The sequence below is a fragment of the Osmerus eperlanus genome, chromosome 1 (assembly GCF_963692335.1).
Source record: "Osmerus eperlanus chromosome 1, fOsmEpe2.1, whole genome shotgun sequence".
In the NCBI taxonomy this organism is placed as follows: domain Eukaryota; kingdom Metazoa; phylum Chordata; class Actinopteri; order Osmeriformes; family Osmeridae; genus Osmerus; species Osmerus eperlanus.
In genome coordinates this window covers 4,687,646-4,831,824 of record NC_085018.1, presented here as the reverse complement: position 1 = coordinate 4,831,824, position 144,179 = coordinate 4,687,646, and the positions used below count along the sequence as shown (strand labels likewise).

General features: G+C 43.6%; 3 protein-coding genes across 11 annotated transcripts; all 3 read right to left on the bottom strand.

Moving 5' to 3' along the window:
* Positions 1-33,561: 33,561 nt before the first annotated feature.
* setd5 (SET domain containing 5) lies at positions 33,562-61,184 on the bottom strand. 6 transcript variants are annotated; one of them, XM_062456224.1, is made up of 25 exons: positions 60,738-61,184; positions 49,396-49,666; positions 48,288-48,390; positions 47,663-47,928; positions 47,398-47,462; positions 47,081-47,268; positions 46,402-46,440; positions 45,990-46,292; positions 45,599-45,747; positions 44,074-44,191; positions 43,832-43,941; positions 43,365-43,629; positions 43,149-43,232; positions 42,696-42,920; positions 42,247-42,606; positions 41,841-42,101; positions 41,508-41,625; positions 41,086-41,366; positions 40,890-40,946; positions 40,305-40,788; positions 39,073-39,161; positions 37,263-37,612; positions 36,767-36,894; positions 36,476-36,564; positions 33,562-36,309 (listed from the first exon to the last, which is right to left on the bottom strand). In XM_062456224.1, exons 2-25 carry the CDS (start codon positions 49,464-49,466, stop codon positions 35,686-35,688), a joined length of 4,827 nt encoding a protein of 1,608 aa, XP_062312208.1. In that variant the 5' UTR covers positions 49,467-49,666; positions 60,738-61,184; the 3' UTR covers positions 33,562-35,685. The 6 variants fall into 6 exon arrangements, with proteins under 6 accessions (XP_062312208.1, XP_062312223.1, XP_062312216.1 ...); XM_062456239.1 differs by having other exon boundaries at positions 45,599-45,741; XM_062456232.1 differs by having other exon boundaries at positions 47,087-47,268.
* Positions 61,185-63,666: 2,482 nt separating this feature from the next.
* si:dkey-19e4.5 (UBA_like_SF and PTH2 domain-containing protein) lies at positions 63,667-68,737 on the bottom strand. Its single transcript, XM_062456565.1, has 7 exons — positions 68,495-68,737; positions 67,394-67,507; positions 67,094-67,165; positions 66,901-66,975; positions 66,663-66,760; positions 65,603-65,717; positions 63,667-65,365 (listed from the first exon to the last, which is right to left on the bottom strand). The coding sequence occupies exons 2-7, from the start codon at positions 67,499-67,501 to the stop codon at positions 65,279-65,281; spliced, it is 555 nt and encodes a 184-aa protein (XP_062312549.1). The 5' UTR covers positions 67,502-67,507; positions 68,495-68,737; the 3' UTR covers positions 63,667-65,278.
* A 112-nt stretch (positions 68,738-68,849) lies between these two features.
* Positions 68,850-142,543, bottom strand: plxnb1b (plexin b1b). Of its 4 annotated transcripts, none has more exons than XM_062456168.1 (39): positions 142,184-142,543; positions 123,571-123,673; positions 100,362-100,449; positions 98,829-99,996; positions 95,156-95,338; positions 91,723-91,851; positions 91,455-91,555; positions 90,828-90,960; positions 89,733-89,889; positions 87,851-87,959; positions 86,763-86,871; positions 85,179-86,168; positions 84,532-84,666; positions 84,140-84,262; positions 83,353-83,446; positions 82,701-82,867; positions 82,439-82,590; positions 81,627-81,732; positions 81,302-81,438; positions 80,557-80,730; positions 80,235-80,436; positions 79,634-79,876; positions 79,193-79,372; positions 78,416-78,564; positions 78,068-78,168; positions 77,144-77,361; positions 76,182-76,360; positions 75,905-75,971; positions 75,567-75,713; positions 75,263-75,428; positions 74,942-75,045; positions 74,654-74,738; positions 74,323-74,489; positions 72,547-72,707; positions 72,130-72,277; positions 71,934-71,998; positions 71,702-71,777; positions 71,376-71,450; positions 68,850-71,207 (listed from the first exon to the last, which is right to left on the bottom strand). In XM_062456168.1, the coding sequence occupies exons 4-39, from the start codon at positions 99,984-99,986 to the stop codon at positions 71,103-71,105; spliced, it is 6,795 nt and encodes a 2,264-aa protein (XP_062312152.1). In that variant the 5' UTR covers positions 99,987-99,996; positions 100,362-100,449; positions 123,571-123,673; positions 142,184-142,543; the 3' UTR covers positions 68,850-71,102. The 4 variants fall into 4 exon arrangements, with proteins under 4 accessions (XP_062312152.1, XP_062312159.1, XP_062312174.1 ...); XM_062456175.1 differs by having other exon boundaries at positions 142,387-142,543; XM_062456190.1 differs by lacking the exon at positions 123,571-123,673.
* Positions 142,544-144,179: the final 1,636 nt, after the last annotated feature.

Here is a 144,179-nt window from a genome sequence, read left to right as displayed (position 1 = left end):
TCAACCTATACAGTCCTTTATTCAGTTAGTCAGTTTTACAGTGTCATTACCTTCTTCTTATCAGTGTCCTGGTAGTCCAGGACACTGAAAATAATTAGATAATTACGTAGATATTAGGCCTCAAAGATCGGTATATTTGGGGGCGTGGATGGCTTGATTGACAGGTCTAATAGCCAGGGGCATAGAGAGGAAAGGCTGTGAGCGTGCATCGTGTCCTCGGCTTCTCCCGCCCTTCGCCCTCTCGTCCAAATTTGGTCACTTCTGGCTCCAAAAAACAAAGATGTCGACCAGGAAGTGCAAAAATCGAGGCTTCAAAATGGGCTTTCACAAACCAATGGTTGACGTCACAATGACTACGTCCATTATATATACAGTCTATGGTTCTGACGGATTGCATTTTCATAGAATCCGTTTGTTGTCCCTAAAGGACCTGAAAATGGAAATGCAATTGACAGGGGTAGGTGGTGGGCCGAAGCTCAAAATCGTGCATTTGAACAATCCCTGGCGATGGAGGAGCTGGATTTTTATGTATCGATTTTAAACTTTTCTACAACCCTTAAAAAATGTGTTGGCATGTCCAGTTCTTGCACATTTTTCAAGGAACAAACATTTTGTTTCTTTATCGACACAGGCATGTTTTCAGGACAACTATGGTCCGCATCCAATAAGAGCTCATATACATGACACCTTCATAAAATCCACCAATCGTATACCCTGATATTCAAGGAGAGTAAAGTAGGAAGTAAACATTCACATCTGTATTTTGGTGAGCCGGTATATTGTCAGTGGGCGACTGGGCTTCAAATGTATGGAAAAAAGTAAAACAAATGGGTAATTCAGGTATTCTCTAAAGAAAAATGGCAAAATTCCACTTAAACAACCATATTTGTTATATTATTGCGCTGCTATTAGTCATCAGAGCAAGTTAACAGTTAAGTGATAATGAAATGTGCAGAACATTGTTCAAATAAATGTACAGTATTGTTTTAAGTGTGTGTCACCTAAACATATAATAATGACATGAATCAATGACATACGTAATTATAATTAGCCAAGAGTAGGTATACCACATCAGTAACACTTATCAATACATATATACATATTGACTCTGCACACTTGGCAAGTTGAAAAACTAACCTCATTAGCATAATACACGCATGTGCACAATTAATTGTATTGCTAGCAGTGTATTCAAGGCCACAAGTAGTTGCAATCGTGCTGTATGCATGTAGGTAGCAAACCAAAAGATGTAATCTACCCATTTACTGAAGCTAGTTGGCTCAAGTTTGTTCAGAGTCCATTGCAATTGCAAAATGTTGACAGGAAGCAAAGCATTCTTGCAGAAAAAGCAGCGGAAAGATTCAACTTAAACTCAGCACCTCAGAACCATATGCTAGGTAATGTTGGATTTCACAAGGGTGCTACAGTAACTTCACCAACACAACAAATATAGCTAAAGCACATAAGAGGAGTGAAAATGCAGCTCTGGAGAAGGTTTTCCAAACAAAAGGGTGTGTATGAAATTCTGTATTTTGTATGGCAAGATGTACAGTGGGGTCAGTGTATACAAATTAACCTACTGCAAAAGCAATTTTGCTGTTACAATCTAAGTGCACCACATTTAATTTGAAAATGTGTTGACATACATTGCATGCTTATTGAAAGCACAGACAGGACGGGCAGGGCAGAGGAGAGGACGGGCAGGACAAAGAAGACCTATAATCTGATGTGGAATACCATGACCCTCTAGTCGTCCGAGTGTCTGCTCCCATGTTTTTTTTCATATGATAAGGTAAACTATGCAAGATGCCTTTCTTCTTACTGGCTGGAGATGAACAGGCTAAAGGACAAACATTTTGCATATACCTACAGGTACAATCTGGGGATTTTGTTGCTCAGACACAACAGGAGTATGGTTTTGCAAACACTGCCTGTGATCAAGTCATAGAGCAAACAGCAAACAGACTCCAAAACAAAAGTTGGACTGACTGTATTCTCCCTAAACAAAGATGCAGTGCATAGATGCACCACATCACTCCAACACAGTGAACTCCATGAATCATGAAAAGATAAAAAGGATATTCAAAACATCATGTCAACAATCAAATGTATGATCAACCCATTTGACCAGACATTGGAGGGAGAAAGTCACATAACATCATGAAAACTAGCTTGTCAGTGACATTTTTTAGGCTGAAGAGAGAGGAGACAATGCCTTTGTAGAGTTTGTACAATAAAGGCTATAGAGTGAAGAGATTAATTTAAAAACATAATCTTTAGATGTTTAAGGACAGAGCAAGAAAGACAATGACGAAGGTTAAAGGTCGGGAAATAACTTTTAGAGCAGACCGAGACCTATCGCTCGTTTGATTATGTTGACACAGCTCAGTCTCCCATCACCAGCCAGCTCAGTCGACTATCTACAGTCAGCTCAGGGTCCCTTCACCAGCCAGCTCAGTCTACTATCTCCAGTCAGCTCAGGGTCCCATCACCAGCCAGCTCAGTCTACTATCTCCAGCCAGGTTTTTGGGGATCACTTGCCAGGGCTACCCCATTCAGGGTCAGCCAGTGTCTATTTTAAGTCTCCACTAAACACAACAAGGGGAAGAGCCAAGACTACATAAACACTTTCAACATGCTACATATTATGGTATTCGTTGTATAAAAACGTCTCAATAATGTTCTCATATTTCTTTTTGTTTTTTGGCTATCCTGAGCACAGCCAGCTAAATCTCCAGTGTCAGTGAGTGCCCAACAGTTTTAATCGCCGCCACTGATTTAAAAAATTAAGAAAATAAGGTAAATTAAAGACAGACAGTGACACGGAAAGCAAGTATTTAATTAAAGCTCAACTGAGCTACCATTGTGGTGCCGAGACTTGTAGGCTTGCTAGGCTAGCTAATTGACGCATAGTCACTTAGGTTGTTTTTACTATCAGCTGATCCTGTTACAAATCATTCGATTAGCTAACAAGATGATACGCTAGTTCTGGTTGGTTGGAGAGTTTACGTCGTTGAGACGATTGCCTGATAAAGTTTCTAACTTTGAACTAAGATACAGAAAATAATTGCAAGAATTGGATGTGCCAACAAACGAAAATGTTGTTGTTTGTGCACTAGACTATAGCCTTGCTTGTGTCCAGTGGATCGTGAGGGCAACACCCTCTAATTTTCAGAGCGTCCCATTCCACTCTCTCAGATAGATATATTCAGTCATTAAATTCAATCTTTTGGGAAAACACTTGTATTTAACTTACATACAAACTCATTTTGAGTGCCAACATAGGCATGTTTGAAATCTTTGAATGTATGTGTAATGTATGTCAGGTTTCTTCATACGTTTTTAATCAACAACAGTGCTGTGTAAGGAAGGTAACTCAAAGTGATTCTCGTTCTGTCTTTACAGATTTCGCGGTGTCCAGGGTAAGTTCCATCCTCTGTTCTGCTGTGGTTTCTGTGCTGTTGTTTATTTTTGTGGCCGTGAGGTATACGTCTTGTATAGCAGTTGTGTGCTAGCCTGTGGATGGTGTTTAAAGCCAACCTTTTTTGTTCAGGTGTACCTCAAGGTTAACAACTACAAGCTCCAACACCTACCATGTTAAACTTGCGTTAGATAATTCAACCTGGTCTGATATACAACCACTCAGGCTTCCCTGCCCATCCTTGTGAGATGATGCGTTTTGTCACATGAGCCGGCCCTCGCTAAGTGATATTCCACAGTGATTCCAGTCTTTGTCATCTCTACCTTGAGGAGACAGGGGGATGAGGGAGGTGGGACAAGGAAAAGACAGAAAAGGGAGAAGAGGAGGGATGGTTTAGTGGAAAACAAGAGGTGGTAGCATGTTGTATTAAAAGTCCCAGGGCAAAATTGTTCTCCCAAAGGAAGAGGCATACTGCGAATGGAGAGGAGACGTCAATTTGAGAAAGGCTTATTGTGGGGGCCTATGTCGGCCTCATCCACACCCCAGGACCCCCAGGCTAATATGTGTACTCCAGTTTACATATGAAACAAAGAGAAGAGGAGGAGGGAAGGGAAATGCTAGCCTAATTACCAGCAGAGCCTGTGTGGAAATCTAAATTCCATATCCTCGCGAATCAACAAATACGAGACGAGTTGTGCATGTAAAATAATTCATGAAGATTGTTAAAAGCAGTGATAACGCTGGAAAAGCAAGGAAAAAGTGTACGCCTTTCTTGTTTTTACCATATATAAGAGCTGTGGTTACTTTAAATGTGCTAGAACTAGAGAGTTTTAAGTCGGGCTATTAATCAGAAGGTTGTTGGTTCGATTCCCGGCCGTGAAAATGGTCCTTGGGCAAGGCACTTCACCCTACTTGCCTCGGGGAGAATGTCCCTGTACTTACTGTAAATCGCTCTGGATAAGAGTGTCTGCTAAATTACTAAATGTAAATGTATTTTAGGAACCGTTTCAGCATTTTTTGCATCCCCTCACTTGGAAGTGGAGGGCTGGTTGTTATTGTTCTACAAATTAGTAACTCAAAATGGAAGGGGTGAGGTGAGAGAGGAGTGAAATTAGCTCGGTATGTTTATCAGATGCATCCTATGCCATGAATCCTGACAGAATGCTAAAGTATAGGTATACAAACTGACCGAATGGACCTGTCCAACCTATACATGCACACATATTGGTATTAAATGTATGCTATTAAATGTACATAATGCAGGGGTAGAAGGGAAGAAACGTATGCGGGGGGAGAGCATTTCATGGCAGGCCTCGTTTTCCATTTGATGTAAATGCAATGCACCCCCTGCTAACACTGACTAGGAAAGTGTCACATGCCTGAAACTTACTGTGGCTACTCATATTAGTCCCCTCAGTGTACAGTAAGAATCATTTGATGCTGGGATATACAGAACAGACAATAGAGGGGGTGCATTTCATGGCAGGCTTGTTGTATTCCTTATTCCAGAATCTGTTTGTACAGACTGGGATCCATTTTCGGCTGGAAATGTTGGATTTATTTTTATATGTAAGCCTCTGCATTTGCAGTTGTCTCAAATGCAATGCTGACACAAATTAATGAGAACTTACCTCAAGTTAGTTTATTCTTCGACACGACGCTCCCAAATTGTAGATGGGGAAAACAACGTGTCATCGTTCCTTTTAGACCATGTGATGATTCTAAAACTGTTACAGATAAATAGCCTATTTGGAACTCAACATATGTTTATTACATAAGAAAGTATATCATTTAAACAAATGTAGGCTATGTGTAGGCTCATCATTCTTGCTTTATGCTTTATTATAACGATGCACTTGTTGGCAAAGTTAATTTTTTGTGAATAACAGACACTGAAGATATTTAATAAAATTAAATAATTTTGCAATGCAGTTGCAGTCCCAGGTTACTCGCTGGCAGGTATTTTGATTTTGGGAAACAGTACAAATTAGTTGACAGGACGACCACTGTTCCGTTGTAGTTATATGCATTTACATTTAGTTATTTTGCAGACGCTCTTATCCAGAGCGACTTACAGTAAGTACAGGGACATTCCTCCAAGGCAAGTAGGGTGAAGTTCCTTGCCCAAGGACACACAATCATTTTGCACGGCCAGGGAATCGAACCAGCAACCTTCTGATTACTAGCCTGATTCCCTAACCGCTCAGCCACCTGACTCCCATGCATAACCAATACAATCTAGTGTATAATAAATACATGTGACTCCTTTTTGTGTTATTTTCTTCGTTACTAATGTTTATTGAGGTAAATCTTCACAAATTACTTATTCGTGTCAAGGCAGTTCTGTATATACCAGCATCAAATGATTCTTACTGTACACTGAGGGGACTAGTATGAGTAACCACAGTAAGTTTCAGGCATGTGACCCTTTCCTAGTCAGAGTTAGAAGGGGTGCATTTTGTGGCAAGAAGGAATACAACAAGCCTGCCATGAAATGCACCCCCTCTATTGTCTGTTCTGTATATCCCAGCATCAAATGATTCTCACTGTACACCGAGGGGACTAGTATGAGTAACCACAGTAAGTTTCAGGCATGTGACACTTTCCTAATCAGAGTTAGCAGGGGGTGCATTGCATTTACAGTGGAAAACAAATCCTGCCATGAAATGCTATCCCCCCGCATACGTTTCTTCCCTTCTACCCCAGCATTATGTATATTTAATAGCAGAAATTTAAAACCAATACATGTGTATGTATAGGTTGGACAGGTCTGAAAACAGAATAGTCCTTAGTAGGTGGGGGATTATTAGTATTATTATTATTTTTCCTCTTCTCCGTGAAATGGCTCAATAGCTCAAAAAGTCCTCCTCCCGATTTTTTCAAATTTGGCCCAATGATACAACAGGCCACTCACTACTCCCATACCGCTAATGACCCACGTACGCCCATAAGTGGTGCTATAAGCCACGCCCAAAGTCTACTTCAGAGACTCAGGTGGCCGAGCGTTTAGGGAATTGGGCTAGTAATCAGAAGGTTGCTGGTTCGATTCCCGGCCGTGCCAAATGACCTTGTGTCCTTGGGCAAGGCACTTCACCCTACTTGCCTCGGGGGGAATGTCCCTGTACTTACTGTAAGTCTCTCTGGATAAGAGCGTCTGCTAAATGACTAATGGTAGCCCCAGCACCCCAGCGCCCCATTACTCCAAATTGACTTGAAATTTTGTACAGATATGTATCATTGATGTATTTAAAAACGTTACTTAAGACGGTTGAATCAAATAGAAAATGTCTGAAAGAGGTGGGGTTCGTCATCTGCCGCTTTTCCGAGGGTCCGGGGTACCGGATTCCCTGATCGGGGCTGTCCTCTCGACGCGGAGGAGCAGCGGTTCTACTCTGAGCCCCTCCCGGATGACCGAGCTTCTCACCCTATCTCTAAGGGAGAGCCCGGACACCCTGCAGAGAAAACTCATTTCGGCCGCTTGTATTTGAGATCTCGTTCTTTCGGTCACTACCCACAGTTCGTGACCTTAGGTGAGGGTAGGAACGTAGATCAACTGGTAAATAGAGAGCTTCGCCTTTTGACTCAGCTCCTTCTTCACCACGACGGACCAATGCAGAGCCCACATCACTGCGGACGCCGCACCGATCCGCCTGTCGATCTCGCGCTACATTCTTCCCTCACTCGTGAACAAGACCCTGAGATACTTGAACTCCTCCGCTTGGGTCAAGATCTCCTCCCCGACCCGGAGATTGCACTCCACCCTTTTCCGGTCGATAACCATGGCCTCAGATTTGGAGGTGCTGATTCCCATCCCAGCCGCTTCGCATTCGGTTGCGAACCGCTCCAGTGAGAGCTGAAGGTCACAGCCCGATGAAGCCATCAGGATCACATCATCCGCAAAAAGCAGCGACCTGATCCTGAGGTCACCAAACCGGACCCCCTCAACGCCCTGGCTGCGCCTAGAAATTCTGTCCATATAAGTTATGAACAGAATCAGTGACAAAGGGCAGCCCTGGCGGAGTCCAACCCTCACCGGGAACAAGTTTGACTTACTGCCGGCAATGCGGACCAAACTCTGGCAACGGTCGTACAGGGACCGGACAGCCCCGATCAGGGAATCTGGTACCCCGTACTCCCGGAGCACCCCCCATATGAGCCCCCGAGGGACACGGTCAAACGCCTTTTCCAAATCCACAAAACATGTGTAGACTGGTTGGGCGAACTCCCATGCACCCTCCAGGACCCTGCCGAGGGTGTAGAGCTGGTCCACAGTTCCACGGCCAGGACGAAAACCACATTGCTCCTCCTGAATCCGAGGTTCGACAATCCGACGGACCCTCCTCTCCAGAACCCCTGAATAGACTTTCCCAGGGAGGCTGAGGAGTGTGATCCCCCTAAAGTTGGAGCACACCCTCTGGTCCCCCTTTTTAAAGAGGGGAACCACCACCCCGGTCTGCCAGTCCAGAGGCACTGTCCCCGATGTCCACACGATGTTGCAGAGTCGTGTCAACCAAAACAGTCCTACAACATCCAGAGCCTTAAGGAACTCCGGGCGGACCTCATCCACCCCAGAGGCCCTGCCACCGCGGAGCTTTTTAACCACCTCGGCGACCTCAGCCCCAGAGATAGAAGGGCCCCCCCCCCCCCAATGTCCCCAGACTCTGCCTCCACGTCGGAAAGCATGTTGGTGGAATTAAGGAGGTCTTCAAAGTATTCCTTCCACCGATCCAGGACGTCCCCCGTCAAGGTCAGCAGCGCACCATCCCCACCATATACAGCGTTGACAGTGCATTGCTTCCCCCTCCTGAGTCGCCGGATGGTGGTCCAGAACCTTTTCGAAGCCGTTCAGAAGTCGTTCTCCATGGCCTCGCCGAACTCCTCCCACGCCAAAGCCGCATTCCGCTTGGCCTGCCGGTACACATCAGCTGCCTCTGGAGTCCTACCAGCCAATAAAGTCAGATAGGCCTCCTTCAGCTTGACAGCATCCCTCACCTCCGGCGTCCACCACCGGGTTCGAGGGTTACCGCCGCGACATGCACCGACCACCTTGCGGCCGCAGCTCCGGTCAGCTGCCTCAACAATGGGGGCCCGGAACAGGGCCCATTCGGACTCAATGTCCCCGGCCCCCCCAGAGACATGATCGAAGCTCTCACGGAGGTGGGAGTTGAAGCTCCTTCTGACAGGGGATTATGACTATATCTAGCCGGAACCTCTCTACCTCGCACACCAGCTCAGGCTCCTTTCCCGCCAGCGAGGTGACGTTCCACGTCCCTAGAGCTAGCTTCTGCAGCCGAGGATCGGACCGCCAAGGCCCCCGCCTTCGGCCGCCGCCCTTCTCACACTGCACCCAACCCCCATGACCCCTCCTGTAGGTGGTGAGCCCACTGGAAGGGGGTCCCACGTTGCTTCTTCTTCACCTGGAACCTGTTTGCCCTGGGTGACCCTACCAGGGGCATAAAGCCCCCGACAACATAGCTTCCAGGATCATTAGGACACGCAAACCCCTCCACCGCGGTAAGGTGGTGACTCTGAAAGAGGTGTATTTATGTAAATGTAGACATTTACATAAATACCCGCCTCAATTTCTTTGTGTCAATAAATCAAATATAATTTTGACTGATGGTTTTTCAAACCTAATAGGGTTCAAGATGACAACACTCTGAAGTACCATAAACAATTTCACCTTGGTATGTCAAAATATGATTGAATTAGAGCAGTTTTAACTTTGGCTGGTTAACATGAGCGGTCTCTTACCACAGGAGAAACAGCTTACTTTTTTATACAGTAACTGAACATGTAAATATTCAACACTGAGAATATCTCAATGGGCTGGGATCTGCAAAGTATAAGGTTGTAGGTTGACTCCAGCCACAATCTTTTGGCCTGTCATCATTTTGATTATCTGTTTAGTTAAACAGGATGACATCATTCTGAAGTACCACCACTAACAATTTCACCTTGGTATGTCAAAATATGATTGAATTAGAGCAGTTTCAACTGAATCTAACAACGCTTACCACAGGAGAAACAGCTTACTTTTTTTATACAGTAACTGTAGTTAAACAGAATGACATAATTCTGAAATACCATGTGCAATTTCATGCAATTTCACCTTGAAATGTCAACCGTTTCTTAACCCTTGTGTTATCTTCGGGTCATTCTGACCCATCAGTCATTGTGACCCACCGTCGTATTGCGACAGATTTACCGCATACAAAGACAAAGTGAAGCATTTTCTTTTAACCGTTGGGCTGTCTCAGACCCCCCACATTGCAAAGGTTAAAAGAAAATTATTTTAATTTGTTTTTGTATTGGGTAAAATTGGGTAAACACAACGATGGTTCGTTATGAACCTTTGGGTCATGTGACCCGAAGGCAGCACGAGGGTTAACCTTTGTCCCAAAGCTGACCAAAGCTAATACTCTACCCTTTCTATTCATACAATCTTAACCCTTGTGCTGCCTTCGGGTCACATGACCCAAAGGTTCATAACGAACCACCGTTGTGTTTACCCAATTTTACCCAATACAAAAACAAATAACAATTATTTTCTTTTAACCATTGCAATGTGGGGGGTCTGAGACAGCCCGACAGTTAAAAGAAAATGCTTCACTTTGTTTTTGTAGGAGGTAAATTTGTCGCAATACGACGGTGGGTCACAATGACTGATGGGTCAGAATGACCCGAAGATAACACAAGGGTTAACAGTTGGTGTGTAGCAGAGGACTGACTTGTAACCTTATGCTCATGTGTTCAAATCCCCATTCAGCCTATTGTTGGCCAAACATGAAGTAGTTTTCCTCTCTTGTTGTCCAACTCTCGATCTTCTACAGTGTACATGTTTATAATATTTTGCCATTTTGGGGAGGAAACCGCATCGCTGCTTGCAGCTATATTTATGTTTTATTTTTTCCATTTATTTCATTGACTTAAACAATAAGATTAATATTTCCTATCTTAAAAAAGCATTTAATGGTGAGAACATTTCTTTTGATGTTGATACATAGTTTATACATAGTTTTTAGTACTTGTCTTTTGTAAGCTATAGGCATGTGAACCTTTGGTCCGTTTTCAGGTCAGCTGATAGCCTATTCTGGATCAGAAGGTTGTTGTTTTCGACTGAGTAACCCACACTACGCGCAGGCTAACTGCATTAAAATCGCATGCCTTTGAACCTATACATTAGTATGAAGAGTCATGTGAAATACTTTGAACCTGCTAAACAAACTAACTACATTTCCTTTGATAATCATAGCTGGGGTATATTTCCTCAGAATGCGATGTCGTGGAGCAAGAATGTTGGTTCGCGTTTGTTACTATACGGTTTGAATGACGAATTCTAAGGATTTTGTGTTGAGAATAACATTTGTTATTTACACAGATAACCAACATTCTTCTCTTGAATTCTATAACAAAGAAAGTATAATGTGAGACTTCTTTCTCCCCTTCGTTTGGTTGCGATATCAAGACGAAATCCTTCATTTTTTGAGTCCAACGGAGTCGAACGTCCGCACATGGCGGCCATCTTGCTACAGTCAACTCGCTCACCCATAACATTGTGTTGGTGCTACATGTACTTTTAAAATAGCTAGCTAGCTTCAGGATGTCTCCCTCCACCTGCAACTGCATCTTCCCTGGATGCAAGAACTTCAGCTGCGCTGCAACGCTATTTAATTTCCCTATTGATGAGGAAAGGAAAAATAGGTGGATTGATTTTGTGAAGAGCCACGCTGATGGAAAGCTTCGGATAAACTCCAACAGCCGCCTCTGCAGTGACCATTTCACGGCGGATAATTTTAACATGGACCAGAGACGGGTGGGGTTCAGGGACACACGGCTTCTTTTGCAGCGCGGAGCCGTACCGAGCATCGCCCTCCCGGCCGTTTCTCCTCCGGTCGCACCTGGACCATCCACCGCCGCCAGCAGTTCATCACTCAGTTCTGTGTGCTTGTTGGGTGTGCTCACGCCTTCGGCGAGGCACAACCATTGTTCTCTCACATATATATTATTATTGGGTGTGCTTTGCCTTCGGCAAGGGCACAACCTTTGTTCTCTCACATATATATTATTATTATTTTTATTTTTATTATTCTTTTCGCCCCCCTAAAACTCAGTCAATATTTGGCCTACATAGACAACCTAGGTGTCAAAAGTTTCGTCTTGGTAGCGATTGAGTTGCTTCTATTGGGATTTACGTTCCGTTGCATGGTTTAGGCTCGTTTTTGTGGCGAAAAGTGAAGCTAACGGTGGCTAATTTGCTAGCCACAGTCACTGACGTTACTAACGTCACTACGTCACTAACGTCACGAAAACACGCGTGACTACCTGTAGCAGAACATTCGTTTCGCATCTGTTAACTTGGGGGATAGCTAGGCTAACTATAGCTTTACTGCAAGGCAGCTGCAGAAACGCCACAAGCAAAGAGGCCAGGGTGATAACTATTTACTCATTTTACTTTGTGATGTGAAACACAATTGTGAAATGTAATGTACAATATTAGCTGATATTATTAAGGAAGTAGGCCCACATCTACTTTCGGAAACGGTAGTCTACTATTTCACTGAAGCATTAGCATGACATTAGCCTCTGTTGCCTGGGCAACACATACTACAGTGGTCTATGATGCATCTGTTTTCAATCGTTAAAATAAACATTCCTAACAAATACATTTTCGTTGTAGGATTTATTATGACATTACATTACAAGTAAACGATTTGTTGGTGAAATTATAATTCCCTGTGGTTTAAAACCAGTGTTGCTCTGCAACGCTGTAGCCTACGCGAGACACACTACAAAAACATCTACACAGCTGTTTAGGAAGTCAAACGGCGACAGAACATGTTCGGCACTCCCCTTACTTAACCCTTGTGTTCTCCTCGGGTCGTTCTGACCCATCAGTCATTGTGACCCACCGTCGTATTGCGACAACTTTACCGCATACAAAAACAAAGTGAAGCATTTTCTTTTAACCGTCGGGCTGTCTCAGACCCCCCACATTGCGAAGGTTAAAAGAAAAGTATTTTTATTTGGTTTTGTATTGGGTAAAATTGGGTAAACACAATGATGGTTCGTTATGAACCTTTGGGTCATGTGACCCGAAGGCAGCACGAGGGTTAAATCAAAAGTCTTTCAATAGGTGAAACTATCTGACTACTAACCTGAACTTCATTGCCACAGCCTAAACTTTGTCAATCTGTTCATGAAAATAATTACTTTCAGCCTAAACCGTACAACGGAACGTTAAATCGAATTCAACCAACGCAATCGCTACCAAGACGAACACCGCAGTAGTCTAGTACTGTACTGTAGTAGTACAATTTACCGGGGCAGCTTCTCCACACAGGGCTATATTGCATTTTGCGTTGTTACTGACAATGATCGCTACCAGTGAGCTTTTTATGAATGAGCGATTTTTCACTGAATAAATGTCAAGCTTATTTACGTTTTTGGGGGCATATTTTCAGTTAGCAGATGGTACTGTTTGAATCGCGATTCCATCTTCTACTGCCGGTAACGTTGTAGAATAATCTTCAAAGGGGGTTCTTTATTAATGAATGAATGCAATATGAGTAGGCTAAATGCCTGAAAATATCACGAGAAGGGAAAACTTAAAAGGACGTTTAAGTCATAGAGATTAGGTCCATTTTTACACCGGTCTGCCAAATGTATTCGTTGATTCAGCTATGAGGCTGCCTCTTGCAGGGGAAATGAGAAGACATCATATTTAATTCTACACTTCACTCGTATTTTCAGTTGTAAATGAGCAGCACAAAAAAAATGCTTTTAAATCTATGTAATCTTTAAAAATAATAAGTATGCATTTTAATATTATATTATTATATACTTAGAGACTTGTTGCTCTTGTGGTTAGTGGTAACTGACTTAAATTTTTGTACTCGCTGTGATATATTGTTTTATTATTGTTGCTTGCTTTTTTTCCACAGGTACGCACTTATAGCAGTTCATGTTGTTTAATTGTAACTTGTTTAACTACATGCTCTTATGGTTCTTCCCTTTGGCACTTATTTTGGTTGTTCACAATGTGTGCTTCATGTTTTGGCTACTCGCAATGTTTGTGGCTATCTCGTTGTTATGATCAGTGACCTATGCACTTTGTAAAGCTCTCTCTTGGAAGTCGCTTTGGATAAACGCGTCTGCTAAATGAATAAATGTAATATAAAATATACAGATATATCAGTTGTAAAAATGTCATTCAAAAACGGACCCCTGTGCAACCGACGCAAGCAAGCACACCCTACAATTTCCCCAGAAATTGTACCCTCTCTAGTTGTGAGAATGCTGTTGTTTTCACTATTGTTTTCCTGTTTCTCTTTATTATTATTGTTGTTGGAATGCTGCTTCAGCAATATTTTTAACATGGGTTTCCAATGGAGTTTTCTTTCAAATCCTCTCAAACTTCTTTAAACTTCTTCAACTTCCAAATCCTTCTTCTTCCTCAATCTTTCAGCTAGAGCCACCATTTAAACTTTAAAATGTTGACAAAACCCTAAACTATTTTTAAATAATTCAGCTTTTTGATATCTATTCAACTTTTTTCAATATCACTGATTATGTTTCATGACTTTTTCAAGCCGTTTCTGAGATTTACATGGGTGTTTACGTGAAACCCTAGAGTGCAGACTGAAACGCTTAGAGTGGAGGGCAGCTTCGGATGTCGTTGAAAAAATATTTCTAGTTTGCCAGCATTGCCACAATTTTCGCTCTTCATGCTTCGTTTTTGGATCAATAGATAGCTAATTTTGTGCTGGTCGTAGACAGTTGTCTGTTGAATCCAACAGACGTACACATTTGTTCAGAGCCCCACGAAAGCGAGACAAAGTCCAACTCTCGCCCCATAGAGACCAATGCAAATCTGGTGACAAAATCGTCAGAGAAAGCAAAAAGAAAAAGATTTTGAAACTGCCGGTTGAGTCGTATTTCTGCACAGAAATATAAAGGACATATCTGGTTTCGGCAGAGTCTTGGGTCTCGGAAAATATCCTTATTTTTTGGATTGGACGTATAGTTTTGCGTCTAGGTCAACTTGTTTGAGGTGTGGATGCTAGGTAAATGTTCGTTTTTCTCTCTGCCTAGCTCGTTAGCCATCACAGCTGCGCCATCACTGTGGCAACCAAACAAACACGCACCAGGAAAGCAAAAGGAACACGTTTTCGAAACTTCAGGTAGAGTCGTATTTCTGACTGCACAGACATATAAAGAATATCTCTGGTTTAGGCAGAGTCTTGGGTCTCGGAAAATATCCTTATTTTTTGGATTGGACATACAGTTTTGCGTCTCGGTTAACTTGTGTGAGGTGTGGATTCTAGCTACATTTCTGTTATTCTCTCGTATAATCGAGCTAGCGCGATGGCTCTCAATAACTAAAAACGGTTTGACTTTTTTTCCACAATTGACCAAATTGGCCAAACAAGGTATGTACATTGAGCTTAAAGTGTACATAATCTAGCTAGATCGTTTTTATTTTAGCGAGTTTCACAGAAATCTGCAAAAATCGAGGCTCAAGACTGTCATAGCTGACCGTCACGAACAGCCAAAAACCGGGGCTGGGGCATGTGTTTGCTGCAGCTGGCGTTAAATCCTACGAAGAAACGCTTCGTAACTGGAAAGTTTTTACTTTTAATTGATGATATTGAACACAGATATTAAGTAAATTGTCTCTACTCTAAATATCTTCTCCGTTTTCAATTTGAAGCAGTAAATCTAGTAGGAATTCTCCCACGACATCCGCTCGCTCTGCTTTGACTAACAAATATGTTCTCAGTCCACCATACATTAGACGAGCTAATTTTCGAGCACTTTCGATACAAGATAGAGGCCATGTTAGAGTTGAATTGTGTGGGCAATGTAGAACAGCAGAGAGATTTGAAATATGATCTTTCAGGGCTCCAGACTAACTTGTTGCCTTGGTTGCACTGGTGCGCCTAACTTTTTTATTTAGGTGCACCAGCACAAAATTTAGGTGCACCCAAATTTTTCCTTGAGTCGCCACAATTTCAAGGTCACCTTTTTATCACGCTCCATATACATTCATATATATTATGTAAATGATCTTAAACAAGAATAAGGTGTAGGTAAATATAGGCCTATTTTTTATTTGAAGCACAATCATACTGTAGCCTATATATATATAAATATTTTAAGTGCTTCACTGAGCTACCAAACTAAAACATTTTAAGCAAAATAAAACATTTCAAAATAGAAAGTGCTACTGTTTAAAAGTGCTTCCCTGAACTGAGACCTAACATTTCATGGCTCAAAGTCTTATAGCAGGTCCCACCTTGCTGTCGCATGCCCTTCAGATGGCCAACACCTGTAATTTGGCCTTCTTGCCCTATGGCCTTGGCTAAATCATCTTGCCACACTCTCCCTAGCATCAAAATCCTAGCTCCATGGGTTAGCTCCATGGCCCAGCTTCGTAACTCAGGGGTCCGCAATTCATTTTTACAAGGGGCCACATGAGAAACCTGAAATGTGTTGGAGGGCCTCATCAATTTGCTCACTATTCATTTTCTCCCATTGTAAAAAGCAGTAAAGTATATATTTTGATTAGCTGCTACTGGTTATCAGAAGAATAAGGATATTCTGTAAATATTTATATAAATATTTTAGATTTTGGTGTAGGTCAAATAGGAAAGATTATAGAAGTAATAAACAGTATAAACAGCAACAACAGTGTTTCATTTTATTTGTAACCAGTTAATCTTCACAAACACTGAAAAGTTGTTTTGCAGTATGTTAAAGATGTGGAATTGATCAACTTTATACAAAAAGCAATACGTTTTTTCAGTTCATTTTGTTCTGTGAGAGAAATCCAGTGGGCTTGAACAAGTGCATCGAAATCTGTAAGCGCACATATGTAAATCGCCTGATCACTGTAGTCTTTCAGGACTACATATTCACTACCGCTCAACACATTTATTTATTTTAAATTTTTGATTTACCTCACCCGGATTGAGACAGCCTGTGGCCGGTTATGGCCCGCGGGCCATACAATGCCCAGGTCTGCTAAACTGACTCTCTGGTGCTCAGGTCGTAATTTCAATCACACAGCACGGAGCTACAGGAATATCTGGACCACAGCCAATCAGAGGCAAAGACCCGCCCCATCTCTGTCTCTGATTGGTTTAGACCACGATATGATCCAACCATGAGTGTCAGTTCCGTGTTAAGATAACAAACGCTTCGTTTGTGGAGAGACAGCGGATGCGAGGAGGTTAGGTGCACCGGTGCGACCTAGGAAAAAATGTAGTCGCACCCGTACACATTTTGGTCGTACACATAGTGCGACCAAATTGGTCGCACTATGCGGTCGCACTACTAGAGAGATTGGTCGCACTATGCGGTCGCACTACTAGAGCCCTGCTACGGTATTACCTTTGGAGCATGGAAAGTCCACTGCCAGTGACTCAGAGGCCTTAAGTTAAAACCTACTTCGAAAGTGTATGTCTATAAAACAGTATTAGCCGCATCAACCCAAACCAGATCAAGGTTTTCACCGCCGTAGTGTGATAGATACATACAAGGAGTACCAGTAACTGTAAATGCACAATGATAGTTTATTATCTAAATAGTAAGAGAATCAATACAATAATAATGAAACATAATCAAATACAGAACATACTTTTGGAGCAATTGTTAACGAAGGTATTCACAATGAAACTAGGCACTTAACGCACCGGAGCTCGTATAGTAAACACAACTCAAAGTGATTGGTAAACCTTCTTCCTATATACACCCAAACATGCATACTAAAAATGGGGACACCGGCCATATGAAAGAAAGGTTGTCTAACGCATACAAATTCAAATTGGACCATCACTCATTAATCAAGGCCGCAGTAGGCCAAGTGTGATGCCTTTCACTTATTTAACTATAAGTCCATTTAATGGCAATTCAGTATGCATAAGCCACTTTATCTCAGTATCTGACTGCACTATGTTGACCATTCACGCTGCTCATTATTCTTATTTTTATATATATTTTATATTTAAATTGTTGTATTCTTAGATTGTTTAGTTCTTAGAAATAGTTAAACTTTTGTACTTTTACTTAATTTAAGATCTGTATATGTTTAGTGTTTTGCACCTCCCTGCCACAGTAAATTCCGTGTTTGTATAACATACATGCTGCAAAAAAAGTTGAACTATTGTGGGTAGTAAATAAGATCATGCTACATCTAACCAGCGGATCATCTTGCAAGTGTGTCAAAGTGGTATTTTTACAGACTGTATTAACACCGTAGGCGTGAATAACGCATGCATAGTGATTGTCGTCCATCTGTAGCCGAAGCTAAGCTAGAGAGAGGGTGCAATGGGAGACTTTCTACAGTAAGCCATATCTACTGCTTCAAATTGAAAACGGAGACCATATTTTGATTAAAGACAAGTTCCTTAACCTCTGTTGTCAATATCGCCAATAAAAAGTAAATACTCTTCAGTTACGAAGCATTTGTTTGTAGCTAGGTAACGAATATTATGTCTGGAAAAACGTAGCTAGCTATGTGACCTGGTTTCGCCGTATGATGACAGTCGTAGTGTCACTAGAATGGCCATAACAAAAGACAGGGCTCTGACCAAAATGTGTACGGGTGCGACTACATTTTTTCCTAGGTCGCACCGGTGCACCTAACCTCCTCGCATCCGCTGTCTCTCCACAAACGAAGCGTTTGTTATCTTAACACGGAACTGACCCTCATGGTTGGATCATATCGTGGTCTAAACCAATCAGAGACAGAGATGGGGCGGGTCTTTGCCTCTGATTGGCTGTGGTCCAGATATTCCTGTAGCTCCGTGCTGTGTGATTGAAATTACGACCTGAGCACCAGAGTCAGTTTAGCAGACCTGGGCATTGTATGGCCCGCGGGCCATAACCGGCCACAGGCTGTCTCAATCCGGGTGAGGTAAATCAAAAATTTAAAATAAATAAATGTGTTGAGCGGTAGTGAATATGTAGTCCTGAAAGACTACAGTGATCAGGCGATTTACATATGTGCGCTTGCGCAACCTCACCGACAGGAGAGTTAGCTGTTGGTTAGCCCTCGAAAATGAAAAACTTTGCCACTGATTAACTTTTAACAAGACATGGACTTCTAAGTATCTGTTTACTGAGGTCAAAGTGAAAGCTGTGAAGAAAAAAAACTAACGCGGACATAATAAGAACTTGACTGATTCAGTGGGCGCGGGCTGATGGTTTGCTAGTTGAACTGCAGACCCTGATCATTACCTGTCAGCTGTCCTTCGCATTCAGACAGATTTCGATGCACTTGTTCAAGCCCACTGGATTTCTCTCACAGAACAAAATGAACTGAAAAAACGTATTGCTTTTTGTATAAAGTTGATCAATTCCACATCTTTAACATACTGCAAAACAACTTTTCAGTGTTTGTGAAGATTAACTGGTTACAAATAAAATGAAACACTGTTGTTGCTGTTTATACTGTTTATTACTTCTATAATCTTTCCTATTTGACCTACACCAAAATCTAAAATATTTATATAAATATTTACAGAATATCCTTATTCTTCTGATAACCAGTAGCAGCTAATCAAAATATATACTTTACTGCTTTTTACAATGGGAGAAAATGAATAGTGAGCAAATTGATGAGGCCCTCCAACACATTTCAGGTTTCTCATGTGGCCCCTTGTAAAAATAAATTGCGGACCCCTGAGTTACGAAGCTGGGCCATGGAGCTAACCCATGGAGCTAGGATTTTGATGCTAGGGAGAGTGTGGCAAGATGATTTAGCCAAGGCCATAGGGCAAGAAGGCCAAATTACAGGTGTTGGCCATCTGAAGGGCATGCGACAGCAAGGTGGGACCTGCTATAAGACTTTGAGCCATGAAATGTTAGGTCTCAGTTCAGGGAAGCACTTTTAAACAGTAGCACTTTCTATTTTGAAATGTTTTATTTTGCTTAAAATGTTTTAGTTTGGTAGCTCAGTGAAGCACTTAAAATATTTATATATATATAGGCTACAGTATGATTGTGCTTCAAATAAAAAATAGGCCTATATTTACCTACACCTTATTCTTGTTTAAGATCATTTACATAATATATATGAATGTATATGGAGCGTGATAAAAAGGTGACCTTGAAATTGTGGCGACTCAAGGAAAAATTTGGGTGCACCTAAATTTTGTGCTGGTGCACCTAAATAAAAAAGTTAGGCGAACCAGTGCAACCAAGGCAACAAGTTAGTCTGGAGCCCTGCGTAGCCTCTGGGGGTCAGTTTACATACTGTGATGGTGGTTAAGTCCATATCCATATTAGAGATAAACGGCTGATTAGTGAGTATGCATACTTTAAGGTCGGTGCTCTGATCAAGCAGACGATTTTTACCTACGTCCGAGTTCCATGTCATTAACTGTTTAGCGCTCGAGGTTATATACAGTTAACGTACTTGCACATTTCTAAATTGGAGTCAGATATTAATTAGTCAATCTCCCTGAACATCTAACCGAATTGTTTCACAGCCGGGGACAAACACAAACGTCTCCGGCCTTACAGTTTAGAGGTAAAATCGTTAAACTACCCCAGCCGGGTCTAACGTAAGCACACTTCGAAATTGCTGCAGAAATTATACACCTCTAGTTGACTTGTTACTTTAATGGTGATTTTTGCCTTCTGTTACGAGAAAGCTGAAAAGCTTAGCCTACTTGAAAAATGTCTTATTTTTTTGGTGAGCACACTATTGTGCAATATGCTGATACTATGATACTATGATATGACATTATTTGCCCTTAGGGGACCACCTAATAAACCTTAGTCTAATAGTTGTATAGAAAGAAATACTATCAGAATTATTGTGATTAATTTAACCAATAGCACCATAAAATACATTCTGAACATTGCTTCATGCTCCCTTTTCATATTATGTATTTCAAATATAGCCTAATAAAACTTATGAAACAGTCTCATAAATAAAAGAAAAAATTAGTCAACATACTGAAATTTATTTTCCAGGGATTGGCACGAAATGTCAGAGAAAATATAACCTTTAAAGGCTATTACAATTGTATGTTTTTCTTTCTGTTTGTTTTTAGATGCTTTCATATTCCACTTATTTCTAGCTGGCAGTGACTCATATGTCATAGCCCTTTACACCATGTTCCCCATGCATATCCTCTCACAGCATATCATCTGTTGGACCAATAGAATTTGGGAAAAGATTACATTGATATGTTGATAATAACAACTGTAAAATAAGATCAAGATAATTTGATCTGTATCTAGCAATCACTTTTCCCTATCATAAGCATTAGAAAAGATTCCCAGACCTGGGTTACAAATGTAAATGTTGTGGGGGTGTCCCAGAGCTTGCATTTCAAAGAGCTTGAGGCACTTTGTTGTAACTCACGGTTGTCACCTAGGCCCATATCACTGCTTCACTGGTTTCAAGTGCAGCCATGCATTTAACAGTATATTTAAATAGTAATTGACCGGAATTCCATACTGCACCATTTGATAAATGGACACCATACACATTCCAATTCCAAATTGTGAGCTACCTCTGTGACATTGCTTGTAAAAAAAGGCTATAGCCTACAAATACTATTTTATTCATGTTCAATTCCTGTCTTTTTTCTATTACTAGTATTTATTCTGACCACAACTAAAGTTCGAAGTGTTCCAGCAGGCTTTCAATCTTGTTATTGAATGTAAACCATTCAATTATATATAAATATTTGATCTTGCAAAACAACTAGACAATTTGATGACTTGTCTGAAATATTATATTTGTTTTCCAGGAACAGTCAAGACAAACAAACATTGCAATTCATGGAATGAATTCCAAAATCCAGGATGTCAACCCCTGAACCTTTTGTGTCATCCCTCTTTGTTATTAGATACACCCTGATTCTTCTTTCCTCTTTTCTTAAGTTCTCCACTCTCAAAGTTAATTCTTACATTATTCTCTGTTATTGTTTGACAGATTGAAATTCGGGACTCCAAGGATTCGCGGTTCAGAGTCCAACGTTTCCGTTGAGCATCCACCTCCTCCTCAATCTCCAGCCTCGCTTTTTCCTTCTCCTCCTGCTCCATTCCCCCTTCCTTCGACCCCCCCAAACCTCCGCCCAACCCCTCCCTCCTACCTTTGCTTTTAAAGGAAACATCATGAAGTGCATATGTACAAGCATACAGGTGCTACTTCTGAGATACATAATACAATAAAAAACTAAACAACATTTTAAAACAAAGGACTTTTGTACAGGTACAAAGTAATTTTGAAGTTTGTCTTTTTCAAGATTTTCAACATCCGTCTTTGTACATGAGATCAGATTCCAAGAAATAAATGAGGGATATGTGTAAATAAGATGTTTCTATGGGAACAGGGTAAAACACTAGCATTAAAGCCCCAAATATAATATCCAATATCCTAAAACACATTGGAGTTACCACCACCCCTACACACACTCACACAGAAACACAACCACACACACAGTCTGTCATATTCTGGACAGATACATGGAATATAAGGACAAATTAGTTTGTATGTGTTAAAACAACATTCTCAGCTCCAGCAACATATAAAAGGGGTGTAGAAAGTAAGGACTGAGCTGACTCAACCAGGCATTAGGACTGAAAAATGACCCTGGTCTAAGATCCATCATTTAATTTGAGATACTTTTTGTCTCTACTCAAGGTGTGTTCCTTTCTTTACTTACGGTTTTGGCCCACTGGGTTTTGTTTGTGCATCCCTAGCACAAGGGAAGGCCCTGCATGCTGCATTTATCTCAGGCTTGCAAAGATAAGGCTTGCTCAATGCTCCATGCCCTCCAGACACAGCGAGTGGAGTGTTGCTTAGTCCAAAAGGCAGCACTATGCACTGAACAGACCTGTCGATCACAATTCCAAAGGCCAGGGTGTGAAGCTGAGCGCCCATGAGTTCCTCCTGAGAATATTGACCGCACTTAAGCATTGTCAGAAACTGTGCTGTTCCACTCCAGTTCTATAACATCAACACCCAACCACATCTCAAGGTTCAAAGTGAACAGGTAATAGTTGTAAATTCAAAATTGTAAATTTAAAATAAGTATTATTGCAGGATTCTCCCCTTGAGACATCTGTAACTGGCTGTGTAGTGAGTTCAGTTGCACAGTAATCTAGACAAAATATTTTTAGTATATTTAGCAGACGCTCTTATCCAGAGCGACTTACAGTAAGTACAAGGACATTCCCCCGAGGCAAGTAGGGTGAAGTGCCTTGCCCAAGGACACAGCTATTTGTCACAGCCTGGAATCAAACCCGCAACCTTCTGATTAATAGCCCGATTCCCTAACCGCTCAGCCATCTGACCCCCCTATATAATATTAAGATTAAAGTTATTTGTAACTGAACATTGTAAACATTTTTTGGGGGGATGCTTGAATCTTCATGTTCGCAGATCAGCATATTGTCTCAGGAATGTGCAACATTGGAGTTAAATCTGTGTAAGACAAGATCAATGTGAACTACAGTAGTATGTTTCTTGAGGTCAAGAGACTTGAATTGGTCACAGTTCAGGATTTCTCCCTGAAGTGAGGGTAAAAGTTTGGACAAAATAACAAAGGGGGTGGCAAGTCCTATAGATTTGTTGTGGTAAACGGTGGTTCAAGTGCCCTGTTATGCCAATGCAGATGTCTCTTTTATATTTCGGTGTCACCATCTGCAGGTCAGTGAGGTTGACCTCTTGTACTGCAACACTGTCATAATCCCTGGACAGACAAGTGTGATGGTGGAGAGGGACTGCCACTTTTTTGAAAGTGGTAAACTTTTTCTGTCCGGTGCTTTCCCATCCCTGCAAAGCCTTCTACACCCAGGAACGTCCTAAGTCTGGCTCTGATATTTGACGAGGGGTCAGTTGGAGCTGTAGCAAATGAATGGAGGAGGAAAAACAACCGTGGAGATTCCACTGCAATGACTGTAGACAATAACTTCGCCCCCTTCTCCAGCCCCTCAAGACCCCAATTAGTTCTACAAGTGAACATTTGCAAATCCAAAAATCTATGTTTCCTTGGTATTTGTATCATTTATATGTATCAAGTGGCAATCATTGTGTTTTTGACAGTTATTTTCATTTTGTTCTGCAAAATCTTTTTATGGGCATTTTTAAGAAGTTTCCATTTTAAGAGAGATTTGGGGACTAAATACTAGGGATGGTATGTTAGGCTGTTGGCACAAAGAACTACAAAAGGATTAGGGTACACCAGAAATATAGGGAAAATGTGCCTATATTTACATTTAGCAGACACTCTTATCCAGAGCGACTTACAGTAAGTACAGGGACATTCTCCCCGAGGCAAGTAGGGTGAAGTGCCTTGCCCAAGGACACAACGTAATTTTGCACAGCCAGGATTCAAACCAACAACCTTCTGAATAATAGCCCGACTCCCTAACCGCTCAGCCATCTGACATTATATGAATATAATGTACTTAATATCACTTGGTTTAACTTTTTTGCCATGTCTGGTGCTTTTTTTCTGGTTTCACTAGGCATTTTTACAAATACTGCCTACGAAATAGTGTGTTGTTTATTATTTTATTGATGTATTTATTTTTGATATTTGGTGGCTTTATATCTCCATCTCATTGTTAACATTTACATTTAGTCATTTTTAGCAGACGCTCTTATCCATCCATGACATCCATGCCAGGTGCTTGAGAGAGCTCCAGATGTTAAATTTTCTCTCATTTATGCAGTAATGAAATTGGACAACATGACTTTTAAATTAGACTGACAGTTTAGTATCCCTCTAGAAGATTCATACAGCTCTGGAAAAAAATTAGAGACCACTGCACCTTTTTCTTTCATTTTCAGGAACAGAAGGGTAAAATTTGAAGTGGCCTCTTAAATTTTACCCTTCTGTTCCTCACTCACAATGTGATTCACACAATTGTCCTTCTCAACTCTTTTGAAAATGAAAGAAAAAGGTGCAGTGGTCTCTCAATTTTTCCAGAGCTATATATCAGGACATGTTCAAGTGGAGTTTATGACATGGGCACAATTTAAATTTGCAGATGGTCACTTTAGGTTACTTCCTACCACACCATCACTTTACTTCAATCACCCCCAATAATGTTTGTTTCCTGTTTCCTGTTAGTCTGCAGAAAAGCAAATTATAGAAACTTAATGTAATTAAACCATTTATTGATTTAAATATGTAATTCTATGTGCATTATACGTTCAATGGTTTTATTTATTATTTATTTTACCCTTTTTGTTATAGCTGTAATGTTCCTTTCTATTGTAATGAGATGCTGTTATGCCTCTCACTGTTATGAAAACAGAATGTTTATGCAATATTGTCACAGAAGAGTCCCTCATGGCATATATTGTCACACACCAGTTTGACATTGTTGGTGTTGTTGTGTCAGAGAAAATAAAGGAAATAAACAAATCGAATATCATGCAATTTCAAAACTGTTATTTGACTTACATTATAGCATTCCATTGTTTAAATGCTATTACATGGTATTCTAGTGATGTTTACTGTTTAATAGTTGTAGAGCGCACAGTGTTTTGCACAAACAGGTTACAGGTTTGCCAGTTTTTATGCCTAAACTGTTGTCAACGTGTAAACAATTTTAACTTTAAACAAGTTTTAACAACAATTACAGCATTTCTAAACCAAAAGAGGAGCCACCGTGGATAAATCATAACACCATAATTATTTGGGGATATGGGAAGTTGATGCAAGTTCCCTCGGCGAACGGCTGTGACCTCCCCACGCTACTGTCTTTATAGGGTTTATTTAGGCTGAAACAACACCCCTCATTCCCCCTTAAGTTATGGTATCTGACAGCCCATGGAATTCCCCAAATTAGATTAGCAAAGGGAGAGAGAGCGAGGGAAGCAGGATTGACATTAAAAGAGAAGAAGAGAGTGATGGACCTCATCTGTTTAAGAACCAATGGCAATGATAAAGGGGCGCTGAACTGTAAATGATGACAAGTATAGGTTTGAATTTGTGGATATTTAAAAATTCTTACACAAAAGCACAACACATAAAAAGAGAAGAGGGGTCCAGAAACTCTGCAAAACACATTAATGTGAAACCCAATTTTGTGGAAACATCTCCTGGCACATAACAAAAATCTCTCCACCCCACTGGATTGGTTAGTGTGCACTGGCCCCCACTATTTATAGTACCTTGACAGTTCTCAATACATTTTGGCCCGCTGAGTTGTAGCAAACCTAGCTGTGGTCTGCACAGCGGCACCAAACAAAACATATGGGTGCGCCTCCAGTGCACCTGCAAGGAGTCAGGTGGCTGAGCGGTGAGGGAATCGGGCTAGTAATCCGAAGGTTGCCAATTCGATTCCCGGTCATGCCAACTGACGTTGTGTCCTTGGGCAAGGCACTTCACCCTACTTGCCTCGGGGGAATGTCCCTGTACTTACTGTAAGTCGCTCTGGATAAGAGCGTCTGCTAAATGACTAAATGTAAATGTAAGCTAGTTAACAGAATGGCACAAAAAGCAAAGTTGACCTTGAAGGCAGACAATTTAAAGAGAGGTGGGAGACAGGGGAGACTCAAAGATAATAACAACAGGAGTCCAACGTATTAGCCTATGTTACATGAAAAAAAACAGTATTTGCGCTCAAGTTATAAAAGTTTTTTTGCTCGCATTTACTATTGATGTCCCTACCAAAGCTGATATCAAATTTGTGTCACTGAACTGTACGTATAAATTATGAGCCTGTGCCCCAGTTCAGCTTTATGATTCTCAATTCCAAGTGTAGCCCTTAGCTAAATTGAGTTTGACATCCTTTCTCCATGGCGTAATGCTTATGCCTTGTCCTTGGGGTTTCACAGTTTACAGAATCAGTGTTCTATATCTGCTCATCTAAAGACTCAGTCAGTGGCTGATTATGAGGTTATCAACTTCAGATCACAATCTTACATTTACATTTAGCAGACACTCTTATCCAGAGCGACTTACAGTAAGTACAGGGACATTCTCCCCGAGGCAAGTAGGGTGAAGTGCCTTGCCCAAGGACACAGCCATTTGTCACAGCCTGGAATCAAACCCGCAACCTTCTGATTAATAGCCCGATTCCCTAACCGCTCAGCCATCTGACCCCCCTATATAATATTAAGATTAAAGTTATTTGTAACTGAACATTGTAAAAATGTTTGGGGGGGATCCTTGAATCTTCATGTTCGCAGATCAGCATATTGTCTCAGGAATGTGCAACATTGGAGTTAAATCTGTGTAAGACAAGATCAATGTGAACTACAGTAGGTCAACGTCATGTGGCACAGCCAGGAATCGAACTGGCAACCTTCAGATTACTAGCCCACTTCCCTAACCGCTCAGCCACCTGACTCCCCTACAATTGGTTCATCCTGTGCCACAGAATTTAACATCTACATTTAACAAATGGAGGATGGTATTCTTTGCGAATCTACAGAGGAATGGAGTGAACCAGGCACAGTAATACTATGCAGACAGGGACTGGGGGCGGACAGAGAGAGACTGATGAAAGAAAGAGAAAGAAAAAAAGAAAGAAGGAAAGAGAAAGAAAGAAAAGAAAAAGAAGCAGAGTAAGAGAGGCCAGGAAATGAATGGAATAACAATGAAGTTGAACCAAAATACTTATGCTAAAGGGAAAGACCAAGAAAAGGTGTACAAAGAGTTGCAGAGAGTTGGCCGTCTCCTGTCTGCTCGCGTGGGCTGGACCAATGGAACAGCAGGATAGGATAGGGTTTTGGGCATGGGGTCCGGCAGTGACAACATTGCAAGCCATTCCAGCAGGCTGTAAGAGGGGTCAACCAGAGAGGTGCCAAAGGGCACAGAGGAGGGCCTGTGGAGGGCACCGTTGGCTTTCACTTTAGTGCCCACCGCCATCAAGGAGACAGGCCAAGGTATCCTGCTAGACTGGTGTTTATGCCACTCATGCTGAATGGAAGCAGGAGCCAAGTTTGCTTAACCACAGTGTGGCACTGTATGAATGGCATGGGTGCAAAGCTACTTTCTAGGTTTATTGGATGGAAATCTGCAACATTGACTACATCAAGGTTGTCACTCATGTTAGTGTAACAGGGGTAGTCGCATCAACCGTCAGAGTTGCTTCATCCCAATCTTTCCCCCCACTAGTACTCAAACTTAAAAGCCCTCTGACTTACAAGCACAACTACTAACCAGCTACATTTTCACTAGGATGGGTGTACTGTATTGATATGCAATGTAGTATTTTACATTGTTTGTATGGTCATTTGTGACAGGTGCCAAATTCCTGCTTTATTGAATGCAAAGATACAAAGCACCAATCAAAACTGATACATTTACATGAACTTGATACATGAACTCACTCAAACATTGAGCTGTAGGCAGGGGCGTCTTAATAGCACTTGAGGCCCCTGGGCTATGGACTTTTTTTTTCATTTTTTGAGGCCCCCCACACGCTAATCGCACAATCGCACGAGTTGCTTGTATTGTTATTTACATTCTGTTGCACGGTTTAGGCTGAAATTCAAGACTTGCATGTACAGTAAGTAATGTCACAATAAATTATGTATTTAAACTCAAGCTTGTGTGGTGCGTCGCTGTATTCAATGCCACAGCCTAAACTTTGTCAAAAGAAACGTTAATTTCTGGCGCATTCAAACAATCCCCTCAGTGAAGTTTGGCTAGCAACAGCAGCTAGGCTAGCTTGCTCGTAGCACAATTCAGCTTCTCCACGCAGGGCTCTAGACTGAGACCAAAAAGTCGCGTTTGAGGGCATATTTTCAGTTAGCAGATGGTACCGTTTGAATCGCGATTCCATCTGAAAAATACTGCCGGTGACAACGTTGTTAGAATAGCTTGTCTCAAAGGGGGTTCAGCTTGTTTCATATTAAATGGACCCATCTGCAACCGACGCAAGCAAGAACACCCTACAAATTGTACCCTCTCTAGTTTTTGTTACATGTTGTTTATATAAGGGGGAGGGGGGGCCTCCCCTGCCTCCACATACAACACCAGATGCCACTGTAGAGCAGAGTAATGACATCGCGAATACGGACGTTTATCATCATTATTATTTTGTATTATTATTAAGAGGCCCCTGATTGGTCGAGGCCCCGGGCTTAAGCCCAGGTAAGCCCGTGCATTAAGGCGCCACTGGCTGTAGGTGTAGGTGGTGCACCTGTGTGGTCTTATCGACCGCTTTCTGACCACTTCAAGGGAGGAGACGTCATCAGGAAATACCCATGTTTATTTTGAAGGCATAGTTTCAATAATCAAGTCTGCTCAAAGAGGGAGCCAGACGTAGTTCCGACATCACCTGTAATTCATCATTTAGTTGAGTCATCCAGGCTTTGACGCACACAATGAGGCTGGAAGTGGACTGCAGTGGGCCCAAGCTCACCAACTGAGTTGTGGTGAACAGTTGGGAGTGGACCACAGGGGGAGTGTGTGTATGTGTTTATGTGCATGCAGCCTGTGGGAGTGTGTGGTCCATGTGTATGTGTGTACTGTGCCTGTGTGGCCAACATCGATGTGTGAGTGTGTGTTGTGCCTGTGTGGCCTTTGTCGATGTGTGTGTGAGCTGCCCATGTGTACTCGGCGGTAGTGAAATAGTCATATTAAATGTGGTCATATTTGTCAGGTGAATAGATAGACAGTTGTATATTCTTCATCTGTGGCCAGGCTTGGTTGGTGTGGAATGCAGAATGGGATAAAAGAGGGGGGGAAAAAAGGGAATGACGTGCACAGTTTTGGTGGGATGGGTCGAGCGTTTGAGATGAGTGTGTTTACACTCCACCCTCGGAATGGCAGCTTTGAAACCTCAGCTCTAAGTCATGTAATTCTGAAACTCAGCCAGTGAGGCCCTGCCTCAATGTGTGTGTAGCTTTGGCAGTCGGCTTGGAAAATGTCACCCCTTACCTAAAATGCGCAAATGTGCTCATACACATGCAATAGGGGAACCCGCAACTGGCTCCCACGGGTCACAAAATGTATCTGTGCATGAAAAGTGTTTATACAAATCCGCATATTTTCTGTGCCCTTTCCTAAAACACACATGCACAACCCACACCCAAACATATGTCATACACACATAAATTCTTGTTTTCTGCCTTATGACGTTTTAGCTTCTACTCATGGATCAAAATAATTTGATTCTCAATCAAGAACTCTGTCGCAATCAAAAGATAATGAACACAGACATACACACCCACAATGCACACCAGACAATTTCCACACTATAAAATAAATCACGATCCTTATTGATGTAAATAGAATTGCTGCAATATTGTCTTGAGATGAATGAGTCCAATATGAATCTACCAACAGCCACAGCTAGCTAGTTGTTCTTAAACACTTTATTTAATCTAAATAAAGTTGTCATAAAAGTTGAAGATGTAACCTTTTATTCTGTATAACATGATACTGTGTTTAGCCTTGTGTGTAGAGAGAGGCCACCCCCAAATGAACTATAGGCAAGGGACCAGGCTTAGGTAAACAGGAAGATCCTTATCTTATCTAAGCATGTCATTGTCATGTCATTTAGTTAGCCTAAGCAGGGCCACTTCAAGACTCACACACACACGCGCAAGATCTATGCAAAGGAGTCAATGAAAGAAGAGCCATGTGACAGTTGCATGCCTGTGTATGAACCAATGACTGTGGAGAGCGGTTTCGTTTAAATGGTTAGCTAGCACAACATGCTAACAGACAAACTTTGTACCACCATGGCGTTTGGCCTTTTGTCTCCTTGCGAGCCGGCCGCAAGTAATAAACTTCTTCACCGACTGACTGTGCAATTCTTGATAAAGATTAATATTTCTAACAAAAGTATTTCTAAATTTACATTTAGAAGGAAGGTATAAGGTTGATATAATTAAGCAAATATATAATATGACTCTGCCAGGGTGATGGCATAGAGTGGGGTTTGCTGATTTAAAAAGACATCTAACACACATCTTAAGCCCATTGGTGAACAAGCCAATACTTAAGATCCTGGATTGGGATTTGGTTTCTCTTAAGAGTTGATTTACCCACATTGTTGGTGTTAGTTAGTCCATTTGATTGGCTCCTAGTATTCCACTGTTTGCAAAAACATTAGTCCCACCTTTTCATGACAGCTATGTCTGAAAAATGTTTAGGAGTCAGAAACTCATTGTTTAATATGCCTCTCTATAAAAGACTTGAACAGTAGAACCAAAAAATTGTTGAGTCATGGTAATTCGGGTAGGTCACTGCAGCAGTCAATCTTTCTGAGTTTCCCATTGCAAGTGTGATAGTTATTCCGAACATATATGTCATATACCTCCATTGCTGTCTATCGCCATGTAAGACTCCAGGGTATTGTTGATTAGGTTTGCTTGAGTGTGTATGCAAGTGTGTATGTGAATGTGCGTTTGTGTGAAGAAGCCACCCAGCATGCGAACTGTGCCTACCCACTACCGGACACTGAACGCACCCACAGGGTAAAACGCCGGCATGGGACTCAAATGTGGCCCGCATTCCATGGCCTACTGTAGCGTTACCATTCTGGAAACTGTGCTTTGCTCACATAAACCCAAATGACTCAGAAGAAATATTGAAACATTTAATGGAACCTTTTCCCTGCTCTGAGCCCCAGATGGACCAAACGTTTTTGGACCTGTGTGAAAAAAAAACCTAAATAAAAATAGAGAAGGTTGTGCCAAGGAGTGGGAGGACTTCACTTGGCACAGACAAATAAGCCACAGAAAAAAGAGAACAAACTGAAAAAGAATTTTTGAAGCAAGCACAGAAATGTCTGTTTAGTCCGTTTCCTTAGTCCTTTCACTCACTCTCTCTTCGCTCTCGCTCTCTGTTTCTCTCTCTCTCTCTATTGTACCTTGGCTGTCAGAGCAGGTGTTGGGCAGTGTATAAAAGCCATCTGGAGTAAGGGTACGTAGAGTAGTGAGAATAAAGACTTCTACACACTGACAGGACTCGGACGAACCATCTGGTCTTCCTCCCCCATTGACTGCTGAAGAACCTGTTCCTACACCAGCCCCGGGCACCAACGCTCGCTCTAGAACATACGTCTTCACCCACTCGCCACGGTTAGCGTCTGCCGTAAGGAGCTAGCAGAGTGTGAAGCCCGCTTCTAGTCTTAAGGAATTTTTGCTAAGTCTTTTTTTTCTGGTATAAAGTATTGGACAGAATGGTATATATGAGATGTACGTGCAGACAAGGGATGTCAGTGTGTTTCTGGGCTGTCTGTCTGTCCCTCAGTTTCCTGTGGAGCAGTCAGGTGACTCGGGCAGCCATCTACAGACAATCAGGTACAGTAAGATCTCTTGTTTGACCTCCAGATTAGGGTTAGTTTAAATTAATCAACGTTATTTATATTCCAGTTTATAAAATCAGATGGACAAGCTTTTTGTGCTGGTTTCATGAGTGTCAGTTTTCATCTGATTCTGAATAGACATAACAGATTGGCTTGATTTCATGTTGCAATCTTGAACATAAGTATATTACTTTTATTAGCCATATAAATTATTTTGGATAAAACAAGTCTGAAGTGCACAGACAAAGATGCTTCAATTTCTTCACGTTTTTAGGTGTTTTATGCACCTAGGTGTATTCTTACACACAATATAGTGTTTTTGTTTGGGTGTCTCTCACTTTGCATTCCACTGTCCTAAATTCACCAGTTTAGTTTAAGATCTCCCTCTAGTGGTCCCCCAAAATAATAGCGGCAAATTATATGTGGGGGTGTTGAAGGTTATGAAATAACTTTGAATTTAATCAAGAACATTCCAAAATAGAAATAAATTAATAACTAACAAGTAGCAAAAGTATAAATAAGCAATCAAATCTAAAGGTTCAATTAGATGTCAGACATACAATTGTATTTAATCTTATTGACTGTGTTTTCTTTGCCCACAGGTATCTGCATGTACAAAGAGGTTCAGTTCCAGCCTGGTCAAACATTCTACAGAGGGTGTGACAAGTGCTTCTGCCATGAAACTGGCTACACCTGCCTTTCGTAAGTATCATTATACTAAACATAACACGCACCAGGGCCCACTCAATTCACTTGCAATATATAATGTTGGTAAAATGTCCTAATTTAAATTTATTAAATGAATTAAATAAAACACATTTTACTTTTCTGGCTGCTTTCCCAGCCCAATGAAGCCTACCTCATGGCCAAGAAAGTGCAAGAGGATTCCAACAGCGTGTGGCTACCGTGTTGTCTATAAGGAGTATCCAGAGTTGGAGTGTCGAGCCTACAGCTGGATTTGGTGACGGGAATGACACTGCAGCAACCCGCTCTCTGAAATAACACTAATCTTGCAGTGGATGTCAAAGGAGCTTGTCCTAAATTGAGTAAAAAAAAAAAATCTAAATAGCTTTTGTATGGAAGACCAACATGATAACAAATCAATGTAACACATTTTGTTAAGAGTGCCACAGTATTATGCAATATTTGTCACTTATCACAACATTATCAATTTGTATATCCCATGGCCTATTTAATCATAGTTTGATGGTGGCTTTTAACATATTATCAAATGTTAATTGATGATGTATTCCTTTTTGAGTACTTTGGTTCTCAATGTATTTGGAGAAGACCACTGTAGAACATTCTCAACCCTTGGTAAGTTTCCTATCCATGTTTCCTCACCTGAGATGTGCACTCTGACAGTTCACTATCCAAATGAAGCAACTGAACATTTAGCTACACGTGGATTTCATAGTAATGTTTTGGCCTTTTGATTCATAAATGATGTCAATACCATTTCACCTCAACGAAGCAATAAAAGAAAGCCTGGTCGCTTTTAACATCACAGTGCAGTGTAACAGTACACTGTGGCTTTTGTCCTATGGTAATTCTCTAAAAGGAGTTCAGCCTTCTCTGTGACACAGACGGGTGGTATCACAGAATGCTAGTTTTCCAGAGTTGGAAGATGGAGACCAACATTCCATCTCACCCACTTACATGCAGCTTTCAAAAAATCTTGTGTAAGTCTGTACAGCTATGGAGACGCATGCTACAACTATTGTGCTTCAATTTACTTTGTATTTTTTATATTTTCTTAATAAAGTATTTGAAATGAAACAACAGTGGTAGTGTGAACCTGATTGAACTGAAATCTGTTTAAAACAACAAAACAGCGATAAGTAGGTCTACATGCAGTGATTTGTCCACAAATGAAATCTCAAAACTAGTTTTCAAAATACATTGCCATCATGAGTATTTTATTATCAAAATGGATTACATCTGTTCTGAGTTTTAATCTTTTGGGGGGGGAGAGTCCAAATTGTTTCTACTATGCTCTGTAAAAAAAACGGAACAGAATCAACAAAGAAAATTAAATGTCATAAAAAATAAATAAAATAAAAAACATATGCAACATCTAGTTTTGCATGGACTCCAAGGATGAGCAAAACCAGACCCTCTGAACAGATTTGAACATTAGATCCCAACCACCAGTCAGTTGGTCAATCAGACCCAAAAAAGAAATATCATGCGGCAAATGAAGTGTACTATATTTCTTCTTACATGTTTATAACACATCTTTTTTTTTATACAAGTACTTTTGGTTGTACATATGGTTGTTTTTGTTGAGCCAAGTTGTATTTGTTTAATTAAGGTGCTGGTAAATTTGGGTCATAAATTCCTCTTGAAGTCCTCTGTCAAACATTCATGTAACAAGTGAGTACCCTTATGTCGATGGTTGGTTGAAGCGGGTTGGCAGGGGGCCAGACAAGTGTCCCATTGGCTAAAAACAGTGAGTGCCTCTGTCCCCAGCCTTTCTGCTCCCCCTTTGTTGTTTCCTGGGATGACATAGACATACACTCCTCACTGCCAAATGGTAGGGTCCAAAATGTATTTGTAAATTAGGTCCACTTTTCCATGTTTCATCGCCAGGAGAATCTCCATCTCCCAGTGCATACACAATGTCATTTACGTTGTCTAAAAGTTCCACTGCAGTGGTCATGGCACATGACTGTAATTATTCTTTCTTGCTTCATGATGACCCTTATAAAAAATGAAGGTACAGCATTCTGTGAAAAGGGAAAGTTCTCAAAGCAGCACTTGGATAAAAAGAAAACAAACAAGGAGAACACAGCAGCTTTTTCTTTTTTATATATATACTGTCCAAACCATCCTGCCAGTCTCCCCCCTCTCCTGTACTCTTAGTTGGCATACGGAATGCAAGGATTGGTCAGAAGAAGAGAAAAATATATATCTTCTCAATACATTTTCCAATAAAATTTTATCCTAAGGATTCAAATAGAAGACCCATCAAGAGTAAGGACAATTAAATCATATTCTGCTTCTTAGCGCCATTTTCCCCTGCTTTCCAGCACAATAATAGGTTTGTACTTTTATAATGATGACACTGGGGGAGAAAAAAATAATCTAAATCTCACGTAAAGTTAATTCTAAATGCTCATGAAGAGTGTAACTGTATTTCAAATAAAATCATATATATTTCTTTTTTCAAAACATGACTGTCTGCAGCACCATGAATTACAAGACCTGTACGTCTCAAGTACAATATAGTAAATCTACTATGAAGAAGTACTAGGCAAAATGAAGACAGAAAAAAGGAGGGTGAGTTTGTGTAAAAAGAAAAAGGGAAAAAAAAGAAATTGAGAGAAAAAAGTTAAATACAGGTAAAGAATCTTCGATAATTGGCTACATTTGAAAGGTAGCTGGAAATCATATGGAATGAACTAATTATGGAACTCTTGGACTCCCGAGCCCTAAGATGCATCTTTATAACGGATGATAAACACATAAGCTCTAGCTCGTATTTGTTTCCCCTTTCCAACTGAAACACTTATACTGCAGGACAGACCTGGCTGTTTGCCAAATCAAAACAACTTTGACAGACACAAATCAGCTTGAGAATTTGTCAAACCAGGTACCAAAACAACAGGTACACTTCTTTTTTTCCTTAAACTTTATACAGATACTTAGTCAACATTACTTGTTGCCTGTTTACAGTCCGTACAGAGCAGGAAAACCAAGGGCAATTTCAAATTACACATGATTTCTTTAATAATAATTAAAAAAAACTTTTACATTGCTTTATCCATTGATTCACTGTTGTCAAATGTCAAAGTCCTTGATTTTTTTTATGTGCAGAATGCAGTAATTCCTTTTTGGAGAAAAAAAAAAACAGAAAAAAAGAAAAAATAATAAATCCATACCAGAAGTTCTTTAGCTCCCATTAGGTCTGTACATTTCCCCTGCCAAACTCTTTCATACTTGGTCCTCCACAGGTTTTATTGAGGAGGTACAGGACTTCTCGCACACATTCACACAAGCACAGATACACACTAAAAGCTTCCTGACTGTGTCCTTACTCCCGACCCCTGTATAGGAGGGTGCTGAAACTGACTGAGGGCCGGCCCGCGCTGCGGGTAGTGTTGGCCTCCAGAGGCTTGGAGGAGTCTGGATCCCACCTGCAACCCCGCCTGTCCAGGGCTGCCTGGCTTCAGGCTCCGTGGTGCCTGCTGCTGCTGGTTCAGTCTAGAGGCATGGGTCGCTTGGACCCCCACAGAAGCAGCCGCACCCGAGTCAGTTTTAGGGATCCCATGAGCCCTGGAACCAGGGGTAGGAGACAGCCCACTGCTCAAGAGGCTGGCTTTCAGGTGGCTCCCGCTGTATCTATTGGACACATCCATGTTGCTGCTGCTGCTTTGCTGATGGAGAGCACCCCCTGGTGTCCTGGAGGTCCCACATTGGGCTGAGTCTGCAGAGGTGGTCTGGTTGGGGTAGGAGGAAGGGGGGTTGTGGGGCTGCTGGGAGGGGTCAATGTGGGAGGACAGGCGGGAGTAGAAGCCCTGTCCAGAAGGAGGTGCAGCCGAGGGACTGTAGGAGCCACGGAATGGAGATGATGCCGTGCTGGTCTGCAGGAGCACCGGACTGTCCGTCTGATGATGGTTTTCCGACGAGGAGGGCTGCAACCCGATAAAACAGGTACAAATTAAAATAGGACACTAACCGATTTATATCCTTGGGGACATTTGGCTGAACACTGTATGGTCTTATATACACAATATACAAAATGATTTTATACGTCCACAACGGTATCTGATATATCTGAGACTTGCAGGTGACACTTGCCTGATGTGTGTAGACAGATGGGCTGTATCTATGTGGACTCTTCATAGGAGAGGCCCTGCCCATGGTCTGTAGCTCATACCTATCTGCATCTGGAATTTTGAAAGAAGAAAAAAGGAAAATAAATTACAAAAAACTTTAAAAAAAACTAACAGGGGACCAGGAGCCAGAGCTAAACATGTATAGTTTTGTAGTTGTTTTGTAAAATGGCTATTGAATGATGCTCCAATCATCACAAAAGTCTGACACTCTCAGTGTCGTTGGGTTGGTGTGACAGTCGTGACCAAGCCGTACCAGGGTCCTTGTCTGCGTCTGCGCCGCCTAGTCTCTTGGCTGTGCGCTCCATCTTGAGGCCCCCTCGAAGGACTCGCTCCAGAACCCCGTGGCTCTCTCTCAGGCGCTCCACACTGGTGGGCACCATCCTGTGGTCAGAGGAAGGCAGCCCCACATGGTTACACTTGGTCAAGTAGAGGGAAAAGGCACTATAATCCCAAACTTCAGAAAATGAAAACCTTAAAATAAAAATGAATAGTACACAAGGTCCCCTGTTTTTTCAGACAGAGCCGCATTTGCAATGTAAGGACCCGGTGCACAAAAAAAAAAAATCCTGGGTATAATCTGGGTGGGGTGGAGTTACCAACCTAGCAAAACATCATGCGATACAATTACAAATATTCCCAACTTCACTCCCATTCTATACATTTCATAGCTAATTATGTTATATTGCCAAGATGGGAATGAGGACGCAAAACAGTTGCATGCATATAGGAAAAAACAGGGGTGTGTTTACCAGTGGCTGTTGCCCTGATGCTGTTGGCCTGAGGCCTGGGAGGAGTTCTGATGGTGATCCGGTGGGGGGCTGACCTCTTCGATCTGGGCGATGGAAGAGGAGGGGTGGGCGGGGGAGGAGAAGGAGCTGTGTGGGGAGGAGGAGGAGGAGGTCGGGGGCTGCAGGTGTGGGTGGTGGTGTTGGGAGTGGTGGTGGTGGTGGGGGGGGCGGGAGATCATCCCTGGGGACTCGGCCCTGCCGGGGCCCATGGAGCCGGGCCGGGTGGGGGTACCCAGGTTGCTGCCACCCCCGCCTGGCTCCGAGTCCCGGCCACTCCCCTGCTTCCTCTTGCGATACTCCAGCAGAGACACCTGGGGGGAAATGAGCTCTGTCGTCATTTTTTGTTTCCGGTAGGTGCGTTTAAACTATGAGGTCATGAAAAACTAAAAACCTGCCTCAAAAAGGTTGCATCGTCAGCTGTCGTATGGTATGGCGAAATGTGTGGACAACATGCATACAAATCAGGCATTTCTACTCACCTCGAAAGCATGTTCAATTAGTCTATCTAATATCTGACCAGACTTCAAAAGACCCTACATCTAACGTAAAGAAGATCTCTCTTTGTCTTTCAATGATATGCAGGATCTAAACATGGATGGACAATTACTTCATGGAGGACAAAAATGCAATGCAACAACAAAATTGAAATAAACAGAAAGAAGGAAGTACAATGAGAAGCAATCCAAAGTAGCTCTCTCATATCAAGAGAAAACTAAACAGGGTTAATTATGCACATGAATCATCTTCATGGTCAATCATATTGCGGCGCGGTCATACTGGCATATGAGAAAGCGCACACACAGCATTATTACCTTTCAGTTCTTGTTAGTAACTCATTAAATGTTGGAAAGAAAACACTACAAGCAACCTTTCATTATCATCACCAGTATCATCCCCATTAGCAATAAATGAAGCATCACAACATAACAGCAACCATTGAAAAGAGACAGAAAAACAAAATGGTAACAAAATGGCCAACTTCAAAAGTTAAAATTCACAACCACAGAGCTCACACCCACATATATATGCTCAGGTCAAACTGAGAGAGAAACTGAGAGAAAGAGCAGACCAGCGGAAATGTCATCATGGCACAGGCAGGCTTGAGGAAGGGCGCGGGGAGAAAAGGAGAAAATGAGGAATCAATGGAGGGCAGGCTGACGAGGGGGTGGATGAGTAGTTGAAGCAACAGAACGAGTAGCAGATGCCAGCTGGCATCTGAGAAAACTGGTTGTGGTAAACTTGGCTTCCTCCAACCATTTGTTGCTGAGCATTGAGGCCATGGGATAAGCTGCAAATTTTGGAGGTGAAGGGTTATCTAATTCAATCTAACGGATGGCCTGTATTTGTATGCCTCTGGATAACCTAGAGGCAAAAGGAAGATTTGGGATGAGCATAGGGTGGTGGGGGAGGCAGGGGATGGATGGACTCTGAGACAAACCCAGGTAGGCTGAACCCCGCATGAGCCTCAACGAGGTTGCTTGCAGTGCGTCCTAGCTGCGTTCAAACCAGAGGGTCAGACAACTCGTGATGACGCGTTTGCATTTGAATGCTGCATTTAGGACGGAATGACATCAAATGGCCCATGGTTGAGTGAATACATTCGAACATGTGGGATTTGGTTTCTGGGGGGAAGGGGTAGGAAGAGTTGGTTGTATGTATGCAGATGCACAAAAAAATAATTATAAAAAACTAACAAAACCAAAAAAACAACCAACAATACTGACATGCACACTTCTAAGACTGGTAGTCATAACGGGAAAAAAATATTCACCATATTTTGTACTGGCTTGTATTCACTTCTTACTGCTAAAGCCTGGTAATCTGGCTTGTCTGTCAGCAGACTAATGGTGTGCAGGCTGGCTCTCTGCATTGGGAAAAACAGTGGAAGAAAGATTTGGCAAAGGTTTCAAGGAGCAAGGGGGTGGGGAGCAGGGGGAGTGAGGAAAGGGAGGAGATTGGACATTTGGGACGGGGGTGAAATCTAACAGAAGAACACGAAATCGTTGGGGCCAGAGCTAAAGGAGGGGAAGAGACAGAATCCACACAGAAGCGATAAAAAGGGTTCAGTAAAAATCGGTTCAGTTGTCACTCACACACACACACACACAAGCATTTTCTCTTGCTCCAAACTTTTAGTTTGATTGATTATTATCTGCCCATTTTGTTCAGTTTTGTCAACACGACAGTGACTTAAGTAAGGCAAATTGCCATATCTAACACTAAGTCGGCGAGAAGTTGTTGTTGAAAAAGTATCATGTGTATAGAGCATTAGCCTTTCAATGAAGCACTCATCATCCTCTCACCTACAAGTTTAGCAATTGCTATGTTGCATGATGCCTTCTACCATACCGCTGTGCATGTTCTTAAAGATCCCATGACATGCTGTTTTTGGATGCATTTATATAGGCCTTAGTGGTCCCTTAATACTGTATCTGAAGTCTCTTTCCCAAAATTCAGCCTTGGTGCAGAATTACAGCCACTACGAGCAGTCCCACAATGATCTTTCCTCAGGACGTGCAGTTTCTGTGTCTGTAGCTTTAAATGCTATGAGGAAGAAAGAGGCGGGGCTAACTGCCATGCTTTGGTCGTTTACAAGCCATGATGTCTCGAGGAAAAACCAATATCGCGCTTGCACGGTCGTAGCTAATTTTCTCATTGGTGTGCCAAATTTTCTGTGCGGGAAAAGCAGAGAAAGGGGAGGTAACCTTCCCTATTATGACGTCATAATAGGAACATTTTCAAAACCGAGCGTTTCAGCTTTCATTTTCTCAAAGGCGGAGAAGAATACCCAGGGCTTGGTTTACACCTATCGAAATTTCTAGCCACTGGGGGACCAAAGGCAGGCTAGGGGAACTCATATTAATGTTAAATAACCTCCTAAAGTGAACATTTCATGTCATGGGACCTTTAAACATTACAAACATTTACAAAAAGTAATCTCCTAGAACTTGATTGGCAGTGGCACTCTGACAGTACTGATTACAACAACCCACAATGGTCGACTTGCCTTCTTTTTCTGCGGTGGATTGCTGGTGTGGGGCGGTGTGTCGCTGTCCGGGTACCCTCCTCCGTAATTCGGCTCGCCATAGGGCGACATGGAGCCAAGCCCCGCCTCCACTTGGAGGCCTTGCCCACCCACGGTGCCGTAGAACGACTCGGCGGGGGAGAAGCTGCCTTCCGACTGGGATAGGCGTCTGTCGGTGGTGGGGTTGCCCAGGTTGGCGTTGAGGGGTGAGCAGGTATAGATCAGGTTGAACTCTGTCCTGAAAGCCTGCTCTCGGCTCGGCCCAGCGTCTGGGGGCGTGGCCTGTGTGGGGGTGTGAGAGCCCTCTTCTACAGAGGCGGGCCCCTGCGACTCAGGGGGCGCGGCCCCCGCCAAGAGGGAGAAGTCATCGGGGCCAAGGGGCACGGGGCTCTCCATGCAGGAGGAGAGAGAGAGGTCCGGGAACTGGGGGCGGCCCAAATCAAAGTCTGTCCTTAGGCATGGCTGCAGGAAGGAAGGAGAGAACAAAATAGAAGGGAACACATATTGTTAGCAAAACTCTAATCGAGGACTCAAGAACGAGAGAGAGAGAAAGGGGGACCTACCTCTGGAGAGATGGACTCTGGCCTATGTAGAGGAGAGGCCTCTGGGGACGATATGTTCTGGAGAGTGGAGCAGCAAGACAAAAAGTACGGTCAGAGACAGGGTAAACACACTTCAAACTGCCGTGTCACCACATGACTCCAGCAAACAGCCTACTACACGTTCTTCTGTGAGTGAGGTGTGTTTGTGTGTCCTTACCTCAAACTGCAGTGGGGTGTTGCAGCGGCTGGTGGGCAGTGAAGGCAGGGGGGAGCAGGCCAGGCTGTTGGGCCGATGCACCCCCTCCTCCTCGTCCCCAGGGTAGTGGTGGTGGTGAGGGTGCATGCCCAGGAGCAGGGCTGCACATGATGCGCTCAGCAGCGGGTCCGAAGGCGGGGGCGGCGTGACCGGTGACAGAGGCGGCAGGAGGTGCTCGATGGGTGTGGCCGAAGCCTCTGAGGCGTACTTTGCCCTCCGTTTCTTGATGGGCGCCGCCAGTTCTGCACGGGAGAGAGATGCGAGACAGTCCCCCCACAATGATGATTCCAAAAGGTTAGATTGTTTGGAACGACAACACGCCGTGAGAGAAACGAGAAAGTCAACAACAGAATGTACACTACGTGTATATGATATGGAAGTACCGGTGAAGGGAGGGTTAGGGGTGGAGCTGCTGCTGTTGCTCTGGTGGGAGGAGGTGGACTCTGTGCCGTCCTCCAAGCTGGCCGAGCAGCTCTCATCCTGGGCCTGCTGGATCCACCTCTAAGGGGGCACAATGGGGCGGGTTCAGAGAAAACCAACAAAGACACCACTCACCAAAACATACAGCAACTAGACTGGCTTCAGTTGGACTGAACCACACACTAAATTCCCTGATGCTCTGCCTGAACGTCCTTGGCTATCAAAGCCTTCATACACAAACACAAACGCACACCGAACTGCATTCCTACATCCTCCGCTCCCAACATACACAGTACCTTCTTGTAGCAGCCGTAGGTGCCGTCCAGTTTGAGGGGCCGTGGGCGGTGGCGCTCCGGGTTGAAGGGTGAGCCAAAGCGGACGTAGTGTTTGGGTGCCGTGCAGATGAGCGGCGGCTGGGACAGCCCGGGCAGCATGTTGAGGGTGGTGGCCAGCACCGTGGGGTCGCTGGTGATGCGCAGAGGGCGCTCCGCCACCCCAGGAGCCTCCTGGGACGCCTTGTCGGGGACCTTGTCGTTGAGCCACTCAGTCACCAAGTACTAGCAGGGTAGGGAAAGCAGGCCACCATTATAGATGGGAAGTTTACCTTCCAGCATTCAAGACTAAGAGTGTCATATATACTATTTGCAACAGCTTTGACTGTTTGACAAAAGGTTAACCCAACACCTACACCTTCCAACTCACCTTCTTGGTCTTGGGGTAGCGCAGGTTGCCCTTGTTCAGAGTGGAGCTGAGGTCTCCGTCCAGAGTGTGTCCAGCTGTCGCACCGGCGTCCCCTGGGCCAGGCTCTGCCCCGACTGGGCCCTGAGGCCCCTCCTCGGCCGCTCCGCCCCCCTGCTCGGCCGCGGCCTGCTGCTGGGCGAGGGCCTGCCTCTGGCGGCGGGCACGCTGCGACGAGCTGGAGCGGTAGCGCGAGATGCGGCTCTTGGGGCGGGGCTTGGTGGAGCGGGAGGGTGGTGGCTTCGAGGGAGCAGGGAGATTGGGAGCGCCGGCAGAGGAGGTTGGCGTTGACGCTAGGGTCTTGTCAAGCTCAACTGTCGGTTCCTGAGGAGAGTTTTAGTTACACTTTTAGTAAAGCAGAAACTCTAACTAAACTAAGAAGAAAAAAATATATGACAACAATCCCAACTCACAGAGACATAGGTGGTGCGGCGCGTGCTGACCCCCATCCCTGTGCTGTGAGGCGCAGGGTTGCCCCCTGAGGGGTTCACTGCCCCCTCCTCAGATGGAGAGCCCTCCTGCTTCGCTTCTTCGGCTCCTCCTCCTGTGGAGGCACCACCCTGGGTCGCCCTCCGCTTCCTCTTGTCGAGGTTCTCGAACACGTGCATGATGGCCTCCGCCTTGCGCTCCTCGCGGGTCTGCCGAGACAAGGGATGGACAAATAACGATTTCGCATTTTCCCAACAGATCACATTTTTACTAACAATTTCAAGAGAAATTAAGTAACAAATATGCATTAAATGATTAAATAGATATACTCAAAGATATGAGATTTGCACCATATGGGTATTTTGAATACATGATAAATGTAATATTTAATTGAGTCCTTTAGAATATATTGTGTTTATATATAGTGTGGTACGTACTCGTCGGCTGGACATAAGTAGGCCGTTTTCGTCCAGCTCTCCTTCCAGCCCTTCTTCCTGTTTCACCCCGTATACAAGTCCCTCCTGAACACCATCAGACAGGAACAAAGAAAACGAAAGATCAAATGTTAACAATTAAAATATCCACCTCTAACTGTTCCTTAAGGCTGACCCGGTTATGTGTGTACGACAGCCATGCTAGTAACACACACACACCTCTGGATCGCTCCCTCCTCGCACATCCTGAGCCTCTCCGGTCTCCTCCGGGGGCAGGTTGCTGTCGTCAGATGTGGCCCCGGGCCCCACGCCGCCCTCCATCTCTTTCCTCCGCGCCTTCCGCCGCCGAGTCTCCGCCCCCGCCAAGGAGGACGGAGGGGGCAGGGCAGGGGGGAACAGAAGGTTCTCACGGGGGCTCAGGTTGTGCTTCTGCACGGGGCAGTTTTGGTTGCCCTTTTGGCAGGCGCAGTCCACCTTGTAGTTACTGTAAGTTGGGAAGAAGAGGGGAGGTTGTGTTTGGCACATCCACACATCCTACTGCTACAAAGTGGAAAACTAAAAACTAACTTTTAATACTTAAGTATTATGTATATGTATTTTACATATCCACAATACATTATGTCATATGTATAATGAGTATACACATTTAATTAAGTGGGGGCCCAAAAAAAATCTTAGTGACTAACCAGCTATTGAACTCGTAGTCAAAGCCAATAGTGACCTCTGCGTCTTTGGTGATCTGAGTAACAGCATAGATACACAAGTGGATCATGCCCTCTGCGATCATGTGACGCACCTACAGGACCAAAATCAGACAGAGATTAGTTTATGGTGATTCCCAAACCATTCATGTAGGTAAAAGAACACTTGTCGTGGAACTAAACTCTTTCTATCAATAATATTATTTGTCAGTTCCAGGATGGCTGACCTCTGCATTGGGTGTACAGGACCTCCTGATGAAGCGAGCGTCGTTTCCAAATGTCCGTGCATCAACGCACATCTCTACCTCGTTGAACTTGGAGTAGAAGAGAATGAAAGGGTAAGGCCTATGAGAAAGACAAAGAAGGGTTGGTTACAATCATAGTGGCATCTACCTGAGCATTACTGAATTAAAATAATTAAATGCTGACTCGACTCAGGTCACTCACAGGCATATTAGACATACAATTCTCATGGTTACCAAACTATCCAGATTCAATTCAGTCAATTTACGGTTCTTCATTTGTTACTTTTTAGTCGAACCTTTCAGGAATTTTCTACTTTTGGGATATTGTGGTTTTGAGATAACCAGTTGAAAAAACAGATATTCTTCTCAACTTTTTTTGTCATTGATTTACTCTCTACTATTTATTCTGTATAGTCTATTGTAACTTGTAACTCAACATAGAGTCCAGATCGAAGAGAGCAAAACTGGCAGCAAATTATTTTTGGGAAATGCTCATCCAAAAAACACCACTGCACTCCGTTGGACTATAAAAAGGACACCTGCAAAATAAGAGCTTTGCAAAGTGCCCGGTTCTTGAAATAATCATGGGAAACTCGCTGCCCTAAAATCCCATTCAAAATACAGACATACGGATACACATGCACACAAAGATTCGTGGCATTATTAGAGGGATTATTACATTTACATTTAGTCATTTAGCAGACGCTTTTATCCAGAGCGACTTACAGTAAGTACAGGGACATTCCCCCGAGGCAAGTAGGGTGAAGTGCCTTGCCCAGGGACACAACGTAATTTGACACGGCCAGGAATCGAACTGGCAACCTTCGGATTACTAGCCCGATTCCCTCACCGCTCAGCCACCTGACTCCCTTTGACTCCCACCTGATTATCCCAGTTCAAATGCACACACAGTAACACTCGTGTGTGTGTGTATGTAATTTAGTTTGTAAAGAGCTTCATATTATATTAAAATCACATTTAGGAATGGTCTCAATAACTATTGAGTCAATATGAATCATTCGGTCAATTTGAATAGGTTTTGGATACGTTTTCGGGACTAAATCTTACAGGACACTTTGATGACCCCTTACAAAATCTTTTAACTTATAGGTCTTTCGTCTGAGCAGTCTGAAACTTTGCACAGTCCCTGTTGTCATTTAGTGGGAAAAATTAGCATGTCATCAAAAGTCTACGATCTCTCTCTATTGGATTTAATGAATTTGACTGAAAATGTGTGTGCCAAAATGTAACACATTTGAAGTTGTTCCTTCTTTTGTCAAATATTTTGTGCTTAACTTCTACTACTGCTGTGAACATTCACAAAATATATTTTTTCCGTTCAACCTGTATCAACTATATGCATGTACTCACTTCAGCACCTGAGTTGATGACATTTTTGTCAGAAATTCCCATTTAGGCACCCTGTTGCATAAAGTGAAATTAAAATATTTGCCCAAGAGATCAGAGGCTCTGGAGTTGCAGTTGTGGCAACTAAGTAGCATCTTACTTTTTAAAGAAGTGTCCGTTGACCTCAAATTGCTGTTTGAGCATGACCTTGCCCCGGTACTCGATAATGAGTGTGTCTGGCTGCAAGTCCTTGGAGGCCCGCAAAATCTTCCTGTGTTTCTGCACGCGCGTCACCCGCCCCAGCTGTAACTTGTATGAAGACGTGTAAACAGGTTATTATCTCAAACTCAAAATGGGGAACTTGTCATTGTAATCAATGTCATTGAATTGTAATATTGATTTGGCCAAAGTTGTCCCACAACTCTTACAAAACCTTTAGAAAAGGTTTAGAACAATTTCAAGGTTTAGAAAAAGAAAAAAAGTTGTAAGTGAAAAATTTACAACCCTACCATCCCAAACATAGACAAAACACACAAACAATACACACACACCTGCATCTGAGAGCCCAACACAGTGTTGTTACATGCCAGCTCTGTACGATTGATGGTGTCCATCATGTCCGCCGATGCTCTGACCTGCCCCTGTGGCGACCGCGTCACAGACTCGTTCTCTGCTTCAGCGGTGGCGTTTGTGACCGTGGTGTTGGCGGCGCGGTGCAGCTGGAGCAGAGTCTGGACATCGGCGCTGTACTGGTTGGCCAGGGCCTCCTCGTACTGGTCTGTCCACTGGCGGATCTTAGACTCCCAGCCCTCGGCCGTGTTCTCGTCAACCTGGCTGGCCTCTGTCGTAGAGTTCTTGGGGGGGAGTGAAATGCAGGTTTACTATTTGCCGACAGAAAAGCTTTGACATTAAAAAGTGTGACGGTGATTTGTAATCACATTTCTGTCAGAACTACTACCCTACCTTCATCCTCATGGACTTCCTTGAACCCTCCCTAAAGGCCTGTGGAAGAAAAGAAAAAAAAGTATGTAAAAAAAACAACAACAAAAAACATCAAATTCAAATGTTATCTACAGAGTGAATATCATTCTCCTAAAAATCTCTCAAATCTTAAATGTTCTACTAATTTTAACTGACAAGCAATGTTCTAGGCCGACAAGCTAAGGGTGCATATTTTAGCATGCTAAGCCTTTTTCCTTTGGCCACTGGCAGTATGCTTAGCACTTTCTGTATGGAATGCTGTTAGCACTCTTGGCTGTTTTCAACACCGCAGCATTTAGCACACTGGGTGGTTTTCAACTAGCTCCACATTAAGGCCCAGTTAGTGCCGTCATTCCTGCCGTATCTGGCACCATTTGCCCAACCCAGTGTTAAGCACACTTGGAAATGTCTCCAGGAAGTGCACTAAGCATGCAGCAAAGTCACCTACCTAGAAGTGCATTAGACTTGGTTTGTTTAGCTCTTGTAGGTCACTTAGTGATAGCTTAGATGCCAGCACAGCATTATAGCAATGCGTCTTTTTTACATTTTGACTCTTTGGACCATCTTTACAGTCGCTTTGAAGCTGTTAGCGATAAACCTGGCTAACTACCCCATATTTCTTTAGCGCCCCCTAGAGCTCCACCCGCCTAGCGACCCCTACCTTCACCTTCTTGCCCTTGGGTGCTCCCCTAGCCTTCTCTGTACTCTTCTTCCTCTTCTTGGACTTGTTCCTCTTGACGCGGTTGACAGTGAGGGTGATGCTGGTGGGTGTGTGCTGGGTGGCTGTGTAGGACACCGTGGCGGGGGAAACCTCCTCGTCACCACTCTCTGTGGCACTGCTCTCACCCACTGGAGGGGGGAAAAACAACAGGAAACGGAAAAGATCATCAGCTTCAGCTCAACTATCATCTTGAATTCTGAGTGTGTCCTCTGATGCACACTTGGGTTCTGCCGTTTGATGCACATCTGTGATCGTACCTGATACATTTTCAGGTTTCCTGCGCTGGCCCTCAACACCTTTCCATCTGTCCAAACCCCTGAAACTATCAAGACAAGGCTACACGTCAGCTAACAGCATAATAACTGGCCGCTAAAATACACTCAACACAATATTGTCAGATACACAAAACACACTTTTAATACAAAATAGTCATTACATTTATTGCGTATTACATCAAATCTCTTGCATGTGGACACTAATAAACAAAAAGACAAACAAGTTCCAAAATGGCCACATGTTCACCTGCAGCTCTCGCACTTGATGAGGAAGCCATCCTGTGTCAGGCTGCAGTGGCACCAGCTTGCCACGCCGCCATCCTCCTCCGAGGAACTGTCGCTGTCGGCCGAGTTCTCCTCGTCGTGGTTGGGGTGGTAGCGCGTGCCGCGGGCCACACCGTTCAGCTCCACCCGGGGGATGATGGTTTGAGAGAGCGGGGAGGCGGGTGGGGTGGGGGGAGGGGGCGCGCCATAGTTGTGATCCTGACAACACACAACGGAAGACTGTTGCATCTTCAAACAACGGGTGTTCAGGCAACAAAAAGAAAAAAGGGAAACGGAAAATGGAGACGAGTGAAAATGAGGACAAAAAAAGGTACCGTGAAACAACACAGCTGTTAACTGGAATAACGGAAGGCGTGTCGTGATTCGTCATTACAAATTTTTGTCTAATATTTCACGTAATTCCCTTGCTTCTGTTGGTTCACTACATGAAGCTTGGAATGGTATTGGCAACTACATGGATAAATGCACATATTTACGGTCGACAAAACGTATTAATCAAAAGTATTTCAAAATGAAAACCTACTGAATGTATGAGTGATACTGAGGTACAACAGAAAGTGCAGTAGAAGAAGAGGTTGTGTACTCACAGCATATGGTAGTCCCCGATACCCATGACTTTGTGCACTCCCACAACTATGATTGGAGTAGGTTTTCTCGTTCACGGCAGGGCTTGCTTCCACGGACTCAGGGCTGAGTCACAAGAGAGACAGAAATTTTGTGAGAAGCACAAAAAAAAGACATGCCAACTGTTAGAAGTAGTCCTAAGGCTGACGTGCCGACAAGCTGACCTAAATGTGAACAGAAAATAATACCCAGAATCCAAATGAACAGTAGGTGGCATCATAGACCAAACTAAGAGCACAGAAGAAGCAGGGGAGCATTAGAGGGTTGCAATTCAGGAAAGGGAATGTTAGCCGCCATGATGTTATGCAACTCGTGCTGCCCTTTTTGCAGAGGTTTTGACAAATTATGACCTATAGCTAACAAACTCAGTCCTGCGTAAAGCGAGATGAGTTGAAATGTCAAACGGTCCGGACACAATGTTGGGTCTGAGGTCTAGATATAATAAATGTCAGCATGTCTTATTTTTCTCACGTGAATTGCCCCCACCCCTACCCAGAGAACTTGATTTCTAAGAAATATGGCAGACGTGGAAGGAAGGATAGGAGGTGGTGGGGGGAGGGGACCCAAAGTAGCAGCATTCCTCAGAGCCCCAGTCATGTCGTCAGGCTAAGGTTACCTATGGTACAATTGATAGACCTTTGTTACCCTGTGCTGCGTTGTTCAGCCATTACAGGACTCTAAAGGAATGCTCTTTGCTTTCTAGTCTTGAGGTTTGCACTATTCTGTATACTATGGGACAGATTAGGACTTTAAGTTCGAGAACATAAACCCTTGTTATTCATTAGCCTGTTTCAGGGAGGATCAATGGAAAGATATTCAGACAGTGCTGAAACTTTGGCCTACACTCAAATGGGGAATGGTTTCTTAACAGATTCCCTCCTTGCCTGCCCCACCATCACACAATATTCCTGGACTCATTGGGTCTTGCTTGTGGCCTCAGTCAACTGTCTGGGGATGTGCAGATAATAAAAAGTCGACTACTAACTAAATAAGACGAACCGCAGGTCAAATTGATAAAACACGACCCCAATCACCCGACTGTAAAGCCATGTTTGATGGAACGCTACTCACTCTGATCCAGCAGCCATATCTGAGTAAGACGTTTCTGGTGTGGTGACTCCCAGTGCGATTACTATGCTCATGACGTCCAGTCACAGCAGAGCATGGAAGGGGGGGGGGGGAGAAGGGAAGGGAAAAAAGGGTAGGAGAGGAAAGGGGGAGGGAAGGGAGGGGAGGGGAATGGGGGGTGTGGACGATCACGGGGTCCGAACTGCAGCGACTGACCACTCCAGGGGTGGGGCGCCGCAGAGCCGCAGGCGACGGCTCACGGACATGAGGAGACCTGTTGAGGTTAGGCAGGCGTCAGTTGAGTGGGCTAGTGCGTACACACACACACACTTTAACATTTCATGCAGAGAAATAGCAATGAAACCACCACCGGGTGTACTGCTTACATTAAACGTCAGTCCTCAGCTTTTTTTTTGCTGCCAGAAACATCTTTAGTGCCACACGACAGTACAGTATAGCTTTGGCAAAATGAGACTGACACTAGAAGCAAGATATGGCTAGATATCAAGTGTTATCAAGTAAGCAATGTCCTCATGCAACACAGATATTTTCACTTTCAATGGCTCAGCTTGTTCCAAAATAAAATGGCTGCGCTCCTTTTACAAAGCTCTCCATTTGGCTTGTGTTTAAAGATTACAAATATGAATTAGACCATGTGAGAAGCCTAATATGTGTACCGACTGACAGGAAACAAAGAGATTGTGAGCGTCCTTGTTTCGGTTGAATGACACTTGCCCAGAAAAGATAAGACATTGACCAGTGGAACCACATGGTCCAAGAGGACAGTTTCAAAAGGGAGCCGATCAGATTCCCATTCAACAAACCAAATGTGCTGAGTCACGTCGCTATGGATTCTGTATTGAGTATTAATGCAACTGGAGTTTTCGCCTGCCCCACCTACAGTGGCAGCCTCGCTATGGGCCTGTTGCGACAACACTGTCTCATACCCCATACAAAGGTTTCCATTCGCTGGATAGAGGGGCCTATTCAGAGAGGGGAAAAACAACAGAGACAGATCCCTGTGCCACTAGCTGTACACCCCCTCCCCGACAGGACGGGCTTATCTGTCCTCGGGCAGGCTGCAGTACCAAGGAGAACCAGTGGGGGCCGTTTCCCTCACTAGACGGCATATGAGAGCAAAAGAACGAGAGAGAGCACGTCAGAGAGAGAGGGTGAGAGAGAGAGTGAGACAGACACATAACGACAGAGAGGGAGCGGGTGAGTCATACAGCATCAGGCTCGGCCGTCATGTCATGTGATCGCAGATACTGCTGGGACACTGACCCACACTCATCCTCTGTGTTCTTTCTCTCTCTCTCTCTCTCTCTCTTTCGCCGTCTCTCCTGCCCGCCCAGTCAGCCGTTTGACAACGGCCAGGCAGGCCGGATGGTCCGCCTGCTGAAGAGGAACCTGGTTTTCCGAACACCGTCATTTACACGCTCCCGAAAGACTGAGGTCATCTCAGGGCCATGCACAGTGACTGTGAACACAGACCCACATGTGCACACGCAGGGCTACGTCTAGATACCACCGGACAATGCAGGGTGTGGTTTTCACACATACAAGCAAACAAACAGGAAATTATCCAACCAAAACAAAACATCTACAGAGAAAACGAACAATAAGTATGTCCTGTAGCTAGACTACGTCAAACAAAGTTTGAAGATGTAGATCAAACTATAGTAACTATTGGCAAAAAAAAAGCTCTGAGATGCATGGCATTTAAAAAGCTGTCTCCTAGCTACAGTGGCGGGCTTGCGTTCACAGTCGATGGTTACTACCACCAAGGCAACAACAAGGGTGGCTAGCGACTAATAATGTCAAGGTCAGTTGACCCTGGGCATTGTTGCACTGAATAGAATTGGTGTATTGGTGTAGACCACAGGCAAATAAGAATCAGAACAGGACCAGGTTTAGGGAATAGGTGTGGCTCACAACCTGTTTTTATATTTCTATAATGGCCCTTTGTTGTTCTTGAAATGGGCCCATTAAAATGACCCAATGGCCATCAAAACAATATTAAAAGGTGGGTTATTTAGGACATCAAGATCTGCTACTCTTATTTTCCTTTTTTTTACCCCGAGTCCCCATTTTAGCCTTTCCATTCTTGTAATATAAGAATATCCAGACTTAGGTCTAAGCATTCGCTGCTGTACAGTGTTCAACACCCCACCCCCCAGAAATGTTGCCTCACAGTCCAATTTTGGAACAGACAAGTTCTGATTATGTAACAGACGGCAAGGTCACAAACGGGCAACAACAGTGTGACTGAACGCTAGTGCTAAAAAGAAAAAAAGGAAACTTCGAGCTCATGGGTGCACACTATCACAGAGTAAAGTGCTTAGTCAAGCAACTTGACTTGTTAATGGCTCTGCTACTGTACCAGTGATCCATTTTAGTGACTAAAATAGCTAGTTGCTACAAAGCCACAAAGGGAGTTCACTCCTGGGCCTCTTCCAAAACAACCAGACAGTGAACTGGGAGGTTGATTCCATAAGTAGAAGCAAAGCTTTTCTTTACCTTCCCCTCCCTCCCTAGTTTGCTCCCAGGCCATGAATACTGGGCTCAAATTACCAGCAGACTCAACAAAGTCTGTTCACTTCCCTAGAACAGGGGCCATTTTGGAGAGGAGTCTGAGAGGGACACAAAATGAACAGCAGAAAGGATCCCCTCCCTCCCTCCCTCCCTCTCATCCCTTCTTATACCCCTCTCCAATTCCTTCCTTTCCTCCCCCCTCCCTTTTCCTTTCTCTCTCTAGACAGGGCTGAGCTCTGCTAGACACGGTTGTACCAGCATGTCATAAATTATTTGATCCCTTTTTAATATTTAAATGATTCACATGCTCTGGTGTCCCTGGAGTGACAGTGTATGTGTGTCATCACCATGGGAAAGAGGAGATGGCCGTGTGTGTAAACACATACACGGCGCACCAACAGCAGACTACCAAGAAAACAGTATACTGTACACAGCTCTGAAAAATAAAATACCAAAGAAAATAACAAATTAACCAATAATTATAACTATAGCCCCTATAAAACAAAATAACTTGGATAGTTAAGAACCCCAGTAAAAAAAATTACTGGGACGAAATTGTATATTGAACTGACACAAAATGGAGGGGGCATTTATTTATTTTTAACCATTGAACATTGGTGATGTGTCACTGAGTAGCTTCCCCTACCTGCCTTTGGTCCCTTCCCCCACCACACACAGCCTATTCAAATACCCTAGAAATACACTTACAAACACCCACTCGCTTTACTATTTGAGCGGTCTGGAGAGTCCATTGTAATACACTGTCGAGCAAACCCGCCTCTAAGCAACACCAATGTGTCAGTTTAGACTCCTCGCCGTCTGTGGAGATTACACTCGCTCCCTCACTCACAACCCCCACACAAATCCTCAGGGAGTCCGGCCTACGTGACGTTCTATCTGGGACGTGGACGCGCTGTTCCCTGCCACGTGTTGGTTACATGAACAGAAATTAAGTCCTATCAAGGAGAGATACAACAAGGTAATAACAGATGCAAAGGTAACAAGATGAAGAACACTGACAGAGGGTGCGATGTAAGCCCAGTTTCTTGTGGAAGCCTCTGGAAAAATATATGAATAGCTGGATTAGGTATCCTTTACACCTCTCTCTCTTTCTCTCCCATACATACATACATACATACATACATACATACATACATACATACATGATGTTAGGGACCTATTAATCATGTGCGTGCAGACTGGGATAAGCACTTCATTTGCTCTGCAGGGGATATGCATAAAACATCAGCGCACCGACTAATCTGGTCCCAGTTGTACCTGATGCTTACAAAATACCATTAGCCTGACTAAAATACAACATGCTTATCAAGAGAGAGGCTACAATGGCTACTTGATTGCTATATATGATGATATTTACATTTACATTTAGTCATTTAGCAGACGCTCTTATCCAGAGCGACTTACAGCAAGTACAGGGACATTCCCCCCGAAGCAAGTAGGGTGAAGTGCCTTGCCCAAGGACATAACGTCATTTGGCACGGCTGGGAATCGAACTGGCCTTCAGATTACTAGCCCGACTCCCTCACCGCTCAGCCATCTGACATCTGTGATATATACTGTATGCATACAGACACATTTATTAATTCTGTGTTAGGGGTGACAGTGAGAGGAGTGCAGAGGTTTTGGGGTAGCACAGCTCTCAAAACCTTCCTCTTTACTTTCCTTCAAATAAAAATGTTCCTTAAAGTAACGACACAATCGAAATTGCATTGACCACAGTGGCCTTCTGCACACAAGAAACAGTTTTTCTACACACCACAACCAACCCCATGTCCCCTAAACCCAATTACAAAGCAGAATAGCAGTCTAGATCAGATATGGCGACAGGACAGCCTGCCAACAGGAAGTAAACATCTGATAGAGTAACGTTGAGGATGATTCTAATGGTGCTACGTGAACAAGGGACCAGGCGAATCCTTATACGGTCAATTGTTCTCAGCCCATCTTTTTCTCTCAAGTGGCCCTCCTATCATACTGTTTACCTCTAACCAGCTGGCTCAACACATTAACGCATGGCATTGTTGAAGTAGAATGTTAAATTAAAATCGTTTGACATGTTGCCCACCCATACTAGGTTGACTTCTGAAGAGAATAGGGATGTAAAGATACACTGAGGTCACAATTCGATGCAATTCACGTGTTTATTATTAGATTATTTTTTTTTACTAAATGACATTGATGACAAATTGACTAAAATGGGTTAATTTATTTCTCAGATAACAAAAAAAATATATATATATATATAAAATATATTTTTTAATATATATAAAATTCAAAGATCCCTTTTTATTTCAGAGGTAGGGAATAAAACATGCAAAACTATGTATTTTTCATTTTCTTTGTAAAAGTGAAGCAGAAAATGTATCCTTTGTCTTCAACTTAAAGTTTTAAACAAATCTCAAGTCTGATAGATGAGTAAAACAAGGAAAGTATCTTCAACAAAACAAACTAAGACTTCTGTGTTCTTATCTTGGAATTTGCCTTGTTAATCTCAAAATCTTAACCTGCAGTAGAGCATTCACAAAATAAATGCAAGCAGCAACATAGTAGCTAGTGCCTACTTAGCTGTCACCACCCTTTTGTCTAGCTAGCTTACGTTCCTTCAAACTTGGTCAACACCCACACAGAGCGTACCACCACAGCTTTGCAGAGCATGGAAATAAAAGTGCCTTGTAGCTGCATATATGAATGCCAGGTTAGCGCATACCTTGTTGCATGTACTGATGGCTAAAGGGGAAGTCAAAAGTAGATAGGGTACTCTGTTGTTTACAATTTTCGATTTTAATCAGCACATATTAACCATCTCATTACATTCATAGAAGAGAAGTCAAGCGACATGGCCTCGATGGCAAAAAGGGAGATATCACCATGTTGTGATGTATGTGCGTGTGCAGGGGGGTGCAACCGTCCATTACCACAACAATGTCCAGCTGTCTGAATGGACCCTGACCAGACCAGGGGATGAGGGGGACACAATGGAGAACAAAGGGAGCGCGGGTGCCATAAGGGGGGGGAGACAAGAGGGTGAGAGTGGATGACAGAAGGTCCGGTGTGACACAAAATCAATCATCTGTTTTTGGGGCAAACAAACCGGGGTCTGTCTACATAAGACTGGCTACGCAGCAAGTGAATTTGACAACGACATAGCTGCATGTTTGGGGTTGGCCAAACGTGGTTTTCCCTCGCTATCACTTTCCGCTAGTCAAAATCCAGACACTAGAGCAGTCTTTGAATAAATTACAAGGGGAAAAAATACTTAACTGAGCTGTAGCTGGAAACGTAATACAACGATTTGACATACAAAGTCAATGTGGTTGATGATGATGTGGCTAGGCTATGTTGAACGTGCAGATGGACAGTTTAAAAAAAATCTGGATCGGTTGCCAATTGGGTGGTGAGGGTGGAATTTCTCCCTAAGAAGTCTGGGAGACCAATAAATTATTAAAAAGCATGTCCTGTTAAGATTAGCATTGTGTGTTAGCATAACATCATATGCTTAATATTTGTCCATTGGATTTTACTTTATTCTGATTCATTACTGTATTACCTTTATCTTTCACCTGTCTCTCTACTGCTAAATGTCCCCAAGTGAGGATCAATAAAAGTATTTTCTATCCATCTACCATGAAAAAGACACAATCTCCTCTGTCACCTCCCCACGTGACTATTGGCTGTGACAAACACATTTGCATTCCATTTCCTCCTGTGGCCAAAGCTCTTATCCAGCGAGACAGACGAGTCAACCCCTCGCTCCACCTCATACTAAACCTCAAGAACATTTACACAGTAATGCTGAGCTAATGTGACACGGACAACACTAGAAGCCATTTTGATTAGCCATGGAGTTCATAGGTTGTTTTTTTACTTTAAAGAGTAAAATAATATATAAATAAAATATTTATAAGTGCATCCGACACAGTTTTTTGACTAATTTCACTGAAGTGAAAAAACTGTGTCAGCTGCACTTTTAATTATTTTTTCTACAAACACTCTTTTGTTTCAAGCACAGCCCTGGAGCACTGCATAAGAAGTTAGGTGTTGAGCATTTCAACTTTGATCTGAAAGCCCTCCCTGATGGGGTTGTTCCTTATTTGCTCAGTGACAACACCCTCTGAGCAAACACACATACATTCAGAAAAACTGTGGCTGTGTGGTTTTGCAATGTTTTTGCATGGTGCAAGCCAATCTGTCAGTATTTTAAGCCAGGTTATTTCTTTATTGGCCTGGTACATAATTCAGAGGTAGAGCAGGGGTGGGAATGATAGTAGGGGCTAGGGTGTAGGGTTGGTGGGGGGTCAATGTGCTGAAACTTAAAATGGCCGCATGGGGTTCAAAGGGAGAGAAACAAAGATATTGCTAGAAATGTTCTTCTGCCATGCGCTACAGCTTGTCTCATGTGGCATTTGTAAGCAAGAACTGTACAGTGGTGGTCTGGGTCAGAGAGACAGCGCCTGTGTGAGTGTAAAAGAAAGGAAACTGAAGAACGGAGCATAAGGGTGCAAAAGCAAAGACAACAGAGGAAGGAGGACATGAGGAGAGAAGGGAGGGAGTGAAGAAACAAGCAAAGAAATAGAGCTACAGAGAGCGAGGCACACAAGAGGGATGGTTACGTAGTTTGCCTGCTCCTCCCCCTCCCCTCCCACTCTTGTTTTTTTCCCAGCCTCCTCCTCCATTATTCTGCCAAGAAGCCTTGCTCCTCGCCACACAACAGAAATTACCCAGCAGAGCCCACTGCAACACGGCTCCCACAGTGCTGAGGACGTGCTGAGGAATAAGAGTGCCCCATTGGACCAGCTACAGAGCTCCTGGGCCAATCAGAGGGCACCAGGGAGACAGGCGTCACAACGACTTGTTTTTAACCCCATTGTGCAAGACGGGCCAGCAACACAACACAGAGCAGCTGCTAGAGGGAAGAGAGAGAGAGACAGAAAGAAAATAGAATATAGAAAGAGAGAGGAAGAAGGCTGGGGAAGGAATGTGATAAGTCACACACAAAACACACCTCCCTCACACAAACGTTAGGATGTTAGGTATGCAACTTTTATTGGCATAAAAAGTAAGCATAGAAGCTTTTCCAAATCCACAATGAACATAATAATAGTCTAACACAGAAGACAAAATATGAAGAAGATGAACAAAGAACTGAGTTAGTTAGGCTCTGATATCGTGACCATTGTCTATGAGGCAATGGTTGCCTAGCAGAAGCCAAAGAAAAATCGCCTACACTGCTATGAAGCAAGGTCAAAACTACAAATGGTCTTGAGACATTTTACAACAAACAGGGTTCTTTCATTCGAATTTAAAGATCCACAACTGAATTTGATCCTCATGTTCTTCAACCCAAAAAACACTGACTCGTGCTCACAAAAGAAGAACACACATGGCATTTACATGTCAATAGCCACACCTGCCCTCCGTGTAATGTCACAGGGTGTCATCAGCATTCAAATGGGGGTCTAAAAGAAGCAAACGTTTTTCTCCTCTTCCTATTCCCCAAAGCAACATTCCCCTCTTTCTCTCTCTCCCTCTCTCCCCAAGAGTGGTCTGCACTGAGATGGAATCCTGTCTTCCTCTGCTGGAAATGGGCCAGCATCCTGCTTCTCCCCCTCTCAAACACACACACACACAACAGACATCCAAAATGAACTGAGGTAGTTCAGATGTTGTACATGCATATAACAGTTCATCGAACAAGACGGAACATGTGCTTTGAACTTCCCTTTCAAATGATTGGTCTTCCATGAATTTAAACATGTGTTACTCAACAGTTAATGACCACTTGCTTTTTTGAGCTGGCCTATCCTTCAACGTGAGTCAGGGCAGACTAACCTTGTACGTCTGCACATTCCTTTAGATCTTCAAAAGTTACAGAGGCCGAACGTTTGGGGGGGAATTCCACAGCCACCAGAGACACAAGCACACACATACACACAAAGCCAAGGGAAATCCAAGCAGAGGTTATTCAACAGTGGAGTAGAACCTCAAAGACACAGCTTTCACGAGAGAAAGAAAAAGGCATTTTTCACTCATTCTCATTTGGCCCTCCTAATGAAATTACGCAGTTTTTACGTGTCACATGGCCAAATAAAGTAGGATGATAATGGGAAATCATTTGAAATTTTATCCAGAAAAAGAAAGAAAGATGTGAGGCATTTTTGAGAACGAGGAACTAGTCAGTTTGCCCATTTGAAGAAATTTTGGAGCGGCAGATTGGCTTATAAAAGAAAGCTTTTGTTTGCCCCTGTCCCAACTTGTCCATGCTTTTGTTAGGGGGGCTGTGTGCTTGTCTTTGTCTCTCGGGGAGCACACCGTTTGTTCGAGATAACAAGTGGGGTCAGTACAGGGGGAGTTTGGAGATCTCATGTTTCCAATGACTTGAAGTGGCCAGCAAGGCTAGTAGCAGGGGCTATTAAAAGACATGAAAAACTATTCTGAGAATGTGAGTTGCCCCCTAACACAACAGGACTCATGCAGGCAATAGACGGGCCTCAAGATCTACCCAAAAAATAAGGCGATACTTCGAAAAAATGATCAGCTACTGTAGATTTTGAGGTGGTAGAGGCAACATTTCCCTGAATGGGTTTTGAGTTAGTGTTCTTGTTTTTACAGCCCTGGAAAAAATACTTCGACGACAAATGCATCCACAAAACTCTTTGGTGAACTTCATATCTATCCTAAAGATATTCAAGTTCAAACCCCTAGACTGATTTACATCCAACTTCGGGAACTACCAGGAAATAATTTCGTAAGAACCCGTCATACAGCAGATCGGACACTAAATGTTCCTTTTGACACGGTCGTCATACATCCGGTATCACACTGGCCTACCCAGTCGAACCTGACGGAGAAAAACAAGGTTTTCTTCCCTGTTGCACACTTTTCTGTTTTGGCGGAGAAGGCATAATGTAAACGGCATATGCAATGTAGCCCATGACGTGTATGTGGTGTGTGGTGTTGTCGTAAAGTAGGGTTGTCGCTATGTCACAAACAAATCATAGTTGATTGCCATTCATATCAAATAAACGTTTAAATGCCCCTAATCTAAACCATTAAACTCATCTTAACAATACACGCACCAAGGGAAGTAATGCAAAGCACAAGACGTACATTTAATTTAACCGAATGTATGATTGAACCACGGAAATCACAATAGCAAATTCCCCTCATTCGTATGTTTGTGCTGCATTTTGTCCCACGTAGCCTACACTGGGTAGCGCCAGTCACGCAATGTTGTTCTACCCAGTTTGCAGCACAGCAGCCATTCCATTCTCGCTCCATGATTCTCACTCATGTCCTCGCCTCCTTCGGCTCACTTGTTGTTCAAATGAAAATGGAGTCTAAAAGAGAAACGCGAGCTCCCCTCTAAAATATCACCCATTCTCCTGGCCGTCACAGAGCTTGGGGGATGGGGGAGGTGGAGAAGACGGTGAAAAGCAAGTCACCACTCGCGAGTTATGGCTTTTGGGGTCCAAGTCTCCAAACCGGGTCTTTAATGTGGCCAATATCAAACAACTGCAAGCCCGAACATTGTGAAGCCCAATATAAGCTTGATAACGCAAAAACGTACTTACTTAGCTTATTTGCTAACTTTAAAACAATTATAGCTTTACCCACATCACGTTGATGTCAAATACATACAATACATACAGTGCCAAACTGATGGCATAACAGTTATATTTTCCATGTAGTTAGGCACGGATTACGAAAATCACTGATATCATGTGAGGGCACAATAAACTGGAAACTGGCCAAAAAGTTAGCTAGCTAGAATGACGTTAGTCTTGCTAGCTCTGTCATACCCAACAATACAATTTCTGACTTTCCTAATTATCTTTTGATGTTAAGATGCAACTTAACATTAATTTCAACAACTACTAGACAACTTAGCTACTTATCAAACGGTTAAACTTGTCAGATAAGCAACACAATAACAAAGAAAAATAGGCGTATTGTTGGTTGGCTAAAACTTGTCTTGCTAGCTAGAGGGTTAGCTAGCTAACTTAACCCACAGCTCAGACATTTTGATATGCAGCTAGCCAACTAGTTCCTGAGTCAGATTTGTTTAAAACCAAAAAAACTGAGAGTCTACAGTTCATAAAATATTGCACTATCATTTTGATACTTGAATAGTAAAAAACTTAAAGGACAAGCCAAATGGACCTTAAGAAACAGTATATAAACGATAAACACTCAAATAAGTCAAAATAACACTTGGCTTGCCAGGTAGACTAGACTACTATTGGAGCCAGCTGGTTAGATGGATCAGATGTATGTCGCTAGCTAGCTTGCTAGAGGCTAACTAAGAAAATGTGTCTGGGTTGTTTGAGACACTGAATGTTGTCTATGAAATGCATTGTACTCAGTTGCCCATCTCAGAGAAAGTCATGTACACTGTTAAATTAGCTATTGTTTCAAGTATTTGTGAACATATTGTATGGCTAGCTAATTGTTTAGCAGGAAAAACTGCTGTGGTTGTGTTGGTCAGCTAGCATTCTTCTATGCATTGCACGAGGACCTGACCTAAACCATGGAATATAATTCTACAGACAGACAGCACAGTAACTGCAGCATATGAACATTTTTATGTTAGCTAGCTAAACTTGAACTGTGAAAGACTGAATACAGACGTCTGTCTATGTGGGCGCAAAAAGTAGTCTTCAAGACCATCTGGTGAGCAAAAACAGCCTACAGTATTTTCTATGATGCTGAGATACTTACAGAAGGTAAGCCAAAGTATCAAATAATAACTAAAGCAGTAAAGAAGCATGCTTTGAGATTAAACCACTTACCTAGAGAGACATTCCAATCCAGTACGAATACAATAAATAACTGTGTTGTATGTAGATCTTCGAGTATTCCAACATCAAATCGACTCAGACCACAAGGCCTGTACCTCGGCCTCGGCGTCTCCTGTATCCTTTGCCCTCAAAAGTAGCTCCCTCTTCTGGGGTAGAAAACAAACTTCTCACTGTCCCCACGTAAAGGTTTAAAGTTTAATTCCGTGTACTGTTTGGACACAGCACTTCCATCGAGTGTCTATGTTAAAATCCCAGTGGTTTAATCCATTTATTATGGTGTTATGAATATTTACAATCGATATTTATAAAAGGGTATATGCTGCTCTATGTGGTATAGGGCTCTGATTCTGTCTCGGGTCCTTACATTCGCTGAGGCACCCATCCCCCTCCTCACCGGCATCGACCGCGGGTCCCAGCGAAACTGACACACAACCACGCCACGGGGTTTCCTAGGCGACCATGCAGGGGCTCACTGCTTTGGGAGGGCTTCCCAGAGAAGCCCTGCCTCTTGTATATAATTGGTCAACGATGTGTCCATCGATATGGAAAATTGGCATAAAACAAAACCATTGGACAATTCGGGCGCCGAGTTTCGTTGCTCGACGACGCACAGAAGGCGTATCCTTTTTTGAGGAGGGGTTATGGACCAGTTCAATCTTGCAATGTGTACTGGTGGCACACAGGATTGAGAGCAAGTGAATGAAAGTTGGATTCGGGGAGCATTCTATACAGAAAAAAACGGATCTGTGTTTTCACAATTGAGGGACATTTAAATCATTAAATGCAAAAGCCGTGGAATGTATTTCTTTCTATAGTGGGATTATATTGTTTAAATGCTTTTTTGACTTGGTTGGGTATGATCATCTCAAAGGGAAAAACCTTCGTTACGTATACCGATACAGAGTAGCCAACCTTTAGCTACACAGGGTCTCCGGTGCGCTATACCAGGGAATATGTAAGAGCCCCACCTAAGTCAAATGAATGGAGTACGAGGTGTCGCTCTTGTAAAATCTGGCAAGGGATTGGACAGGGAAATTACCCAGTTTACGGACTGCATTCTATTACTGCTGGTCCCTCCTCCTCCATTCTCAAATCTGTCCAGATACTTGAAGAGATAGCGAGGGACAACACTCTTCCATAATGCCATGGACTACATATAGCCTACCATCAAAAATGGCTGTAGTGTGTATTTTTGATGATCAGAATTGGTAGAACAGCCGAATACATGTGATCATATTTGAAACGATCAAAAATATGTGCATTAATGAAACTGCGGAAAGCTTATTTCCACAAAATTATTTAAATCTAAAATCGGATGCCTGACGAATACTGTAAAATTGAATAGCATAACCACTATATTTAGATGCTTGATCTCTAGGCCTACGTCGTTGAAAAGAAGAACTTCAAAATGTCTGATATATCGGATAGGAATGAGATTTCATGCGATTGGTTCATTGGTGTCATGTCATGGGACGAAGGAAACGAATTGGGATTGGCTCAAATGACAAATGGCAACGTCATTGTTGCAGTGGTCCGAAAAACAGAATTTAATTAGCTACAGATAAAAAATAAGATGTATAACCATGTATATTAAAACACGGGGTCATATGCAAGGCAATTAGATGGTTTATCCATTGCTTTATTTGGACAATAGGTAGACATTATAGAAATATGGAAGCTATAAAAATAAAGAGGCTACACGTTTAGGTTAAAATAAAAATTAATGTGAACATAGCCTACTGTAGATGTTGCCTACAAATTAGATGTTGGCTCAAATGTGAACATAGCCTACTGTAGATGTTGCCTACAAATTAGATGTTGGCTCAATGTGCTTGATACTTTTTGGGCTTAACACTAGAACCAATCAATTAGTGAATTAGGATACAGTTTTACACAATGTAAATCAATACTGCCTTGTCTTCTCTTGTTTAGCCACTCCCCCGGCCGGAACTCAGAAAGGAGTGACACCGAGCACGTTTAAACGTTTTGGAAAGCAAAATGTTTCGAATTTGTAACATTGTAAAACTTTTTGTAAACTGAATGCTTGATATTTAATATTACACGCAATTAAAGAAAGCAACATTTAGCATTTATATTTAAGTGGCATGAACAAAACAAAGAATTTTGCATTACAGTATAGCATGTTAAGTTAATGTTGCACTATTTGTGGGCTAGGATATCCTGGATTTGTTTATTGAAACATGTACTCTTGAATACGCTTCTCATGTTTCCCATATACTTTTATTTTATTTGAGTCATATACTGTACACTTGGTGGTTGCACACATATGGTTCTGATAGTATTATAATATGAAACATAAGTTACCTAGTTCTCCTTTAAAATAAATTCAATAATAACTTGAAAAGGAAGTGGCATTCAATTCTAAGAATTCATTCCCCAATTTGCCTTCATTTTGATAGATTATTTTTTTGCTAACCCTTGATAGGTAAACTGAGGAGACATGGGCTTGCATCTCCAAAAATAAATGTCTATGCCTTGAGATTTTATTGATGACTATAGTGAACAAAACACTGTTAACAATATGTTGTTTCCTGCATCAGCTCTCAGGCCAGGTATTAACCATATTAAGTTGTAGTAGAATGTATCCAGTCCCCCCATATTATCTTTGCTTAGCTGTTCTGAGGAAATTTACCCCATGCTTCTTCAGCCAGAACTAGTGAAGCATGTGACTACATTTTTTTTCTGGAGAAGTATTTCCAAGTTTCCCAGCAACCATGCCAGACCAAGGCAGCCTTCCACAATACCTCTATTGTCAGTGCAGTGAACTAGCTACATTGCAAGTTATGTCACATGGGCCAGCTAACCAAGCAAGCAGCTACTCGCTTGAAATTCCATCTGCCCACCCCCACTGCTGGTTTGATACGTGGCATGCAGATCTATTCCAATTCATGAAATTACATCATGATACAAGTTTATAATCAAATATATGTCTGAAGTATACAAAATGTCACATCTTAACTAACTGTTCTCTAACATTGAAATGACATATTGCTTTAATATACCTAAAACAATAACAAAAGTCTGTGTCATTTAGTTGACCTGGAGGCATTTTATTTGTCTCCTCAGTCTTTAAACAAATGAGTGGTAACACAGGGAGGTATCAAAGTGCTAAAACGTTACAGAGATTAATGTGGCCATTGATTTTCAAATGGTCATTTAAAGAAAAAATAAAACTTTCAATTAACTGTAACATGCACATTTTCCTTCAAATCATTCTGCAAAAATAATATTTTGCCACGAGAACACCTTGACTTGTCAACAGCTTAGAATGGCAACCCAACGTCCAAATACAATTCCTTTGTCTAAACCAAAGAACAAGGAGAGTTAAGACACAATAGACATTTAAACTTTTAAGATTCTTTGTAAATGTTTAAGACCATAAGTGTGTGAACAACTGAATAATTTCACATTCATTGCAAATTCCATATTCTTCATTCATTTTAAAATTGTAACATTTTGATTTATTAACTCACCTAAGGCAAGTATACTAAAGACTGATCATGAACTAGAAGACCACATTTTAGTTTAACATTTTACTTGTGTAAATTGTTATACACAAGAATTAGCAGGAGTACATATGCTGGGGCACTAAGTATCAACACAAAATAAATTCTCATCCACAGTCTGTCACTCCCTCTCAAATGCTATCATGAAATACAAGTCAGTGTTATTTCAATGTAAATCCCAAATCTAGGAATTGTACCTTTCTGATAATGCGTCAACATTTTCCTTTTGCAAAAAGAAAATCAACAATGTAAGAAATTCCATCGGAAACAGTGCAGAATCATAAGAATGGCACACCAGATTATATATGGCCTTAATGGACATATTTAAACATAAAGATGGCCATTTGACTATGTAGTGTTTTAGTTTCTATAGGATAAGGGTCTTTGGGAGATAATGTTGCATACAAACACCATTTAATTTACACATAGAAAAAAAATAACATTGAGTAGAGCACTCTTTGAGCAGTAACTTTTACAGGGAGATCCTAAATCTAGCAGGATTTCATAATGATTGAATATCTATCCCCTTAAATTACGATAACAACAGTAATGTACAATCACCAAAACACGCCAAATCATACCTTTAGCTGGGGAAAAATTACTATGGACGTCATGTTTTTTTTTTATATACCACATATACACTTTGATATGATGATCATATATAGTAATGGACTCTCCCTTTAACTAGTGGAATTTTCTCTTATCACCAAGATGTATGTCAACATGAATAGTAGTCCTGCCTTCAACAATGTAGTCTGCTCAAGGGACCAGTTCTCTTGACTCCCATCTGCTCCCCACAAATCTCCAGTCAGTGGCTTGGACAGGGAACGGAAGGGGAAAAAATGGCTGAGTGTTATTCTTTTGGGTCATGTCTTGTTTTTCTCTTTTTTTGTTTTCCTTTTTTAACAGGTTGTTGTTACGCTCTTTCATGCCTCTTGCTGTGAAGGAATGCCTCCCTCTGCTGGTTGCCCCCAGCGGCATCACACAACTTTGCTGTTTAGTCCCTCAGAGCAGCTTTAGACTTCCAGTGACGTTGTTCACCATCTCCTCCTCCCCCATGATGGCCAGGACAGTACGGGAACCAGCCTCCACCTGCCAAAGGCCGGAGGTACGCAGGATTTAAGCGATTTAATGTTTGGTAGTTAACCACTGTGGTAGCATTATAAAAGTACTCATATGGATCCAGTGACTGAACTATTTGATGTATCAGGATATATAATAATCATCTTTATTTACTTGGACGATTGTTGTTTATCATAAGGAACGAAAAGACAAATTAAGTTTGGGATAAAAGTGGCAATAGGGGTTAGGTAGATGCCATTGTCTTACCTGTGTGAGGCCAGCATCCTGGACCAGATAGGTGGGAAGGCTGAGGCTCATGGCCAGGGCCTGCAGCTCCAGGAGGTGAGCCATGTTGGTCCCCTGCACTACCACCTTCTTAGCCCTTCACAGACAGGCACATATGAGAAAACCATAAAATACCGTATTTCTTTAGATTAAATGCCGCCCTCAAATAAACACCGCCCTCGATTAAACGCTGAACCAAAAAAATCAGAAAACGGTTATTTAATTGGTTAAATTCAAACACAGTATTTATTACACAAGTAAATCACAAGTGTATTATGATTCCCTCGATGCACTGGCAGACACAAAGCTTGTTCTCCAAATCCACCGTGAAAACTTAACCCACAGTATAACGAGAAAATAAAGACCACATTAGCTTAATATGAACATACAAGGACATGCGCAGCATGTAAATAACGTTCGCCAAAGTAAAATACAGACACAACAACATACATTGTTGGCTGCATGCTGTTCACAAGGGAATAGAGGTTTCCTTAGATCGCTAACATGCGATAACAACCTTAAACTTTTATCGGAGCATTAAATTGTCCGTGCTTCGCTTGCTGTTAGCTTGTCGACTCTCACAAGCGTTCCAAAAGGCCTTCAAAGCTAAAATGTAAAAGTTAAAGTGTAACAACGTTTCATGCTGCTTCCGATTTCCACACAATGTAGACACACGCGCGGCTTAAATTTTATACTAGGCTTTGTGTTTTACCTCGTCTATTGTTTGTTTGTCTATGGCCACTGCAGCTGCAATTCTCTAAATCTCTCTTACTAATTAAACACCGCCCTCAAATAAACGCTGCACCAAAAATGATAATTTTGTAATAAACGAAGAAATACGGTACATGAAGTGCATACGCTACTGCCAACCTGTCGAAATGTATTCTGTCTGATGAAATTACAAAATTGTGGTCATTCCTTCAACTTTGAATGTTATTTGAATCAATCAACAACATTTGTATTTCCCTCTGATGTAACACCAGTTTAAATGGCACAAGGGAAGACCGCGCCAGACTCAAATGGATCCAGAGCGGGTTCTTACCCTCCGTGGTCCCATTTCCAGGCCATCTCCCGCCAGCTGTTCTTTTCCTGCAGTGCCTGGTAAAGTCCCACAGCGGCATGGCCCACCTGCGCTGCCACCTTAGGGATACAGCGTACACACTTAGCTCTCACAGAGACAGAGACCACTCTTTACAAACCACCATTGTCAATTCTTTAGCCACATTATTTCTAAACCAAGAAGACGTTCAACAAAATGTTCCAACAATTTCTCAAAAGACCTTTCCGACACCCATGGCGAGTTCCATGTTCATCACAAACACCATCTTGAACATGAGGTCATCGTCTCCCTCCTCCTAGAACGAATAGATAAAAGAAGAAGCAGGAAGTTGTTAATCGCAGGTCCAAGGCACAGAACAGCAGAGCTAATGTACCACGGTGTACCTGTGTGGACTAAGGCTATCTTATGGGCACCTCATTCTCCAGCTTGTTGAAGTAGTACATGGCAGCCTCTTCAGCAGATACATTTCGGGTGTGCAAGAGGGCCTGGGGACAGGAACAAACAACCTCTTTACTCCATTAGTTGTTGTTTTTTTGAGTGAGAGAATCAACAGGTAAAAGTTATGAACTGAAAAATATAATCGAATGAATTTAAGTGATTCAGTCAGGATGTGACATTTCATATCCATTTCGCTCTAGGTAAGAGGCCCTTTGTTAGGACAGCCCAAGGAGGGCATGGGATAGCACCCTGTGAAGCTTTTTGACTTGCTTTACCTGCTTGGCAGCCTCCTCTGGGATGTCCAGCTCTCTCAGCTGCTGCAGGTACACAGGGTTGACCTCCTGCGAGCCAGAATCTGGGCCTGTCTGCTCAGAGGGCTCCATTGTTAGCTGAGGCAGCAAAAAAATGAAAAGTAAGAGTTGACTTGGAAATTGTTATTTGATATAAGCTTACTCTGACACAAAATTGTTGTAAAACTGGTTTTCGAATGAGCATGTCCAGAAAGCTAGTGGTAACTTGGTAGCTGAGGTTCCACGGCAAGTGGTGCACACAGGTTGTTAGATCAACTGAGACACAATCATGACACTTTGTGTATCTAGATCGAGCAAAGACTATGTATTTCGTATTCTAGGCAAGGGTAGGTTTAAGCTTCGCTACTATCGCCGCCAAGCTTGCTAGCTATTCAACTAGGTAATTCGTTTTTCTAAAGATTACGTTTAATGGCAACTCATGCTAACTTGCAAACGTACTGCAGGTACTGCAGCAAGTCTGACAGGGATATTATTGACCATTATTCATGTCGGTATAACATCAGCCCCATGTCATGGTTACGCAATGTTAAGATTATATGACATTAATTTTAATCTTTATTTAGTATTTCGGTCGCAAGTCACGGAAGGCAAACGCTCTACAAAGCTGTCAGCCTTGGTAGAAATCAACTTCCTCTGATTGCCCAGACCGTGTAGACTCCAGCTTACTAGCTAGCATAGCTAGCCTAGTGTTACCCGTGCAATAGCTACCGTTCTGTAGCTAGCTAGTTACTTAACTTGATAGTGTAGCAATAGTTAGACGCTTAGTTGGTTACTGATCTTAGCAGCTAAAGCTAGGTCCAAGAAATGCTAGATAGCCTAGCCATTTAACAATGACTAAAACCTAGCTAGTCTAGCTAGGCTGCTACGTCTAGTACGTGCATTGCTAATACTTGGTGATGCAGCCCAATTAGTTATATGCATTAAAGGACTTGTAAGCAAATGCATATCCCAATTCAGCAAACAAACATAGTATGAAATGGAAGATGCATTAATTCAAGACTTGAGCTAGCTGGCTAGGGCTAGCATTATAGCGATACACCACCGCCGGGTAGCTGCCACTCCTACCTGGGCGTCGCAGCTAGCTTGTTAGCGTTAATTAGTGGGCTGAGAAAGCTTGCTTGAAAACCAGTATCTCCTTCTTCCTGAATCACTGCGTCAAAAACAGGTTGTTGTTTGTGGATAGATGACATTCATTTAAATGGAGCGGTGGTGAATTTCTCTCTTTACACCATTTTGTGTACCGAATTGCTGCTCCAAAGTAAGTCGGAAGCCATCAAATGTAAAGTCCTCTGACATCCTGTTCTTACTTTAAATAGGTTGTAAGGGGAAAATAAAATGAAAGATGCGTTCCACTTTCAATTCAGCAACATGTTACTCATCATGTCAATAAATAATCATTTAAAAAAGCAGATAAAAACAATTTTAATACTTTATTTCTTCACCATCTGTAAGAATTTGCACATTATCTTATTAAACAGGTTAAGTTGCTACAAGTTACATTATTAAATCACTATGTACAAATGATATTAACAAACAAAATAAGAAACATCCTTAAAATTGCTCCTTGCAGAGCCTGCTCTACATAGCAGAACTTTATACACCCTAACAATAATTACAGTTTTCCCTCAAATGACCCCCGTGTCCATCATACTCAGGTTTTATAGTCATCTACATTAAAAGCATAGGACAGTACAAATCATCCATTCAGATGAGCCATTAGTTGCGTATGGTAAGTAGTGTGATTGCATTACTCTATGACTTGCTTACAATGTGTAATTTCTGGGCATGGGTGTATATATACAGCAGAATAGAACTTAAGGGACCATGTTGAACAAATACATCCATCACACACTCTTGCCAAGGAGTTGTTTGGAAAACAACTTGTTTGGAGTACAGAAATAAGACACAGTTCACTGATAATTCTTCCTTAGGCCTTACAGTTTTTGGTCGCTATTCGTTGGAACACGTCGAGTGCATCCGGTGGTCTAAATTCTCAATTTTGTAAAGTCAGATAAGTAACACTCACAACCTCAGATTGACTGGGTAAACATTTACCAGCTTCATATAAATATTACCAGAATTTGAGTTGATAAAATTATAAACACTTGTTGAATCTTAGACAAATGGCTGTATATCATATAAAACACAAAAACAGCAGTGTGCTTTATGGATAATTCTAACAACATACCTGTCAAAAAGAAGTGTGTTTTAACATCCCCAGGTCATAGCATCCTTGAGTGTTTTGTATATAAAGAAGCAGTTCTATAAACATAGAAATTGTTTCCATCTAGTGTTCAATAAGAAAACTGCAACACAGATCCAGGCAGTTAAACCATACAAATTAAAACACTACAACAAAGCAAAGTGAGACATGACTCATATTTTTCCTTGATGAAAATGTAAAAGAATGTGAAAAATATATAATGCAGAAAGGTGTACAGAGCTATGCCATGTCATGGGGCATATACCTCTATGGTTCAATTCTAAAAAGCAATCCCATGTTGAGATTCTAGTGTCTTTCCAGTGATTGTTAGACTAGAAGTGTCAAAATCTCAATCAACACCAACAAAACATCCACAAAAACATAATTAACTTGGTTTTCTGTACTTTCTAAAAGACAGCCTCTTGCTTGGAGTACCTTTCAGCATTCTGCTGAAACTTGAAAACATTCTTGACCACATTGTTCTCTTCCCTCTAGTTTTGTGACATAATGAACAACACAGGAAAAACTGATGGACTTCATCAAATGGTTACCGCCACAACTATTCCACCTTTCAGCACTGCCCCGAATCAATTGTGAAAAGATATAAAAAGTCTGAAAAATGTCTGATGATTGAGAGCTGTGTGTGCGCATCAGTCTTTCAACACTCCCAACTCATGCTATGCAATTCCACCATTTAAACGGATATGTGCTAGCAGTACCTGTTGGTCAGGATATGTGTATAAATAAAAATGTGAGCATTTAAATAACATAAATCTATAAGAGAAAAGTATTGTGATGTATTATGGTAAACTGAGGTAAAGCAAGGTGATACAGCATCTAAGCCCCTATGCTTTTCATAGTAAATGTATTTTCTTGTAACATGGCAGAATGTTTAGAAACTAGCCTTAGAGTTTAGTTTGAACTCTGACACTGAACCCTTTGCACACCTGGGTCAAGAAGAGGTAGATGTCACAGAAGGGCAGACGTCCAGCGGTGGGTAATAAAAAGTGACAAACAAAATCCTTGCCCTGTGTGTGTGTGTTTATTCACAACAGCGGTCACGTCCACCGCACAGGAACCTGTGGAGTTTGGAGCTCCATGGTCAACTCTTAGAATATTTTTTTGTGTGTTCCATTCACTTCCAAATCCATTGCACTCCAAAGTCAGTCAAGGCTTGCGGAACACCCAGTTCACCCCATGATCCTTGGAGTGGTAAAGGGGGGTACTCAGTCCATTGCCACCTCCTTGCACCCCTTCTCCCACAAAAGAGTAAGTTACTTTTTGTCCATCAGTCTATCCTCCTCCATTTATTTGTCCATCAATTCATCCATTCCTATTCTCCCTGCTCCCTCTTTTCTCCTCATTAGACCCATCCCTAGAGTGTAAACCTACAGTGTGTGCTCACTGTCTAACTTATTTGGGTCTCACCCCCTCCCCCCTCCTCCGCCGAGCAACTCTGGCGCTCCTCTGTCACAAGTCGGTGACCTTGTTCTCCACAGCGGCGGCTATCTGCTGGAGCCGGTAGCCTAGCTGCATCTTCTGGGCAGTGGTGTCCTCCTCTAATGCTGTGATGATCTGGGATGGAGAGATGGGGAGAGAGAGAGAGAGAGAGAGAAGGAAGGAAGGATGAAAGCAAGAACAAAAGATAAGATGGAAGGAAAGGAAAAAAAAAGAAGAGTAAACTTGTTATATATCCTGCCAGCAGTGACAGGGAAGAACACAGATGCAAGTCAGAAGACTCACCTGGTCATAGTACTTGTTGATGTACTTATACAGCTCGTGCAGGGCGACAAGGTAATTTAACTCGCCTGAGTAATTCTGGGGGGGGAAAAATTAAGAAAAAAAGATTTGCGCACATATACATACACAGTCTGTTTTACATATCTTAAAACCTTCAAATCTACCTCATGCAACAAGTGATTACTAAAGTTAGACCTGAGACACTTCACCTTTCACAGTTCTCTGACCTTTATGATCAACATTGTGCCGTTTCTCCTTGGGGATTAAGAAAGTTTGTTTTTGTCTTTCCATATATTATTATCTGTGTAAGGCCAGTGTGCTCCACCTACCCTGGACAGTTCTGCTAGGGCAGAGTTCATCTCCTGGTCGCTGGCTGATATCGTTTGCCTGATGTCAGCGTAGTATCTACAGAATGTGAACACATGTGCACACACATCAGTCAGCCAGATGGTTATGTTTAAAATATACCTTTAAAACTGTAGTCCTTTATTCTATTGCTGACTCACAAGATGGTTGGAATTGAATGCAAAATTAAAATAAAAGATTAACAGACTCAGTCACCTTTCCACCATCTGCTTATAGCGGGGAATGTCTCTGGCATACAGCAGTTTGTTGATGGGAGAGTCCTAAAGGTGTTAAATGAGTGAGAAAGCAGAGGTAAAGAAAGTGAAAAACAATGTGAGCAGAAAAAAGCAAGGAAGAACAAATTTTTACAAAAAACTAAAATCCCCCCCCCCCCCCCCCTCCACTTCCTCACCCTCCCCAGCTTGTGCTCAGCGAGGGTGCAGGAGTCCATGAAGGTCTGGGAGATGACGGAGAGCACAGCGTCAACGTGGTCAGACGCCTGGACATCGAAGATGAACTGGGGGTTCTTCACTATGTTGATCCAGAACCTCAGAGGAAGACTGGAGGGGGGGTAGAGAGAGGAAGAGAGAGAGGGAGAGAGGAGAAAGGAGAGGGAGAAAGGAAGGGAATGACAAAATGAACGAGAGGGGGAGGGGTATAAAGATGAAGGGATAGAGATTGTCATATGATCGGGGAGGGATGGAGAGAAAGTGAGTGAGGGATAGAGAGAGACAAAAAAGAAACTGTGAGATAATAGTAAAACAAATATGAGAGGAATAAGGCAAGAACTTGTACATGTATGAGTAAATGTTTGAGTGTGTGCGCACACCTGTTGGTCTTCCAGATGTGGATCGTCTCGGGGTCGGATATGCCGTGGTGGCCTGCCTGGTCGTCCAGCAGGTCGAAAAAGTACTTGACCGCCAGGGGTACGGGCCGACTGGTGCTCAGGATCACTGTGAACAGGTCGTCCACAAACTTCTGGAGAGTTCCCTGAAGAGAGAAAGAGAGACAGGTATGGAAAGGGAGGGAGAGACACAGGGAGGGAGAGGAAGTGGGAGGGGGTGAAAGAGCAGGAGGGGGAGAGAGACAGAAGGAAAGAATAGAGAAAAGTGTGAAGTTGGGTATTGTGGTGCAATACAGATGGTCTACCTTTAATAACTACAGCTGTCGGAAGTAGATTCAAGGTTGTAAGGTATCTATCATGGGACTGAGTGTGTATGTACATGTGACATGCATGTACATACACACATGACATATTGTCCCTACCTTTAAGGAGATCAGGCCAAAGGGGTAGTTTCTCTACATTTAGTCATTTAGCAGACACTCTTATCCAGAGCGACTTACTGTCAGTAGAGGGACATTCCCCCCGAGGCAAGTACAGTGAAGTGACTTAGTACAGTGAAGTGACTTAGTACAGTGAAGTGACTTACCCAAGGACACAAAGTCATTTTGCTCGAACCGGCAACCTTCTGATTAATAGCCCGATTCCCTAACCGCTCAGCCATCTGACCCTTCTCTAAGATGGCATGTAGTTCACCATGTTTTTATTTTATTTAGATTTTTTTAATTTAACCTTTATTTAACCAGGCAGAATCATTTAAGAACAAATTCTTATTTATAAAGATGGCCTGGCAAAAAGCAAAAGCTTTTTGAGGGAGAGGGGAAGGGGGCTATGGAATAAAAATATGGTTTAAAGCATAACGGCACACAACCACAGCAGTACAACATACAGAAGAAAAACATGTTCAGTTTACAAGCAATGCAATTACTGGGCCTGCAGTTTATCATCAGTCTAACCCAGGTCGTATAACTCTCGGTTAGTTTCTAAATTAATAAATCTTAACCATATATAAGCATTGTGACAAATCTGGTGGAAATTGAGCACAACAGCAAAAAACAGCTAGGCTCAGTTTAACTATGATGCATGATTTATTTAAAAAATGGATGGAATAACGACGTTTTTAATACCAGCCGTGCTTAAGACGGCTAAATCTATAGAAAACGTTCAGCAGTCCTCTTAGTTCCTTTCCAAACATTTGAACTACTCATAATTACCAACAAACAGGTGTTGGCAATAAATGGATGTAGCCTACCCATCCATATGGACATAACAATTTGACAATTAAGACTGCGAACTGTAAGGTTTGTAGCTGGAAGTTTGTGCACTGAAGTTATGTTGCATTGACTAATGTGGGCCCAAATCCATCAAAACACTCATCACAAATTAACAATAAGATACATTTATAATAAGAATCCTATTAAAGATGGCATCGTTCCAAGCATTATCAACAATATTCTGTATGTAAATAAAAAAAATATTAAACCTAAAAACCTTATAAAGCATCTATGAATATATATTCGTTGTCTGTGTGGTGTTTGTGTGTTTGGTGGGTGTGTATGCGTGGTGTGTGTGTGTATGGTCTGTGTGTGTATGCGTGGTGTGTGTATGATGTCTGTGTGTGTGGTGTGTATGGTGTGTGTGTGTATGCGTGGTATGTGTGTATGATGTATGTGTGTGTGGTGTGTGTGTGTATGCGTGGTGTGCTGTGTGTGAATGCGTGGTGTGTGTATAGGATGTCTGTGTGGTGTGTGCGTGCTTCCCTACCTTCATGGAGAGCAACCGTGTGAGGTAGATCTCTGGTATGGCCTTGGCCCTCTCCCTCTCCCTCAGGCTTCCCCGGCGGTGCTTGGGCAGCTCGGGCTCCTCGCTGGCCTTCACCAGGTGCCACAGCCTCACGCCGCCCTCGTCCGCATCCTCCAGCATGGGCGTCTCTGTGGGGGTGGAGAGATACAGCACGGATGAGGGGGTTGGGGGATTCAGAGGTTGGCGTGTGTGTGTGTTGGGGGGAGGGCGTTTAAATGCAATTCTTATGTCAGTTCGATCCCCCTGTATTATTTTGACTTCCGTTATTGTCGTTAGGAGAGAGAGGATTTACTTTCTCCGGCCACGTAGTCGTGGCTGTCATGGTGGATGTGTTTGGTGTGGCGCGGGACCAACGCAACCGTGGCGCCGTCTGGAACCTGAGGAACAACAACAGTTCCATACCCTTTAGGAACTCTTTAATCAAAACTCTGCGAACTGTAGAATAAAACACATCGAAATAATGTAATAAAAGTCAAATAATAAAGTGCAAAAAAGAATACATGTAGGACTCATAAGGTAAAAACATTTCTGTTTCGAATGCAAATCTTTATGCTATTTTGTAATGGCTTCAAAAACCTACCTTGTAGTGCTGGAGTGTGTTGAGCCGTTTCCAGTTGCCCTGGACAACTGATGTTAGGTCCTCATCCGAAAGGATCAGGTGACCTGCTACTCCAGACCTCCACTCTGAAACGTACAACACACACACACACACACACACACACACACAGCGTCAGATACGACATGTGTGTGCTAAAAGTGCATCTCTATTTACATCCACTGTACATACACAATATACACACATAAATACATACATAGGTGTATTAGTGAGCGTTTGAGTGTGAATTTAAGGATTTGCGAGCCAACACGACACGTGTGTGTGGGTGTGTGCGCGAGTCCTCACCCAGGTCCAGAGAGTCTGTGTGGGGCCGGTGGGAGAACGAGGTGCCCTTGTACACCTGCTCCAGCAGCTTCTCCTTCACCTGGGTGATGGTGTCACAGTCCAGCACCTTGGAGGGCAGGGGCTGGGTCTCGTTTACCCCCCCGCCCTGCATCAGCACGTTCAGAGTCTGGAGTGTGGGGAAGGGCGATTAGGACCGGAGAGAGATACATAGGACGTGTCAATATAAATTAACCTGTACTCCACGTGTAAATCAGTCTTCGATGGTCCGTTTTAGGCGATTGTGTGTGTGTGCGCGTCTCCTCACCAGGGTGCGGTACTCCACGTCCTCTCGGAGCAGGCGGTTGTCGTTGAGGGTATACTTGGCTTTCCCCGTCACCGCGTCAACAGGACCCTTGTCCACCTGGTGCTTGATGGCTCTGAACAGCATATACAAAGACTCCCCTGCAGAGTCCTGGGTGAGGAGACAAGAAACAACGTTAGAAGCTAGCATAGCGGGGTCAGGGTCAGTGAAATATAAATAAATGTCAGTTGTCCCTACAACCAGGCTAGCTGTGGCTGAGGCTAGCATATTTGTAGTGAACTTTTTTGTAAGTGTATCAAGATGAGCGGCCGTGTCTGAATGAGTTTTTCAAAAGCACACACCCTGAGGAAGGCATAGAGACAGATGGACATCCAGTTGGTCAGCAACTTTTCCACAACCGTCTCTGTTCTGTGAGGACAAAACAAAAACAAAAATCTAAGTTCAACCCCAGCAATGGAGCAACAACATTCACTGAACCATACGTTTTGTACAGATTCTATTTAAAACATACTTTTTGGCCTATGCTCATCTCTCTCGGTCATTCTCTCTTTTGTTGGTCAAACAGGCATAGACTTCACACCACACCACACCCCCCCATCCTCTTCCTGTCGGTCGTACCTGCGCAGCATCAGTTTGGGGTTCTTGGCCACGTACTGCTCCACCAGGTCGTTGAGCAGCGTTTTTAGGATATCAGTGAAGTACTCTAGTTTGCCGTGCAGTGCCACCGTGAGGAGGGAGGCCACGTAGGCTCGGTCCCGCGGGGAGAAAGTCCTCTGGCTCTCCAAGGTGTGGATAAACTGACAGAGGGAACAAAGAGGAGGGCCGGAGAGGAGAGATTGTTAGCTTCTGGTGGTTGGCTAAAATGCCGTTCTTCTTGGTGGATGAACCAGTGTGTGTGTGTGTGTGTGTGTGTGTGTGTGTGTGTGTGTGTGTGCCACACCACCACTACCATTGCCATGTTCTCTTTACTTTCTTTCTGTACGTCGGTTCGGAACAACAGAGGGTCTCTGGACTAGGTGGAACCTGACAGAGTTCCCGCCCCGTCCCCCTACCTTGGTGAGGAACAGCTTGCTGTTGAGCAGGTTAGACCGTCCCCCTACCTTGGTGAGGAACAGCTTGCTGTTGAGCAGGTTAGACCGTCCCCCTACCTTGGTGAGGAACAGCTTGCTGTTGAGCAGGTTAGACCGTCCCCCTACCTTGGTGAGGAACAGCTTGCTGTTGAGCAGGTTAGACCGTCCCCCTACCTTGGTGAGGAACAGCTTGCTGTTGAGCAGGTTAGACCGTCCCCCTACCTTGGTGAGGAACAGCTTGCTGTTGAGCAGGTTAGACCGTCCCCCTACCTTGGTGAGGAACAGCTTGCTGTTGAGCAGGTTAGACCGTCCCCCTACCTTGGTGAGGAACAGCTTGCTGTTGAGCAGGTTAGACCGTCCCCCTACCTTGGTGAGGAACAGCTTGCTGTTGAGCAGGTTAGACCGTCCCCCTACCTTGGTGAGGAACAGCTTGCTGTTGAGCAGGTTAGACCGTCCCCCTACCTTGGTGAGGAACAGCTTGCTGTTGAGCAGGTTAGACCGTCCCCCTACCTTGGTGAGGAACAGCTTGCTGTTGAGCAGGTTAGACAGCTGCAGCAGGCCCTGCTCGACCGTCTGCCTGCGACACTCCTGCACATCCAGCCCTCGCCGCAGCGGGGACTCCCGGTGGCCCGGGAAGAAGATGCGCTCGGCGTACGCCCGGTAATCCAGGAAGGGGATGCCCGAGCCCACCAGGTCACTGGACATGTCCATCATCTCTGTCATCAGATCTGAGGGCCGGGGTCAGAGGCGTGGTCTTAAAATAATGTTTTTTTTTTTAATTTGTTTCCAATGGTGTGGACCACATGTGTAGCTTCGTAGTTTAGGAAAACCAATGTGTAGACAACTAAATAATCTATCCTTTCGTCTCTAGAATAGAAATAATAATAATAATAATTTTGTACAAATCTGGCAGACACTTTTATCCAAAGCGATGTACAGTGGGGGATTTAAACCTGGGACCTCTTAATCTGCAGTTGAATGCTCTCCCACTGAGCTGTACCAATACCCGAATGTTGAAGTTGAAACAAAATGCTAGTGGGCTGTATCAGGAACATTGAAAACAGTGACTGTTTACATTGGAAGGCGAGTTTCTAAAATTAGACTCGGAAGCAGGCTGGAACCTGGGAGACATCCAGTACTTTATGTAATGAGATCATTTTGTGAAGTCTGTCCGAAAACAAAACGGATCCGTCCGCATGAGATGGATAAATAAACACCAAGGGGCTTCTCAAGCCTCTACTTTTCTACTTCCTCAACATTTCCATCCCTGTTTTTCTTTCGTTCTTCTTCATCGTATTCGAGTCCTTTGCCTATTCCTTAAGGATATTTTTGGTCCTTTTCATATTTTCATCTCCCCACATCTTTCCCTCACTCTCCTTCTAACCCCCTTCCATTTTGGTCCCTAGGGTCAAGTCCTCCACGATATGCCCTCACCGGTGAACTCCTTCTTGCAGCGGTCTCTCACACTGGTCTCTAAGTTCTCAAGCTGGATCTGCACCTTCTTATAGTCCCTCAGGGCCTGCTTACTCTTCCTCCTGAGAGAGAGAGAGAGAGAGAGAGAGAGAGAGAGAGAGAGAGAGAGAGAGAGAGAGAGAGAGAGAGAGAGAGAGAGAGAGAGAGAGAGGAGAGACAGAGAGAGAGAGAGAGAGAGCGCGAAAGAGAGCGCGAAAGAGAGAAAAGAGTATGGAAAAACAAAGTAAATAGAATGTTATCTTTCAGTATAGAAACGCCTGAGACACATGTACAGATATATATTATCAACACACAGAAAAAAACCTTCACCTGTATATGAGCACGATGATGAGGACAATGAGGGCGACTATAGAGGCCCCTACCCCCACCCCCACCTGGGCCTCCAGGGGGAACGTTGCAAGGCTGAGGGTGTCATACTGAACCCTCCCTAGTGAGAAGTTCAGGTTCCCCATCTGGACCTGCGACACGCACACGCATACAGATGGGTCAGCTTGTGGATAAAACATCTCTGGTTACAGGTTGTGATGAAAATAAGCAACTCTGTTCACAGAGCAAGATAGCTACTTTAACGATATAGCCTACAGCAATCTGCTTTCGAGTAACCCCTTAAAGGCAGGGTAGGCAATGTTGTTGAGAAGCACTTTTTGTCATATTTGCCGAAGGTAACTATACGTCTTGATAGCAACCAATATATCTAAAGGTTTGACAGTAATATGAAATCATTCCGACATATGTGGGCGTCACAATACTGTAATAAACACAACCAATCATTAAGGGACTAAGGCATTAATCCTGACTATTGATTGGACGTGCTACCTGTCTGTCTACCTACCTACCTGCGCGCACTCTGCACCTCCACTCAATGCTCATTACTGTAGTTTTGTGGGAGTGGCTTTGAAGGGAGGAGGTAGGATATTTTGGTTTGAATCGTGTACAACTTGCCTACCCTGCCTTTAAGAGTTATTTAAACTGGATATAAATCATAGTATATGACACACGCAATGTTGTTTTTCGGTTTTGTGTATTTTTCTTTGCACAGCGTCACCACTGTGGCCCTGTGAGTGTAATGACGTAGAGTTGACTCACTGTGAATTCGGGCAGTGTGTCACCGCCCTCGCGTTTCCTCCCTGTTCCTCCGGGGGCGGGCTGCAGGGGCGGGGGCTCGCAGTAGAGGTGGTTCCTGGTCAGGGTCTTCACCGCGCACACCCCCTCGCCTACCAGCACCACCACCTCATCCTTAGAGATTGCCAGGTCCAGGTTCTCTCCCTGGGGTGGGGTGGACAAGGAGAAGGAAAGAGCAAAAAAGGAGGGGGGAGAGGGAGAGAAAGAGTGAGAGAGACAGAAGTAAGAAGAGAAGGCCATGATGAGGGAGAGAGCATACGGGAGTGAGGAAGCTTCCATCCCTCATTTCTACCAGCTACAACACAATTAGCAGACCACTGCAAAAACTCCCTTTCTCTAACTGAACTCCAAACAATCCACAAAGAGCTCATCGCCACTTAGCCGCAGAGTTCCCCTAGTACCGACCTCCAGCTGAATAAAGCTGCCAGGGTTGTAGCGGTAGGGCTGGAGAGGGTCGTGCTGGTTGAGGGGGTGCAGGACAGGGTCGGGTTCGTACAGGAAGCCCTGGGGGCTGACGGCACCGAATGGGAAGCGCAGGTTGTCCAGAAGAAAGTCCACAGCCACCTGGGAGCCCCAGACCGAGGCCACGACGGCTGGGCTGCGACACAGGACTAGGGAGGAGGAGTTGACCTCGCAGCGCTCCACGTACTGGAGGGAGGGAGAGGAAGGCAGACAGAGGAGAGGAAGGAAGGTAGGGAAGGACATGGAAAGGAAGGGAAGGAGAGAGAGGAGAGGAGGGACGAGAGAGATAAAGAAGGAGGGAAGGGGGCAAAGAGGAAGAGAAGAAGGAAATCAGGGCCAAGGGAGGGTCAGATGGAGGGGAAAGGATGAGAGGGAGTGAAGGGGGAGAGAAAAAGAGAGGGAGGAGAGAGGACAAAGATGAAAAATACAAAGATAAATCTTTTGGATGATTCTTTTCTGTACAGGTGAGGTATAAATTTAGGGGGCACTGACATTTTTGCAATTCTTTGCTCCCGACTACCCAAAAGCATAGAACCACACCAACCTGCTTGAGTAAGCAAGCAGGATCCCCAGGGCAGTCAACCTCAGGCACCATCCTACGACGCCTGCCCCCCACCTTCTCCTGCTCCCCTCCTCCACTCCTCCTCCTCCTGGTCAGGGACTGGTAGGGAGAGACGGTCACCACCATCCTGGGATCCTGGACCACGTCCAGATTGTGGCCCGACACGAAGATCAGACGACCGCCACTGAACACACACAATATATTTTTTTGTACCTTTGAAGACCACAGAACCATCCAAGGATTTTGTTTATCAGACTTAAGTTGCGAAATGGACAAAAGCTATTGCCGACACACACACACTCACCCAAGGAAGCTCTTTGCAGGAGCGGCGTTGGTGATGTTGGGGTCAGGGGTGTAGCGGTAGGGCATGTCATGGAGGTGACGGTGACTGTTGCTGTAGTGAAGCGTCACACGATGCTCGCTTGTCCTGTTGCTGCTGCCTGTAACACACACCACACTGGACTCCTGCACTGAGGATCTGGTAGAGAGGCGGTAGGAGAGGGAGAACCAAGACACAACCAAAAGACAGAGAGATACTGAGTATCGTTTTGATCATATTTCGTTCTTAGAATAGAGGTCCTTGCACTTATGCCGACTGCATTTATATAGCGCTTTTCTACCTTAGCGGCACTCAAAGCGCTTTACAATGTTTGCCTCTCATTCACCCATTCATACTCACACTCACACATACCGATGGCAGCGAGCTACCATGCAAGGCGCCGGCCTGCCCATTGGGAGCAACTTGGGGTTCAGAGTCTTGCTCAAGGATACTTCGGCACATGACCAAGGAGGAGTCAGGGATCGAACCGCCAACCTTGCGATTAACAGACAACCCTCTCTACCCCCTGAGCCACAGCCGCCCCAGGTGGTTCCCTGGTTAATACCAAAGAACCATCTGCGCTTTTCGAGACACGGTGCGACCACATCTCAGATCCTTTGCATAATTTCACAGAAGCAGCTGTATCAAACTGACTGAATAAACAGGTATACCATATGCAGTCATTGGTGTGTTTGATGTGTGTGTTGTGTAGTGACATGAGTCCACTCACATGGAACAGGGCACCCCTCCCACAGTGACGGTGAGGTCAGCGGGCCGACCAGTCAGTAGGTTCCTCCCCGTGATGGTCAGGGACGTGCCCCCTGCCTTGGGACCCCTCTGTGGGGTCACTTCCATCAAGAAGGGATCCTGGAGAGTGAGGGGTTAGGAGGAGGGTGCTGTTCAGATATTGATGATTGTTATTTTCATCGCCAGTAACGTCATTCCAATGAATACCTTTGGGTTGGTTTTCAGATGTATTGATGATTCATTGTGAATACATGGTTTTGTGCATCGCTTTGCATGTGCATTCGCTGTACGTGTGTGTGCGTGCTTACCTGGTAGCTGAATCTCTGGCTGGAGAGGCCAAATTCTCCCCCACTCACTTCTACAGACACCTGGCCAATCTTCTCTCCTCCACTGGCTTTGGTCCGACACACAATCCTATGGTAGCACACATACAAAGTTATTATTCAATAATGGTCCAAGTCAAAACACACACAAGGCTGTAAGTCCTGCATGGTTCATGGACGCAAATACCCTCAAATTAAGTCTGACTATCTGCACTTGAAACTCATAGTCATTATTAAGTTTAAAATTCAATGTGCTGGAGGACAGAATCAAATCAATACACTCCTGTTTACAGTGTGAAGTACATTTGCTCCTGTAACAGACAAGGACATGCACTCACACCCACTGTCTCTTTTACACACACACACACACACACACACACACACACACACACACACACACACACACACACACACACACACACACACACACACACACACACACACACACACACACACACACACACACACACACACACACACACACACACACACACACACACACACACACACACACACACACACACGAGTGTGTGGCTTGCTGTCTGCCGCTACAAGTGCTGTTTGTGTCATTTGTCACAAAACTTGTTGATTCTGTACTGGTTTATAGTCGGCAAACACTCAATGTGTGATATACTTGTGTATGTCAGATTGACATACACAAGTATACGTAGGAGCACACACACATATGAACACCGGACAAATCCAAACACGTTACGCGCACCCCCCACACACACACACACCTCCCCCATCCCCCCCACGTATCCCCCCCACCCATCCACCCCTCTTCTGGACAGTACCTGGAGGAGATCTCGTAGAGCTGGGGGATGACTGTGCAGGCCACTCCAGCCACAGTAACTGATTCCAGGATGTCGTCGGCCTTCTGCCCCAGGTTAGACCCGGAGATGGTAACCACTGTTCCCCCCTCCACCAGGCCTGACAGGGGCTCGATCTACACCAGAGCAACAACTGGTTACACATTATTTTGAGAGAAAAACTTCAGGTCATCCAAATATGATGAAGATAATTGGATTTAAAGAAAGATGATAATGATATACTCACAGAGTGGATGACGGGGGCGGGGCAGGTCTGCTCTATGGGCTCGCTGCAGGAGTCTCCGTACAGGCAGCTAGCCTGAGCCCCCCCGCACCACACACATCCATACACGGCATCGGCAGTGTGGCAGCGGCTGCAGTCAGACCTCCCCACCGAGCAGTTGTACAAGGTGACTGCGGTACAAACAGAAAAACAGAGAGAGAGGGACGAGAGAGAGAGAGAAAGGGAGAGAGAAAGAGAGAGAATAGTTGGTGTTTGTGGGAGTGAGAAAGAGAGGACGCGAGAACGAGAGTAGTTAGGGGTGTGGGTCTATGTGTGTCTGCTACTATGAAAGCAATTACAACAGTGACTTCAGGTGTGTATAATGACAGGCACGAGGAGGTGGGGTAAGCACGGAGGTGATTGTCATACTTCCTTTGTTTGGCCTTTTTGTGCAACACAAAGCTACCAGCCACCATTACTGCTTACCAGTTTACCAAAATTCCCTCCACCCCTCTTGACAGGATAATCTGTCAATATCGGATCCGTCTACACAAATTGGTAACTCTAGCCAACGATGTACTTTGACCTTTCTACTGTGTTTAGTGGATTAGTGGATGGGTTCAGTTCATTCGGTAAACAGGTACACCATGTTTTGCGGTCCAGTTCTAGAATGTACCGTAGAGGTCGGGGGCGCTGTCCACGTGGAAGGTGTCCCTCCTCTTCACATACACCATGGCGTTGTACTCGTCCACCACAGCTGAGTATGAGTACTGTAGGAGGGGGACAGAGCTAACAGCTGAGTATGAGTACTGTAGGAGGGGGACAGAGCTAACAGCTGAGTATGAGTACTGTAGGAGGGGGACAGAGCTAACAGCTGAGTATGAGTACTGTAGGAGGGGGACAGAGCTAACAGCTGAGTATGAGTACTGTAGGAGGGGGACAGAGCTAACAGCTGAGTATGAGTACTGTAGGAGGGGGACAGAGCTAACAGCTGAGTATGAGTACTGTAGGAGGGGGACAGAGCTAACAGCTGAGTATGAGTACTGTAGGAGGGGGACAGAGCTAACAGCTGAGTATGAGTACTGTAGGAGGGGGACAGAGCTAACAGCTGAGTATGAGTACTGTAGGAGGGGGACAGAGCTAACAGCTGAGTATGAGTACTGTAGGAGGGGGACAGAGCTAACAGCTGAGTATGAGTACTGTAGGAGGGGGACAGAGCTACGGTCAACGCACAAACGAGATTCATAGCAGAGTGGAAACATTTCAGCTTCATCGGTAACAAACTTGAAACATTTGTTAGGAATCTGCAAATATTCTTCAATGCCAGCTCCACGTTGATTTTAAGTGAACCATTATGTACAAAACGATTCCACTGCAAAGCTAGGAAAAAACTTGAATGTGTGTTTCAGTTAAGAAATGCTTCATATATGGGAGGATAAGAGCCAGAGGGCAGTGGGACTGACCTGGTGCAACTGACAAGTGATGTCAAACAGGGACGGACTCAGGTCATCCATCTCCACATAAGCGTCTACCACCACAGTGCGCCCTTCAATGACCAACACACACTCGTAGTCCAAGTCTCTGTCCTGCACACACACACACACCAATTCATCAATTCAGAACTTGACTATGAATAAAAGGGGAGGGATAGCGTCTCCGGGTGACTGCATGCACCTGTGTGTGGGGTTTAAATTGTGTTCCGGTTGTCTCGATAAATTGTTTGTGTGTCTGTGTGTGTGTTTGTTTGTGTGTTTGTGTGGATGTATGTGTAACTGTAAGCAAACTTAATTTCAGCTGTGTAAGTGTGTCTGTGCAAGTGTGTGTAATGCGTGCCGTGCGCGTTTGCGTTGGGTACCTGGTACAGATGGAGGTTGCGAGCCAGCAGGGTTATCTTCTTCTCTACTTTGACAGGCAGAAGAGCAGAGCCCTGGACCTTCTCTACACATGGACAAGCTGACGAGCCCCAGCTCACATAGGAGCCCTCGTCTCCCTACACACACACACACACACGCACGCACGCACGTTACTTATGCACGCAAGTCTTCGGCACACTCACTCCCACATTCACGTTCACACACACTCCACAATCATACACATGTATCTGAATTGCACTCCTGCCACATATCCTTGCTAACATTATTATCCATTTTATTTTTGTTAACATAATGATCTGCACTGGGTTGAAGTTGGTGCTTTGTGTTTTTTATCATACTGTTAATATGATATGCTGTACTATCCTGTTAAAATGAACAAATTAAAATGGTTGTAAACATTCACAAAAAAACAACTGCTCCAGTTTGGCAGGAGGTAGTCGCTTTTTTGGGTAGATTTCTAGAAAATCAAACAACAACAACATGAACAAAGTTGGCAACAGCAGGAGGATAAGGGAAAAGATCAGGGATAGTGGTGTCAGTGCTGTGGGATTCTAGAGAAGAGTCGTCCAGTCAAGAGCAGGGAGCGCGAGAAAGGCCGCCAAAGCCCCTTTAGCAGCCTGGAACTCACCGGAAGAAATGTGTCGGCCATGTCGTACTGGTAGTCTAGCTCAGAATCAGCGTCCATGAGACGCGGAAACGCCTGGGAGGTGTGGTCGACCTCCCCGTCGCCCGACAACACGGTGGCAGCAGAAAAGGAGGCTGTGTCGTTTTCCGCTACGGTGACTTCAGAGTCCTCATCTGCATCCTCCCCGGGCCAAAATAGGACTTCTGGGTCAGAGCCCCTGCTTGTGTCCTGGGTGGGTGGCTGGGGGTCTTGTGGAGGTTGAGTAAAGTCCAGGTGGAAGGTAGGCTCCGAGTCAGATGGCTCACCCAGCGGGAAGGGGGACGGAAGGGAGTAGCCGGATGACGAGGCCTGGGTGGTCTCGCTGGGGAGTTCCCCAAGGCTCTGTGCTTGGTCCATTTCTGGTACACTGCTAGGGGGGGAATCGGTGACCACCTCCAACGGAGGTAACTCTGGAGGACCTGCCAGTGGAGTCAGTTCGTACAAATCTTCATCATCGGCTGCTAACGTGACATTGGTCAAGTCCGCCTCCGTGGCAACATCCACATTGCCTGGTGTTACCATGAGGCCTTCGGTTTCCATTTCGGTTTGCTCATACGCAAGGAATATCACTGTGGATGTCGTCTCCTCCTTGTTCTTCTCAGTTGTGGCGATCTCAACTAATGACGTCGTAGCTTCGGTTGGAGGGGGCAGAGTAGTGGGAGCCTTGGTCACTATGGTTGTGGTCGAGGGCGAAGTTGCAGGCTCTGTGATGGTGGTTGTGGGTAATGTAGTAGACAGTGGTGTTGTTGAAGGCTCTTGAGTTGTAGCTACAGTCATAGTGGCTTCTGTTGTAGTTGTACTAGCTATGGTTGTTGTAGCTATGGTGGCTGTGGTTGTAATGGTTGGGGGTATTGTTGGGGGGGTTGTTGATGTTGGTGCTACAGTTGTGGTAGGGACAGTTGTTGCTATGGTAACAGTTTTGACAGTGGGAGGGGCCGAGGTGGGGAGTTTAAACTGGTGGGAGAGGGGGCAGAGGGGAGGAAGACATGAGGGTGAGTGAAACAAAACCAAACCATAGAACAAACTTTAACACAACCCAACATGTCAGAAAGAAATGTATACAAAATAAATGATGTGAAACACGTATCCTGATGGAGTCAGTATCGTGTTACCATCGACGACAAACCACTCAACGCAAAGAAAATGAACATGATTGTTAGTCAAATCTTTGATCTGAATTTGTAGAATGATATGCAGTGAAAACATTAGTATTGTTGACTTCACCAACAGAAATGGGCTCTCACTGAAAAAAAATTGTCAATCAAAGTAGCCTTCCCTTTCTAGGCCATAATTGCCCTACATAGTCACTTCATAGAAAGCAACTCCTTCAGCATTACTACTAAAATCAAATGTGTATACTGGACTGACACTTGTCTCCCAAAGTAATGCATGTGGCCATAACAAATATAAAGACACAGGATCGCTGGTATTGAGGGTTCCAGGGAAATCCTACAAAACACACTGGGACTGGCTCAACCACGGGTGCTGTAGTTTTATACAGGGGCTGCAGTGGCTGTCGCGATCACTCGCAGGGGTGTTTTGACTTACGTGTTCATTGTAAATGATGACTCCCTCCTCGCAGGTGGGCTTGTGGGTGCAGGTGTGTTGATGAACACACCAATTACAGCCCCAGCGACTTAACACACAGCCACGGCAACTAGAGGGTGGACGAGCACAGGTGTTTACAGAAAAGTTGATTGCAGGAAGAGAGGGCAGAGAGAGAAATACATTGTGTGAGCTATAAGAGTTTGGAACCTGTGAAGCAAAGAGTGGAAGATAATTTTGAATGAAAAGAAATCAAATGTAGGGAGAGAGGGGAGGAGGGGGAGAAAGGGAAAGCAAGCCACAGAATAATCAAATTGCATCCAATCTGCACATCGTGGTAAGAAAGGTCCCTTGTCTAATTTCATTTAGCGTCAGTTCTTTTTTTGAGCATTCTGGAACATGTAACGGGGAGAGGAGAGAGAGAGAAAGCAAGGCAGAGAATTGGATAGAGAGATACACAGAAAGAGCAAGGGTAGAGAAAATACAAGAGAGAGAGAGAGCTGGAGACAAGATTAAAAAGTCATTGATTGAACATATGTGGCAACACTGCCAATCAGCTGGGGGCAAGACGCAGCAAATGTTCGTGGCCAATAAATATAAGTGACCTGGTGAAGAGCTTTTCTTGGACAACGTAAAAACACACAAAGCGCATGCTCTAAAGACCGTTCCGAAAATATCCAAGAATATAAAGTTTCTGGCTGGCTTTGGGCTTTCCGCTCTTCCTGAAATATGTCTCTTCTTCTGGTGTATTTAATGTAACCAAGCTAGTATGAACAGAGGTAGGCATGTGATGAGTCAGTCAGGTGCCTGCAGCTAATACAGCCACCACTTCACTGTTAGTCAATGCAAAGGCTTCAGTTTAGCCTTCCCCTGGAGAGAATCACAGATATGTAGTGGCTGAATGAAGTGTAAGGATGCAGAGTTTAAATAGTGAGAGAGATAGAAGCAAAAGTGAAAGAAGCCGGAAATTGGAGAGAAGAAAAGGCCGACAGGGAATTTTTGTTGTTGCGTGAGCGAGAAGGAAAAGTTACTGAGAGGAAGAGACAAAAAAAAAAAAAAAGTTAAAATTGGTGTGTGTGTGTTTAACTCACGGCATGCTCCCAGACAGCTGCTTGACAGAGGTGCAGTCGTAGAAAGTGAACTCGTTGGCCGTGACGACCACGTCGTTGAAGCGCAGTGACAAGGTGACTGTGACAAAATCTGACAGGAAAAAAAAGAATTACAACAATAAAGCCCCCTCACTAACATCACGTTTCATGACTTACACCACCTCTGAAAACATTTTGTTTGATTAACCCTCTTCTTAGTATTGGGGATAGGGTACGGGGGGGGGGGGGTGTTAGGAAAACAGTGTGTCTTGGCTGAGTTGGTCTTCGTGCAGAAGAACACCAACGTGTTCTTCAAAACACAGCACAGAGAGAGAGAATGCGAGAGAAAGAGAGTACTTGGGATGGCCGCCCGTCCAAGCCATAATAAAATCCATTTGCAGCACCCTCTGAACGAGCCAGACATAAACAGTTCTCGAGTTCTGCCCTGACCCTACCATGTGCCCAGCCGACACACACACACAGTTATAAGAGCTCACACATACACACCCCCACCCGCACTCTTATTTACATTTTGTTCACTCTCCCTCTCTCTCACATTAATCACGATGGAACTGATAATTCATGGGAACATGAATGTTTATGATCATCTGACTTACTATTACATCATGGACAATTAAATAATAACATGAAAAGAGCATTTAAGAACCTCCCTGCCATTCTTCCACATTGGAGAAAGCAGTTACACTGGACTACTGACTAAGAGCTGAAGCTAGTTTTTTTTTAAAGTTGTTTTTTAAGACCCGCTAGGGTGTTCCACAAGGATCTTTGCTCAGTCCTGAGGTTAAATTTGTTGCAGAAAATTTAATTATGGTTCATTTCCCAGACACCAGATTATCACATCTAATCCTAATCTTTAAAATTGTTATCCCAATCTCTGCCGGGCCAAACATCTCCGAGCCAAGGCTAAATCCTGGGAATGAAAACCGTAATTCACTTTAAGTTCAAAACAGCGGTTCTAGAAGTTATACAACACACACTTCACCTCCCCACTCAGCACCATATACGGTCTGAGCAGTCCTGTTTTGTTCAAGGTAAGCCTGGAGGGGCTCTCTCTCTAATGCCTATGGGATCTCCTGCTAGACTCTGTGTGTGTCTATTCTTCATTAAAGCCTTTCCCTGAGGGGGGGGGGACTTACCCTGTGCCTGAGAACCAAAACCTTCCTCTCTCTTTTACCCTCTACCTCGCTCTCTCCAGGAATGCTTTCATTGGAAACAAGGGGATGGGGGTGCTTAAGGAGGATAGGTGTGTAAGAAGGCAGGAGAGAAAAGTGTGTGTGCATACAAGAGTGTGTGTTCGGGAGGTGGGGGGGGGGTATAAACAAACCCAAGTGTATAATGCTTGTGTCTTCAGATGTGTTTTATGACTATAATACCCATTAGAAATCACAAGAGACCCCCCCAAAAAAATAAAATAAAAATGAACAAAACCTTACGGTCCATGCACGCAATGCAATCATTGGACATAATAAGAGTAAAAAAGAAATGACACAACAAAACACAAAAGATGATCAATGAATTGTGTAAATGGAATGACCAGTTGGCTGCCGCTCAATAGAGATTACTCCCAGCTGTGCAAAACGGTTTCAAAACAGGATTGAAAAGGATTGGTCTTGAACACGCATCTGCTTGACCAGAAAGCACGCAAACAAGTGTCAGACTGGCCTGTTTGTTGCCCACAAACGCACATACACACACACTTAATTCTTCTTCAACCAAACACACTCTTCCTAAATGGCATCCACCATCTTTGAATTGTTCCCCCTTTTCTCTCTCCTACTCATTCTTCCCCTCCCCCACCAGACTCTCTCACCCACTCATATACACATACACAAAATAAAAGAAGGCCCCGTCTCTTGGCTCTCACCTTGCCCCGGTGATACAGCTGGGGCCCTGTGGGGATCGGGGGAGAGGCAGACAACACCGGAGCCTGTGATGGTGGCGGGGCTGGAGCTGCTGTGGAAGTAGCAGGAGTAGGACTCTCCCTCCTCCAGCACAGGCAGCCCCGGGACAGACAGAGAGATCTGGGAGAGGAGGAGAGGGGGAGAGGGTAGGAAGGGGAGAGGGGGATGGAAAGAGGTGGGGGGATTGGAAGGAGAGGGCCATGAGTCAAGAGTTGAAAAAGGGATGAGAAACTCAGATAAAACGAAGGAGAACAGCGTAGAAAGCATGTTATATAAACAAACAAATGAAATCAAGACCAAGGATGTTGTGCAAGAACGGAATAGAGCACCTCTAAGTCTTCTTCAATCTAGATCTAACTGGTTTTAAGAGGATAAGTGCACAGATTCAGAATCATCCAGATTCAAGCTGAGGGGTGCTCTCCAAGGTTATTATTGGAAACTAAAACAAAACGTAAAAATAGTTTTTTGGTAAAAAAACCAAACCAAAAAAACGCAGAAACAAAGCTAAAACTATTTTGCACTCTTTCCAGATAAAATACACAATGATGGAATGTTTTTCCGTTCAGTTTTTTATGCGGCCAACTGTAAATATTAAAGATAGTCAAACTTAAACAGATTTAATATCAAAATTAAAGAGTCAAAGCTATAATACATAAAGGCTTTTCTGTGTCAAAGTTCTGAGGACAACTCATTTGTATACTTTTACGGATACTTTTTTTTTTTTTTCTAGGGCCCAAAGGTAAATGGCTTGTATCCGCTACCTCTCTAAAACTAGTCCCTACTAAATAACTGATTGATATTGTTAGTTTCGTTCAGACAGGGGCACACATGACTCTGATATCAGAAATGATCTCCTTGCCTTCCCTTCCCACCGCTCCCTTGTAGAGGAATGCAGAGGTTGTGGGAGATATGCATGTTCAAAACATGAGGGCCATTAACACAAAACACGCAGGAAACATTCATGCAAAATGTACATGCTGTGCCTCTGCAAATCTGAACACAAAAACACACACATACCAGCCCGAGGCACGCACCCACACACACACACTTGTACTTACGCTTCTCTTCTCCTCCCGGCTGATGTTGGCGGGGTTGAGAGACTGGATGATGAGGCATTGCTGCTCCATGTCGAAACTCCACAGCCACTGGCCAGTCTGGGCCCCACGTCCACACTCCCCCTGCTGGACACACCTGCCATAACACAGAGAGAGTGGAACACATAGAGAGAGGGTCACACTTGCAGCACTAATACAATTATACTGGGTGTTTACGGATAGACAATTCTAAATATGTTACTTTATCAACGCCTTATGGGTTATTTTATCACTGGTATCAATGTGGTGGTTGATGTGGGAATCGGGGAGGAGGGAGATTAGAGAAAGAGGAGAGTGGAAAGAGTTAAAGGATAGAAAAGGTGATTGGGACACGGCAGGAGAAGGGAGAAAAAATGAAACTGGAATGAGTCGAGAGAGGGGACATAAAACTACTCTAATTTTTAAGCTCAATAAAGTGCTGAATGTAGTTAGCTACTAGGCAGCACTAAAACAACAGACTCATAAGGCCACTTTAGAACATTTAGGGCTCCATGAGCACTGGACATAAGAAATGTGTCAATTTCTTAGGTTCTGCTGGCAGGACACAGCAAATTAGCATGTAAGTTTCTGAGCAGCTAGCCATTAGCTCACCTTCCCTCCAGGACACACCAGCCACAGTAGGGATCATGAGCAGAGAGACACGACTGGCAGTCTAGATGTTGCCGACACTCTGCCACGGGCCTCTTTTGCAACTGTGATAAGAAGAAGAAGAAGAAAAAAATATATATAGAAAAACAGATAACATTATGTTAATGAGAAAGCACATATAAAACCTAGGAATACAGGACTGGTCCATTAAACTGGAACTACACTGCCCATGTGAAAAAATACAGCGAATATGGTGTGAGCTGGTGTGTACCATGGTGGACGTCATGATAAAGAGGTTCTCCTCGGCCTGGTCCAGCAGCAAGTCCGAGCTGATGGGAGCGTTGGGCTGGATGGAAACAACGTCATACACCTCTACCTCACCCTCGGGACCCAGGAACACCTGAGGACACCGAATCACACATGTAGTCATGAGAACACACACCACCATTCAGGATTTTGAAGTAATCCCCAGTAAATCGTTAGTATTATGATAATGATGCATCTACACAACAGGCATCAATAACGCAAAGCTCAGAAAAGAGACACCGTCGTGTCGTGATGACATGTAAGACACACTAATCACAGAGAAACATTTAGTGTTTAAAATAGTGACATACACATCTTAGATATGTCATACAAATATGACATGTATCAAACAACGATCTCCTTTTTACTTTACTCCAAATGAGACTGCACAGCCGAGAACTGAGCGTGGCTCAGGTATGAGACCTCTCTGCTGTTCCAGCAGGGGCAAAGTCGCTGCAATGTGGTTCAGAGCTTGAACTAGCGGTCCGTTGACATCCCATTAACTCCAACTAATGCCATTACTGGACATCCCCCTCCCCCTTACATGAACAGTTACGCACAGAGATATCATCCTACTGGGAACATATATTACTGGCTAGGTATGTGTGTGTATGAGACAGAGAGTGTGTGTGTGTGTAAGTGAGAGAGTCAGTTTGCGTTTAGCAAAACCGTGTGTGTCTGAGCACTTGTGCGTGAATCTTACATTTGAATTCACAAAAGTGTGTATCTATGTCAGTGTGGCAATGCCTGTGTTGTTTGTTTGCTACAGTATGTGTGTAGGCCCCAAAAAAGGCCAGACAGATGAGACTAGAGCAAGTGCCAGATATGGTCCAAGAATTTAACATGATGAGATAATCCGATCCTATTGGAGGGGGGGGGGGGGGGGGGGGGTCAGCTGTGCAGCGCCACTCTTTGATCCCAGGGCTCATCAAAGGCCCTGACTGTCCAGACGTCAATGACGGGCAATACTAGCCCACACTGCTGTTCCTTTGCTTTGCCAAATCTGTCAACCCAACCAAACAAAAGATGAAACAAGCGTTTAATGAGATTCCCCCTCTCTTCAAAGGGGAGAATGCTCAGGCAGGGAAGACCTCAGGTCCCACTTTTTTTCCAATTAATGCAAAATAAAACCACTGCTCATTTGTTGGGGAAATAGAAACACTGTCAGGCAACAGACAAATTGTTGGGTTGAGTCCAGGCTGTGCAAATACACAAACAATACACATGTGTACACACACACAGGGAATTTGAGGATGGGTGGGAAAGAAAGAGATGAAGATGGTAAAGAGAGATGTCTACTGCATACTTCTGCCACACAGTAACCAACTCTTCTGACACGCACCCATCTGACGTCCTCAAGACAAACATTTAGACAGGAATCCAAACTGGGAAACAGTGCATTCTTATACACTCATATAAATTGATCAGGGTAGCGCCAGAAATCACTGTGGCTCAAATGTCTTGAATACCAACAGAATCGAATTTAGCATGCTTGCTATTCCTAATGAGTACATGTAACAGATTATGCTAGGTTGGATTTCTCCCTTGCCGTGGGTAATGGGAAATGAATTAGTCTATAGGGTGAGCATTGTAAAAACATACTATGCTCGTGACCAAAGCCAAGTGCTGTTATGTTCCAATCAAAATATTTAATAGAACATTTACATATATTATTTTGGATTATTCAGCTTTTCCCAGTAAGGTGACCCAAGCAGCAAGTTAACCTCCTCGCATTGTTCCAGTAATACAACCACTAATTGTGGTTTTGTCCAACAACATGTCTATTATTCCGATGTGGCTAGATAGCTGTCAATCAGTCGCAAGGCGTGTTCACATTTAGCGGTGCAGCTAAAGCCACCTCTAGTCTTTTGGTGGGGGGCTGCAATTCAAGGAAAGTGACAATAGTGACAATAGTGACAAGGGCCATTGTTCAAAAGCAGGGTTGTGACATTGACACAGTGGATGAGCTGCTAATTCTATGACTCATGGTTTGTTCTCATAGGCTTGAATGGAACTTTCTGTTCTTAGCTCCATGCTGACTGCCTGTACATAGTTCTGTGGGAAGTGGTCAGACAGTGAATAAAAATACAGTTAATGGGTGTCGTTGTGCTGCGTCTGCTTTGGCTACAGGCGCAAGAAGCCGTTGAGAAAAATGACACAAAGCGCTAACTGTTAGTGCTTACCAGTACTGCTCAGTGTCGTTTGTGAGAGTATTCGCTACTGGTGTGACTTACTACTTGGGGATGGCCATGTTATATGTCTTTATGTTGCTATGCTTGGTCGAACGTATTCTTTATTCCTTGTCATCAAATGTTTCTTGACCATCTTATGTTAAATAAATGGTTAGTATAAGTGTAATAAATGTGACATTCAGTTAACCCCATGGTGTGTTTGTATTTACGCCTTCCTTTTCACCCCTCTCTCAACTCTTTCCATTCCCTCATCTTTATCTCACTCGTCATAAAATGTTTCCCCCCTCGCTGACTCTGGCATTGGCCCTTGTATGCACCCTGAGAGGAGCGGTTCCACGTGACCCCGCGATGACCTCTCCCCATGTTCACCGCACCTCAGAAATCATACAGACTGACGGTCCATCTCTTTCTGCTAGTCTCATGTGGCTACGCGGGACACTTCCAACCTGGCAACCCTGTGTTGTTGTGGGGGCGGCCAACCAGCTGATGCACATCAACAGAACTCTAGTCGATGAGTGATGAACTTGCTTTACATCGTGGAAGACAATGTTCAGAACCCTGCATGGTTTTATAAGCCCAACAATGGAGCCAGACCGTACCACTTCTCTGATAGCAGGGCCCTGGCTATGGGATATTCTTCCCCTCACTGTTCATTGGTTTTTCGGCCCCCTCCCCCCCCCCCCCCCCCCCCCACACACACTTTTTTAACCACTCTGCCGACTCATCACGATATAGGGGAAAATAAATAAATAAAGTCAGAAAAAGAACACAAGGAAGAAAGAGAGAGCCCATGCATAATGTCAGCAGTATTTTCTGGCCCAACTAGGGGAAAGCAAATACACAGAGTCACTGGAGACACATGGCCTAGCCTTGTTCTGGCTCTTATTTCTGGAGCGCTGAGTTTGGCCAGTGTTGCCTTGCTAGGATGCTATTTCGGACGTCCGCTTCTTGGCAAGGGAACTGAGAACTGAGAGGGGGGTCTTAAGGTGCATTTAGAAAGAATGTCTGCTCTGGCTGTTTCCAACCCTCTCACTTTTAGCCCATTTACCCAAGATGTTGAACGCTTTTTCGTGCATTCAAAATGTAGAGAAAGAGAAACTTTTGCTCTGGAATAACCTGGCAAAAGTCGCATAGGATTGTCCATTTGAAATGCAGGTTGCATGTAAGAACCTGTCTGTGATTTCCTAGTGTTGAGATAGTTCTTACCTTGTGCAGGTTTCCCTTGGAGTCCCCCAGAAAGGCGATGGTATGTCTTGCCCTCACGCTGACCTCGACGGCGGTGAGACGGGCAGATGGGCTGTCTAATATGGACTCTGCCTCCACAGGCATCCGGCTGGCCATTGGACTGGGAGTGTGGTCAGAACCACAGGGGTAGGCATCCAAAGTGTTCTATTTCACAGAAAGTATGAGAAATGTGTATCAGTCAATGATGCACACGTTCAACAATTTTTTTAATAATTCAGTCGTCATAAAGCATTTAAACACCTGTAACACAACCTTTTCTGCAGCCAGATTGTACAAATACCTGTGTACGGCTGGGTGTCACCCTGCCCCCCACCTCTCATGTGTTCAAATCTGGAGTTGCTAAACAGTCTCTACTTGATGGGTCTCACACCTCATTGTGTAATTTATTGTCGCATTGCTAGTCATATGTTGATAAGTAAGGGTCAAGATGTGGTCTGATTGGTTGTTCTACAGATAGTTGAGTATAATGGGAATTGTGAAGCATTGTTTGCCTTGTAATTCATGTAATGCATTTGTAATGTTAATTAATATCTATGTCAGTTAACTTACTTTGCCCCTTGCTATGATTTAACCCATAGACTCAAATAACTAATCCCAGCATATATGGTTATATATGTATAACCAGCATGTATGTTAATACACTGTTCAGTTAACCCCTCTTCCTTTAAACAAAGGGGAATAGTTTGGGTTGTTTGGACTACATTAAACCCCCTACGCCTGTATTGCTCCTTTATAGATAACCATGAAACTTATACGCTAGTTTACCCCATAATACTTATATGACAGCCTTTAAGAGTTGTTGGTTTGAAACCCCATAAAGCAGAACACATAGGTGAAATAGTTTTCAAAAACTGCTGCCGGAAATCCCTATTATTGAGTCATGACAAGACAGGTGGAAAAAAGTTGACGCTGTGTGTTATACAAGATCTTAACAGAGATTTATAGTTCAACAGCTGGAGGTGAGAGGGGAAACTTTTGCAAGAATCTGGCAACCTGTTCCCCAGCTCCCTTTAAAGCTTACCGAGCACTTGCTTTCACAACCATAATTTAACAAGGGTACTGGTGTTTTTGTACACCAGTACAACATTAAGTAACATTAGAAAGAACAGGCAATAAACAGATGATCCAAAACTTCTGATAGCTACTTGTTTTGATTGCTGTTATGTAGTGCTCGTTTATTATTAAAATAACTCTCATGGCCACGTCTACAAAAAAGAGACTTCAGTGTAATTACTACAGAACTCCCTCATTTGAATATCCTGCTATCTTTTTCCATTTTAAGCAAGATTGTTAGAAAGTTAGACTTTGTCAAATATTGTAAGTACTGCAGTGACCATTTAAAAACGACAAAGTACTAACATATGAATAAGTATTGATGAGGTTTAATTCAAGGCAACCAACATTGCAACCCATAGATTATTACAGTGAACTACGTGGAACGGACTCGATTCCAACTAATAATAGGTTCAGGCTGCATTATGGCCAACACAAATAGCCCATACATGACATCTGGTCTAGCAGCGTGACCTGCAAGGCTACAGGATCATGTATCTCTATTGACAGACCGGAATCAATAATTACACTAGATATTTTCTTTGGCAAGACACAAATGGCAACAAGCCCAGTATAATATAACCTTTTCATAGAAAGATATGCTGTTGAAAGTGTTAAGGCAGGGCCAGACAGTTAATGAAACCATGTTGCTAAACTGGATGTCTTTCCAGTTAGATTTGTGTCTTGACGTTAACAAGAAAATCTTAAGGGCTGACTGGAGATCAGCAGAGGGCTAGTTTCCTTGTTGGATGCAGTTGTGTGAAAAACAGTGGTCATCTGGGCCAGATGGAATATGTAGACTAAGAGAAGACCGGAGAGACTCCACAGATTTAGGTCCTCTTTATTTCCTAATAATACAATGTATTCATTTAGCAGACGCTTTTCTCCAAAGGGACTTACAGGGAGAATTTGAACCTGCAACCTCTTGACCTGCAGTCAAATACTCTACCTTTGAGCTCTCTTTTATCCCTTAATGTATTCTCTTCTCTCGCTTTTATCTTCTGTCTGTCTTCACTGTTACCCATCTTTCTATATTTTCTTCCCATCTCTTGCTGTAGGTCTTGCTCTTCAACTCTCCCTCTCTACGGTCCTCTCTACGTAACCTTATTGGTCCCGCTTCAACTTGTCCTCCTCTTCCCATCTCTCTATCCCTCCGTAAGACCCCCCCCCCCCGCCCACTCTTCCACCAGTCTGTCTGGATCTCCTTGTCTTCATGGTGACTTCATCCGTCCTTGTCACTCCTTGTTATACATCGCCCTCTCGCTAAGTGGGGGCTAATGCTGCCCATCGATTGCCCCCCCCCCCTCCACAATTCTATTAAATTACACACACACACCCCACCACCACCAGTCTGAGGGGAAAACAGCAGGCCAAGTTCAGGGGTCGTCGCTTGTTCAGAGTCCTCTACGATGCATCATTCAAATCCACTGTGAATCTGTGCGCCCACTGCCTAACCCAGCTGCCCACACACATGACAATGCATGTCAAAATAAATACAAAAAATAGATATACACAAAGCTGTGCTGCTCACATCAAATAGACACGTACCTATGTAGACACGCACAAGAAAGCAAACTACAAATTGGAATTTCCGAAGATACAGTGGCATAATGGATCTTGTTCAATCCCCCTCACAAAAGAGGATTACATTTGTCTGTTCTAAAAGATTAAATAACATTTCATTTTCAGACAGAGGTCACTTTGCTGTGACTGGGCTGACCCTGAAAAGCTCGGACACATCCTTGACACGTACTTTGCAGACACAGCATTTTAGTGAAACACTAAGCATCAAACCAGCTAAAGACCTACTGACATAGTAAGAAAACAACGGCAACATGGTAAATACCATAAAATCTTCTTATAGACTGCAATTATACGTATGTCCTTTGAAGAACTGTGATAAGAAAGGTCAGCAAATGGACATTGCTTTGGAAGAGTAGGCTAAATGAAAATAAATACAATGTACTGAAAGTACAATTTCATAATAGCCTGGCATCACCAGAATAATTCATATTAGTCTGGAACCTCTCAGTTCAATTTCCAAGGGGGATTTACATTTAGTCATTTAGCAGACGCTCTTATCCAGAGCGACTTACAGTAAGTACAGGGACATTCCCCCCGAGACAAGTAGGGTGACATGCCTTGTCCAAGGACACAACATCAGGCCGGGAATCGAACTGGCAACCTTAAGATTACTAGCCCGATTCCCTAACCGCTCAGACATCTGACTCATCTGATTATCAACAGGCGCAGACCAAAATGCCTCTGGACACAATTTGATTGAATTGCATAGATACAACCAATCAGAACAAACCAAAATCCTGTTTGCCAATGAAAATGCCTCAACTGTGCTCTTGGAGACATCGTATCAAATCTGTTTGAATGGAAGGGAGGCAAAACCAATCTGCCAGAGCAAATAAAGCATGAGCTTGCAGATTCAACTGGTTCCCAGATGTTGTTACTAACAATTACAAAAGTTAGCTTCAGGGTAAGTCAGTAATTTTAAGTAATGTTTAAAGAAAACACACCAATTATACAATGCAATGCAAAAATAACACACTCTCCTAGATGATCTACTCACCGAAGGCAGGTTGGCACAGTTGGACTTGACGTCGTACTCTATGTAGGCGGCCTCATTCCCCTCTTCCGTCCTGCCCACCTGGGTGTAGCAAAGGTCCCTGGTGGAGTTGATGCGCTGGTCCAACTCGTCCAGGTAGAACATGCAAAGGGCCGAGTCCTCGCTGGGCCGTGTTGACGAAGCCATGCGGGTGGAGAACACGCCCAGGAGGACCTCGGGACCTCTGGACACCACGTCGTTCTTGGGTAAACCGAGGCGCACGGCCTGGAGGAGGTTATAGCTTTTCCCGCCGGCCGAGCGGCACGCCAGGGGGACTTCTACGTAGGAGTAGTACGCCTGGTCGTCCAGACACACGCGGGACACGTAGGTGCGGTACTCGCGCGACTGCGACTTGAGGTCGCGGCGGTAGAAGAGGAAGTAAACGTGCTGGCGGTGGGCGAAAGAGGCCACGAAATGGTGGTCGTACTCCGACAGGCGTCCCGCCACGGCCAGCTTGGCCGTCTCCTCGTAGGAGAACACGGGTTCCTGGGCGAGGTTCCGTGTGGAGATAGGAGGGTGGCTGGTGGTGTAGCCCCGCCCCACGAACAGGACAGGTTGGCGGTCGGGGCGTGAGCGGACTATGAGTCCCACAGTGCTCACATTGGGGTGGTTGGCCGCCACGTACTGGGTATCCACCGGCCTCTCAGCCGAGAAGAGCACCTCATCCACAGAGGCTAGACTACGCTTCTGGCAAATTCCTTGGTTGACGCTCCCACACGTGATCAACTCCATGGAGAAGGGGTCCACCAACAGGAGCTTGTTATGGTTGCTGGTGCGTCGTGCCTGGGGACAGTTGCCCACGGTGACGGGGGGCAGGCACTCTCGACTGTCCGTTACGGGCCCCGTGTTGTCTTGTAGCTCAGGCGCCAGGAAGCGGTCCAGCTGGAAGAGGCGGTCCCTCGCCCCGATATAGACTCGGCCCACGGAAGGGTCCGGGTGGAGCGCCAAGTGCTCAAACAGTGTGTCGTTGCGGGAGAAGGATGGATAGGGGTCGAAGTGAGAGGGGTCAGAGGCCAAAGAGAGGCCACTGGGAAAGGGACAGCCTAGGACTAGCAGCAGCAGCGGAGGTAGCAGCGATCGGACTGCTGGGGCTAAAAGACGACATACCATCCCTGGAGGCATGGCAACCAATCTAGGAACCAGACAGATGGCCACTTACCATTAATTCCAAGTATGTACTTGATACCTGCATTGACATATGTCCATGCAGGTAGCAAAAAATATTTTGCTTCACTTTGTCTCCATCTCCAAACATTATACAGCCTAATAAGCTTCACAAGGAATCTGATATTGCATCTGCATTACAAAAGCTATAGCCAATCATAGTTTCCCTGACTCTGGTCAGAAAGAGCAGTGCATTTGCATTGAAATCCCAATATGAATATTAATAATATAATTTGTATTAATATTTTTAAATTATTTTTTATGACAACTAGTAAAGTGTCAGCGGAACCACTTTAGCATGTGTTGTGGAACTGTACTAAATCATAAGCTCACCATTTGTTTCAGACGATGTGTTACAGAGGCATGTCACCTCTTCAACTCCTCGGCAGCTTGACTAAGAAGACATCTCTAGAGAGCAGACCTGAAAGACAACAAAAAAAACAGTAACAGTTATGAGTTTTTCTGTGAACAAAATGTGTGAGCGTATGATGTATGATATATTATATCATATATTTTGACATGCAACCAGATAAGATTAAAAAAATATATATATATATATATATAAAAATTCTATATATATTCTATCCCAGGGACATGCTGTGTGACATGTAGCCAGCGTTGGCATAGTTCATTTGAGGTAAGGTGAGGCTGACTCTGATTCAAATTCCTGTCAGACCTGCTTTTGGGGCAACAGCATTCGTTTCTCTGGACAGAGAAGCCCTTCTACAAAAGCCATGTCAAGTATAGTTAGAGTCTTAAGTACCCCCCCCCCCCACACACACACACACACACACACACACACACACACTGCTGAACAATCCCTCCCCATTGCTAAGCTACGATGTTAGCGTAGATTCACACTGGAACAGGAGTAATCAGGAGTGATATAAAAAGAGAGTGTCTTTACAGCTCAAACTCAAAGTGATTTATGAAGTGCACAGTGTAACAAAGTCATTCTGAGCAGTGAAATTCTTAGGGCATGGCAGGAAACAGCTACGTAGGGGAGTCAGGTGGCTAGGGGAGTCAGGTGGCTGAGCGGTTAAGGAATTGGGCTAGTAATCAGAAGGTTGCCAGTTCGATTCCCCGCCAGGAAAAATGACGTTGTGTCCTTGGGCAAGGCACTTCACCCTACATGCCTCGGGGGAATGTCCCTGTACTTACTGTAAGTCGCTCTGGATAAGAGCGTCTGCTAAATGACTAAAATGTAAATGTAATGCAGGAAGAAACTGAGTCTGGTAGTCCATGCCTGGAGGCTATACCTTCTCTACACTTCTGTTCCTGTTTTCTCTCTCGCTCCCCCCCTTTCTACCATTTATCCCCCCTCCCTTTCTTCTCCCTCTCCAGTAACTGGCACGGAAGTAGAATTTTTTCCTGCCAGTACAGACGGGTCTTCGTGTGTCTGCGCCGAGAGAAAGGAAGGGAGAGCGCCAGAGGGGAAGTAAAGTCTGAGACACAGACTGAAAGAGACACCATTCACCAGGCTCCACAGACCCATCCTTACCACAGGCACGAACACACACACACCTTCCCTGGCACACTGGATCATTCACTCTTTTGTGCGAGAGGCTATGAAAGAGGGGTTGAGGTTGGCACATGGCCAGATCTGGAGTGAAATAAAACCCTATTTAATGCAGCACAATAATAGTTACCAGCATTATCTCTTTACACCCTTAATCTCACACTTCTTTTTAAATGCTTGTTTGATCGACAGTTTACTTGTGCATAGCTACATAACTATACGCTACTTCAGCTCTGTTTTTATTTTATTAACTGAATTAGAGAAAGTTGCTCTTTGATTGATGCTTGCGCCAGAGTTATCGCAACATCAAATCAAAACATGTAGTAGAGACTCTGGACGATAAGGCCAGTCAAACAAAAACAAGAACTGAATGACAGATTTGGGCATTTAATACGAAGTAGAAAAAATATACACAGGCAAAATTTTCCGAATATGAGTTATGGAAGCCCATGTCAAGGTCTGAACTTGCCCCCCACTTGCAAAGGCTGAGTCATGAGAAAGCCAGGCCCTGGAGGATCCAGTGGAGCAGTGTTTGGAATGACAGGCATGTTCAACTCCTGAGAAGTGCTACAAAAAAAACGCCTTCGCCTCGTTTGCCAGAATTTCTGTGGGTATGTATAATACCGTTTCGGGTATTACTGACGAATTTGGCGTGGCGGTGCCCATTTATGCAGTCGTCGCTTTAAATTATTGTTAAAAGCTCCCTGGTTCTCTGTCCAAAATCAACAGTCCATTGGTTTCCGGTTTGGAGGCGCTGTATTTTTCTCTGTAACCTACCACTGGTATAAACCTGGCCGATCTGTTTGATTTGGAAACAAATTATTCTCTCAGGCAATAATCCAATAACGCTCAACTTCATTCGAAGTTTGGCAGACATTTGAGAAGAGACGAATGGACTTATGATTCGATTCTCTGACTCAAATCGCATTTTCGCGGCAGGAGGAAGTTTCTTGTCGCTTTAGCGGGGCTAAGGTATCACTTTGAAAGGGAAGAAGGGAGAGGTGTGAGGAACTAATTGGATTACGTGCATTTAATGTGTTTCTCCTCTCTGAGTAATGGACTTTTCAGTTCTGCTCTAGCGCCAGAGATGGGTCCATGGACGCAGGAGTTCATGCACTGGATTCCTGTGGCCTGCTGTTTAGGCACAGGATGGGTCAGCTGAATGAGCAGGTTGACACAACCAAGCTACAGTTCAAGGCCAGCAGCCTAAATCAGTATAGATCTAATTGTAAAAGCTGGGCTTCAGTCTATACATTAAATAACTTTACTATGTTGCTTTATTCCAAACCCGCAACAACAACAAGCGTCTATTGGTGGACCCCTTGTTCATGTCTGCTGCAAAACATGGGGACAGTAGGGATTTAAAGATGGGCAAAGACGATATACTGTACGACAGATTCAGACAAGGGTCATCTGAGGTGTTCGAGCCAGGCCAAAGACTGGGCAGACTGACTGCACAGACCACAAAGGGGCATTCCTGTGAGGCACATTTTATTTCAACATTGTCTGCTTCATTGAGTCTACATGTTGGCATTATCCAGACAGAGGGAGACAGAAAGAGGGGGAGAGAGTAGTGAGACAGAGAGGGAAATACATGAAGAGACAGAGAGAGAGAGAGAGAGAGAGAGAGAGAGAGAGAGAGAGAGAGAGAGAGAGAGAGAGAGAGAGAGAGAGAGAGAGAGAGAGGAATAGAAATCACCACTAACAAGTGCTTGCAAGCATCAGTGCTTCCTGAGAACTGATGGAATGTGACTAAAGATAATAAGCTACAAACCGAGAGAGTAAGAGAGTGAGAGAGAGAGGAAGCGAGAGAGCATGATATAGAAGGGGGAAGAAAAAAGAGGAGGTGGCCATTAATTACAGTGCCTACCCACAAAGCCCTATTCAACGCCCACTCATTCACAGAATGTGGGAGACAGAACAATGGTGGTTTGTAATTAGTGACAAACGACTGGGTGCATAAAACACACAAACACACACACAGAGCAGGTCTTATGGAAGTCCCCCCCAGCATCCCCTGAATAAGACATGCATCAAAAAAGGACTGAATGAAATGCCAACTGTTTGCATCGCAGGTCAAGTCAAGTTTAGGAAGTGCTTAAACATGCAGACATCAGTGTGAGTGTGACCATGTGCTAAAGTGTTTGAGGGTGACATGAATGTGTTTTAAAGGGCCCATTTCTGGGTGCTTCTTTTAAAATGGTAAATCTCAGCAGGCCTGTTGAAAGAACCCAGTACAGTTTGGCAATTTAGTCACATTATACTACGATATACTACTGCATACTAATCATGAATCATAGTATGCAGTAGTATATCATTTTATTTGATTTATACACTTTCAATACTATTAAAACTGTCACCACATACAAAGCAAGTTTCCTACAATGTACACTGGAATCCTCTTCCAAAATGAGACAAAAAAGACATACATCATTACAAAGGTTACATAATTTCAGCACTGTATTTGCTGCAACCGACCAAGATTTCAGTTGGTTATTTTATATCATCATATGTCCTCTACCAGACCCATTTCTGTCAGAGGCAGTCATTGTGCAGTTTAGAATTAGAGTCCAACATTAATTTCCATATACTGTCAAAATGGCCACCTGGACTGGGCGAAGTTCTCTTTCACATGTCAGTCCTTGCTGTGACCCGAGTGGTTTTGATTTGGATCAAACTTATTTATTTGGTTTTATTTTCAACATTGCCCTGGCTCATAGCTGAATGCATTGCCTGCATGTCAGCTTGATAGCAAGTTAGCCAGCCTTGCTAGCTGACAAGAGGTTATTTATAGATACCCCCAACAATGGTCGACTGACTACAGGACCACATTCCTCTTCGGCTGATGAAGTTGAGTGGGATGCAGAGCAGAGGGGTGCAATTATCTCCTGCCCTTTCCAGAAAGTTCTTCTCTTTCTTACAAAAAAGACATGGGGGGAAAAAAAATAAACAACATTTACTCAGGGTTGAAGGAGATTCGTAATTAGTTCCTTTTAGGGAGAAGTTGTTCTCGCAACTTTTCTTGACATGTTCCACTGGGTTTGGGGATGAGACACTGGCCACTGGGGAGGAAGTTCCCAAGGCAGTTAAACTTTATGGTCCTTAAGATGAGGCGATCATCGCTAAGGGAGGCCAAGGGAGGGGAAGGATATCCGGGTGACTCCTTGGTTGGGTCAAGGGGGAACCCTGCTCATTCCAGGGGACAGTTGGAGGTGTGGAACTAATTGACTTGATTGACTGTAATATGATAAGGATTAAAACTAACTTTTAAATCACTACAGTAAGAGAGACTTTTCCGCTGAGGGCAAACAGCCAGTCTGAGAGGCTACCATATACTAATACGAACAGCTGCCAGGAAGCCATTAACTGGAACACTCAAGTATATACTGTAATTAAAATGGAAACAGGTGTATTTTGCTACAACTCACATTATGAACAGTCTACTTGAACACATAGGAATAAGAAATATAACCTCAGAGGTGAGACAACCGCATTTTCACTCAAATAAAACGCTTACCTTTTCTAAGCAACATTCGTAAGTTTAGACGTTAGAAGTTTAGTGAAAACACATTCCTGGGCAAGACAGAAAAAACAGCTGTCTCCATCCAAAACAACAAGGTTAGATGGTTTTACAATATGCCACTGCACCGTCAGCCCATAATACTCAGACCCTCTGTATTATTTATCTATGCAACCATGTCATGTTTTGTCACAGTCCTGAGCTCTAATAGGGGGGCAATGTGGGTGAAGGCAGGGGAAGGTGTGTTGATGACAACGTAGGGAAGTAACCAAAAAGAATGTAAAAGCTGACAGTGCAGGTCAGGAGAGACTGTATGCGTGATAGGTAGCCCACGAGTGCTAGAAAGACAGAGAGGCAGAGAAAGAGAGAGTGAGACTGAGAAAGTGCTAGAAAGACAGAGAGGCAGAGAAAGAGAGAGTGAGACTGAGAAAGAGAGAGTGAGACTGAGAAAGAGAGAGTGAGACAGAGAAAGAGAGAGTGAGACAGAGAAAGAGAGAGTGAGACTGAGAAAGAGAGAGTGAGACTGAGAAAGAGAGAGTGAGACTGAGAAAGAGAGAGTGAGACTGAGAAAGAGAGAGTGAGACTGAGAAAGAGAGAGTGAGACTGAGAAAGAGAGAGTGAGACTGAGAAAGAGAGTGAGACTGAGAAAGAGAGAGTGAGACTGAGAAAGAGAGAGTGAGACTGAGAAAGAGAGAGTGAGACTGAGAAAGAGAGAGTGAAACTGAGAAAGAGAGAGTGAGACTGAGAAAGTGCGACAGACGGGAGTAAGTGACAAAGGAAGCTTGTTTTCACAGGTCACCATGATTTATTTCCTCGACCACATTTACGACTACTTGACGCTGCATACACTCATATTCCCACCGTACGTTACCTAGCGGTCAACTCTTCCAGGATGCTGCACCCCCAGTAGGTGGCACTGTAGCTTGTCTGCCACACAGGTCCTCCACGGAGCTCCAGGGAGACTCAGAGGGTCTAGTCTAGTGAATGTCTCTGCTGTTCGCCTGCTTCCTGGGCAAGGTGGCAGTTGAACCAAATTACGCAAACACAACCTATGACATTGGTTTGCTTTGTCTTGCTAGCATCAGGTCTGCTGCTCTGGTTATAGACATGGGGGAACCAACTGAGGTTGGTCTGTGTAGGTAGGTAGGTGGATACTGCCCGCTTCCACAATAAACTGTGTGTCAAGCGGCCATCTTTTTGCCCCCGCCTATGTTCTGGATGGACACTCTGTACCAGAAGAAGGCTTGGTGTGCCTACTCCCTTCAGTTAAATTAAGGGAGGATTGTTACCCATGAGTCAGCAACACACACACACACACACACACAGGCGTCTGGTGGGCCTCTTAGACCAAGGCACGGATTCAGTACAAATCACACCCACACAAACATGGTCAGGACATTCCAGGAGTTTACAGGAAGCTAATTAGTCAGCCACAAACAAAAGAACCCAAACCCTATCGAATATGTAGACACACTGACACTCGCAGGTGTACAAACATAATAAGACTGTCAAAAATGGCCGACGCCTGGACACAAGCAATAAGGCAATGAGAAGGCCGTCGCAAGCCATCAACAGACAAACACTTCCAACTGATACCACGCTGACAAAGACTATGTTTACAACCCAGGAGACAGCCTACAACGATCTTGTCTTCACATAGGGCATTTCATCTAGTATATGTGCTGTCTTCATGCAGAGAATAAACCTCTGTTCTCAACATGCAAAGGTGTGTATTCATGCATACTCAGTTAAAATTCTAGGTTTCCACAAAAAGAGAGGGATCTATAAAAGAAAAGGTGGTCTGATGCTGTACATTCAGACGTGTGTGTCCGTGTGTTTTTGTGGAACTATGCGTTCAGAGGGAAATTACAGCCAGTGTTTTTATACACTGATTATGGCTTGAAGAAGTATGCCCACATTTTTGGAAAGAATGCATAACCTTTGCTGACATTGGCTGCAGGGTGGAAATAGTGAGCAGTGGCCATTTTCTTTATGGTCAGTTTCATTATTCACGTCATGGCATAAAAGCAGAAATGTAACCAACTATGGCACTGAGCTGCTGAAAGCCCATCAGCATTTGGTGGAAGCTAACGGCTAGCAATAACATTAGCCTGGCCCTAAATACAACCATGCTAATAAAAACTGGTCTTTCATGTTGAAAGACTCAAATTATGTACTTTCAGGACACACACACACGTTCTTCTTCAAAGGCATCCTATATTCACACACGCACACTCTATATCCCTATACATACAGCAAGTTATACAGAGCCCAATGGACAACCTGACTCAAAGACCATATCTACTATTAGCAGGTACCTTTATGGTATATGTGTCAGATCTTCACTGTGTCAAACTACCCTCTGATACTCACAGTTAAGATGGAACAAACCTGGGAGGCTACAACATATGCGCCAGTCAAGGTTCAGACAACACCTTTCGAATATATTTTATATTGGAGATTCTTCTAAATTGCCACCCTTTTTGCCTTGATGATAGCCTTGTACCAACTTCGTGTAATAGTAAAATGTAAATGAAAAACCTTGAACCTGTGTACAAATCTTTTGCTGGTACTGAATATGCAACAATCCCTTGGAGACTGAGTCCTACAGCTTGTTAACGGTTAACCTCCCAGTGTTGTCTAAATGTCCCTAAAGGAACCAGCCAATGAGAGCATCGGTTCCAGAGAGTGAAGGAGGCCGGCTACAAGGCTTCTAGAAACATCTAGAGGGTTTTCTAAGATAAAGGTTTGTGTTGTTGGCATGTTGAATGTTGTGACATTTAAAATACCCGTCATCTCTACATGGTGAGATTTATATCTGTCCTAGAAAACAACACCTCAAAGCAACAACAAAGGAACAAATACTACAGATAAAAGGGAGGGCAGGGTGGAAGGACAGATGCAATGTCTGTAATATATAGTGAAATGAAGATGGCAAAGAGAAGAGTGGTATTTGCAGACAGAAAAGTGGGAATGAGAGAAAAACACAGGTGGCTACCGAGAGAGAGAGAGGTAGATTTTTATAAACAGCGACAGTGTCAAATGACAGAGACAGAAAGATAGAGAAAAAGCGAGATAGGCCAAGGCAAAGACTGAAAAGACAGAGAGAATGACGGAGACAGACGGGGTAGCGTCAGCTGGGGAGAATAGGAGAGGGGGCGGCTCTGGGAAGAAACACAAATATTTTCCCTCATCGGCATCAGGCCTGACACAGCAAGGAAAACAAGCGTCTATTTATAACTGCTGAGACAGGAGCAACACGTGGGAACGGCCAGACAGATGGACAGATGGACAGATGACGGAGCGAGGGATGGGGAGGAGCAGGAGCAGGGGAAACACTTCATAGAGAGAAAGAGGGGAGGGAGTGTTTGGACATACAAAGCAGTTATCAAACACAAACACGCAAACAGACAGTCAGTTACCTCAACAGACTTGTAAAAAAAAGTTCCAGCTTATACCCATTTCAGACAGTACCGAAATGAATAAATGTAAATGTAAAAATGAATAAATGTACCATACACCAGACTCCCTCAGGCAACACAACATAGCAAGGTTCATGCTCAAGGTGAGCCAAGTCAAGCTTAAGGACACACACACACACACACACACACACACACACAAGTACAAACACAGGCACACCAAACAAGGACAGACAAATATGCGCCCACAAACACAAATTTACACACACAGAAACACAAGCGCACATGCACAAACACACTTTAATAAAATCCTATCCATGTATCCTTGCATGAAACCAAACGATGTACCCAAACACGAAAACGCACTCTCAAACACAAACACTCCATCGGCACACACTCAAGCACACTATGCCTTCAGTGACACTGCTTCCTGTCGCAGACGGTGCCTCATGGTTTGGAGAGGCAGGAAAACGAAACCTGGAACTCTCATGGAACAACAAATCAAACATGGAGACGATGACAACGTTCAGGACGGGACATTGCAGCTGCACCCTTGAAAACACTCAGCTCACAAATCCGGCTTCATATTCACTCCCTGGTGCTTTCATGCTGAAGTCTGTAGCATTTACATTTAACATTAGCATTAAACAATTGGCCACTGGTAAACATTCCCGTTTCCACTCGGCTTTGCAATGGTAAGGGGCGTGCGTGACCTCAAAAGTATTGTAGTTAACAGAATATGCCTGCACCTTAAAACAGTGTGACTGTGAATGGATTTGGGTGGAACAAAGTTGGGGGGCAGGGGGGTTAGCAGAGGACCAAAGCTAAATGATGACACAGCATCACCGTTGTGAAACATTGAACAACGGGTCCATAGATTAATTTCCGATTAACCACTCCCTCCACCCCTTAACAGAGTGTATGGTTTTATATATACAGACCAGGGGTGAACCAAATGTATATGTTACTTTTAAGATGCGTGTTTAAAGTTGTTTTCTCTCTTGAACAGAGATCTTATTGGGATTTTTATTTTTGTTTGAATTGTTTATCACTTGTATTATTGTTTTTATTGATTTTATGTAAAGCACCTTGAGCTACAATTCTTGTATGAAATGTGCTATATAAATAAAGTCTTACTTACTTACTAAAAAGCCTTCAATAGTCTTTGCAGTGCTATAGTGGTCTTTCACAGGAAGCAGAAGACATTGACTCTAGGAATCAATGTCAGTCTAAGCAGTCTGTCTATCTGATCGCTCATGATACATATCTAATAACATAGAACATAGTGACAACTGACTATAAACTGGCAGCTGAATGTCACCAAGTTACTTATATATATATATATATATATTATATATATATATATATATATATACAGTACTGTGCATAAGTCTTGGGCACCCAAGATTTTTTACACAAATAATGTCTTATACTGTATTTCTTCAATTAAATGCTATATATATATATATATATATATATATATATATATACATATATACACAGTACTGTGCATAAGTCTTGGGCACCCAAGATTTTTTACACAAATAATGTCTTATACTGTATTTCTTCAATTAAATGCTACAGCTTTTCTTGAATTACATGTTTTGATGAGGGCGGCGTGCACACGAGGGCAGCTTTTATTATTATTATTTAATTCGTAATTAAGAACAACACAGGAATTGCACAAAGCAGTTTATTAATTAGTAGGCGACATCTCTGGTGTCTCGTCGGTGAGGAGGCAGATGAGGTGATGATGATACTAATAGCGATGCAGAACGTTTTTTACCGTACCCATTTGTAGTACAAATAAATTAGAATGATAGTAAATCTAAATTTAATGTTGCTGCATTTTTTCGTTTAAGTGTATCAGATTTGAATGCAACTTTTAATCAAAGAAATATATGTAATATAATTATTTTAGTTTAAAAGTGCAATTTAGCAAAAGTTTTTGTTAAATTTTTACATTTCATTATTTCTTAAAGCATTTTTCCTTAACCTTTTTTTATTTTTATTGCGCCTAAGACTTTTGCACAGTACTGTATATATATATATAAATTTATATACACAGTATTTCTTCGAATAAACGCAGCAGCGTTTATTAAATAACGTTCATTTTTGGTGCAGCGTTTATTCGAGGGCGGCGTTTATTCGAGGGCGGCGTTTAAATAGTAAGAGAGATTGTGAATTGTAGCTGCAGTGCAGCAATAGGCAACTTCGTTGCTGGCATTGTGACAAATGAATCAATCATGCAGCTAAAAACGCAGGTTTCATTTACTACCGCTGACCTCCTTGTCTATTCTTTGTTTGTCTATGAGTGCAGCAACTCCCTTTCTCATTGGCTATCAATTAGGTGTGTGTTGGTAGTACAACTGTCTCAAATACAAGTGTTCTACATTGTGAAAAAAACTGAAGCAGCATGCCGAAATGTTCATACACGTTGACACCTCTTGTTTACGGGTGGTATAGTGTATTTTATAGTATTCTGTGTACTGTATATTGTATTTTAGTAGTTGTATATTGTACATTGTGTTGTGTAACAGATGTGTAAATTGTATTATATACACATTTTGGGTAATTGTTATACTGCTATGTTGTCTGGAACTGCACCGAAGACTTTCTCCCACTGTTGCACTTGTGCATATGGTTGAGTGAAATTAAGGGATTTGATGTTATTAAGCAGTGTTTATATAATATTAGTTATTATATAAATAATATTATATATTGAGTGTGAGTGTGTGAGTGTGTGAGTGTGTGAGTGAGTGTGTGAGTGTGTGAGTGAGTGTGTGAGTGTGTGTGTGTGTGTGAGTGTGTGAGTGTGTGAGTGTGTGAGTGTGTGAGTGTGTGAGTGAGTGTGTGAGTGTGTGAGTGTGTGAGTGTGTGAGTGTGAGTGTGAGTGTGAGTGTGAGTGTGAGTGTGTGTGAGTGTGTGTGAGTGTGTGTGAGTGTGTGTGAGTTGTGTGAGTGTGTGAGAGTGTGTGAGTGAGAGTGTGTGAGAGTGAGAGTGTGTGAGAGTGAGAGTGTGTGAGAGTGAGAGTGAGAGTGAGAGAGAGAGTGAGATGAGAGAGAGAGAGAGAGAGAGAGAGAGAGAGAGAGAGAAGAGAGAGAGAGAGTGAGAGAGAGAGAGAGAGGAGAGAGAGAGAGAAGAGAGAGAGAGAGAGAGAGAGAGAGAGAGAGAGAGAGAGAGAGAGAGAGAGAGAGAGAGAGAGAGAGAGAGAGAGAGAGAGAGAGAGAGAGAGAGAGAGAGAGAGTGTTTAGGCAAGTCTACTGAACTCGTAACTTATGGTAAGGCTGACTAAACACAAAACACCAAACACACCCACACCTTTCTGTCGTTGCCTGGGTAATAACGAGTGATTCAAAGATAGGGAGAGCAAGAGAGAGAGACAGAGAGAGAGAGACAGAGGGTAAAATGTTAGTATGACCACGGTTCTGTCTGGGCGCTGATGAATGATGTGTGTGTAAAACATAGCCCATGTACAAAGCACCCCTTTGTATTCCTGTGTACCCGATGCTGTGTTTCCATAACGTCGCCTCCATAAAACACTGGGTGTGGGTCCCTAACAGCGCGGGCTGACAGACCTTCCAGGGGTGAAAATGATGCCGTAAAAAACAGCGAGGGGAGCACCATAATGGGAGCTGGAGTCGTTTTAACTGCAGCACCACAGCAGAGGGTTTAGAGAGGCACTGAGGCGTCTGGAGGGCGTCTCAATACTCTCTTTGGCCCGAGGTAGACTACAGTCGACTGAAAACACAGCATAGAGGACAGGAGAGGGGAAACTCCCCTACTACAGCAGAGGAGTATTGGGACTTTAGCAGTGTCGGTGTTGGTAGAGAGTCGCCTCCGTAACAACTAAAACCTACAGAAAGTCGTATGCGACTTATAGGTGCATTCCATGGGTTCTAGAACACTCACTGAATTCTAGATGGTTGACTAAATACTAGAACACTCACTGGATGTTCACTTAGAGTGTGTGCCTGTCTATGGATATCTTAGGGTCTCACTCACACACACACACACACAGGATAATTGTTGACCCTAGCACATCCCTATTTCTTTCCTCCAGCACTCTCCTCTCTAGTGTCTGTGAAATGCCTTGGATTCTTGGAACTAACTGGCATCAGGGTCTGCTGTCCGGGTGTGGACAAAATAAATCATTGTCTTATTGAACTCTATAAAAAACGCCAACCAGGAGCTTGTCCTTGACTGTACTGGCAACAAAGGCCCTACCAATGGATCACAGAACAAAGTTTAAGAGAGAAAAAGGAGCCTAAAAGGTTCATGCATTCTCTTTTTCCTTCCCGTTTCCATTTCCTTGTTCTCTTACATAGCTTTGATAGCAGGTGGGCCATGCATGCAGTTAAATCTGACATAAGGGGCAGGCTCACATTACCCCACACACACCCATGCACAAACACATGAAGCATTTTCAAAAAGTACAAATTGTATACGACATAGTGCATTGTAATTCTAGAGGAAACATCATTGGAATTGCATTCCCAAAACAACAGTGCTGTACTAGACCACCTTGAAGGCTCTCCTTCTACACCATGCATTACTACACCCTGTAGTTACAAGCATCGCACACACACAAGTTAACCAACTAGCCAACCGACCCATATCACAGCACCGAGAAAACCTCAGGCAGATTTGCATAACTGTGCCTGCCTGGGAAGTATGGAGGGAAGACTGGAGGAGTGTGAAAATAAACAAAAAGGGAAAAGATAAGGGCTTTGGCACATTCCTGGGGTAAACTTGCATAATGTTGTTGACATCCCAGTTGAGTGTAAGCTTGGAGAGTCTCTCAAGATGACTTTGGATCGGCCACACGGCCACGTCTGTTTTACGATGTGGGGGTGAGAATGGTCCATGAACTGTTGAAGGACGATGGCTGTAGTTTTGGTTATTAGTTTGAAAGGGAGGGAGGTGGTAGGGAGGCAGAAGAGGAGATACGCCTCCTTTTTGCGTGCCTGTCCTTCACACCACCTGTCTGCTGTCCTCGTCTCTCTCTCTCCCTTTCTCGCTCTACCTCCATCATTCTCTTTATCTCTCCCTCCCCTCCCCCCTCTTGCACCCTCACACACACACACACAGCCTGAATCTTTTCTTCCGTCTTTCTCTTCCGGCTTCTTTTTCCTCTTTCGTTTTTACATCTCAACAGGACCACACTCCTTCACTCCTTTCTTCTCTGCCTGAATCGTTTTCCTCTCCTTTTTCCCCCTGTATTTCATTCCACTATTCATCAGTCTCTTTTCAGATATTCCCTGCCTATTTTTACACCACCCTCCCTCCCCAACTCTACTCTCCTCCCTCTCATCCAATCTACCACCACCCCAAAAAGAAGCCACAATGTTCCTCCCATGTGTGTCTGCCCTATTCTTCCCAACCATAAACACAGCCTGCTCTTAAAACGCTTGACATTTCGACTTGAACCACCCCCACCCCCCCCACCCCCACCGAGCACATTCAACACACCCTGCAGAGGTCCTACCACCAACCAAGTCCTAAAGGCAAACATGTACAATTTAGTGTTTAAATCCCCCTACTTTTAATTAAAAGAGACAACCTCACTGAAGAACTGGAAAAGGTCTCCTGGACAGAGATTGATAGCCGAGCAGATTCCACGTGATTCTTTGGAAGCACAGGTGTTTAGTGCAAAGACGGAAAATGTATCACCAAGGGCCTCTTTTGGAATGCATTGGTCTTTACCCGACCATCATTGCCATTACTGTGTGTTACATGATCATGCTGTTTAGTTTTGCTTGTTATTACAGCAACTTGAAGGCCTGTTACATCACACGTTTATACCCATGTTCTATGATGACCATTGAAGTGATCCTTTCAGCCTAAACTATATCTGAGGGGCTGTGTGAAGGGATGGAGATTGTGGTTGTGTTACATACCACCGCACTCATTTTTAGCCGGAGGAGTATCTTTTTTTTGGCTAGGTGGAGCACTTATGATGTTTAAAAGTGACGGGCCAAACATACTAGAGCTTATACATGAGTGTGTGCGAGTTTTGAAGGAGTGGTGGACAGTGTTTGGGAAAGGGAGGGCTTTGAAGGCGACACCCATATGAGCAAGTGATAACAGAGAAGGGAAAGAGTGTGTGTGTGTGTGTCCGCGTGCTTGTGTGTACACACAAGGCGCGGTAGCACTCCACAGTCAAGTCTCACACCTCCACTACAACAGTCTCATTCATCACTGTGTCCCAGATAGGACAAGGGTCACCAGCCCTCACACACACACACACACACACACAAACAAACACACCTCATTATGCAGGAACACAACAGATAACAACATAAACCCTAACAGTTGCCCAGCGTAGTAAACATCTTAACAAGGTCTGTCTGACCTGACCTTGAGTCGAACACACACACCCACACACTTAATTTAATCAACACCCCACCAAGGATGAAACGGTAGAAGGTACCTTCTACCGTTACTCCATAAATAGAAGGTACTCCATGTACCTAGGTTTAGCCTAGGTACATGGAGAAAGTGGATGTTCTCAGTCACATCTCTTTACTGAATTGCAACAGAACATCCAGCATACTCAATAATGTGCCAGGGCTTGATTCTGTAACCAAACTACAAAAACGACTGTTTTACACACTCCTACAGTTATTCTTTCAATGGTCTGGGTCCTGATTTTGGTCAGCTAGTTATTTGAAGACAATAGCTACTATGATTTGTCATCAATTGAATATATGGTTTGGTTAAGAATGACTGTCCAATGTGATCAATACAGATATGTACGCAGCTGTCTAGACACTGATGAACGGCATCTCACAAGTCTTAGACACGCAGATACACGTACACGTACACATTCAGACAAAAAGAAACCACACCCACACACAGACAGACATACAGACAGACAGAAACACACACACAGAAACACACACACAGAAACACACACACAATGAAGTACAAAAAAAGCATGCAAATGTTGGTCTGGCGTTCACAGACGTGCACACACACACACACCTACATAAACAAAGCCAACGGAAGTTCAAGCCACTCCAACCTCTTCACTCTGACAGAGTAAATCCATACCCTGCCCAGTCATCAAGCTTAACCTGAGGGGATATCCACTCCAGTCATAAAGCTTAGTCGCAGGCAAATCATATCATGGGGAATCCTCTGCCCCAGCCCTGCACACCCCTTCATATGCCTACTAATGGTCCGGTCCACCCATCTACCCACCCAAGGGGGCAGCCAAACCAATCAGGAGCAGACTGGGACAAGATGATGGGTAATTTTGGGGGTTACATTAACCGACAAAATCTTGTGGTTTCACCATCCAGATCTCCTAATAGGGTGGTGGTGGTGGTTTTTCTAATCCCTTCTGTTCCAAGACAAGGGGATGGACAGCTCCATTTAAAACACAATAGACATCCAGCCAGCTTCCCCATCACCCTCCTGCTGATTGCAAATAGTACTGGAGGACTAAGGCTTGTGTGTGTGTGTGTGTGACGAGTGGGAGTGGGGGTTGGTGGGAGGATAGATAGTTACAGGAAGGGTGATGGTGGAGGAGGTGAAGGGGTCAGCACACTAACTCACACAGTCGATGTGTACAGTACATGTGCCTACGCACTGCCAACACACTTGTATATAGATTCCCAAGCAAGTACATATGTAAACCTAGCCCAAACCATGAGCGCGCACACACACACACACACACACACACACACACACACACAGGCAGTGTATTGACCTCAGAAACACCATGACCACAGCAGCCCCCGTAGAGGCCCAGATGAGCTCTCTCCTGTTAACGCTGGTAGGCCAATCAATAAATGAGATTGACCTACCCTCTCTTGCGCGCACACACACACTCTCTCTCTCACATACACGCACACACACACTGTCAACCCCTCCACACAGATCATTTATTCTACACCTTTACATAAACACAAAAAATCTGTGAATTCACAGGGCATACTAAAACCTACAAACACATGAGCAGTCTATTTCAACAGCCCTGTCACGGTCTCAATGTCTCATCTTGGGTAAACCTGACAGGAAGCCAATTCATATGAATTGACTCTCACCACCCTCCAAGCTAGCTAGATAGTGTCAATAGCCCATGTAGCTAGGTGGGTGCTACTGTGGGAGCATGCATATAAATCATTTTGACATGAAAATATCTGTACTCATACATGATCATCCCTAAGGAGTACCAGTTTAGTTACCCTCTTAACGGGGTATTTTCTTATCTCATGGAACAAATAGTGTGTGGTGGTAAATGTTGATTGATGAATCTGCGTTGAAGATTTCAGTTTTAATTTGTATGAGGAATGCCAAGACTTCATTTAGGGTTTCTGGCACTAACTAATAAGGGTTCCGAGGAGGATAAAGAGGCCATTTTGCTTCAAAGTGCTGAAGCAGACGCTTGGATCTTTAGGCTTTGAAAGAGTCAGGTACCAGATGCAGAAGCTGGCAGAGGACCACAGACACCAGTTATGTTGCATGCGCAAACACACACACACAAGTCATTTTGCACCCTATATACACACACACACACACACACACACACACACACACACACACACACACACACACACACACACACACACACCAACCATGGCTGCCAACTGTGCCTCCAATTCCCAAAAGTCTTCATTAATTTCTCTTTAGCTTGGTCCAGCCTCATCAGGAAGCCTTGTTCTCCAGCGCTTAAGAGGAAATCAAAGACGCTCAAAATAAAAGAGCATCTACTGCTTTGTTTGCGCCAAGAACAATGGAGCCTGCCGCGATGGCCATATTTAAAAATAAAAAGGCTGCCATCCACTTAGCCCTGTTAGGAGTTTCAAAAATACCGGACCCGGCACTCAACCACAATGTAGCCGTTGTGGGAACTAACGTAAGCTACTATATGGACCACAGTGGGCCATATAGTAATGAGTCATACTCTGATTGGAGGAGAATCCTTTCATGGTACAGAGCAGGGCTGAACAGTGGGGGCTGGTTCCAATTATTTGTCAGCTTGCATTGAGCTGGCATAAGAGAGACTAGTGTGAGTGAGGATGCAGGGTGTGTGAGTGAGGATGCAGGGTGTGTCATGTCATGTCAGCCACCTGGGGATAGTTGTCCATTACTGATCAGGCCCCATGTGTGTTTAACTGGTCCACTGGGCATTGTTGAGGGGAAGTCTCACCCTCTGGCTCCAAAACCTGCCCATTGTCTCCTTAAATCGACTTCTCTTTTCTCTCTCACAGGGGCCTTCTTTCTTCTCTACCTCCGTCTGTCTTCGACGTTGTCTTTCTTCATGTTCTTTTGTTTATTTTTTATCCGCATCCATCTGTGGATCTTTAGGTCTATCTTTGGGTCGCCATTTTGGAGAGGCGAGATGGACAGAGCGGGGGATGGAGAAGAAACAAAAGCACAAACAATCCTGATGTTTCCATAATTTCCAACCCTGTCACACTACATAGGAACTACTTAATGTCCAAACTTGTTTTTTTTGTCCACATTTATCTTTGAATCTCTCACATTTAACACATTTTTGACTTAACCTATTCCACTTAAAATTCTAAAATCAAACAAATACAAAAAGGAAGACCAAACCACACTGGGGCAGAACACAAGTTGGTATTCTCCCACTCAAATACATTTGAATAACAAAACACACCACAGCCCATGGCCCAGTTGACAAAGAAAGCAACTAATTAGCACAAATATAACAAATGCACTGTGTCTGTGCTTCAAGGAATTTTCTAGGCCATGCTTGTTGGTCACAGCAGTGTAACCTTAGATGCTATTAGCTATCCATCAACAGCCTTTGATTGACAATTTCAATTTCTATAGGGGGTATGTATTCTTGTATTATTGACCGACAATGGCAAGGCTTCATCGTAGATTATCCACATGCACAAGAGGATGGCCGCCATTTTAAGCTCTCCCTTCAACCATTTTCTTTCAAGTCAGCTAATTACAACCTATGAACCTGTGAAGGAAAAGATGACCCAGTTTTTTTTTCCACCATTCACAGGTCTTCTCATTTGATAGCTCAGGATATTAATTTCCTTAACATCTAAGAGGGCTGAACCACCCTGCAAAAGCCTTACCCCTTCCCTGTCAATCATTTCTAAAAAGTTATGTACTTAAGGAAATAGGGTATTAGATTGAAAATAATATGCATAACTAGACAACTAGCAAATGTCACAGACGGTCATGCCGTGATTATGATTCTGGACAGTTTCTAAGGCGGGGAAGCCAGGGATGGATGGATGGAGGTGACTTTGGAAAATGGAGATGAGGATGACCAAGGTGGGAAATTCTGCTTTGTCTCTTTCTACTGTCTCTCTCTCTCTCTCAATGTCCCTCTCTCAATGTCCCTCTCTCAATGTCCCTCTCTCAATGTCCCTCTCTCTCTCACCGGTTCTCTCTAAGGCTAAATGACATGATTTGATTACTTCTGTCTGCTTGTTATGACTACTGCTCCCTCATTCCAAGTAAAGTCACCTTGCTGCACGAAGAAAGAGTGTGCAGATAAGCTAGCCGATTGCAGAGTGCGATTACATTGCAACTTTATTAGGTCTTTTGGTACAAGTATGGTCATGCAGAAACTGCCTTGCTAAAGGCCAGGGAGGATAATGGGGAGAAAACACAGGAAAAGGCCTGAGGGCTCGTTTCTTAGGTCGAGGGCTTGGCTGTAGTGAGACAAACTGTAATATGAGTGTGTGTGTGTGTGCGCGCGCGCGCGCGCATCTCATTTTGTGTCTCATCTGAACTGTGCAGACCTTCCAGACATATGGTTGCTCACATATTACAGTCCCTTTGGGAAATGTTTTTTTTATGATGAGAGGACACTTTCTGAAATAACCATATCCTTTTGTGCACTTTAAATCGTGAGGCGAGACAGAGACCTTGTAAACATCTACCTTGTAGGTTGTTTGTGACACCATGAAATGACAACATCTCTTTTACAGGACACCCAGCAATACCTCAGTGTTGATCTTGTTTTTCCTTAAACCAACAGAATAACAAAAGGCAGCTCTAGTGTATGTGTCATAAATAGCGTGTTCTACATGACTATGGCAGTCTGCAGCTTGAGTCAAGTGAATGTCTGGAAAACAGCAGCGCTGTCGTCAGACAGGGCGAGGGGTCATCTTGTCAGAACCCTGTGAAGACGTCAGCACGGTACAGGCAAGAACCCGCTTTTGTTCTCAAACCTTGTTGATGCAGTGAGTTCAGACAGAGAACACCTTTTGGTCACATGAAACGTTTCAACCCAGCCATACTTATATGACCACAATTGAACCTCATCGTTCACACAGCATGTCCAGACACTGCGAGAGTAGAGGCTCCACCCTGTCACACACACACACACCTGAAAATATCCCAAATCTTTACTGGGAGTGTGTAGGCAGAGTTCCCTCTAGAAACGCTGTGTCTAGTTTTCATCTAGGGCTGTGTAGTGCTGGAGTGATGGTACAGTCAATTTGAATGATGGCACTGAGTTACAGAGAACATAACTTGGTGACACCTGGGACTTTGGCAGACCTGGCAGGAATAAACATGGAATAACCTACACAGTCTCAAAGTCTCCTCTCTCATCCTTGAAGTCATCAAACAGCCACTACCTTCACTTCAACAGGGCTGGTCTGTGGAAGCAGACAGGTTTGTTCTAAGTAGGTTCACTCCACAGTCCCCCTGACTGAAGGGTTTCTTATCGGACCCCCTGATGTTAGTTAAGAAGTCTGATACGATTAGAGGCAGTCTAATCTACAGTTGCCTCGGGCCGGCCTTAGTCCTATACCAAACATCCATCAGGATGGCGCACAGTTGAAATGTCTCTATGGGCAGGAGTGATGGGGAGGGTGAATGTGTGCATTTGAGGTGTGTGCATATTTGTGCACACGTGCGCGTGTGTAATAGCTCAAAGCGGACATTAAATTGGCAAACCTTTTTTGTCAAACAAACTGTGGTCCCTTTAGACTTCAAGGTCCAGGGTCTATCCTTGGACCAGATTGTGAACAATAGATCTGATTATGAATCTTAACCCGGAACTCATTTACACATATGACCATATTAAATAAATGTGCCTGGCTACAACTTCACAGGGGACGCCTTAATGTCCGAGTCCTCCACTTATTCCACAACATCATTCAAAGCAGAGGACAACGGTTTCAAGACACAATCCTATCTTCTCCTTCTTATGTACTTAAATGCTGTAATCTATTTTATAGTATGTGCATGGTGGCAGATCATTCCTGCAATACTGAGCTCTCTTCCCGTAATTAGTCCATGTGACAGGTTTTAAAGCCATCATGGCACGGTATGGTTGACTTCAGTATGGCACGGTGTCTGAGACAGGTGGGCCATGTTCTGTGGTCTGCTGAGGGTTACGTTTTTGAGCGCACCAAAACACACACACGCACAAACACACACACACACACACGCACAAACACACACACACACACACACGCACAAACACTTCCCCTGCTGGGTTTCCTGTCTGCCCCTTGCTGATCTTTTCCCTGTAATCTAATACTCGGCTACTCATCTCCGGTCTGGTTTGATAGAGGTGTGTGTGTGTGTGTGTGTGTGTGTGAGTGTACATACACGCAGATATAAATGTAGATACATGCAAATTCACAGGATTCACAAAACAATGGTCAATGTTTCCCCAAACATATTTTTCTCTGTGCTGACAAAGTCATAATGTTCAAGACAGATCACATAAGAGAAGCAGAGAGACAGAGAGAGTCTCAGACAGAGATTTTCTAGATAATGAGAAAGATCAAAAGAGCTCTAGAACAAGACAGAGGTCCAGAGAAAGAGAGATAGTGAGAGAGAGACAGATCAAGACAGAGATTGTGACAGAGATCGAGAGAAAGAGACAGGCAGAGAGAGACTAGGATTGCACGATATACATAGGACAGATAATTGTCAGAATATCGGCAAATTTATATTATGTATCATTCCGATCCATAAAATATCGACAATGCACGTTTGAATTTTCCCCCATTATAACAACAGTTTCTCCGGTTCCTAAAGTCCCCAAAACTCGAGGCTGATACCGACATGTTCGTATGGGTCCCCTGATTGGCCCCAAAGCTAATACACACTCTGACGAGATACAGCGCAACCAAGGGGTGGAACCTAGGGTTAGGGTTACTTCTTTTTTGATATACATACAAAAACGTGGAATTATCTATTCTCTCATAAGTATAGGCCATGAGAAGCAGGCAATTATCGGTTATCAGTATTGGCTTAAATCCATATTGTGCATCCCTAACGGAGACAGACAGAGAGAGAGAGAGACAGAGAGACAGAGAGAGACAGAGAGACAGAGAGACAGAGAGACAGAGAGACAGAGAGACAGAGAGACAGAGAGACAGAGAGAGACAGAGACAGAGAGAGATCAAAGAGAGAGAAACTGTATTTTCTGAGTGGGTATGTGTGTGTGATGACCAGCTGGGTAAACACACTGAGGCCAGGCACTGTTATTGTGTTGGGCCCTGGATGAGCTACTGGACGTTGAGGGGGGAGGCAAATCTCAGCCAAAACACCACTCCCTCAATCAAATCACTGTGTGCGTGTGTTCACGCACATGTGTACATGCACACAATCATAACAACCCCCCTCAAAGTGAGGTTACAGTGAGAACGCAGACAATAACAACCCACTCTAGAGGCCCATGCCTTGAGGCCGCCGGCTTGTGTGAGTGAAGGGATGTTTAAACAGTGACAAAATCACAGGCTTGGCTGAGTGCTAGAGCCATAATTATTGTGCTTAGAGCTGCTGGAGCTAATGTGGACAACCTGGTGACTAAGGGATATGAGAAACAGTACTGTAAACCTCAAGCGTACAACAAAAAGGTTAAAGGTAAGAAGACAGCAGAATGCTGTCATGTGACACCTGTGGTCATCCTGCTAATATAAGGATTCTAAATGATCTGCTGAAACGGGAACCTGAGGACGTTAGCCAAATGTTTCTCTATACGTGTGAATGTTTAGTGTGACAGCAGGAGTTGAATCCCGGAGTTGGGAGGCCTGGCAAAAACACGGAGAACCGGAACATGGTCATTCCCTGTGACATAATAGTGGTTTACGGTGTAATTGAGACGCTTGTTTCGCCACATGGTCTGTGAGGAAAGGTTAAAGGAGGTGCAAAACAGCTTGGAACACCCGTCCGGGTTCAACTACAACAGCTTCCTCCCTCTTTTTCCCCAACTCTCCCTGCTCCACCCCAACTCTCCCTCCCCCCTTTAACCTTCCTGACCTGGGAGAAAATACCCAGATCCAACTGTGATTTTTCACAGTGTGATCAAACCACTGGGATTTGAGGGAGCATTGGAAGATGGGAACCCTTGCAAAAACTGGCAACACAACAGAAGAAATCGGAAAGGGGGGGGGGTTACGTTTCTAGTTTATGTAACCAAGGTCAGCAGGAGAGAAAAATAATAATAACCCCCCCCTTCCCTCCCCAATAAAAAGAGCAACGGGCAGCAAAGGAGTAAGAGAAGAGGGTTGACCAAGGACCAAAGGAAAGGAAATATGAAAACAGACTGATAAAAGCTACTGTAGAAGGAGGGAGGGATTTTTAGTGGGTTAAGCTCCCTCGGCTTCTGTTTGTGTGTGTGCGTGTGTGCGTGTGTGTGTGTGTTGGAAGGGGTGGGGGGTAATTGGGACCAGATGTTGACACTTTAAATAGTTGCTGAATGCGCTGGGATGTGGTTGTGAGTGTGTGGGATCTTGTCACCAGAGGTGAAGGAACCCAAAACCCAGACGGTGAACTTTTGCATCATTCAGATGAATTGAAGGACGTGTCTTGAAGGATTACGCTGATGTTCCCTGCTTTGTCTAGTAATACAGCGCAAAATTTAAATAATCTTTTGAAATCATAATGCGTCCGAGATCTGGACTCGGCACTGCTAGTTCAAGATATCAAGGAATCTTATGAAGATAGTGTAACACCACCCCGCGCACGCGCACGCGCACACACACACACACACACACACACACACACACACACACACACACACACACCCGACAATAGGTGGTCTTTGCAGCTATGTTGATTCCGTGCCATTCCCACCAATTTAAAAAAGTGTTTCCAATTGTCTAGTCTTACCTTTAGAATTCCTTGTTTGATTGTTCTATCCTTGACATTTCAAACTTGACAATCCAAACGTAAAATTCTAACTTGCTGGACCCCCATATGAAGCAAGTGAAACCTAAAGATAGAAGAAATATGATTAATAATCATGACCTTGGAGTGCATTCAGCAGCCCTACAATGGTCTAGGTTAATATATGATAAGGTGTTACAAACAGTAAAACAATTAAGCTTTCTACACATACAACAACTATTTCATGCTAAAGATTTATTTCTGAACTGGTCATAAGCCTTTTCAAATACTTAATACATACTACATCTTCGTTCATGCTAGCCAGGTGAGGCCACCATGCACTGGCCGAGAACAAGGCACCTTTTGTCTGAGGCAACAATGGAAGCCTTGCTGAACATGGTGGAGCAAAGCCGGTTACAAAAGTCACCTAAAAAAGGCTACCACAGAGTAAAGAGGTTTGGCAGAACACAAAGCACTTTCATGAAGTCCAACCGTAGAAGAATTTCCCAGGCTTTACATTGAAGTTCATAAAAGAAACAACTGCATTCAGATTATAACATGTCAAAGATGTGCAGCTACAATGCAGTGCAATAAGATGCTTTGAACACGTTTCATTATGACTGGGTACTACAGATAAGATGTTTTTGGTCAGGTCAAATGGTCGATTCAATTAGATAAAACAACATAGGAACTCGAGCCAAAAACTGCAAATTCAAATAAAGCAATCATCAAATGATCAGACACAACATTGTGTCCGGACTATACCGAAACCGCATTGCCAACAAGACTACACATCAATAGTTAATTCACCACCAAGGCTCACAAGGCTTATGATATGCCAGCATTTGGTTTGTATCAACTTAATCTTTGTACACCTAGCAACATTTTGGTAAACAAAAAATGGTACCCAATGGCATTAACATTATTCATCTGCCTAATATCCTTTTGGTCATCTTTTTGTCAAAACCATACCATGCAGGACTTCAAAATGATGGAGAACAAAACGGTCATGGTCATGGCCAGGAATGTTGCTTATACACAAGGGCCAAAGCTTGGGCCAATCCCCAGAAAACTCCCTACAGGTTGTGAAAGGAGAAAGTAGTAACTTATACATCTTTGCCCTGAGGTTTCAACAAGCATCTGATGTCTTAGCCCAATCGCCAAGGCAACCGGTTTTACCAGCTCAGGAAACCTTTCAGGGTTCCGTCAGCTGATCCTCCGTCAATCCGGGATCAGAAAGGATCCCTACTCCTGGATCTGTTTGGTCTTGCATTGTGACTACTCAGGCCCAAGCAGAAAGAGTGGCTCAGTCATAGAATGGGCTCATTAATCTGTGACCTAGCCTGAGACCGCTAGGCCCAGGTTGACGTCAGTTAAAAGGAGGGGGTGGGGGGGGACTGCCCATCTTGAATACTTTCTGGTGATGTTGATACTTTGTGTTGGAAATGTGAAGCATCTTCACCAGACATCTTGTTTGGTTGACCCTTATTGGACTTCCTCTTTGAGGATTATGACCCATTTTGAGCACAATGGATAATCAGCTCAGGTAAACATCCCCAAGACGAGCGTATCATAGAGGTAAGAACATCTAGCGAGGGCAATTTATCTAGGATCTACATTGTGAAAGTGTGCTGTGTAGCTTTGCTCAGCTAACTGTGACAGGGAGGAAGTGGTCTGCTTACAAGGCTTGGCTAAATAGTGACCGGGAGGACAGAACAACCGAAGCACCCTTGTACGCTGGCACTCGCACAACATAAAAGGGGACGACTTACTGTAATTTAGGCAGACTGTAACTCATTGTAACATCCGGGGATCCGGATGTTTTGTGAGTAAAGTTCCCATTGTGGCCCTGAAGTGGAAATGTGCTTGTTTCAACTAGACTTCCCATTGTTGGGGACTGTACGGTGACTCAACTAGTGACATAGCGTGTTCGCTCAACCCTACCAAAATTGGTGGGCTGCCGGACCAAACAGAGGGATGATTGTCCCCGAACACACGCTCTGGGGGGTGGGTTACATCACACTCATTGTGCTGAGAGTCCTCTCCAACACACCACATCAACGAGTGTTTTTTTAACCAGGTCAAAATGGGGAAAACTCAACATTAAGCAGGTCAGATGGACAGAGAAAACAGAGGAGTGAACAAGACCTTATCAGACAATACCATCTCCTCCTGCAAAGGAGGAACAAATGTCAAAGCCATTTGGACACTCAGGAAAAAATTATAATTGTGGGACTTTAAAATAAGGCAGTTTCTTACATTTGGTAAAATACTTGAATAAGAATATTAACACATCAACAGTAGACTAATCTGCCTGCAAAGCATAAAACCCAAATGTAAGCTCCCACGAGCACACACATACACACTTCCACTCTACCAGCTTAACCATTCTTGCATTTGGAAGAGCTTTGTAACACACACACATAACCGAAATACATCAAAAAGAACCAGCACTTAAACTAGGGAAATGACACGTGACGTCATCAAAACCAATGGAGCCACAGCTCTTTAAACGACCACGGAGAGTGTTCCTTTAAGCAGAGTCAGTCTACAATTAAATACACAAAAAGGCAGCGATCTTTTCCTCTTGAGTGAAGAATAAATTGGTGCCCAAATATGACTCTGAACCCTGTCCAAAAGGCTGTGCCCTCTCCGGCCTCTTGGCACATGGCTAACGCCAACCTAATTGCTTCCTTCCGGGGATAACAATATTTGAAAGGCCACAGACTCCAAGAAGGTTATGCCAATGCCAGGCATGTCAAAAAAACATAAGGAGGCATTGCGGCTTTCCTTTCTTTATAACCGTTTGGTAAGTTGTATTGTGGGTCAGTCAAGGAGGGCAGGCGATTATTAGAGATTAACCACATCCCCTGTTTATCATATATGAGCCGTTACCTTCAAACAGACCTTATGGAGTGCCATCCCTTCAAACCAACCGGGCTCGTCGATCATTTGTGCCTACCAGTACTGCACTGCTGAACAAACTGTAAAACAAAAATAACTGAGCCTCTGTGTGTGAAGATGCCGCACTTTATAATATGTAAAGCACTTTGGTGATATGATGTCTATAGGCCTGTGATTACGTTGAGGTGCTTTATTGGCGGTGTTGTAATTTTTTTGTTGATATCGTGGTTTTCAGTTTGTTTGTTTGGCTGACGATTGCTGTACAGCTGCGGCACATAATTAATTTCCGGTGAGACTAATAAATATATATTGACGGGCAATTAGTCCTAGTTTGACATCATAAAAATATAGGAACGCTCACCGATTCAGAATGTGAAGCACCGGGATTACGAGATAGAGGATGAATTCATTTCTGTAGTGCAGCTCATTCATTATGTTAAGTTGTGTTATAAGCTGGAATGGTAAGAAATGGTAAGTGTTGTGCTCGACTACTTCATTAGGCTTCTAGCAGTATATTTGCAATGGCACACACACAGAATAAGCCTCTAAATTTAATCTGACAGCAACACAATCTGCTTCTCATATTAGCATGTTTCCCTTTTTCAAATCTGCAAGTGGAAAATACATTTGAGTTGGTGTGCAGTAGCCCCCCCCAAAACACACACATACTGACTGGGTTATCAGCTGGGTCTCATCTGCCTACAATCATTACCAATGCTTTTTTAACTCCCAGGGCTAGGGGTCATCATTTCCCCCCCGTCTGTTAGTCTGGCTTCTCCCTGCAGCGTCTGTCCAACTGCCTTTCATCTCCATAACAGATCACAAAGATAATGATTAGGGGAGTGTTCACAGTAAGTCTAACACAGGGCCTGTCTGGGTGATTTTATGAGACCCCGAACCTACAATTCTTTGGGGACAGCGGAAGCAGTCATGGTCAAGTCTGGCAACAAAAAAAACATCTCACTTAAGGGGTATCCCTATGTGCCTTTTGGAGAGTTGAAGTTGGATTTCATTAATGGCTTGAAATGATGGTCGATATGGAAACAGGAGCAGACCAACGGGGTCTGGATGTGTCCGGGGGGAGGGGGGGGCCTGAGCGAGGCTATTCTCCTGGTTCTGGTAAATGTGGGGTCCCCTCTTTAATGAACGAGTCTTGTATGGCCTTGAATCTAAAGCTAATATCTCCGCCCCCTGTTTAACACTGAAAGGCTGGGAAACTCAAAAGGCTCAAAAGTTAAGGTTTATTGTAACATTAAAACACCATACAGAATATTTTATACTGCATCACCTACGAGGGGAGAGGGACATCATCTGAGATATGAAAGAGAAACCTGGAATGGAAAAAGCTTCCCTCCAACACCCATTTATTCCAATGCTAACCAAGACAATGGAACAAACATGCAGGCCAGCCAAAGATCTGTGATTGGAGGAAGTTTAATGAGGGAAAAAAACTTCCCACAATTTTCCACCCGATTTAAAAACCATAACCAGGCAGAGTGAAGGACTCCCAGTTCAGCTGAGTTTGACCTTCTTGGAAGACGGTTTCTGTAGCCAACCAACACTGCAGATGTTAGAGCAACTTACTATAGGAATCAATTCTTACTGGAAATCCACAGGTCGTTCTGTTTGACCATGAACTGCTATTGCTTATAACAGTGTGTTTTGATGAGTACAGCATGTGAAACCTAAATACGACCACAGCTTGACAACTGACTTCTATCTGGGACATGGTTGAGGGACAGTCATGGCAATCAATTAGTGGAGTGGTCAATAAAAAGTAGACTGACCGACTGAACTCAGTGTGTGTGTGTGTGTGTGTGTGTGTGTGTGTGTGTGTGTGTGAATTGGCGGGGTTCAGAGTCAGTGAACCAGAGGATTGTCCAGTGACGTCACAGTGAAACATTGTGCACAGACCAGACCACAGTGTGTGCGTGTGTGTGTGTGAGAATGTTCTACCATTTGTAGGGGCGAGTCAAGAGCAAATACCGCTGGTACATGAGCATAATGGCCCTGAGGAACAAATAGTTTCAGTTTGTGTCTTTTGCTTTTGATAGATAGATATATATATATACACACACTGAACAAAATTATAAACGCAACACTTTTGTTTTCACCCCCATTTGTCATGAGCTGAACTCAAAGATCTAAGACTTTGTCTATGTACACAAAAGGCCTATTTCTCTCAAATATTGTTCACAAATCTGGCTATAAAAAGCCACTCTAAAATGTGCAGTTTTACTGGGTTAAGGTGAGAATTTCTGTACAAACTGTCAGAAACCGTCTCAGGGAAGCTCATCTGCATGCTCGTCATCCTCATCGACCTCATCAGGTCCGGTTCTCGACCTGTTAGCTCAAGGGTTAGCCTAACCCTGACCCTAACCGACGGACCCCCCCCCGGACCCCCCAATACAGTTAAACTGCACATTTTAGAGTAGCCTTTATTGTGGCCAGCCTAAGGCACACCTGTGCAATAATCTGTCATCTAATCAGCATCTTGATATGCCACAACTGTGAGGTGGATGGATCAGATTTGTGAACAATATTTGAGCGATATAGGCTTTTTGTGTACATAGGAAAAGTCTTGGATCGACCAGCGTAGCGCGCGTAGTGCAAGCGTAGGGTTCGGTGGAAAATAATTCTAAAGTTCGGCCAAAACCGAACCCCATCAAAAAGCCCAATATTCGTCCGAATCCAAAACCTGGATTCGGTGCATCCCTAGTGTATATGTGAAGCATTGATGCAGCCATTGACAAATAATCCTTTCAGAGGCTGGTAAACAATGAACATTTGAAACTAGGGGTGTTCCGATCAGGATTTTTGGGGCCGATCACCAATCGCTAGAAGCAGTATCAGCCAATACAAGTACCAATCTTTTTTTTTTTCTAAAATCTTACAGCCCCTTAGTATGTTAGACCTTGTACCGTTAGTAGTTTGTATAGTTAGACTTGTACACCACTATTCAAGATTTATGATCCTTATATGTTGAATGTATGCACCTTCCTGCCAAAGTAAATTCCTTGTCAGTCCTTTCATGGCGATTAAACCCCATTCTGATTATGATTATGGTGTCTATTTGAAGCCTTCTATTTATCATGTAGCATTATCTATTTGACTATTCTTAACAACAATGTATATTAAGTATAACAAAGAATAGATGATCAAATATTATGAATTAACAACAACTGTTTATTTAGTGGCAGGAAACGTGTAACATATTCCACTCTCTTTCTTAGAGACGCTTTTTAGAGACGCAACATAAACCATTGCAGCCTATGCTGGGTTATTGATAACCACTTATAAATAAACAAATGTAACTATCCTGCCGAATAATAAATGACAAAAACAGAATAAACAGGTCTTTATACATCCTTTATACACACACTTTAGACTATAAAATCTGCAACATAAAAGGCCATAGTCAAAATATAGTTTCAAATTTTTTTCTCCAGGTAGGAGATAAAGAGCCATGGGCAATAAAGTGCACAGCAAAAAAAAAAAAAAAAAAAATGTGGCTCTTTTGATCACCCTTTATAGTGAGTACCGATCTGAGTATTTAAAATGATTATCAGCCGGTAATGATCGGCGACCGATCGATCGGAGCACCCTTATTTGAAACCTAACTGCTGCATTAAAAAAAATCTTTGCAGCTTTTTTTGCAGCAACTCTATGACAAAGTCAGAATGTGCATGGGGTGTTTTGACCGGAAATAATCACAGGATGTAATAGGATGGCCTTTTAGGGACTGACGCTAACACTGCAGCGCAAGCTAGCTTCCAAACACAAAAGGCGTACTATATGTGTTCACCCTTTGTGTATGCATATCAAAGCTGCATTTTTACTCATAATTATTAGAATAACAGATTATGAAAGCCAACATGAAAAACGGATATAAAACTGAAAAATAGTGACCAATGCATTTTACATTTGAATTGTGCTCTTCACATGAGACGGTGCGTTTGAATGCAGTCACTTTTCAACATTGTGAGTTTGTAGATGAGGTTCTGGACAATGGATATTGTAGTACTTACCACAACTAAACTAAGTTCTCACCACATAGAACTTTTCTTTTTAACTATATATTGGTTTCCCCCACGACACAGTATTCTTACAATTTCTACATAATGTCTGTTTGGACAATTGTTGGCTGTTATTCTGGTCCATCCTTGTGGGCCTCATGTCATTTAAGGCTAAACATTATTAGATTAGATTACATTCAACGTTATTGTCATTGTTCAGAGTACAGGTACAAACAAGTGACATGCAGTTAGCATCTAACCAGAAATGCAAAAGAATAACATTTATGTGCAGCAGTGCCAATATCAGTACCACAAAATGGTGGCTCTATAAATTACACTATGCACAGAGACATAGTATGACAGTGGAGATAGTATGGACAGTGTTTACAGTAGGAGTGTATGTACACAGTATGTGATATTTATGCAATGCATGTTCAAAGTATGTGCATTATATTGTATATATTATATTATCCAGGCAATAGTATATCATGCATTGTTCACAGGAAAATGTGTTCCCTTAATGCGGTCTTTTTTATAGTAGGACTACAGGTTGATGCACACGTTCTGGTGCATCCTTATGGAACCCATGTATCAGGACATTGTGTAGGCATTAGCAATCCCCCCCCCCCAAAGCTGTAAACCTAAGGGAAACACTGGGCTACAGCAATAGTTGCATTCTCTAATCCCTGATTGGCTAAGGGAGATGACAAACCATCCTCCAAGACCACTAAATGGATTGAAATGGATTCTGTACACATCCAGTCAGTGGTACAATTTACCATGACATGCCACTGTTGAAGCAGCCTTTTTCATGGGCAGCAAGAATGAGGGCAGAGGGGGGGACCACTTTAATTGTATGTCTGCCCTCCAAGCTCCATGCGCGTGTGTGCATGACAATCGTGTGTTTTTATTTTCAACCCACTGCTTGACATACTTGGGGTTAACCCCAAGACAGTCCCTACTCTGTCAGAATGTGCTCAGGCCTAACGGTCAGTGTGTGTATGCCTGGACAGTATGCAGAAACAAGGCATGGAAGAATAGATCTGGCCTCTTTCTGTGTTCTGTCTGTCTTAAAATGTAGCTGGACAATGTAGTACTATGCATATAAGGACACAAAGTCTATAAGAGTAGTGTCTGGTACACAGCTGAATTTCACACAGACACATTCAACTGCACAATGTTTATCGCATCAGCTTGGAAGAATGACAGCTAACAGGTGGGGCACAGATAAGTCAAAGCATGCCTAGCCAACTACCAATATTTACCAAAGTTTTTGTAGATATACATGTTTATATTTATCAATATATACATTTTGCATAGACAGGAGAAAAATGTAATTCATTCTGTATTTCAAACCGTATGGTTGGCAAAAAATGAATTTGGGAAAGGTGCAGATATTCATTGCATGTATTTGCATGTGTAAAACAAGCACAGGTTGAAATTGTTCAATGCAAGCTGTTATTCCACACAACTGTGTGGGTGGTTTAGCATGTGTGTGAGTGTAACATGTTCGTTTTATGTGCAAGTGTGCGTATCAAAACAGTCAGCAAGTGATGAAAGTAAGGTCTGCTACCAGAATTTCTTCGAGCTGGATCTCATTAGGACATCTGTGCTAAACACATCCGATTCTGATCCCACATGTGCAGGCTTGTGTGTGTGTGTGTGTGTGTGTGTGTGTGTGTGTGTGTATATGTGACTACTTGAGAGTAAACTGAAGTTCTGTCTTTGAATAAATGAACTATTTACCATTTGTTCATGGTACAAACCATCACTGATGTGGGCCAGGTTATACTAAATAACAGAAAATCTCTTAACTACTGCAATTACTGAAATTACTGCAAACTCAGGGCAGTTTTACAGCTGTTCATGGGATGTGTATGCGATGCTTGCTTGATTGCAGGAAGCCAAACAAACCACAACATGAATTACTGCTCATTGATGTACACTGTGTAATAAAGTATGTTCCAAATGTGTCTGTTATTGTACAGAACCACAACTGATAAGACAAAGGGAGAATGGTGGGTCACGTCAATAGTTTGCCTATGGAAGGTGAACAACCCCACCTCCCTCCACCCCACTCTTCTTCCAGTTCGGCTAGTCCACCTGAAATAACGCAGCATGTTTCTCACCCTAGCCCCCCAACATTTCCTAACGGGGAAGGGGGGGGGGGTGACAGGTTCTAAGTTTGTTTGTTTCACTTCACAGCCTCCTCGCTAAAGTGCGTTCCTGCTGTGCACAGCATGGGCCAGTGGACAACTGTATTGTGTCCTCTGCTTCAAATTCAAACCATTTCAATGCTGAATAGGAAAAAAAAATAATGAATGAATGAAATGAAACCAGCATGGGTCCGGCAAACGTTTCAAATTTGGAGGAAATTTTACAGGAGAGGTTGGTGGAGGGGGCAAGCAGAGAGGCGGAGATCAACAGACACCTGCACGTCCCGGGATGGCCTGGCTGGTTGGGGTTGAAGGAATGTTAATGGCCGTCAGCTTGGAGATAGCTGCCGTAGTGTGTGTGGGTGTGTGTGTGGGGGGGGGGGGCTGCCAATGGAACAGAGGCAGAGATGTGGAGGAGGAGCAGGAGGTAAGAAGACAGACCACCTGGCAACGAAGCTTCTCTGAGCTCTCCTCTCCATCAGGGGTGTCTCACAGGTTAGCACACCCGCCTCGGGGATATTCTATGCTAATGCACCACTGCGCACATAGAGAGCACACCAGACGAATGAAAACTAGAGGAGGAGAGAGAGATTGGGGAGTGGGGAAGTGGTCTGAACACGCTCAGAACATGAGGCAGGCAAACGGTCCGGTTTGGGGATAGCAAGCGTCATTAAGTAGTGTGCACAATTATAAGGCTGATACACTCAACAAAAACATTTTCGTATTTTAGCGCTCTGCTTTATAAGACAATTGTCCAGTGGGGAGTGGACCACTGGCATGACATGTTACACCATTTTAAGTGGAGGTCTAAACAGTTTGGTGTGACCTACCGTGGGAGTTACACCACTCCACAGTTCAACAGAGGGAGTGTTGTCATGTGTACACTAATAAGAAGGGTAAAAATAGGAACAGCCAGCCAGCGGTAACACTCCTGCCATTGGTGGAGTGATGTGAGGTGGTGTGTGTGTGTGTGTGTGTGTGTGGAGGGGGGCATCACCCCCAAACCACACCACGCCCCATCCCCAGTACTTCCAGAACTCTTAGTCATGTAGCAACAGAGGGCTAGTTCATTACTACCCCAAACTCCCAGATTAAAGCTACTTGGGCTTTGGGAAGCGGGTGGAAAAGCTTATTCTTCTAATAACATGAACATAAAGAGAGTTATTTTGAAGCTGGCTGTAATATGGCACATTCAAGCGCCTATGGTGCACTGGAAGCAGAGCATGCAACAGCAAACATATGCTCACACCAACTGAAATCCCAGATCGAATAAACACACACGGGGTGTGTGCGTGTTTACAATTAAAGAAACACGCAGATACGGATGTTGTAGTAAGAGGATTTTATCCTACTGTATATGTAGGCAGAGCAGGATTAGTGTGATCAGTCACTGAACTACCCAGATTCGAAGCAACAAAGGTCTAAATACCGTGATTATAAGTCTAAATAATGCAGTTTTTCATGAAATACTCTGGTTGACAAATAGAATTTGACTTCAGAAACAGAAGATTTCTTTCTTTCTTCTGTGGGTACACAAATTGGTTCAACTTAGCGACAAGTGGCAAAAGGTTGCCAATTGACACCGTGCAGTTGGCAGGGGGGAGGGGTGTGGGGTCAGTAACATAGCTTTGGGAAGATGACATATGACATCCTAACCTCTGGGAGGTGTGAACTAACAGGAAGTGACACGATGAGAGGGCAGCCAATGCAGGCCTGTAAAGGAAACAACCCTTTCCCCATCCTGGCACACATCCACACGCACACGCACACGCACAGGGAGGCAATCTTTAGACAAGTCTGTTTCAGCAGACGTGAACTTATTTTCCTCAGAGCGCCAAACTTCTTAACGTCCCTTCCAACATTTGTCTGTTGCTCCCCATAGCAACCCCCCGCCTTTCCCAGGACAGGGAACATTACTGGGGGGTTGGGGGGTTTAAGGTGGGGGAGTTTGGGGCAGGGGCTAAGGGAGACCATCCCAGCTTTGGCAGCCACCTTGAGAAAAAAGGGTGTTTCTGGGGAAACGGAGCTCCCCCCCACCCCCCCTTTCTAAAGACTCCATGGTTCCTGCTTAGCAACGGTTGGCTCTGTCGGCATCCCGAAAAGGCTGCTTTTCACACTGGTGATGTGGCTGCCAAAACCACACACACTCAACAACTAACGTTCAACAAACTCCCCCAACTAATGTGACAATGACAGATGCCCCTCATATCGGCCCACACCCTCTCAAATGAAATCAGCCACCAAGTGACCAGTGAAGAATATTACTATTGTAGGGCTACTGATATCTCCTAGCTAGCCTGATTCCAGGGACACCATCTCAACAGCTTGTCTGTTAGGACAGATGAGCACTGACAGGGACTATTGATGCGTATTGATAAGATTTTAACGATTCCGACTCCTTATCAATTCCTGCTTATCGATTCGATTCCTTATCGATTCTCTTATCGATGTTCCCCTCTACAGCCAACTAGGTCTGTGCGTCCTGCACCCCCCCCCCCCACACACACACACACTTGTTCTAAACGAATTTCTCAAACTGGCTTTGACTGGCTCTGAAATGAGCTAATACCTACCACCTCTAGGCCTCTTCAGGCCTCTGTTTTCAAAACAAAATCTAGTCGGAGATAGAAACTTTCAGTTTCCTTGTGTTCAAGCTTCTATTACTCAACACCAGTAGGACTTACAGGGGTCCTAACAACAGGGGAAATAACTTCAGTGTCACCTTTCAAAAGAGACCATTTACATGCATGTACTCCAAATGGTTCAACAACAGCTTTCAATGTACTTTGGGTATGTTGTTTAGGCGTTTTCAGACACATTTAACAGGACTATTAAAACAATTAAAATGCTAAGTTTAATAATGGATTAAAAATCGATATGCTCAGTTTAATAATGCGACACGTGAACGTTTGCTGATAACACACGCCGCCCCGATAACGTGAAATGATCAATAAGATCAATACTAATGGGAGACGAATGCCGGAGCTAAAATGTATGCTTCAAACGACGGGACAGAAGATAACTAGATCGACTACACACAACAAAGGCAAATTGCTTCACACAGTAACAAGTGGTTGTGATCACTTTTGAGCTTAGCTCTACCTTAGATAGTTAGAGATGAAGCGCGAACGTTAGCTGCGCTGCTGCATGCATCGACGGCACAGAGAATCGTTAACAGAATCGTTAAGGAATTTTGCTAACGATTCCAAGGAATCGGTTCACTGGGAACCGGTTCTAAACAAGAACCGGTTCTCGATACCCATCCCTAACAGGGACTCCGTTCCAATCTATTATTATGGTTTAGTTCATTCGGTCAGGTTCGTCTGATAACAGAAGAAGGAAACAAAGAATATCAAGCTAAACATCATCTTTCCATCATCAATAATCCAGGTTCAAGGTCATGTAACTTCAAATATAATAACTGTGTAAACCAAGGAATTAATCAAATAACTTAACCCCTACAGAGCCTGAATGATACAGCAAACAATACAACTCCAAAAGCTACTGTAAATGCATTTAAATCAAAGTAAACGTACATGTTATAAACACAGATAAAACGATTGGGGGGGGGGGCTGCAAGCACATGAGGCCAGCCAGCTTTGTTCTAAAAAGGATTTGCCACAGGTCACCTGACCTATTGAAAGAAGAAAGAAAGCAGAAAGCAGAGAGGCAGGTAGAGGAGGTTGGAGTGGAAGGGAATTGTCCACAGCCAGCAATGAATAACTATAAAACAACAACAAACAAAAACATGGAAAGTGCTAATAGTCAGACACTTCAAATAGGTTGAAAACTTCCAAGCCCCTCAACTTTCCCCCCCACACTTTCTGCCCTAATTTTGCACATGCAGGTTCCAGATGGTGAACACTCCCTCACAGCCACACCCACTCACCTGTCCCACAGCGGAGAAGTGCTAACCGCAAGTCAACACCAGCTGTACTCCACCAGACAGGCAGACAGAAATGTGGACAGGTAGAGGTAGACAGGTAGGCGGATGGACATCCAGACAATTCATCTCCCACCGTTCCCTTCCCACCATACCCCTCCCCCCTCTTGTCCTCCACCCTCATGTTCTCTCCTCTCTGACACCACCCTCCCCCCTCCCTCTCTGCCTTCCCCTCCCCCCAACCCCCTCCCTCTGCATGGGTCCCTCCCCATTTGTCGCCTGGCCCTTTCAACCTCAACTGACAACAAAAGACACAAAGCAGATAGTGGTGCTTTCCCTCTCTGCTACCCTGCTGAGAGAGAGAGAGAGAGAGAGAGAGAGAGAGAGAGAGAGAGAGAGAGAGAGAGAGAGAGAGAGAGAGAGAGAGAGAGAGAGAGAGAGAGAGAGAGAGAGAGAGAGAGAGGCACATACAGAGAGAGAGAGAGAGAGAGAGAGAGAGAGAGAGAGAGAGAGAGAGAGAGAGAGAGACGCACATACAGAGAGAGAGAGAGAGACACGCACATACAGAGAGAGAGAGAGAGACACGCACATACAGAGAGACAGACTTTCAGATGAGTATTAAAGATTGCAAAGGCCCAGCTCACCCCAGACACACACACAAGCTCAGACCCATTACCGACGACACACAAACTTTTACAACATGCCAAAACAATCTAGCACATCCATATTAAGTAGGCATGAGATAAGGGAAACCCTAACCTTTATGAAGTGTAATGCAAGGGGTGTGCCTTGGTATAACAGCAGTACAATAACATATGCACACACAATATTTCATTTTCAGAGCAGTGTGTATGTGTGTGTGGCCAGCTATCCCCCCCCCCCCATCACCTGCCCCTAGGTAGGGGCCCATCTTCTCCTATTCAACCTGGCTTTGACAAAGACCCTCTCAGCCATGTCATTTTATCTCTGTCTTTCTGTCCGTCCTTTTCTCTCTGGGCCCTTCAGCTTGCAGGTGAAAACCAGACATATAGACAGAGCAGAGGTTTGGGTCAGGGAGAGATAGACAGAGCAGAGGTTTGGGTCAGGGAGAGATAGACAGAGCAGAGGTTTGGGTCAGGGAGAGATAGACAGAGCAGAGGTTTGGGTCAGGGAGAGATAGAGAGAAGTGTGTGTGTGTGGGGGGGGGGGCTTGAAGAGATACACAGTGAAACTACTTTTGGAGAGAGGTTTAATAAGTCAAAAAATTACATGGAAAGACAGGAGTTAGAGGAAGCAGGAGAGAGCTAGTGGGATGGACCCCCCCCCCCCCCCCCCGACACACACACACAAGTGATGTATATAGGAGAGGGTATAACTCAGTAGTTTGAGCATTTTACTGCAGATCAAGGGATAGCAGGTTCAAATGCTCCCTGCTGTACATCGCTTTGTCTGTCAACTGTTATGTTAATTCCACCTTCAGCTAGGCCTAACACCCAGGAACCACTTTGGGCTATAATGCTATGCTCCAGTTACATCGGAAGTAAGAACTCTAAACGCACCCGAGTAAATCCAAGTGGATCGCGTTCCAGAAAGTCAGAAAACTAGATGGCTGCCCCCAGGAAAACTTGCCCTTGCTTGTTGTCAACACTAGCCGAAATAGCCATTGTTAATCAATACCCGTTGATAAAATACATTACAGCATATTTCGCGAATACTAACACCTCAGCAACATGTCCACCGACAGCAGTAAGACAGTACTGTGTGTACAACAATTTGAATGAGACTCAAATATACAGAATTGCTCAAATATACAGTATACACTACAGCTTCCATACTGTCGATACAAGGTGCTGCCATCTTGGATTACAAAGTCGGAGGTAGTGGCGTTCCTCCGACTTTCATAGTTGGAATTCTGACTTGAGAGGTTGAAACTTGCGACTTGGAACTCGGAGTACCACTGGATAACACAATTCCAACATCAGTCCACAGGACATTATGCATACACCTAATCAAATAGGTTAGAGCAATGTGATAGACATTTTACCACATACAAGATCTTGCAATATGTCAACCTACAGACATGATCTGCAGTAGTGTGATGCAGACATCGAAACATACAAGTTCTTCATTTGCATCCTCTTTGGGCACTTAAGGGCTGCTTCAAAGGAATTCCAATTATGCACTGTGTCTACTTAACACCGCATGGAGCTGGGTCTAATGCCTCATTTGAATAGTGAACAGGCTTTCACTCCTAATTGAACCCTATGAGGGTGTTATGAGTAGGCATGTTACTGGAAAAAAAGACAAGTCAGCCATTTTTCTACCAAAATTCTGGGCTCATTTGAATCAAGGACACGTCTAAACTCGGCCTGTTGGATAATGGTGTGCCTGCAGACTCTAGGGGGTTCATATTCCATCTTGAGAGGCAATGCTCGACAAACACACAATAGAATATCCATACATCGGTGTGCACAGAGCCAGGTAAGCTCCAAGCCCAATGACCAGGAGTTATCATATGAATAACAGACCCTTAGGGTTCTGTGCCACATCTTTTAGGAGTAGGATCCAAAAAACCCTGTTCCATTCAGAAATTGCTGTTTTAAAGAGATACCTCACAAACAATGAAAACCCTTTAACCTTTGCTAAAAGCTCTGTAACAAATCATTGCTAAAAGCTCTGTAACAAATCATAACTACTCGGTTTACAATGCATTTATGCTTGATAGAAGTCTGGCTGGTACCGCATCTCTGCATTCTCTACAAGAACATTTTCCCTAATCTTAAATTGAATACTGTGGACAATCACTATTGACTTTTAACCAACTTTATTAATGAACACCAAATTACATTTAGTCATTTAGCAGACGCTCTTATCCAGAGCGACTTACAGTAAGTACAGGGACATTCCCCCCAGGCAAGTAGGGTGAAGTGCCTTGCCCAAGGACACAACGTCATTTTGCACAGCCGGAATCGAACCAGCGACCTTCTGATTACTAGCCCGATTCTCTAACCGCTCAGCCACCTGACTCCAAATTACTTCTTTAAGAAACAGTTATGAGAGGGGAGATGTTTCATTTGATTTTAGACGGCGCTTCCGCCTATATCACATAGCACTTTTCTGGAACACGGCAGTCCAGACACCGAGAGGCATGAGACACTGTTAATCAACACAACGCCCAATGATCTACTGCCGTCGCCTACCCTTGGTAGTTTATCAAACCTTCCGCCCCGCTCCGTCCTTGACATCTCGCCACCTGTTAATTACCGTACTGTGGGGATAAACGGCACAGCAGATGCCAAACAAGACGATTCACACCGGCAGACCACGTCCACCCCGGCTCACTGCCCTACATGACTGGTTTATTGATGGACAGGGACTAGTGTTGAGGACATTTGGCGGGAGAGAGGAAACTGATGAATGTATTTGATGCCACACTGTCCGACAAGGAGAACATGCACAGACAAGCCCCTCCCCCCTCTACTCCTCTAGACCTTTGACCTTGACTGTTACAGTGTTTAAGGTGTCACCCGGCACCATTTATTGGGGAACAAGACTGCACTAACGGCTGGTCTCTGGAATACTCTTTTTTACAAACTGTCTTAGTCTGTAAAGATTAAATGTTTGTTTATTTCCATCTTGATTAATATCATGCGTAAATCACCACATTTGTTCGCTCATAGCTATTATTTCTACAATGATCCACAGGGATTGAGGAAAGGTTGTTAATCATATGTTGTTATCTGAAAACTGCACATTTTACACATAGGTCATTAAAGGTCAAAGGTCAAAACAGAGCACACAATGCTAACATTCATTCATTAGGTCATGGGGTAATTTTACCAGTCATGATTCCTCTGTTTTTTTTGGTGTTTGACTTTGTCCAGGTGGAGAGTGCAAAACCATGCCACCCTCTATATTTTTTCCTACAAGACCGACACTTATATGTATTTCACCCTAAGTGACTGCTTTCTTTGTAACTTTTACGGACTCTTTAAACGTCTGTTCTAATTAGCCACATTTATAATCCTACATTGACTTCAATCATGCAGACTTCAGGCAACAGTGAGTTTGGTCATTCTTGGGCCTATTTATGCATGACCAATATTCAGTGGCAGTTTTCTTTTTAGGAAGAAAATACAAATAATTGGATTTTCCCTCCCCCAAACACCAGAGGAAGTTCAGTCATTCATAAAACTGTACCCTTACCGTCTACAGCTCACCATGCTAGTTGTCAAGTTTTTTGGGCAGTATTCCAAATGTTGACTTTGTGCCCATAAACCTAATAATTTCAAATTATATTTGCAGTATTTTCAGACAAAACCGAGGGTTTCTTAATCCACTGCTCTCATTTGCTGGTTAAGTTGTGCAACATCAAACAAATGTGTCACTCAAATCGGAAAATATGTCAGATGAAGACAAACCGTATAAAAAGGGAAAGACAATGTTGCTGCCAGTTGCAAAAATAATAAAGACGCATTGAACAAGCTGATGTCGAGGAATGGCCTAGTTATTTCACTGGAGCGCCAAATACAAGCCTGTCTAGTGGAAAATCAACATGGGGGGAGGGGGGGTCCATGATTCCTGAGCTTATGCTAAGCTGTCATTTCAGTTATAAGGCTACAGTATGAGCTTGAGAAGAACAGATGGCTACAGTTTGAGGAATGACACTACACTGTGAAGAAGGGCTGCAATTGCAAAAGGTCTCTTGCTCTCAATGATTATCGTTCTGTCTAATGAGGATGTCATTGAACAATCCACGATGAGCACTTTCAGACATAAAATAAATGGAACTAAATCATACTGAACTTGAACCTACATTCTTAACCTTCTTTGGTAAGCAAATATTTCATTTCCACACACAAGGCGGCACATCTCTTTCAAATAACTGTTCCTTTGCATGGATTTAAATGGTTAAACTAGAATACAGGAACTTCTACCTATGATGCTGTTCTCTGTGCCAGTTTACAGTCATCTATTATATATATCTATTATATTATAACATCTATAATATAGTGTAGCCACAATGACTCATGCAGAACTCTTGATCCCAGGTGCTGCAACAACTACCAATGAAAATACACGTGAAACTCTTGGAGGCACGACGCATACAGGGCATAATCCAAATGAACTGTGAAAACAGAACAGTCAGTCCTAATCCAATGACCTCTGCCTGTTGCGGTTCATTGAACTACTGCTCGGGAGAAAATGAGTTTTCTTAAAATCACTAAAAAAAGAACATGTAACTTCTGGATAGCCTTCCATTATATCGAATAACCATTTCATGAAAACGTGTTTGATTTAGAATGATTGTCTGCTCAAACAATTCTTTTAAATTCCCTAGCTAACTGAGTTTACAGAGTAGCCCTATATTTATCCCGAAAAATGCAACATGTAACACTTTTCGACTGGTCAAACAATGTCACGAGTTAGAGGCAGTCTCAAAACGGCGACAGTTTAAACATTGTAGGACTGTTGTAAGTATGTCTGACTTCGATTTACAGGCTTGTCTAAATAGCAACGATAAAAACGGCATCATGATGGTAAAAAGTAGGCTACTCGTAAAACTTTCCTTCACAAGTAGGCTAAAGCATTCAAAATGCTATGTTCCGTAACAGATAAGTGAGTTGCTGTAGTCGTCAGGTGCTATGAAGTTATCCAGGGTCCAAAAGCCCACTCACCTTTTTCGGTATTACAGGACTAGCTGTTTTGTTCACTTCATTTGATAAGAGGCAAGGCAATTCTTGAATGCCTAATACTTTGAGGGTGAGGAATCTTATCCAATGTGTCTGCAACGGGTTCTTATAAATCCAGGCAAATCACAGCGCTTCCCAGAGGTTACAACAAGACAAATTCCACAGTCGTTCGGAATTGAGTCAAATACCTTATTTTCAGTTGTGCTCAGATGGTTTCACGCGCGTAGCCTACTTCTACAATCTTCTGTAAAAACTGCCTGCAGACAGAGTCGCGCGCGGACGCTTGAACCGTTTTTTTTTCTTTTTTTCAAGTGCTTTGCTTTCCACGATTACCACATGCACCCGGCGAATAGTAGCGAGAATGACTTGATTTTGGACGATATATCACTTTAGAGTAGCAGCGCCAGCCCTCCAAACACGTAAAAAGGGGCTTGGCTAAATTGGCTAAAAGGGATCTACTACAATGTCCCGGTGACTGGCGGACCCCTTCTGGCCAACTTCATACTTGCGTATCTTGCGGGTGTTTAGTGACCGTATTTTTCAAATTATCAGGATATAAAGACAAATAAATTAGAATGTGACTGTCAATGTATTGCGAGTGAGTGGCGCGTTTCTTTGTAATGTAGGCTATAAACGGTCCTAGTCTTGACTGAGGGCGTTGAGATATTCAGTTTAAATTACATCATAAGCCCTCATTCAGTGACAGTATTGTACTCAGTACAATACATTCAATCAATCTCCACACATACTCAGTAACAGTCACTTCATTTAAATTATGTGTGCTTTTGTAAATATTTTGGGTGATATTATGTACCTTCTTGATTTTAGGAGTTCACACAAAACTCCGACATTTGGAGACACATTATCTGCAGCATATCAGTAAACATGTATTTAGAACGATGATTCAATATAAGGTTGTGTTGAGTCTCCCCTCTTTTGGAAAAAAGAACCATTTGTCTCCCAACGTAAATCTTGCTGAAGTACATCTAAAACAGAATAGAAACATGCTAGCTAGGAGGTGACCGCAAATAAGAAAGGTAGGGAGGTGAAGAGAAACAACTTGATTAAACAGATAACCAAAAATAACAAAGCTGAGCAGAGGAGAAAAGATGGAAATGTGTGCATGTGTGGGAGGGGGTCTACTATAGCTTCTGTGTGTGTCTCCCTAAGTGTGTGTGTGTGTGTCAGTAGTATTCATGGCAGTGTGACAGAAAGGTGCAGTGGAAGGAGAGAGCAGAGCGTGTGTGTGTGTGTGTGTGTGTGTGTGTGTGTGTGTGTGTGTGTGTGTGTGTGTGTGTGTGTGTGTGTGTGTGTGTGTGTGTGTGTGTGTGAATGAACGTGCCTGTCTGTCATGGTGGGGCTCGGGGAGTGGGGGGGTGCAACACACTGCATTCATGAAACACTGAGCCATTCATCCAAACTCTCCAAGACCCCTCCCTTGAATACCAACTCTGCCTTTCAGAGGGGAGAGAAGGCTGTGCAGACTGGGATGAGAGAGGGGACACAGAGTGGGACTGTGAGGGAGGAGTGGAGTTATTGGTCATAAGAGGGCCTAAGATCAGAGGGCCACTCTCCCTCCTTCCGTACTGACAAGCTTCAGAGGGGTTCTTGGATAAGCTCCCCAGTCCACAGGTTCACACTGTGACGTGTGGGAACAAACCATAGCAAGATAGCAATGCTTGAAAAACAAGTGCAACCTTCAAAAACAAAAATCTACTGACAATTTCCTAAGTACTGGTAAAAGTAGAGAACAGTAAATGTTTCTTGAAAAAATGCTATATGTCTACAAATATTTGTATTCTTTCACTGTTGAAGGTTGTAAAAAATAATTTACACCCATTTTATTTCCCATTGAAGTTCAAAACAGTAATGGTTGGTTTTAAAACAATCTTCTATCCTGTTTACAAGATGCAGTATACAGTATACTGTAAATACAGAACTACTGTTATGAATGGTGGACCGAGTGCATCTGTCTGCATAG

Excerpts from the sequence above, each read along its gene's own strand:
- plxnb1b (XM_062456168.1), bottom strand. The coding sequence starts at position 99,986 with ATGCCTCCAGGGATGGTATGTCGTCTTTTAGCCCCAGCAGTCCGATCG. Across the intron at positions 82,591-82,700 it reads CCGCCCCCGTCATCCACTCT|ATCGAGCCCCTGTCAGGCCT; the intron begins GTGAGTATATCA and ends GCTCTGGTGTAG. Across the intron at positions 78,169-78,415 it reads ATCATCGTGCTCATATACAG|GAGGAAGAGTAAGCAGGCCC; the intron begins GTGAAGGTTTTT and ends TCTCTCTCTCAG.
- si:dkey-19e4.5 (XM_062456565.1), bottom strand. The coding sequence starts at position 67,501 with ATGGAGCCCTCTGAGCAGACAGGCCCAGATTCTGGCTCGCAGGAGGTC. Across the intron at positions 66,761-66,900 it reads TCGCCATGGGTGTCGGAAAG|GTGGCAGCGCAGGTGGGCCA; the intron begins GTCTTTTGAGAA and ends TGTATCCCTAAG. Across the intron at positions 65,718-66,662 it reads TGGAAATGGGACCACGGAGG|GGCTAAGAAGGTGGTAGTGC; the intron begins GTAAGAACCCGC and ends CTGTCTGTGAAG.
- setd5 (XM_062456224.1), bottom strand. The coding sequence starts at position 49,466 with ATGAGCATAGTAATCGCACTGGGAGTCACCACACCAGAAACGTCTTAC. Across the intron at positions 42,607-42,695 it reads GCCGCACCACCTATGTCTCT|GAACCGACAGTTGAGCTTGA; the intron begins GTGAGTTGGGAT and ends AACTCTCCTCAG. Across the intron at positions 37,613-39,072 it reads ACAAGCCAGTACAAAATATG|GTGTCTCTGCTGGAGTATCG; the intron begins GTGAATATTTTT and ends ATTTCCCCCCAG.